Below are 132500 nucleotides of genomic sequence, written 5' to 3' on the forward strand. Positions count from 1 at the left end.
AACTGCGTGACTTTCATTGAGCAAAACACTCTATTACTATTAAGCTTACTGAGGCTTACATGCTCGCAAACACTGACAAGCACCCATCCACGCACTTGCGATGTTGGTGTCGATTCATCAGTTTAGCAAGACAAAAGCGCGCGCACCTGTCATGAAGTGGATGGAGTGGTTGCGGCTTTTACTTTATCAAAACAAGATTCACTGAACATTATAAATACACAATCTGATACCTTCCCATGTTCATACGATTTTTCAAGAGTCATAAACGTAAACAATCAATGATTTTAATGGGATTTTGTACAGCGTTTTGCATTCTCTGCGAGGTGGTCGGATTTAGATACCCACTCATAAACTGGGTTTCTAAATCCGACCGATAAGATTTTCTCCTTTTCGATTAAAAAGTGCCAGAAGACTTTGTCGGAACTATCAAAATACACTTCCAAAAACACTTAGTAACATCCATTTCAATCAAACAGAACTCTGTTCATCAATTTTTATGACCTTTTTGTAAGAAACGTATGACGTACTTTTTCGCTACAAAGTTGCAGTTTCGCTCTGCGGGGAATCAGTGGAAATGGGATTGGGTTTCCAAAGAGGTTAAAGTTGGTGACAAGCAAGAGCGGATCGGTGAACACATACGAAAAGTCGACACACCCGGTCAAGCAAGATGCACCCTTTGTGACAGAGAAATTGTGTACAGCAATCATGGTTTCATTGCCCTCAGCGAGCATCTACTAACGAAAAGTGTTCATTTTTATTTTTTTATCATTGTATTATTCATTCCCTTTGATTCAATACCTGGAATAAGAGAAAGTTAAAGATGAGTTGGATCCTATCACATGTTTCCTCATGGGTTTGACAAGTATGATTGAGAGTGAGAGCAGTCAGTGAATGTTTGCAAGAAAGTCATAAAGTATGCACAATCCTTTGTTCAGAATTTTTAAAACTTAAAGTTGCAGCTAAAACACCTGCATATTTATGTGAAATTAAATGCTAAACTTTGTCCCAAATACCCCTCAGATAGCGTAGATTTTGATATTTAAAAAAAATTTTGGGGGGGGAGGACCCCCGGACCCCCCTGTTTTTCGGTCCCTCTCCTGTTTTCAGCTGACTTTTTATTCAGCCATTCCCATGATACTGTATAGTATGACTCAGTACCCCTCCACAAACCATCTTTTTTCTCCAAGAACAGTACTTGTCTTGTTGTACTGGATCTTTAGCAAACCAAACGGTTGAGCTCAATGTTCGTGATCTGTGGTGACCTATCCAGTGTAATGTAAAATAGGGAACAGTGTGGACAAGAGAGCGGGAGAGAGAGAGAAAGAGAGAGAGAGAGATGTTGGATTGTTTGGGGCAAAGAGGGAGGACGAGGCTTTGAAGGGGGGTGAGGTTAAGGAGAGTTTTTGAAGTGGTAGCTAGAAAGAAGTCTTTACAGCCAATGTGACAATTTTGAGGGGGTTTGGTTGGGGGGAGATTGTAAAGTGTTAGAGATTATTACAGCCAGTGTGACACTTTTGAGGGGGGCTTGGGTTGATCAATATGAGGGGAGTTGTGAGGTGTTAGAGATTATTACAGCCAGTGTGACACTTTTGAGGGGGGTTTGGGTTGAGGGGAGTTAGTGAAGTGCTAGAAAGAGATTATTACAGCCAGTGTGACACTTTTGAGGGGGGTTTGGGTTGAGGGGAGTTAGTGAAGTGCTAGAAAGAGATTATTACAGCCAGTGTGACAATTTTGAGGGGGGGTTGGGTTGAGGGGAGTTAGTGAAGTGCTAGAAAGAGATTATTACAGCCAGTGTGACACTTTTGAGGGGGGTTGGGTCGGGGGGAGTTGTGAAGTGTTATACACAGAGATGTTACAGCCAATGTGACGATGCCATTTCAGATGTCTGACGTGGAAGCCGGAGGAGCAACTGTGTTTCCCTACATTGGTCTCAAGCTGCACCCAAAGAAGGTGAGCCAACAGCCCATGTCAGATACAGTGGACAATCCCCCCCCCCCCCCCCCCCCACCATTAAAGACTTCCCCCATTTTTTTAAGACCTTGCTTTTCAGATTGTCTGTTCATAACCTGTGTCAGTTTACCTCCCTTTTAAGACTCCCTCCTTTTTGAGTCACGTGAGAAAAAGTGACTCTATGTAATCGGTCAGTGTTAGTCTGTCCGGCCGGCCGTCCGGCCGGCCGTAGACACCACCTTAACGTTGGACTTTTCTCGGAAACTATCAAAGCGATCCGGCTCATATTTTGTTTAGTCGTGACCTCCAATGACCTCTACACTTTAACGATGGTTTCGTTGACCTTTGACCTTTTTCAAGGTCACAGGTCAGCGTCAAAGGAAAAATTAGACATTTTATATCTTTGACAAAGTTCATCGGATGTGATTGAAACTTTGTAGGATTATTCTTTACATCAAAGTATTTACATCTGTAGCCTTTTACGAACGTTATCAGAAAAACAAGGGAGATAACTAGCCTTTTCTGTTCGGCAACACACAACTTAACGTTGGGCTTTTCTCGGAAACTATAAAAGTGACCGGGCTCAAATTTTATGTGAACGTGACTCCCAGTGACCTCTACACTTTGACGTCTGCTTTGGTGACCTTTGACCTTTTTCAAGGTCACAGGTATGTCTTGAAGGAAAAAAATTGAAATATCATATCTCTGAAACTATTCATCGGATTTGATTCAAACTTTATAGGATTATTCTTTACATCAAATTATTTACATCTGTATTGTGTTGTGAATAGCAATTTCTTCCTGTCCATCTGATGCCTCATATAATATTCAGAACTGCGAAAGTGACTCGATCGAGCGTTTGCTCTTCTTGTTAAGACCTGGTTTTCAAAGATTTTTGGAGGTTGTAAAAGGGGGTTCCACTGTACTGCTAACTTTGAGGGGCCCGGGTAGCTCAGGTGGTAGAGCACTGGACTTGTGATCGAGAGGTCGTTGGTTCGAATCCGGGCCGGGACGGACACGGGTCAACTTTATGTGCAGACCCAGAGACGGTATCCATCTCCCACCCCCGTGTCACCACAATGGCACGTTAAAGATCTTGGTCATTCTACCATAAGTGCAGATGGCTGATACCACCTTAACACGCAAACATCAAAAAGCCGTGAGGGCGTAAAACTCGAATCGTATAAACCAATTCATGTCCAATATAGGCAATTAAGACCTGACGGACAATAAGCCCCTTAAAATTTACTTTTTACTGCTAACTTTCAATGAGCGATATCCTGATTTCAACACGAAGGCAGACAGGTCCATTAAACACAATGATATTTGTATTTCCATTCTTCCAGTGATGGAAATTGCAAATAATGATTCCTGTTTAAATGAGTAGCTGTAACTTGTCAGGTTTATTAAAACTGGGAATTGATTACACATTAATGTAAACAAGAAGCCTTTTCGTTTTTGTTTAAAGCTGTGATTGCCACCATGAGTTTGAATGTGCACGAACAGTAATGATTATGAGATGTATCTGAACTTGGAGCAAAGAAGAGTTTTCACTCAATATTTTGATTCATGAACTTGTGATAATTATATTTGTAACTGCTTTGACAGGGAGCAGCAGCCTTCTGGTACAACCTGTATAAAAGTGGAGACGGTATTTACAACACGCGACACGCAGCCTGTCCCGTCTTGGTTGGCGTCAAATGGGTCGCCAACAAATGGATCCACGAACGAGGTCAAGAGTTCCGCCGACCTTGTTCTATCAGTCCCGATGAGTAATGGATATCGCGAATTCTGTTTGCAGTTGTGATCATAGAAATCTCATGTTTTTCTCTAACGATATATGTCCCATTCAAATGCGAGAGTGGTTGCTGTGCAATCTCATATTGTTCTGTAAAGATATGTCCCATTCGAGTGCGAGAGCGGTTGCTGTGCGAGATTAGTTCTGGATCGGTGCGTGAAAAATCATTCAATATACATGTAAAAGCAATAAATGATTCTAGCAAGGTTGCCTTGTTCAGAATGTATTATAGTGCCAGAGATGTCTCTCTGTTGTGCTTTTTGGCAGGCAGGTTTTTTCATTTATTATTTTCTTCATGTTCTTGTTCTTTTTTTGTCATATTCATGGTAGCTTTTTGAAGCAATGGGTTGAATGAAGCCCAGGAAATAAGGCAGTTATGATCATTATTTGATCTCCTCAAATGGCTTCATGAAATTTTTTTTCCTCAGTAGCCCATTGTTCTATTGGAGAATGTACTTACATGTGCTGGTTATATTCAAAGATCTGATCTGGCCATCATTGCTTGTAAGAGGAATGTGTTTGTGTGTGTGTCTGTCTGTGCATTTAAAAGTGTTTACTTTCTGCCAAAACTCAACTGTATATGTTTTGTATAGTTGGCATGTATATGTATGTTGCTATGTACTTTGATGAAATCTGAAAGGATCTGTGTATGACAAAGTTTAAAGAACCAGTTATGAACTATAAATGCTGTTAGAAACACTGCATGAAAAGTTGCTTGGAAATTAGACACAATAATAGACACAATATTAGTAACTGTAGAATATGAACCGTTTTTCAGAATTCTCAGCTTTTAGATGAGTTGAAGACGAAGGTAGACCATTTCATGGAGAATGTTTTTATGTCGATGGTAATGTTAAGATATTCTTATGTCGTTGGTAATGTTAAGAAATGTTTTTGTTACATCTTTACGAGAAAAAAGAAAGGAAAGAACAAGTCAGCGATAAACAGTTTCCCCTCGCCCTGTGATAACCATACATTGTGTGTCTTCATTTTTTAAGTCCTTTTTAAAATTCTTGTCTAAAATCAAATGTTTAGAAGAATGATGGATTTTTTCTTACAGTAATTGCGTTTGTGAATGCTTTATTGCAATTACTGCAAATGATGATTTTGATTCTGTTTAAACCCCGATACCAAAGACATTAAAATCAAAACTTCAAACTTTTATGAATTTTTAATACCAATAATGTTTTATACAATAACAACCACACAGAGATTTTAAAAGACATTGTAATGGTTGTGATACTGTTTTTTTGTATTGGCTGGAATAGAAGCTTCATGTCAAGATTTTACATTTTCTTTTCTTTTTAAATAATATTTTTAACGTAGTAATGGCTCAGTTATGGTGTTCTTCATTAGAAAAGTGTTCAGTTATTTTTTGTGTATGTCTGTCATTTTGCTTTTCTTATAGATTCTCATTTTATGGTGCAGCAGTTGCTGAGCTTGAATATTATACGTTATTTGTGTTTTTGACGAAAATATGACATTTGACACAGACAGCACTAGTGGTCGTGTTAAAGAAGGACAGTCTCGATCTGTGTCAAATGTCATATTTTGGTCAAAAATGCAAATAGCATTTATGTATCGATACATTTTAGTTAGTATTCCCTTCTTTTTTTGTGTGTGTGTAAAACTGAACGCACACAAATGTGCACTTTTTTGTAGTCTCGGCCAGTCGCCTAATATGAGTTTTAGTTGGCCTTTGATGTCACCTGGTTCAAAGAAGGGAAATCCAATGTGCAATCGATACATTACTGCTTTTCTTTACCAACAGCCAGCGCCTATTCAAAATTGTTTCTCAAGTCACAATTTTGGTAACCAAATGAAACATCTCACAATAAGACTACAACAGCAGCTTTTGCTTCCAAAACTATGTGTCTGTGGTGAACAGTTTTTCAAATCTCTGAGAATACAGCAAACATAGTACATGTACTGTAGCTAATATAAAGAATATTACATTAACGAAATCATAGAAAATTCCCTCGGGCGAGGATGTAGCTCAGCCGGTAGCGCGCTGGATTTGTATCCAGTTGGCCGCTGTCAGCGTGAGTTCGTCCCCACGTTCGGCGAGAGATTTATTTCTCAGAGTCAACTTTGTGTGCAGACTCTCCTCGGGGTCCGAACACCCCCGTGTGTACACGCAAGCACAAGACCAAGTGCGCACGAAAAAGATCCTGTAATCCATGTCAGAGTTCGGTGGGTTATAGAAACACGAAAATACCCAGCATGCTTCCTCCGAAAGCGGCGTATGGCTGCCTAAATGGCGGGGTAAAAACGGTCATACACATAAAAGCCGTGGGAGTTTCAGCCCATGAACGAACAAACAAAATAGAAAATTCCCCCGAAAACGGTCATACATGTAAAATCCCACTTATGCAAAAAACACAAGAGTTTCAGCTCATGAAGAAGAAAGACAACTTTGATGTAATATGACTGAGTAGCTTGGAAGGAAAGAAAAACTGTCACAAACATGCTTTCAATGGGTCATGGTGTTGGGAAATATTATTTCTTGGTTTCTTTGGCTTCTGCATACAACATCTGTAATCAGTTGGCATGAAAACAGGGATCGAGTACTGCAGTGTAAAAGCTGATAATCAAAAGCTAATGATCAACAATGATTGTTGATGTAGTCAAAATTGCTGTTTTCAAATGAAGTGGTTTTTTTGTATAACAAAGGAAGTTGGTTTTGACAGATGAAGGAAAGTGTGGGATACATTAATTATGTTTTTGGTCTGAGTTCATGGTCAACATTCCTGTCTTTCATATAATGCCATGATGTTCAATGCAACCACACAAGGGGTACTGCTTTTTCTGTAGTAGAGTGAACCCTTGTTTGTGTTTTCAGTCATACCCCCGCGGGTTAGGGGGAGTCCCATATTGGTTGGGACGAGAAAGAATTTACCCGATGCTAACCAGCATGTCGTAAGAGGCGACTAACAGGTTCTGTTTCTCCTTTTACCCTTGTTAAGTGTTTCTTGTATAGAATATAGTCAATGTTTGTAAAGATTTTAGTCAAGCAGTATGTAAGAAATGTTTAGTCCTTTGTACTGGAAACTTGCATTCTCCCAGTAAGGTCATATATTGTACTACGTTGCAAGCCCCTGAAGCAATTTTTTGATTAGTGCTTTTGTGAACAAGAAACAATTAACAAGTGGCTCTATCCCATCTCCCCCCTTTCCCCTATCCCATCTCCCCCCTTCCTTCGTCGCGATATAACCTTGAATGGTTGAAAACGACGTTAAACACCAAATAAAGAAAGAAAGAAAGTTTTCAGTCATCTTTTGTGAATGTCTGTTTTTCTTGTTGCTGTTTGTGTCTGATTTTGTGTGTGTGTGTTTTGATTTTTGATTGTTCGATTTTGTTTTTCAAATTTGTTCATTGTTATTGAGTTGGTTTTCATGTTGTGCTTTGTTCTCCATTGTCTTCTAAATGAGATTTTGAAAATGAGATTGTTCAATGCTTCCTTGAAAAATGTGAGTCGTCGAGTTATGGATTTACATAACTCATATTTGTATGTGCGTAAGAAATACAGGCTTCCATTCTGTGTCATTGAATACATAACAGTTGTTTGTATTTCCAGAAGAGGATTTTGCAGACTAGTACTAATTGGTGAAAGCCTAACTGTCTTAGTCCTCAAAAGCTGTTCACTTAGTGTTGCTGTCTACATTTAGAGTTTGTAACTTTGTTTCTTAGATCTAGTTTATCAGCATTTTCTTGTAGTATTTGAGAATTAAGAGTTCACTGCAAGTGGTGAACTTGCTCAACAAAAATTTTTCAACTGCATGTTTGGTTTTAGGTTTCTTTGACGGTGGAATTAGGGGCCTGTGTACATTCTGTTCCTATCACCGATGATATATTTTTTATCATTGTACGTTTGAAGGTTTGCTTTCAACAGAGCACACCTTTACAGGTAGTGGCAAAAGTATATTTAGTGGCTGGTAATGCTTTGACTGGGGTATGCCTTTGGCATGTAGCAATGGTGCTTTTTGGTTTCCACGTTTATAATCAGCTTCCCTTATACACGGTGCTTCATTTGCGCGAGTCTTTGCATGTAAGAGCGGATTTTTATTTCTTGCCATATCCCAAGCTTTGAAGTCAAAGTGTTCAGGAATAGATCTGACCTTGTTATGTTCATGTCTAGCATTTTGTTTACATTGCCTCCACTTTACTTACATATATATGTACACATTTTATATCTTACATCTTTAAGGGAATACAGTACATGAATTAGCTGTATGTGGGTTGATTCTTTTGTGTTTGAAATAGGCAGTTTTTCAAACACAAAAGAATCAACCCACATACAGCTAATTCATATTTGAAATAGGCAGTTTTTACCCCCCGCGGGTTAGGGGGAAGAATTTACCCGATGCTCCCCAGCATGTCGTAAGAGGCGACTAACGGATTCTGTTTCTCCTTTTACCCTTGTTAAGTGTTTCTTGTATAGAATATAGTCAAAGTTTGTAAAGATTTTAGTCAAGCAGTATGTAAGAAATGTTAAGTCCTTTGTACTGGAAACTTGCATTCTCCCAGTAAGGTCATATATTGTACTACGTTGCAAGCCCCTGGAGCAATTTTTTGATTAGTGCTTTTGTGAACAAGAAACAATTAACAAGTGGCTCTATCCCATCTCCCCCCTTTCCCCGTCGCGATATAACCTTGAACGGTTGAAAACGACGTTAAACACCAAATAAAGAAAGAAAGAAAGGCAGTTTTTCTGTTACCGCATGGTTTGTTTGAAGAAAAAAATCAAATGTAATTGTTTTACAGTTTGATACAGTTACGGGGTCAAATATAATATATACGGTCAAATGTATTCCTTCTGGTCCTGTATTTGTTCCCGCATTATGTTGAAAATCATGTATGAAAATGTTGCTTTTTCCCTTGATTGGCAAAAAGCAGACTTGAGAAATGGGTCAGTATCAAAGTAGTCTAGAAACCATGTTTTGTCACAGCTGTTCTTATGTTGAAACAAGATCAAAATGTTTGTCATTTTTAGACCCTTTTAATTTACAGCAAATGATGAATAAACTAATGCAACAGTTTGTATTGTTAGACTTCATTGTTATGTACATGTATTTTGTATGCCTGTGAGAATGTGTAAATGCAAGGATGCATATTTAAGAGAAGAGAGAGAAGGAGATTGTAAGCTCACACAGTTAATAGATGCTTCTATGGAATGTTCATTCAAGTCCAAAGATCACACAAAAAGACGCAAGTCCAACATAAGTATTTATGGCAAGTTCCTTTGATGCAAATAACATCTCCGCTGGTATTGCACAAAATATTTGATACAACCGTTTCATGTTCACATACGCATTTCCCATCATTGATCCCAAAATGTTCATGTTAACTTGAATTCATGTTCTGTAATCAGGCGCCCTGTACGAAAATTGAAAATTGTGTGTGTTACCATAAAACCAATAACACTGAAAGTGATCTAAAACACACAGGGAACAGCCGTTACTCTTTGCAGCAGATACTAACAATAACATACACCTTAAAGTCTCTAATAAACATTACATATTTAAATGCTAAAATCTTCATGGAGCTACAGTACATCTTGTACTCAAACCAAATACCTCTCTCAAGTAAGTTCTCTCTCTTTACACATAAAACATTTTCGCTTGTATTATGTGTCACCAGTCTTGTTATAGGGCCGGAGGCCTAACAAATAAAATTGTCGACTTCCCAAATCTTTTTACACACACATGAATGTATGAAAAAATAATGATCGCTTAAAGGTACCTCATCCTTCACGAGTAGACAATTATGTACACCACCACAAACCTGTCTTGGCTTTTAATGAAAATTGACGCCGACTAAACCAACCTACATGTTAGTTCTTGACCCTTCAAAATCGAATCTCTCACATTAAAAGTGAAACAAGTTTGAGAACACGTCATACTGTGAAAAATGGCGTCACGTAAAAATGTTGTCACTTCTTCATCAGCAGGCCTGAAAGTGCCGAGTAGAAACATGTAACTGGCGAGTAGAAATGTTCATCTACTCACCAAATGCGAGTAAAACTGCTGAAACAAATTGTTGGTTTGGCTAGTAAAGTTTGCTCTCTGGCTAGTACATTTTTAGAATCACTAGCCAAAGGCGAGTACACCTTTTGTTGGACTTTCAGGGCTGATCAGTAGAAAAAAAACTCTACCTCACCACGTTTGTTTGTTTGTTTGCTTAACGCTCAGCCGACCACGAAGGGCCATATCAGGGCGGTGCTGCTTTGACATATAATGTACGCCACACACAAGACAGAAGTCGCAGCACAGGCTTCATGTCTCACCCAGTCACATTATTCTGACACCAGACCAACCAGTCCTAGCACTAACCCCATAATGCCAGACGCCAGGCGGAGCAGCCACTAGATTGCCAATTTTAAAGTCTTAGGTATGACCCGGCCGAGCTTCGAACCCACGACCTCCCGATCACGGGGCGGACGCCTTACCACTAGGCCAACCGTGCCGGTCTCCTCGCCACGTGACTGTGCGTGTATCTGCACTGTACATCAGTAAGAGCGAGGATATCATCCTCCCTCTTGGGCACCTGCCGGCCGGTCGGCCCAACACTGGTCATTCCTAAGACTCTCCTGATTACTCAGCCGGCCGGTCGGCCCAACACTGCTCATTCCTATAGACTCTCCTGATTACTCAGCCGGCCGGTCGGCCCAACACTGCTCATTCCTAAGACTCTCCTGATTACTCAGCCGGCCGGTCGGCCCAACACTGCTCATTCCTAACTCTCCTGATTACTCAGCCGGCCGGTTGGCCCAACACTGCTCATTCCTAACTCTCCTGATTACTCAGCCGGCTGGTCGGCCCAACACTGCTCATTCCTAGGACTCTCCTGATTACTCAGCCGGCCGGTCGGCCCAACACTGCTCATTCCTAAGACTCTCCTGATTACTCAGTCAGAGGAGTCAAAAATTACAAGTCCAACTCCTTCCTTTGCAGAATGAATTTTTTTGGTTGAATTAGTGTCACACTTTAATCATCAAAATATATTCAGCACAATGCAAACATTACCAGTCGAACTCCTTCCTTTGCAGAATGAATTTTTTTCTTTAAATCAATTTCACAAGTGACGCACACTTTAATCATCAAAATATATTCAGCATAATGCAAATTATTTTGTCATGTAAAAATTCTCATGAGGATCTGAAAAGAAATTTCCAGAACCAATTTTGTCTCTGTGACTTCGTTATATGGGCAGTGGAAAAGTACTTGTAAGGTGGCTGCCAGGCTGTGGACGTATCCCAATCAAATACAGTGGAACCCCCCTTTTAAGACCCCCTAGTTTAAGACTCACTCCCTTTTAAGACCTTGATTTTTCAGATTTTTTGTTCACAACCTGTGTTAATTTACCCCCATTTTAAGACTCCCTCCTTTTTAAGACAGATTTTTGAAGGTCTCAAAGGGGGGTTCCACTGTATCATGAACGCTGGGACAGGTGTGCGATGGTGCATATGATGGCTTACACAGGAAGGACTGTACCTTTAAATAATTCAATACTACCGTACACTACATTGGGGTGTGCACGTTAAAGATCCCACGATTGACAAAGGGGTTTTTCCTGGCAAAATTGTATAGGCATAGATAAAAATGTCCACCAAAATACTCGTGTGACTTGGAATAATAGGCCGTGAAAAGTAGGATATGCGCCGAAATGGCTGCGATCTGCTGGCCGATGTGAATGCGTGATGTATTGTGTAAAAAAAAATTCCATCTCACACAGCATAAATAAATCCCTGCGCCTTGAATATGTGCGCAATATAAATTGCATAAACATTCTTTGTTTAAATCCCTGCGCTTAGAACTGTACCCACGGAATACGCGCGATATAAGCCTCATATTGACTGATTGATTGATTGATTTGACGGACTACAAGCTGCGACTTTTTTAAAAAAAAAATCGCATTGCGGCTTATAAAAAGATGTGGCTAAAACGTTACCTAAACTTGAATAGCATTCACCTAATAGAAGTCCCCGGGGATTTTCATTTCGCTCGATTAGCGATTACCGGTACTTTATTAGCTCTCTACTCAAGACTCGGCGCTTTTCTCTTTCTTTTGCGAATCTTCGTTTGTCAACAAGTCGTCGTGACAAGATAGCGCACAGAGAAACACAGGATGTATTAGGATCTTGCGCGCGCGAGAATTCGTTTTTTTGTGTCTCGTGATAGTTGGAGGAGCGAGAGCCGCCATGTTGTGTTTTCGTCTGCTCGAAATGTGCGCAAAAGTCGTAAATCATCCCAAAAAAGCTTATTCCGGGCGGGACTACATGTGTGTGTTGGTTACAAATTGTGTGTGTGTGTGATATTTTTCTTCAAACTTTTTCACTTTTCTTCTTTGTTTCACTTGTTTATTCTCGGAGCCGATTTCGCCAAATACCGTACTTTCGTTTGCCTGGTTGTTTTGATTGATTGACATGATCTGATTATATTTTTTTCGACGGCGGCTAATATAGTGACGCGGCCTATACGTGGCTCGTCCCAATTTTGTTTGTTAAAGTCGGGGGTGCGGCTTATAAAACGGTGCGTCTTGTAATCCGTCAAATACGGTCCTGCTCACTGATACAGTTTCTCAAAATCTCGACACAAAGTCATCACCAAAACTACCACAAATAGTTTTCAAATTTCCACAAATACAACTGTGCGGCACACAAAAATCTTGAACATCAATCACACAAACTGGATTTAGAGTGGGAACACAGACACTTTGGCGTAATTTTTTTCTTGGTACTTCTTCTTCTTCTTCTGCGTTCGTGGGCTGAAACTCCCACGTACACTCGTGTTTTTTGCACGAGTGGAATTTTACGTGTATGGCCGTTTTTTATCCCGCCATTTAGGTAGCCATACGCCGTTTTCGGAGGAGTTATATACACTGCATTTTTTTCTCATGGAATAATTACACACACCCTTACAACATTCTTCGTAGTATTCTGTAATAATGCTTATGAGAAAGAAAATCACATTGTGTCTGATGATGTGCTTTGGAGTACAAGTATTTAAACCACAATAAATAAGAATATTAATTTCACATGGGTACAAAAAAAGAGCTGTTTCTTTTGTTCTGCTCATCATATACCGTGTTTGTCCCTAATCTCCACATGTGCACAGAAAAGTTATGCACTCATAACTTCTTCTCCTTCTTCTTCGTTCATGGGCTTAGACTCCCACGTTCACTCATGTTTTTTTTAGCACGAGTGGATTTTTACGTGTATGACCGTTTTTACCCCGCCATTCAGGCAGCATACGCCGATTTTGGGGGAGGCATGTTGGGTATTTTCGTGTTTCTATAACCCATCGAACTCTGACATGGATTACAGGATCTTTTCCGTGCGCACTTGGTCTTGTGCTTGCGTGTACACACGAAGGGGGTTAAGTCACTAGCAGGTCTGCACATAAGTTGACCTGGGAGATCAAAAAATCTCCACCATTAACCCACCAGGCGAGGGCGGGGATGTAGCTCAGTCGGTAGCTCTCTGGATTTGTATCCAGTTGGCCGCTGTCAGCGTGAGTTCGTCCCCACGTTCGGCGAGAGATTTATTTCTCAGAGTCAACTTTGTGTGCAGACTCTCCTCGGTGTCCGAACACCCCCGTGTGTACACGCAAGCACAAGACCAAGTGCGCAGGAAAAAGATCCTGTAATCCATGTCAGAGTTCGGTGGGTTATAGAAACACGAAAAAATACCCAGCATGCTTCCTCCGAAAGCGGCGTATGGCTGCCTAAATGGCGGAGTAAAAACGGTCATACACGTAAAAGCCGTGGGAGTTTCAGCCCATGAACGAACAAACAAACAAACTATCTTCACAGACAAGGTGGGAATTTGTCATCTTTTAATTACCTTAAATTCTCACAATTGTTTTCTAAATGCTGAGGCATTAAATGAACATTCCAACTACACTGTTTTGAATATTATCTTCAAAACAATACATGACCTGAAAAAGAAGGAAAACGAAGATCCCACTTCTGTCTCATTTCTTAAACCTTACGCAGGCATTCTATTAAAGGTTACACAACGTTATTGTCTTTAACAGGTGTTGTGTGTGCACATGAATGCGCTTTCATACACACACACCCTCAAACTAATTTGCATGTAAACATACATGTTCGCAAACAAAAACACAAATTCCAAAATCCATTAGTCTTCACACATGTACACATACACAAACACACATGCGCCCACCCACACATGCACGCACGCACACACACACACACACACACACTGCGTAACAAAACTTGCACTTCTTACACTGTCAAAAACAAAACACACACTTTATGCTAAACAGCCTCCCACAGTCAACGTCTAAAACCATGCAGACAACGTTATCCAAGTTCCATGGGCGGTGGTGGTGCTAATCTTAGACGGAAGTTTTCGTTCTGGAACACACTGAGGGGCTTGTGGTAGCCTGAGGCAGACTCTGGTTTGGCCAGCTCCGACAGGATGGCCATCTGCAACACAGGAAATACAAATAACACATTGATTGGAACACACTCAGAATACAGAAGTACAGTGGTACCTGTGATGCGAGGCCCCTCCAAGGAAAGGACACATGCCAGGGCTGGATCTAGGGGGTTGGGGGGGGTCCTGGATACCCCTCCCCCCCCCCCCCCTTTACCTGGCAAATGTACCTTTTTTTCTCAAGGAGAGACCAAAAATACACGTGTACCTCTTTCAAATGCTAAATTTCATAAGCAACTGGGTCCTCAAAATACACATGTACCCTTTTCAAATGCTAAATTTCATCAGCAACTGGGTCCCCAGATCCCCCGCCTGGCCGGCCCCTGTACAATTGACTGATTTTGAAAGCCCCTCCCCCCCCCTCCCCCCCTCTCATACACAAGGTGAGCCTGCATCCAAACGACAGGCCTCCTGCAATGTAGGGACACTCTGGTGTGCCCTTTCATGGTATACGGTTTTTCCATCGAAAGTAGCCTCTAATAAAAAAAAAAACTAATACAATACTTGTAGTTAGCATACATTCCCATCATGGAAAATAGTGCCTAGAATGAAAATTTTCTTCAATGAATTCATTCTTGTCAAGTACATATGGTGACTTTCTTCAGAGAGTGATGCATCTTTTAACAAACAAGAACCTTAACAATTGCTTGAAAGAGTTCAATCCTTTTTTTTTTTTAAAACACAAATCTAAACTTTTTCAGTGAGTAGAAATGTTCCCACTAACAAGATCCCAAGACACACTTTCTTTAACAATTCGTAGCCATGTTATGTATTATTGTTAACCATTCAACTTTAAAAAAGAAGACATACCCTGGATGGCGTTTTCATGGCTCTACGCATGTTCTCGAAGGCAGCAACATGATGGGGATCAAGGGACATCTGCACATAAGCATGGAAGTATTTGCCAGATTGATCATCAAGCTGTCACTGTAAGGTATTCATTAACAGACAAAAGAAAAACATTCACCTCACTCACATCCCACATACAGACACAAAAACGTAAGAATTGTGGAAAAAGAACAATACAGCTTTACAGTAAAACCCCTCCAATTTAACTCCGCCCCCTCCCCCATCTCTCTTTAAGAACAACTCCTTCCCCCTCCCAAAGGAAACCCAACCCAACCCCCATCCACAATTTTTCAAATCTTGCCTTTTCCCATTTTTTGATCATAACGTCTTTCATCCAAGAATGCCCAATATCGCCTGGTATGCAATAAATTGCCGACTACATACTATGCTACCTGTGACGTATATCTGTTTCCCTTTCTACCGGCTTCAGGCGAGGTGTGAAATATAAATATTTCTGAAATACTTACTGTGGTTACTTTGCTACATTTCTTAACTTGAAATGGACGGTTGGCAAGGGTTCTTCCTCTTTACAACTTCCTCCCTTTCAAGTCCTCATCTTCTCAAATTTGTAGCCATTTTAAATGGAGGGCTTCTTCAGAGTTGTTAGGAATCACAACTGTATGGCAGTTATTGCCCTTCCTCAGCAGTCACATGGGCTAACATGACTGCCACGTCATTCCTTTGTGGATATGTTTATTGTCGTGATTGCAGACCTTTGGTTGATGAGTGTAATGATGGGATGTGTGCTGCATAACTATGTTTGAAGGATGAGGCTAAAAGTTAATCAAATTTCAGTTGGAACTTTTATTGCTTTACTTCGTTCATTTCTTTCTAAGGTATATTTGCCACAAAAAAAACTAACCTCCTTTGCCTGCTCCTTGTCCCGCTTGTTCTTATTCCTCAGCTCCTGGCTGGGGTTGGACAGAGAGCGGTGGAAGCGAGTGCTGGTCAGCTGGCCGCCTGACCGCTTAGCGTTGCTACACAGGTAGCAGCAGAAGGTCTCCTCCCCGTCCAGCAAATGGATTGACCCCACCGCACGCAGGCACGGCTCATGATAGCAGTGACCGCACCTGTCATGGGAAAATAGACGATGTTCAGAAATACCTCAGTCCATTTCATGGATTGACCCGACTGCACGCAGGCACGGCTCATGATAGCAGTGACCGCATCTGTCATGGGACAATAGTTTGCTGTGCGTTGAGCTCATCCCACTAAGCAAAGTATACTTCCTGAAGCTGCCCGCACAAAGCTTTAGCACTGAGTTTTCAGTCAAAAGACTTTGCAAAGTCGACTTCAGGCTTTATTAAGGGCGTTCTTTAGCTGAGAATTATAGCATGTTGTAAAAAGACTAGATTGACCCCACAGCACGCAGGCACGGCTCGTGATATCAGTGACCGCATCCATTATGGGACAATTAACTAAGGTGAACCAATGATGAAAACAATTATGACGAACAGCAAAATATATCATTATTATTAATTCATTTAAACACAACCATGGTAATAGAAAGAGAGAGAGAGTGAGGGAGGGAGAGTGAGGGAGGGAGAGAGAGAGAGGGAGAGAGAGAGAGAGAGAGATTGAGAGAGGAAGAGAGAGGGGGCAAGGGGAGGGTGCGAGAGAGAGAGAGGTAGAGAAAGAGCGGAGAGAGGGGTGGGAGAGAGTGAGCGAGAAAGAGAGATTTTAGAAGATTGTCCATGTTAAACGAAAGAATGATATTATTGCTATTTATAACCCTATCTGTTTATGTTTAAACTGTTCAGCATAGCTCACAGTATCAGAGAGAGAGAGAGAGAATGGTAGGGTTTATGTTTAAACTGTTCAGCATCGCTCACAGTATCAGAGAGAGAGAGAGAGAGAGAGTGGCAGGGAGGGTGAGAGAGACAGAGAAGGGGAGAGGGGGAGAGAGAGAGAGAGGACGATTATAGATAGAGAGAGGGAGAGAGGGGAGGGGAGGGAGAGAGAGGATGGGGAGAGAGGATAGAGAAAGAGAGAAAGTGTGCAAATGCCAGTTGACGGAGAGAATTATAGCTAAATTATAATTGATTGAAAATATTGTACATTTTCGAAGATTGTCCATGTTAAACGAAAGAATGATATTATTATTATTTATAACCCATTCTGTTTACGTTTAAACTGTTCAGCTTCGCTCACAGTATCATACTCGTAGCGAGTCATATTGTAACTGAGGTTCAAAAATAAAAGAAAGAAGAAAAAAAAAAGAAGAAAAAAAAAGAAAAAAAAAAAAAAAAAAATCATGGGACAATTAAGTTTGCTGTGTGTACAACATATTTAGCATATTTTTTGTAAAAACTTTACAAAGGTTGATTTTGTTAATTACTTTAGTAATATCCCTCGAACAAACAATCATACAGGCATTTATATACTTCATAAAGACAGTGATACAATAAACGTTATTTGTATTTTTGACCAAAATATAACATTTTACATTGATCGAGATTGTAAGGCTTCTTTTTAAGCCTACTGTCTATATGATACTTACCGAGACAGTACTATTCTTGCACATTATCTATTATAGGCCGAAAAAATTGGACAAAACGCTGAGTGGGTACAATTATCTCCCATAACCATGCGCCACCGTGGATCCCAAGCACTGTCCGAGTGCTTCCCCCTTACAGGATGTAGGTGGCGCGTCCTCTTTCTTTATGAGCTGCAGACCCTCAAAAAGCCCATAACATATCAAGAGGGGAGGCGGGAGGGAAACTCTAATAGTACTGTCTCGGTAAGTATCATATAGACAGTAGGCTTAAAAAGAAGCCTTACAGTCAATATAACACTTACCTCGACAGTACTATTCTTGCACAGAATACCAGAGTGGTGTGAGGGTGATATGTAGAGTATTAAACTCCTTAATCAAAATCACTTAAATCCAAGGATTAAGATACCCAGGCAATTTTCGAACAGTACTACCGTAAAAGAAAATATACCCAAGAAACATACCTTAGACTGACGTGACCATGCTGGCAACCACTGCTGGGTGGTGAACTCAATGTCAAAGTCCAGGCCACTCAAAGCTTGAATACCACTGAGTCTACGGCAAGTGGCTAAAGCGATGAGGAACAATTAGTCTTAAAATCAGCAACTTGATACTGATGCCTGCCAGGGGTTCAAACTCATTGCTACGCAGGAGTTTGAGGACCAGAAAGACATCCCCCTTGGGAAATGAAACCCGAGGTTTAGACACCGCTGCATTGCTAATACCCGAAAGGACATTAGCGATGAGGGAGGACCTGATCAAGTGTTCAGATCTGCGACCAGTAGCGGCCGCAATCGTGGAAGCGATGGCAGATCTGTATCCAAGAAGAGTCTTAGAAGAAAGACTCTTCTTTTGATACACTTCCACCAGGAAGTTGGCCAAGTCCTGTGTTGAGGGATAAAGCGGCTTTATCCCCTTGGACAAGGCGAAGGTGGCCCAAGCTCTCCAGCGTAAGTCGTAGAGCTGATTAGTTGATCGCCTCTTAGCGTTCAAGGAAAACTCTACTGAACTCTTGTGCAATCCTAGTGCAAGCAGTTTGGAGCGCACAAGAGCCATGCGGTCAAGCACAGACTCTCTGGACGTGGATGAGGGAGGCATGATCGAGGCTGGAGCAGACCTCCCCCGTCCAGATCCAGAGGTAGAGGGTCTACGTGGGTGAGACCGCGAAGATCTGGAAACCACGGAGCTGTTGGCCAGTAAGGCGCGACCAAAATCAGTCTTGGTCGTTCCTGCAGATATTTTGCCAGCACCCTCGGAATCAGAGATGTCGGGGGATAGGCGTAAGCATCGAGGAGCCTCCACAAGAGAGTGAATGCGTCCAAGTGGAACGCATTCATGTCTCGAAAGGGGCTGACGTACCTGGGAAGCCGAGCGCTGAATCGAGTTGCGAACCGATCGATCAGAGGACGGTCCCACCTTGCCCACAGACGCTGTAGAACGTTGTGAGCGATGGTCCATTCTGTGGAGAGAACCTGATCGCCCCGACTGAGAATGTCGGCCAGGGCGTTCATTTTCCCCGGAACGAACTGGACTGACATCCGGACCTGATTGGTCTGGCACCAGAGCAGAATCTCCTCCGCCAACAGGGAGAGGGACCGAGAATTGGTGCCCCCCTGGTGGCGAAGGTAAGCTAAGCATGTGGTGTTGTTGTCCCCGTTGAAAATCAGAGGGGCCAAGGACAGGCCGAATGGGAGGGCCCGAAACTCGAACACTGTGCCCTCCCAAACGAACCGGAGCAGATGTCGGTACCCCGGGGCCACCAGGATGTGGAAGTAAGCATCCTGGAGGTCCCAGACATGGCCCAAACGTTTGGCCGGATGACCAACCGGACCGACGAAGGGGTTTCCATCTTGAACTTGCACCTGTGAAGGTACAAGTTCAAGGTGGAGAGGTCCAACACCGGCCTGAACCGGCCGTCCTTTTTGGGGACGGTGAACAGGCGGAAGCAGAACCCCCGAGAAGGCTGAGAAAGGGGGTAGACCGCCTTCTTCTCGACCAACGAGTTCACCTCGTCCTGAAGAGCCTGCCATCTGGCAGGGTCTCGAGGAGGGGGGAACGTCCAGGGTAGAGCGGACAATGGAGGTTGTGACGACAGCGGTAGAGAAAACCCCGACCACACCACCCTCAAGAAAAACTGGTTGGAGACCAGTCTGCCCCACATGCCGCGGGCCCGAAAAAGGGAACCGACGGACGAAAGAGGGGCAACTTGAGGGGGCGTCAACGTAGGGCCGGGACTCACTGAAAATTCTGCTGGCGGGCAGGCGCAGGCTTGCGACCACCCCCCCTGGTGGTGCTGCTTCCCCTTACCTGTCTGAGCACCCTTCGTCTTGCTTGGGAACGCAACAGGCGCCTAAGAGGAGGAAGAAGGAGGCAGTGAAACTGGCTTCTTCTTCTTCTTCTGAGGCTGGGAGCTGGAGGTGACTGTAGCACTTCTCTTACTCCCCGCCGCCGTCGCCGAAGCAGCGAGGCCAACCATCAGAGAATCAGTGTTCCTCTGGCGTGTGGACTCCACCACAGAACGAACAGTGTCCGGATGAAAGAGGGAAGAAGGCTGAGGAAACGTGTTCCTCAGACTCTTCCTCATATCCGGAGGCACTATAGAAGTAGGCAGAAAATGATCACGGAACAGGGCCAATAAAGTGGACCCGTGTTCCAATGGCCAATTCTGCCGCAGACGTCACGCACGATCGCACGGCATGCAAAGCCCGATCCACTCGAACCGTGTCAAGGACCCGAGTGGAATCGGACTCTGCCCGATCGGGAGGGTTCAACAGTGTGGACAGCGTGCTCATCCATGTCAAGGCCTGTGATTGGGCCTCGACTGTGGAAGAAACGGTGGCCTCAAGATTGTGGAACGAAGCAGAGCTCAGTTCCACCTTCTTGACCGAAGGCACCTCCCCAACGAACACATCACCGTCAGCCCCACCCTAAACACTCGAAGTCTGGAAAGGGAGAGTTCGAGAGTCAAAGGGAAAAGGGAGGGACGAAACAGATTGGACACGAGGAAACAGTGGAGGTGCGCCTCCCAAAGGAAAGCATGGCACTGAACCCGCGTCCTCCCGAGGAACATAGGTCGCGTTTGCACGTGAATCTGTACTCCTCAGGCGATGTGCTGCCGCTTCCACCGTGGCACTAAGACTAGGGTGGAACGCGAATTGCCGGCGGACGGATCGTTCATAAAACGAGCCGCCGGCAGACGCGGCGTGAGCCTCCCACGCCCGGGCCGAAGCGGACTCAAAGGACGAGAGGGCGTCTCAGGGAAGGACGTCCTGAAACTGTTCAAACGTCCTTCTAGCTGTGCGAGGACGAGCCTCCTGCCTCTCGTCCTCAGACCCCGGGTCCAGGTCCTGTGTGTCAACACTAGACGACAGACGCTTAAGAGAGGCATCCGTGACGTCAAGACGCCGCGTGATGTCTGTCATGTACTGTTGGAAAGTACGAAGCATAGCTTCGGAAGTTCCATCAGAAACCGGCAAGGGTAGAGGATCAGTGTTAACCTCAGGGCGACCCTGATCCTCCTCCCTATCGTCCTCCGACTCACTCTCCTCTTCACTTCCCGACAACTCCTCAAAAGCAGGAGTGTAGGGAGCTTGAGGGGGAAGAGCCGAAAGCGATGAAGCAGGCTGTGAAGAAACGCCCACAGAAGCAAGAGGCCGCGAAGACCCCTGCCCCAAAGACGAAACGTCTCCAGCAGCCGAAGGGGGAGAAAAACAACAACCCTGCGACTGTTGGGTCAGCCCAGCCAACGAACCCCCGCCATTTATAGACTGAACAGGAACCCATCGGGTCTGATCAGAAAAGAAATGGTCCGGTCCGGTCGGGGGTGCCGATCCGGTCCGGTAGGGTGGTCCGGTGTTCCGGTCCGGTGCCGGACCATCCGGAGGTCCCGTTCGGCACCGAACCATCGTACCCACAGAAGTGTTCGGGTGGTTAGGTCCGGACGTGGACATACCGTACCATACGGACCCGTGGTCCGGTATGGTCCGGTTCGGTGCCAGACCATCCAGACCAACAGAGGTGGTCGGGTGGTCCGGCACCGGGCCATCCGGACCCCTAGGTCCGGACCCGTAGGTCCGGACCCGTAGGTCCGGTACCATCCGGAGGTCCTGTTCGACATCGAACCATCCGTACGCACAGAAGTGTTCGGGTGGCTCGGTCCGGGCGTGGACGTACCGTACCATCCGGACCCGTAGGTCCGGTTCGGTGCCAGACCATCCGGACCAACAGAGGTGGTCGGGTGGTCCGGACCGGTCCGGTAGGGTGGTCCGGTGTTCCGGTCCGGTGTTCCGGTCCGGTCCCGTACCATCCGGAGGTCCCGTTCGGCACCGAACCATCCGTACCCACAGAAGTGTTCGGGTGGTTCGGTCCGGACGTGGACACACCGCACCATCCGGACCCGTAAGTCCGGTGGTCCGGTGCCAGACCATCCGGACCAACAGAGGTGGTCGGGTGGTCCGGTCCGGACCGGACCACCGGTCCAGTACCGGACCATCCGGACCCGTAGGTCCGGTCCGGTCCCGCACCATCCGGAGGTCCCGTTCGGCACCGAACCACCCGTACCCACAGAAGTGTTCGGGTGGCTCGGTCCGGACGTGGACATACCGTACCATCCGGACCCGTAGGTCCGGTTTGGTGCCAGACCATCCGGACCAACAGAGGTGGTCGGGTGGTCCGGACCGATCCGATAGGGTGGTCCGGTGTTCCGGTCCTGTGGTCCGGTCCCGTACCATCCGGAGGTCCCGTACGGCACCGAACCATCCGTACCCACAGAAGTGTTCGGGTGGTTCGGTCCGGACGTGGACCTACCGTACCATCCGGACCCGTAGGTCCGGTGGTCCGGTATGGTCCGGTTCGGTGACAGACAATCCGGACCAACAGAGGTGGTCGGGTGGTCCGGTTCGGACCGGACCACTGGTCCGGTACCGGACCATCCGAACCCGTAGGTTCGGTCCGGTCCCGTAGCATCCGGAGGTCCCGTTCGGTACCGAACCATCCGTACCCACAGAAGTGTTCGGGTGGTTCGGTCCGGACGTGGACACACCGCACCATCCGGACCCGTAAGTCCGGTGGTCCGGTGCCAGACCATCCGGACCAACAGAGGTGGTCGGGTGGTCCGGTCCGGACCGGACCACCGGTCCAGTACCGGACCATCCGGACCCGTAGGTCCGGTCCGGTCCCGCACCATCCGGAGGTCCCGTTCGGCACCGAACCACCCGTACCCACAGAAGTGTTCGGGTGGCTCGGTCCGGACGTGGACATACCGTACCATCCGGACCCGTAGGTCCGGTTCGGTGCCAGACCATCCGGACCAACAGAGGTGGTCGGGTGGTCCGGACCGATCCGATAGGGTGGTCCGGTGTTCCGGTCCTGTGGTCCGGTCCCGTACCATCCGGAGGTCCCGTACGGCACCGAACCATCCGTACCCACAGAAGTGTTCGGGTGGCTCGGTCGGACGTGGACATACCGTACCATCCGGACCCGTAGGTCCGGTGGTCCGGTATGGTCCGGTTCGGTGACAGACAATCCGGACCAACAGAGGTGGTCGGGTGGTCCGGTTCGGACCGGACCACTGGTCCGGTACCGGACCATCCGAACCCGTAGGTTCGGTCCGGTCCCGTAGCATCCGGAGGTCCCGTTCGGTACCGAACCATCCGTACCCACAGAAGTGTTCGGGTGGCTCGGTCGGACGTGGACATACCGTACCATCCGGACCCGTAGGTCCGGCATGGTCCGGTTCGGTGCCAGACCACCCGGACCAACAGAGGTGGTCGAGTGGTCCGGCCCCGACCGGACCACTGGTCCGGTACCGTACCATCCGGACCCGTAGGTCCGGTGGTCCGGTGTGTTCCGGTTCGGTGCCAGACCACCCAGACCAACAGAGGTGGTCGGGTGGTCCGGTCCCGACCGAACCACTGGTCCCGTACCGTACCATCCGGACCCGTAGGTCCGGGGGTCCGGCAAGGGCCAGAGGTACTGTCCCGCACCGGACCCTAAGGTCCGTTACGGTCCCGTACCATGGGTCCCGTCCGGACCAAACCCGGAGGTCAAGTCCAGTCGGGACCCGTGGGTCCGGTTCGATCCCGACCCGTAAGCCTGGAACGTTCCGGACCCTTGGTCCGGACCATCCGTCACCCGAACACCAGACGCTAAGGAATGGCGTGGGGTCAAGACGGTCCGGTCGGAGGTGTCGGTCTGAGCAACAGAAACAATGTTCCCGTCGCCCTGACCATTCGACAGAAGTACCACGTTCTGTCGAACACCTCCACGTCCAGTAACTAGTCGGCCGGAGCGTCTTAACAAGAGGGACAGCCACCAGTCACACGGACGTCAGAGGGAACCGTAGTAGCAGTGGTCGTAGGCACGAAGCCTGAAACCCCTGCCCCCACAGGACCGCCCTGAACGGGGTCAATTCGCATCCCAACCCCAGCGGGGAGGGAATTCAGAGACCCCGTCATCTCCTCCGATCTCCCCCCCCAGGAGGCCGAAACTACTGTCGAAACAGCAGCAGACGACCCAGCGAGGGAGTTCAGAGGAGGACCCGTGTCCCTCCTGGCTTCCACAGCGGTGGAAACCGAGGAGGGCACAGGAGAGGCACCGGAAAAAGGAAGATTTTAATGCCAACTGCACCCGGTGTTCCCAGGCGGTCACCCATCCAAGTACTAACCGGGCCCGACGTTGCTTAACTTCGGTGGTCGGACGAGAACCGGTGTTTACAACGTGGTATGGCCGTTGGCTGTCAAAACCTGAGTCTCTCCAGTAGCCCCTAGATCGGATTCACCAACCCCCAAAGAGGGTTGGGAATCGACCTGCCCCCGGATTCGAGCCAGGGAGGAGAAGGAAACCTTCCCCCCAGGCTTGAAACCGGGAGGAGCTGAAGCCTGAGACTGAGGTCCGGACAACGGCGTCGAAGGGGGGGAAGCCTGTTCCACTGAATGAGAAGGAGAAAGAAGCTTTTTCTTTCTCCTCGACCTTCCCCGAACCTTCGACGGCGCAGCCCCGCCCGAAGTCCCAGGCTCAAGCCCAGCCTGTTTGAGCAAGCTCGCATTGAGCTTGCTCAAACAGGCTTTCTCCGCCCTCCCTCGCCGCAAACGCAAAGCGTTTGGGGAGGGAGAGTCGGAGCGCCGAAAGATCCCCTTCTCCGTGCGTAAAACATGACGCTGGGCGCCCGGAGAAGGGTTGCCCCCGGCAGACTCTGGTTCCGTAGAACCAGAGCCCAAAACAGGACGAGACATCCTACCTCGCCCTGTACGTACCCTTAAAGACCGAGAATTAACAAAATTCAAAGAAAATTTAGGTCAATACTCAAGTGAATGCGGCGAAACGAGAAGCAGACGACCGGTCACCACAAAGTAGGACGGGAGGCACGCCGAGTCCGCCACACAAAAACGGAGGCACAAGTTGAAGGAAACACAACGTAGCCTCAAGCCAGAAGTGGAATAACACACAATAATCCAACAGGTGATAGTCCACACAGAAAAGAAGCCTCTTAGTCCAAAATAATCCGGGAGCGTAGCAGAAACACAGCCGGTCTGACACGCGCGAAAAAAGAAAGAGGGACGCGCCACCTACATCCTGTAAGGGGGAAGCACTCGGACAGTGCTTGGGATCCACGGTGGCGCATGGTTATGGGAGATAATTGTACCCACTCAGCGTTTTGTCCAATTTTTTCGGCCTATAATAGATAATGTGCAAGAATAGTACTGTCGAGGTAAGTGTTATATTGACAGTCAGTGTTTCACTGAGACCACGCCAGCAGTGAACAGTGAACAATGACTGTCTAAAATGTCATATTTTGTTCAAAATACAAATAACAGAAATGTATTTTAGTTAGAATTCATTTTATTTTTTATGATTGATGCACTCTTTTATAGTCTCGGCTATAATATGAGTTTTTGTCAGACTCTGAGGTCAATTGGCTCAAAAAAGGGAAATTCAATGTTTTAATACTTTTATCGATATGTTCACACTTCCACATCACTCTTCAATCATTTGTTCAAATAATCAGCGGGGATGAAAATTCTAAAAAAAGCACCCAAAAAAGGGATCTCAGCCAGTGTACCTGAAGACAATAATGCCGTCAGCATCAGTGGGGTTGGAGGGCATGGTGTAGTCAGCGTTACACAGGTTGCACTGGTCGCCCCGCGGCACGAAGCCACGGTTGGCCGCACGCGTCAGGCTCCTCAGGTGGACGTACAGGTCGTGGTACAGCAGGTTCTTACACGTCGCCATCAATGTCTGCAACACGATTGAATATTTATCACTTGTAACAATTGTTCTAGGATGATCATCAGCTTCTTCTTCTTCTTCTTCTTCTTGCGTTCGCCGTCATACCATCAGGTTAGTCTGCGAGACGAATGACGCCGTGGCTTCCAGGTCTTGTCTGCTCCATCATCAGCTTAAGATGCATAATTATATCAAGTCACTAAGTCATCATGGGAATCAATCAGTTGGTCATTTAACACTTTCTACCCCACCTATGTTGACCAAGGTTTTTTTTAGCCGAGACCAGCTGTGCTGCAGCAGGTCACTCAGAATTGTAGTAACTGTGTATCAACACGCTGGAATGCAGGCGTTAGATGGACGTTACAGGAAGCGACTGAAGCTGACAGTCTGAGCGGATATATCCGTACCTGGTCAGATAGAGCCATATGAGAGACAATGAGTTAAAACTGCATACTCTCAAAATAACCCCGTGGAAGTGGTGGAGCATGCTAAAAGAACACTTACATTTCCGCCACTCTTTCAATACCATAATGCACACACAGTTGTTGAATTAAAACTTTCACTTACTTCCTCGTAGTTGTAGTTTTCCAGCATGCCGATGATCAGTTCCTTGATCTCGCCGAACTTTCCTGTGTTGTATGCTGGGTCCTGCAAGACAAACGAGCCAATAAATCCATCTTTAAAACACATACATATACACACATACATTCACACACACACACACACACACACACACACACACACACACACACACACACACACACACACACACACACACACACATACAGTCACACACACACACACATACATACATTCACACACACACACACACACACACACACACACACACACACACACACACACACACACACACACACACACACACACACACACTGTAGACATCTATGTCTGTATATTATTATTATGTGTCTGTATATCATTATTATTATTATCCGTTCATTCACACATTTAAACATACAATGTATTACCACACATACACAGGCACAAAGACACACACTGTCTTACATGCATGATCTTTTGCAGCATATCTGGCGGTGCAATATATCCCATCATACTGTTCAACACATGATGCGTCATGTCCTTGAAATCTGGAAAGGTCATCCTCCATAAAAGACAAATATCATTTCAAGTTAAAAAAAAAAAATTTTAAAAATAAAAAATGTATACAGCTGACAAAACGTGTAGAACTATGGTACGCGCTGTTCTCCAACTTATTATACTTAAGTTACACCTAGAGAGTACTAGAACTTCTAGAACTATTCAACCTAGCCAACCCGTTAAGCCTAAAATAAATCTTCAAGATTATTGTAACTTCATCCACAGGTGATTGAAAGATGGAAGAAAAAGTAACATCTCTCCCAGCATAAAAATGTGTAGAATCAACAAGTCTGAAACAGTAATAAAGTCCCAACACCTAGTACCTGTCTGTAATTCAGACCACATATATGTACGGTACAGTCTTGTTCCAAGACTAGGGTAACCATAGGTCAGTTGGACTGGGACCGAAAATATGTATAGGTCTAAACGTCAGAGTTCTGTCAGAAGAGCTTGATAAGATTGGACAACATTTTGGATGACATCATTGCTGCTGCAGGAACATTGAATTGGCAAGTCTCCATATAGTCATCATCTTTCCGTCCTCCGTTCCCTCCTCTTGATTCTTTTGTTGTATTAGTTGCTTTTTTCTATTCTTTGTCTTACATTTCTAATAAGGGTTTCTGACCTTGACATAACAATTGAAATAATAATTCCTTTCTAGATGTACATATTTATAACCACACTTAGTATAAGCTTAGCTTGTTGTGTGGTAACAAATGTTCATATCGTATTATACATGTCACCCTGTATTTCCGGAATAAATTTGGCTTAAACCAAGAGCTCTTACATATCAAAACTACCGGACAGTCCACTAGCCAGTGTTCAGAAGAATGCACCAGATCAAAAAAGTATACGTCAATGAACGAAGACCGAGGCCTGGGAACAACTCTGTATGTAGCTAACCCCACTGTCTGAACAAGCAGAGAAGGGTGTGTAAACCTTCCTTAAAAATGCCCATTTGTTTGCTACTCATTCAGATTTACTGTTCTCAACACACTGATTAGGAAAGAAAAAGAAAAGAGGAAGAGAAAGAGGAAGGCGATATGAGTACTCACGATCCAAGCGACTCTTGTCGGCCACGTCTTTCAGTTTGCGCTGAGGGGACATGATGGCTTCCAGCAGGGGGAACCACAAGGCCTGACCAATCAGAGTACAGATAGCTGATATAGCGCTAACAACAGCGATCTGTGCTCTCCGCACTTTTCATATTCACTATGAACAAAAACACCCTATTTCAACATCAAATACATATATATTCTAGCAAAATAATATAACAATACTTACAACAACACAACACAACATGATAGTCAAGCTAATTGACATGAAGAAGAATCCATGTAAATTCCCCCCCCCCCCCCTTTCCTACATGAAGAAAATACTGGTTGACCCCTCCCCCCGCCGCCCCCACCCACCCGGTACCCCCTTCAATGCACAAACATACACATTATCCACTACCTACCCCCACACACATATCCACACAGCAATCATCCCTCGACCATGACCAAGGTAGGGAACTCTTTCTTTATTGTGCATTTGGTGTTTGAAGCAAGACATGTAAATACAGATTTTAAACAATACCCTCCCACATATTACTTCTGACTATTGCTTTGAAAGACTGTTTTCTTGGAAGCACTCTTTTCTTTGAAGCATTCATGACTAGTACCATGACTGTTATTTTTATCAACTTGAACATTCTATAGGTTTAGTCTTATTTTTGGAAATCTCATGATATCTAAAACCTTACATTTATCGCCTTCAGCAAATGAGAAAGACATGTTTACCTCTCGTGCAGTTTTGTCCATTTTGCCAGAGTTTCGCTGACACAGCTGAACAATGACATACAGCTCTAGCTCCAGCTTGGAGAACAGTACGTCTATGTCTGAAACATAAAGATAAGATATCATATTGTCCTGTGAGGTTACCCTCATGGAAATTCAGGCTGCTTTCTCACCGAGATAAGCGAGCTGCCATACAGTACGGCGCCAACCTTTTTTTTCTGCTTGCATGCGTGTACTCATGTTTCCAAGCCCTGAGACTTTAGCTCAGTGAACTTGGGATCTTTAATATGCGCATGCGCGCACACAGGGGTATTCGAACACTGAGAAGAGTTTTGCACAAAGCATTTTCACTCACATCATCCTCAGGGTCAAAAGTTTAAACTGACCAACATCAGGAACAAGTTTGGGGTTCAGATGCTAAATTATGTAAAAAAAAAAAAAATTGTTCATGAGATGGCTAGAAATCGAAAAACAATATCAGATAAGTTTTGTTCATCTCATATTAATTGAAGTTTGTCTATCCCCTATAAAGACCATTGGGTCAATGTACTTATGAATGCTTTGTTTTGTCAAAAATTAAATATTCCATTAACTTACTATTCATGTTATCTAACATGTAAACCCAGCCAGTGATCATTGATTTGGTATGTTCTCCATATGTCAAAATAAATCAGTTGGTTCTTTTATTTATGACATACCTGAGACCTGGCTGTCAGCCTCTTGAAGAACTTCGATCGCCTGCTTCAGGTTATTATGAAGGTTCTGAAAAAGAAGGGCACAGCATGAACATAATTGGTATTTTTACATGGCTTTTGTTTGGTATACTCTCATATTCTGCCCGATACACAACCCACAATGTGGTCTTGCAGTAAGTATCTGTATTCTGTATAAGTCATAGTAACACGGCAAATGCGAACACAACATGACTGTTGTGTGATGACTTAAAGATGAAAATTATATGACATGTTCACACTAAAACAAGGCCAGTAGGCGATGTTCAGAAATAACTTTCAGTGAGTTAAACTTTCCCACGTGACATTATAGGCTGGTCAATAGCAAGGGAGGTGTCTGAAACACGTTGGACAAAGAGTACATGTAGAAAGTTTGCCTCACTAAAAGCAAGGGTATTCACTCTTTCACAACCCATACAAACCTTACAGAGTTATTTCCACAATTCCTCTACTAAAGGACAATTTGAAGCAGAAAACACCTTTTGATGTCCTCCGGTCTATTGACCTGCCTACAGCATACCTGTTTGTCGGGGACAACTGTAAATTGTGACACATTTAGCTGGTTCAAAGGTTGTCCTGTTATCACAGGTACCACTGTGTTGTGCTTACCTGCAGCAAAATGCCGAACGCACCCTGAATGTCTCCGGCCTTTTCCAGCAGGTAGGCTGTCGCTTCCGATACCTTGTGCTTACGACAAATCTGTTGAGAGTTAAATAAGGAAACATTATTATAATGAGTGAGAAGATTTTGTAAGAAATGACACACAGAATGGGTGGACACACTCAAAAACTGAGTTGGCTGTAGACTGTAGGCTGTAGCTTCAGATGCCTTGTGCTTACGGCAAATCTGTTGACAATTACACAAGAAAATACATAATGAGTGAGGAGAAATTGTAAGAAACGACATTCAGAATGGGTTCGGACACACTCAAAATCTGTAAGTCTGAGAACTGAAATACAACTCACCCACTCACACACAAGCACACTTACATTTCACACGGCCAGACACTCAGAAATAAAGGTGAGCGTGTAGGTACACACGCAGAGTTACAGACACAGGTGCACACAAACAAGCTAACATGGGAGGGGGGGGATGTGACATCAAATCTGTTGTAATATGAACAAGAACACATACTTTTACACAAACGAACAGACACAGACTCACAAAAACATACACTGAAACACAGATAGACACAGACAGACAAATGCACAAAGACTCACAAAAACAGACCCTGAGACAGTGTGTGTGTGTTTGTGTGTGTGTGTGTCTGTGCGTGTGTGTGTGTGTGTGTGTGTCTGTGCGCATGTGTGTGTGTTTGTGTATGCGTGTGTGTGTGTGTGTGTTTGTGTATGTGTGTGTGTGTGTGTCGTGAGAGACTGCTTAGGATTTTTAGATGTGTTTTTGTGCAACTCTAAATTTTTAGTAAATGTGATACAGTTTAGTGTTGTTAGTTGTTATCGCTGACACTGGATGGCAATTTTCCTTGTTTTTATAAGGACAGTCAACACTTTGAGTCTTGAGTCTTGAGAGACACAGACTCACAAAAACAGACACTGAGACACACAGACACAGACTCACAAAAACAGACACCGTAACACACAGACACACTGAGTCAGGTACCTGCAAAGTCTCTTCCAGCCTGTAGCCCTCGTTCATCTTGATGAAGTTGTAGACATCGCCGGGACGGAAGCGACACATGAGGTCAATGTAGAGTTCAACGACGTCAGGGTCAAGGGTGATCTGCTTTTCAGGGTGGAGGGCACTGCCGCTAGCCTCCCTGTTAACCAGTTCACAAAAGAGAAGAACACATTAATTAATAAACGAAAAACAGAAGAAGAGAGATATTAACCCAGGCAAGTAAAATGAAATTTGCCTGGGCATTTTCCTGACTCAGATTGCTCAATTTGACAGACATTTCTAGAATTTGTTGTTGAGGAAGGTTCTTCTTCAAGAAGACCTATGACGCGGTGTGGTGAAAGCCGAGAGGAAGCCACAAAGCCGACTACCCTTCAGTCAAGAGAGGCCGTCCAAGAAACACCTGGCGACGCGACCTGGAGGCCGACACCAGAAAGATGGGCTACACCTGGAGTCAGATAGAAAAGATGGCCCAGGACAGAGGACTCTGGAGAGCTGTTGTTGGCGGCCTATACCCTGACAGGAGTGACGGGCATTGAGTTGAGTTGAGTGTCTAGAATTTGGGGTCCTTGCGATTGATACCGACATAACTGTTTCTTGCTTCTCCACATTACACCCAGCCTTGTGAAAAAAATTTTGTATTCACAATAAAATGCAGACTAGTATGTACTTCAAGAATTGTTCCAAATAGTAATTTCTCACATTTTGAAATCTGTCAACTAGGGACTTGCAGAATATTTTTCAGTGAATGTACAAGCTAGTTGCAAGTGTGAAAATAATCTTAGCTACATGGCGAGTGTGTTTCAGCTACAAAAAAATCAGCACATGGTATCTTCTTCTTCTTCTTCATCTTCTGCGTTCATGGGCTGAAACTCCCATGTACACTCGTGTTTTTTGAACGAGTGGCTTTTTTACGTGCAAGACCGTTTTTACCCCGTCATTTAGGCAGCCATACGCCGTTTCGGGGGAAGCAAGCAGGGTATTTTTGTGTTTCTATAAACCCACGGAGCTCTGACAAGGATTACAGGATCGTTAAAATATGCACTTGGAGGTGTTTTTGTTAATGTCACAATGTTCTGAATTGCCTTTCCCATACTGTGAACCTACCAATACATGAATGTAACATTTTCTGAATAAAAAAATTGTGAAGAAAAAAAAATGCACTTGGTCTTGTGCTTGCGTGTACACACAAAGGGAGATAAGGCACTAGCAGGTGTGCACATAAGTTTACCCGGTAGATTGGAAAAATCGCCACTCTTAACCCACCCGGCACAGCCGGGATACGAACCCACGACCTCCCGCTTGGGAGGCCGGTGCCTTATTCACTAGGCCACTGTGCCTGTCATTATGAAGAATAAATAGCTTCCAAGCTGCAAAAATTACCTTAATGAAATTAAGGAAAATCCCCGCCAAGCACACCTGTAAGCCATGATGCCCTGTAGAAACTCGAAGAGCACGTTCTCCTTGTCCTTGAGCTTGGCAATGACGGTGCGCAGACTGCCCTGCAGACTGGCCATGACGGTGGTGGCGGCCTGCTTGCAGTCGATGGACACCAGGTCCTCCAAGTGCTTCAGGGCCTCCTCCTGCAGCGCTTTCTTCTCGCCGTCGCTGTAGCCAGGGCTCTGGATGATGCTGTCGATGAAGCTGAATGCGTGGTACTGCAAGAAAGAAAATCATGAATACAGTGGAACCCCCCTTTTAAGACCTCCAAAAATCTGAGAAAATCAGGTCTTAAAAAGAAGGGAGTCTTAAAACGGGGGTAAATTTACACAGGTTATGAACAGAAAATCTGAAAAACCAAGGTCTTAAAAAGTGGGGAACTCTTGAATTGTTTTGTTTTTAAAGGGGGGTTCCAATGTAAATGTAAAGAGAGTGGAGAACATGCAGGTCTGTTACAGCACTAAGTTAAGCAATAGAGTTTTACAATTTCCCTGACTGGTATCCTTTTTTATCATGAGATAATAATTGTTCAAATCACACGTGTGTATATCATGTAAATGAGGTCATGTCAAGCAAGTCTGGCAGGGACCTGTTTTTCCACTACTTATGATGCCAAAGTCACCGAGACAAACGTCATTATAGAAACAAAAATTGCGCTCGCTAATTACCCTCGATGAATTTTTAGAACTAACACTTTCAGAGTCACGTTTCTTTACTTTGACGTAATAGATTGCACAAGGCTTTAGAAGAGCTCGAGGTTCCAAAACAAGCGTCTTCAAGTTAGCTGCCTCGACTGCAGGTCATTTTCAGTAAAAAATACACGTAAGTACAGTATGTAGGATAAACAGAATACCAGATTTACACTCGTTGCTTTTTCAAATAGTGAACAGCTCGCTTTCGCTCGCAGTTCAATATTTAAAAAAAAAACTTCGTGTAAATCTGTTACGACACAACAAGCCATGTAGTATTCTCTATAGACACAACAAGCCATGTAGCATTCTCTATAGACACAACAAGCCATGTAGTATTCTCTATTTCTGTGTTTGTTTCTCTCTACAAGACTAGAACAAGATTGGAAGAATTTAATTGCAAAGACAGTAAAAGCATACAGTGACGCCATTCCTTTATTCTTTTCTTTATTTCTGTCTGCCTGCATGTCTCTTGTTGTTGTTTCACTTTGTTCTCACCAGGACATTATTTACAGTTACAAAAACAGCAGGATGTTGTTTATCATCTTTGATCAAATTGACTCTAAATGCAACACAAATACAAGCGTTTGAACATCTTGACTTGAATCAGTGCAGGGAAGTATACAAACACTTTCTTTCTTTCTTTATTTGGTGTTTAACGTCGTTTTCAACCACGAAGGTTATATCGCGACGGGGAAAGGGGTGAGATGGGATAGAGCCACTTGTTAATTGTTTCTTGTTCACAAAAAAATCAAAAAATTGCTCCAGGGGCTTGCAACGTAGTACAATATATGACCTTACTGGGAGAATTAAAAATTTTAGTAATAAATTTTCATTTGATTAATATACTTACCCAACTCACATATAGCAATTAACCCATAGTTCAGTGCTGATACCGCTGTACGCGTCCCCTTAGCAACAAGGAAGACGCCTCTAAAAAAGAGTGACCGAGACCCGTAAGGGTGTCTAGGCCAGCCCGGAAACGAGGCTGCCTTCCGTATGCGCGCGCATACTCCGCCATATGCATCATTCTAAAACGAAGCCCAACTCACTTCTTTTTTAGACATATATAACCCCACAGCGGGGAGGCGGGAGGGAATAAACGATGTGAGTTGGGTAAGTATATTAATCAAATGAAAATTTATTACTAAAATTTTTAATTAAATTACATATCTTACCCAACTCACATATAGCAGATTGCTACTAAAGGTTGGAGGGCACTTTCCCAAATAGGAATCGAGATTTTGTCCTGCCTCTACCCGAGCAGGTAACCCAGAAACGCATCCTGTCTCAAGGCATAGAAATCCCTGAGAAAGACATCAATGAAGAACCTTTCAAGAAAGCCAGTAAGCCGACTCAAGAACTTCCGCCAGGAGATTAAAATGAAGATCAACTAGAGTGGAAGCCCAATCTTTTGCCTCATGAGGCCTGGCTGTAGTAAAGGGCAGGACTGCCCTGCCATTCCCTGCCTGACTCTGCCACCAGCCAAGAGCTTGCCTAGCTATGGTGGAGACCCACTCGGCTAACGAGACTTTCGACATATCTCTAAACCGTACCATGATGAATGAGATAAAAAGAAGTTTCTGAGTCTCCAAACGAGAGTGCACAGTCCGAAACAGAAATCTGCCGAGGGCTCTAACGGACAAAAATGTACATCAGGATCTCCAAGAGCAATAAACTTGCTCAAGAGAGGAAAGTTGAGTCCGCGCCACCCGAAGAGAGAGGACTGACTGCTCCCCCCCCCTTTTAATTCCTTGCCAACACTTGAAGGCATGCCTAAACAATGTGGCAGTCTATAAAGCTAAGGTTGACTTAAGTAAGTCATTACCTCCACAAAGTCGATAGAAAAACTTTCTATCCTTAACCAGTGTTTAACGTCGTTTCTAACCGTTCAGGGTTAAAAAGCGACGGAGTTGCAAAATAAGAACAAGAGCTGTTAGAATCAACAATCTGAAAAGATCCATGCAAGCTAGACAAATCATTGAACTCGAAATGATCAAAAGGCTAAATATGGCTCTGGAGGAGCCAGAATATTGCTAAAAGGTTTAAAATGTGCACAAAGCTGGATTCTCCAAATTCTGCTTACTTGCCAGAAAATTTGAAGGAACCCTAAGAACCATAGATCAGTCTTTCCCCAAAAAGCTGTCCATAGCAAACCTAGCCAGAAAAAACCTTCTGCATAGAACACAGAAACTCTGAACCAAATCCAGAGTTGAGGCAGAAGCCCCTAAGTAACTCAAGTGAACCCTTACAGCAAACATTCAAGTAATTCCGATGTGAGAAAGCAAAGATGCCTTCTTGCCAGCCTAAAGAGGTCTGGAAACCAAGATTGCAAAGACCCGTACTGTGCGACCAACAGGTCGCACAAACTAACTCAAAAAGAGCCCTGTGAAAGCGAGGGTATGGAGCCCCAACCCAAAGTGGATAACAGCCAGCCTGAAGCTTTTCGTTTGGAAACGAAAAACAGCCAAGACCTGCCCTGCGCTTTCTTTTTACCGTGAGATTCTCTTAGTTAGAGAACCCGCGTGCCTAGAAGCGGGCTCAAAAAGAGACCTTTCAAACAAGAAAGAGATTAACCTCTAGCCAACAGAATAATACTTAAAGGGCAGAGGCTTACTCTCAGGTAAAAAACGGCAAAGTAAAATCTTTGTATACGAGTCCAGTCGGACCACAAAGATAACCTGTTAAACGTAACCGCCCGAGCGAGAGACTAAAAGCAAGTTTCGTTCGAACGAGCCAATCATAAAGAAAAGATGCCGCAATCTCCCAGAGCTAGGAGACCTTGATCTAACAGACAGTCTCTCCTTGCTATCGCCATCACCAAACCCGAGGGCGGTTCCATAGAACGAAAAGCAAGAGAACCTAAGTCCTTAAGCTTGGAGTTACCCGAAGCCTACAGAAAGCGCTCCGCGAGTGACACGCTACTTGGGCGTAAGAAACAAGCTAAAGCACCACCACCACCACAGGCAAATAGTCGTGCGTTGCCCACAAATGTAGTGGTGACAAAGAAGACTCGCTTGCGAAAACTTCCGCAAGAACAAGATGACCCCGCCAGAGGATCTAAGAACTTAACACTCGAAGATTCTCCTCAGAAAGCTCAAACCAACTACAAAATGCCGCGAACCGCGACACAGCTGAAGTATGAGCCTCCCCATTTCCTCCTCTTGTTCCAGCATCATAACGAACATCGAAATGATGAGAACCAGTCACCCATCCCGATAAGGCAAAAACTTGCCAACAATCGGAAAAGTTTTGAAAAGTTTCAAACGTCATAACACCATGCCAGATCTCCATCCACCTGACTCACGCCAGCTGGAAGACTGGAAGAGAAAGTGAAAACAGCCTGTAAAAAAGGCAAAGGAACCGCAGAAACGGAACCAGAAGCCAAAAGCTGAAAAGTGCCGACCACCAACACCACAGTGTTAACAGTAGAAGGATATCCCGTCCTGCACCCAGAAGTCACAGCCGCAAAAGCGAAAGCGCAACAGGCCGTGGATAAGTAAACATCAGGACCAACCGGTTGCACAGAAACACACCGGACGATCCCGTTGTACCTCGAACCATTTCAGCTGCGAGCGCCACTGCACTTGCTAACTTGAAACAGAACCTAAAATCAGTGCTTAACAGAAAAACAGGAGCACCTAAATCTGAACAGCCTTCATGCACCTCCGTGCAATCCGGAAGCTGACTCCATGCTAGACTAAATCTCCAACAAGGAATCAGCCCTACTGCTCGCTTCCTGCCCCCCTGCTCGGTATCAAAGGTAGGAAAGTGACCCCCAGAGAGACTCGCATGGTCAACCCAAGAATCACCCAGCCCACCAACTTCCTGCCCCCAGGGCGGAAGCTTACGTTGCCTAGGGCTCTTAGCCGCTGCTGAACGTGCGCCAGAAAGCGGAAGAACAGACACGGTTTCAACACTTCACCGCACAAAGCTTGCTACCTCCTGCGAACGTACACCACTTTCACCGGAGAACCCGGCTACACGCGGCCCTTTGCCAACTCCAGGGCAATGGACAACGATTACCGGAAGCTGAAGTGAACATCCTGTTCCTCCGAACTTCCAGAAGCCAACAAACCGGATAGAGGTGGAGGAAGTAAAGCTTTGCTCTCAACCACCCCCCTCCAGTCAAAACTTAAATGCCGTTATCCGCCGCCCACGTCACTGCGCTGGACAACCTGAACGGCAAGTTAAGCTGGGTGTCGTCCATCCCCGTGAACGCACCCTCATATGGAAGTATCTTCGTCATCCTCCCCTTCATGCTCGCAATCGCAATCGGGAAGGTGACCCCCGCCTTTCGCGGTCCACCAACTTCCACAATACTTAAATGCCATTTTCCGTCGACCACGTCACTGCGCTGGACAACTTGAACGGCAAGTTAAGCTGGGTGTCGTCCATCCCCGTGGACGCACCCTCATAAGAAGGTATTCTCGTTAACCTTTCCTTCATGCTCGCAATCGCAATCAGGAAGGTGACCCCCGCCTTTCGCGGTCCACCAACCTTCACAAAACTTAAATGCCATTTTCCGCCGCCCACGCCACTGCGCTGGACAACTTGAACAGCAAGTAAGCTGGGTGTCGTCCATCCCCGTGGACGCACCCTCAAATGGAAGTATCCTCGTTATCCTTTCCTTCATGCTCGCAGTCGCAATCAGGAAGGTGACCCCCGCCTTTCGCGGTCCACCAACTTCCAAAAAACTTAAATGCCGTTTTCCGCTGCCCGCGTCACGGCGTTTGGACAACTTGAACGGCAAGTAAGCTGGATGTCGTCCACCACCGTGGACGCACCCCTTCCTGCCCCCTGGGCGGAAGCAGATGCCTTTCAACCTGACCACAGTCTACTGACGAGGCGGGAAGAATAGGAACATCAGTTCGCTTGTCAGGGCCCTTAGCACCCACTGACACCCCGACTAAGCGGTGGATATCAGCCGATGTTTCAGAACTTTCACCTGGGATGAGACCCGAGGCTACTCCCTCAAGACAACGCTCACGTGGCGAACACATGTTCGCTTGTCAGGGCCCTTAGCACCCACTGACACCCCGACTAAGCGGTGGATATCAGCCGATGTTTCAGAACTTTCACCTGGGATGAGACCCGAGGCTACTCCCTCAAGACAACGCTCACGTGGAGTACACATACCTTGTGAAGAAGGACAGACGCCGGAGACCGTGAACTCCCCACATAATGTCACAGCAGGGGACGAACGACCACTGTCCAGAGAAGAACACACAGCAACCCCGGCCGGGAGAGCACGTAGTTCTGCCTTTGATGACGAAGTGCCAGCTGCCAAAGCAGAAACCTGTGAACTTAAAGTCAAAAGCAAAGAGGCCACGTCTACAGACGCAAGCCCAATAACAACATGTTTAACACCGAGCCCGGACTAATCCGTAGGCTTAAAACAAGGGTGGCCACTGCACCCGGTGTTCACAGGCGGTCACCCATCCAAGAACTAACCGGGCCCGACGTTGCTTAACTTCGATGAAAGGACGAGAACCGGTGCTAACAACGTGGCGAGGCCGTTGGCCGGCAAAATGGGGGTTCCGGAATAGTCACCAGTGTAGTAAACAAACTGCAAGCGGACTTGTCTACCGGCTTAGCGGGTAAAACAATCAACACATCCAAAGATTTTTAGCAAGAGAATCTACAACAGAAACGGACATAGACCGGATAGTTTAGACTTCCTAAAAGCTTTCTAAGGAGAAAAGGGCACAGCAGCTACCTATTAAGAAGCTGCCCTCTTCTTAGCATTGTCAGCCATGACGGAAAAACGACTCACGAAAAAATTTCTGAGAAACATCGCAAGTCCAAAATACGGCCAACAAAACTGCCAAAATCAAGCAAAATACAAGGAACGACCTCACCTCAACATAGTTGCGAAGTCCAGATGACAAGAAGAGACCAAGAGGAACGAAACAAAGTCAAAAAGACTAAGTAACAAAGGCTGAACAGCCAGAGCGTACATAAAATGCGACCAGTCCCACTGACGCTGAGTTTTTAGAATGATGCATATGGCGGAGTATGCGCGCGCATACGGAAGGCAGCCTCGTTTCCGGGCTGGCCTAGACACCCTTACGGGTCTCGGTCACTCTTTTTTAGAGGCGTCTTTCTTGTTACCAAGGGGACGCGTACAGCGATACCAGCACTGAACCAGGGTTAATTGCTATATGTGAGTTGGGTAAGATATGTAATTTAATGCAAGTTTCCAGTACAAAGGACTTAACATTTCTTACATACTGCTTGACTAAAATCTTTACAAAAATTGACTATATTCTATACAAGAAACACTTAACAAGGGTAAAAGGAGAAACAGAATCCGTTAGTCGCCTCTTACGACATGCTGGGGAGCATCGGGTAAATTCTTCCCCCTAACCCGCGGGGGGTATATACAAACACCCATCGGACTGTTTTGGCTTTTCCTGCAGAGTGACTCACCCTCCTGGCTGGGTCCTTGATGTAGCAGAGCAGAATGTTGTGGTATTCTCGCCTCTTCTCGTACAGGTACTCGCACACCCGGTAGCTGTTGTTAAAAGTAATAAACAAATTAAAAACTTGTCTATAAACAGAGTCATGTTTAGGAAAAAATGAACAAACAGACAATTGTCCATGAAAACTACCACTGCAGCAAAACTGATGATGACCATGCAAGTTATTTTTAAAGTTAAGAAATCACAGTGCTACATTTGATGCGTCTGTAGCTGTGTCTGCGTTTTCTCTATAAAGAGGCGGCAGGTAAGTGCTACACCTTAACAAGAAAGTGATGTGTTTGCATCTGATTATGGATGTGTCTGTGTCCGTGTTTCCTCTGAGAAACCCCCGGGAAGTTCTGCACCTAAACCAGAAAGAGTTTTGTGTGCTTCTGATAATGAATGTGTCTGTGCTTCCTCTGATACACCGCAGGGAAGTTCTACATCTAATCCACAACATGTTTACAATGATAGAGAGACAGAATCCATGTCCTATCCCAGTGTCACTGCTATGGCATGTAAACAACCTCAGTCATTGTACCAGAAGTGCAGGTGGCTGATCACATCTAAACATGCACACGCCTGGGTGGCGTGACTCTTGTTGCTGCTAGCTTTAGGTCAGGAGGAAGTGACCCACATTTCCCAGAAAAGAGATGACAAATTTTGATATTTCTCTGTTTAATTGGTTGACTGCTGTATGCAAATAACCTGACAGTCTGCCATCTGTTCATTTATTTCTTATTGTAAACATGTTTTGAAGACACCATTATAAGCCCTAGGTTGGTTGTTGTTTTCACACTTACCATATTTGACGGACTACAAGCCGCGACTTCTTTTAAAAAAAAATCGCATTGCGGCTTATAAAAAGATGCGGCTAAAACGTTACGTAAACTTGAATAACATTCACCTAATGGAAGTCGCCGCGGATTTTCATTTCGCTCGATTAGCGATTACCGGTACTTTATTAGCTCTCTACTCAAGACTCGGCGCTTTTCTCTTTCTTTCGCGAATCTTCGTTTGTCAACAAGTCGTCGTGACAAGATAGCGTACAGAGAAACACCGGATGTATCAGGATCTCGCGCGCGCGAGATTTCGTTTTTTTGTGTCTCGCGATAGTTGGAGGAGTGAGAGCCGCCATGTTGTGTTTTCGTCTGCTCGAAATGTGCACAAAAGTCGTAAATCATCCCAAAAAAAGCTTATTCCGGGCGGGACTACATGTGTGTGTTGGTTACAATTGTGTGTGTGATATTTTCCTTCAAACTTTTTCACTTTTCTTCTTTGTTTCACTTGTTTATTCTCGGAGCCGATTTCGCCAAATATCGTACTTTCGTTTGCCTGGTTGTTTTGATTGATTTACACGATCTGATTATTTTTTTTCGACGCCGGCTAATATAGTGACGCGGCCTATACGTGGCTCGTCCCAATTTTTTGGTTAAAAGTCGGGGGTGCGGCTTATAAAACGGTGCGTCTTGTAATCTGTCAAATACGGTATGTCAATTTTACAACCATGTAAACAGAAATAAAGCATTTTTTAAATCAAATGAGACAACAAAGTATGAAATGAAATGAAATGAAGTCAATGACACAGACAGAACTTACAATTTGGCATTTTCTGCCAGTCGCAGAAGCCGTGTTTCATCGAACTGAGCCAGACCCCCAGCATGGATGAGTTCCATGAGCGCTTGCTGTCGTTCCTCATGGCGAGACTCGTCTGCCGGGTTGGACAGGAATTCCAGCACCTGTCAACCAGACAAAAACCACTGTTGGTTCCACTGGGGACAATTCCCATTCAGGGTTCTAACCAGGAACAATAAATATTAATACCCATTCAGGTTTAGGGTTCTAACCAGGGACAATACACATTTAGGGTTCTAACCAGGAACAATACTCATTCAGGGTTCTAACCAGGAACAATACTCATTCAGGGTTCTAACCAGGAACAATACTCATGCAGGGTTCTAACCAGGAACAATACCCATTCAGGGTTCCAACCAGAAACAATACCCATTCAGGGTTCTAACCAGGAACAATACTCGTTCTCAGCATTCTAAAATTGAACTGATAAATTCTGTTTTCAAGGGCTTTTCCATTTACTGTTGTAATAGCTAAGCGCAAAAAGCACCCGATTACTTTCTATGTAACCTAGTTCACCACAACTTACCTAGATTGATATTAAATCTCTCTCTCTCTCTCTGTTTCGCATCTATTATCTTCACCTTAAACCTACCGCATTATCCTTCTATCCGCTCATAGCTAAATTTTCTCTTCTACAAACAGATTCTCATTTGTGCGTAATAAATCTAAGATAATCAGTAAAACATGATTGAGCAAGGAGCTGAACGAAGCCTTACAACCTCTCTGTAGGGCCATTAGCGGTATGAACAAATCCAGACCATTTACCTGTTCGAAGAGAACTCTGTTAACGATGATGGTGTTTTCGTGTCGAGCCATCTGTCTTGCCAGGAATGTGAACAGTACTCCAACTTGTGTAGGCTGAAAACCATAGCATAATCTTCATAAGAAAAGTCCTCAGAGGATGTCCTATCTCCATGCTAAAGGCAGACAACTGCAAAATGTGATACAGGTCTACAAACCTCTGGTCTCTGGATTTACTTGATACCTGTGAGCGGCTGTGACCAATTGGCTGAGATGCACAAAGCGAAAGTGGGTGCCACCCATGTTTTTTCCTTTATTTGGTGTTTAACGTCGCTTTCAACCGTTCAAGGTTATATCGCGACGGGGAAAGGGGGGGGGGATGGGATAGAGCCACTTGTTAATTGTTTCTTGTTCACAAAAGCACTAATCAAACAATTGCTCCAGGGGCTTGCAACGTAGTACAATATATGACCTTACTGGGAGAATGCAAGTTTCCAGTACAAAGGACTTAACATTTCTTACATACTGCTTGACTAAAATCTTTACAAACATTGACTATATTCTATACAAGAAACACTAAACAAGGATAAAAGGAGAAACAGAATCCGTTAGTTGCCTCTTACGACATGCTGGAGAGCATCGGGTAAATTCTTCCCCCTAACCCGCGGGGGGTTGCCACCCATGTGAGTGGGAGCCAGCCGCGGGGTCTGATTGGTTGACATTGAGATTTGTGATGATTTTATCCAATCAGACTGGCTGGCTCCCACACACTTTGGCTTCATGCACCCCAGCCCTGGTGCCGGGCAGGTGGTGATAACTTATTGAAAACGTGGTGTGCATAATAAGTATATCCATAAAACTTGAAGAATGAAACTGCAGCTTCAAAAATAAACAGCTAGGAAACAAAAAAAGCAAGGCCATAAGGACAGGGATACAACCTATAAAGCAAACAAACAAACAAACAAACAAACAACAACAAAAGTGTGAGAAAAGTTCAACACTTACAGAAAAGCCAATGCTTTCCACCATAACCTGCAGCAGGATATCCACCACTCTTTGTCGCCTCTGGATCCTGAAACAAAGAATGCACACCACTTGACACAAGTTCATTACCAATGTCCGCAAAAGGTGGACAAAATTTAATAAGGTGATCTAAAACAAACCTTTTTTTCCCCACCGAAACCAGCATATAGCTGTCTAAACGGCGGGGTAAAAACAGTCATACAAACCCCACTCGTGCAAAAAGACCACAAGTGAACGTGGGAGTTTCAGGTCATGAACGCAGATGAAGAAGAAGAAGAAGAAGAAGAAGAAGAAACCCTTTCTTTTTTAAATTCTTTTAAGCATGGTAAGCATTTTTAATTTTTTTTGTATAGCTGTGTGATAAATGGCCAAAGAGGATGCCTCAGTATCTACACACAATGGCACAGTTTCTCTCAGAAATGTATCACTACTATGAAAACATGTGACAGAGTATTTACTTACCCAGCTTCATCATTGAATTCAGGTTCTTCAAAAGCCTGTGAACAAAGGACAAACAGAAAGACATAAATCTAAACTAGCCTTTCAAAAATTCAAGAAATTCAAAAGCACGTGCTCAAATGCATGCACTTAAAATGGCTATAAGTCTCTTTTGAATACTCTCTGGTGTTAATATAACAAGACCTTGCGGAATAATACTGTCAATAATGCCAAACCAATTCAAAAATGTTCCCTGGGCAACGTTCAACCCACTGATGCCAGTTTTCACAACCTGACAGCAAAAGTTACATAGAAAGTCTTTCCAAAACAGTAGCTGGGTATAAATACTGGTGATCCATACTGTAATGCCAAGAGGTTAAAGAACATGAACATATCAATCAATGAGTCTTATATTGCGCATATTCCGTGGGTACAGTTCTAGGCGCTCTGCAGTGATGCCGTGTGAGATAAAATTTTATATGGCCAGTAGATTGCAGCCATTTCGGCGCATATTTATCTTTGACGGCCTATTATTCCAAGTCACACGGGTATAGGTAGACAATTATTAACTGTGCCTAAGCAATTTTGCCAGGAAAGACCCTTTTGTCAATCGTGGGATCTTTAACGTGCACACCCAATGTAGTGTACACGGGGGGAGGTTCGGACACCGAAGAGAGTCTGCACACAAAGTTGACTCTGTGAAATAAATTTCCGCCGAACCTGGGATCAAACTCACGCTGACAGCGGCCAACTGAATACAAATCCAGCGCGCTACCAACTGAGCTATATCCCCTCCCCGTGGAACCCAAAGAAGCTAGAGCTCACCAGTGCCAGAACGTTGAGGAACTCCCTGGTGTCAAATTGAAGCAGTGTCCTCAGGTGTGGGTAAGCAGACTCACCTGCAAGCAAGCATTCACTTCTCAATAACTAACTGTATAACTCCTTTTTAAAAAGTTGGAGGCGTGTAAACAAAACGTGCAATCTTCATTATACTCAGATCATCTGCCGACTCCCTCAAGCTCAACATCCCCCACACCAAACTCAAAACAGCAGGTCAACGCTCATTTTCTTTCCAAGCACCTAGCCAATGGAACACACTTTACCTCTCCCCCTCCGTCAACAACAGTCCCTCGAATCATTCAAATCTGCACTCAAGACATTCCTTTTTTCCACATAATCCATGCATTCTACACTGCCCACCCCATCCCACCCTGAATAACTGTACATATTTTAATGGTTGATGGTGTGTGTGTTGGTGACTTTAAGTCTCCGTGTGTGTGAATGAGTGTATGTGCGCCTTGAGTCGCCTGTTGGTGAGATATGTGCGCGTTATAAATATTCGTATTATTATTATTATTATTATACTGTGATGTATCATCAAAGAATAAGTACTTGGTGTGATATCAACAAATTATACATTGTTTGCTTCCCAGTGAATAAAACTTTCCTAAACAGACTATAACTCTTGTAATGTTGATCATAATTCTGATTATAACATGATTACATGAAGAGAAACAAATAAATAATTTAAACCACAACCCTGCCAGTTCTGTATTTTGCATCTATCAAAACCAAGTGAAAACATGCATGAATCAGTTTTGCCAGGAAGGTTAACAACTGTACAATTATGAACACACAACAAGATAAAAATAATATGTCCTCTCCATGCAAATACAAACATGAGCAATAAAACATTGGTTGTGTTTGTTTTTTGCTGAGTACATTTTTGTATTGCTATGTTGTTCTAGTACTTCTCACCTGACGCCTGTAGTACCTAATTGTTCTGAGACAGTTATTTCTTTGTCTTAGCATAAAACTGCAAGATATTCATCAGGGGTCGATTTCATGGGCCAGCAACACAGTCGACCAACTGCAGTTGAATGCGTAAAATGCAGTAATCGGACGAAATTGTGTTTCATGAAAACAATACATTCGACTGACTGTGCATCTTCGCACATGGAGATGCCCAATTACAAAGCTACCCTTCCCAGCACTGTGTTTAGACAACTGCAGTGAAAGCGGTACGTGGTCCAACTGTTAGTGTGACAACCGCAAGTCCATGAAACCAGCTCAAGAATCCTGTCATCAGGCAGACTGACTTTCTGGGTGGTTCTTAGTGTGCAGCATGGTGATGCACTTGAAGACCTCATCCTTCACCATGGTACACACACACACACACACACACACACACACACACACACACACACACACACACACACACACACACACACACACACACACACACACACGTCCTGTCATGAGGCAGACTTACTTTCAGGGTGGTCCTTGGTGTGCAACATAGTGATGCACTTGAACACCTCGTCCTTCACCATGGACTCCTGGTCACTGGGAATGTCCCCCATGGGGTAGGCCCGGCCTGCCAGGCAACAGCTGTAACACACATAGAGGTACAGACTGACCGGCAAACAGACAATCAGAAAGAACAAGCAGGTAGGCAGGCAGAAAGAGAATTACACACACATATATTTAGACATCTATGAGGAATGATAATACACATTAAAAGAGAAGACAGAACAAAGACACACACACAAAGAGAGAGAGACACACACACACACACACACACACAAACACACAAAGAGAGAGAGACACACACACACACACATACACAAACAGTTGTGCTTAATTAGGTTACCACCACCACCAAACCAAAACTGATACATGTATCAACAAAACTATTCAGAAAAAGAAATTCAACAACACTTCTCACCTGATGTAGACCAAGAGCTTGTTTCCCAGTCTGATCTGATTATCTGCAAGGCAAATGTTTAGGTCTTATGTCCAATATTCTTTGAGATGCTATAATATTTGATGTCTACCTTCTGCATACCTTCTGCAATGCGTTTAGTTTCAGTGATGTAGTTTTTCAATGTGGATCACTGGAAATACATTACTATACACGTGCTTTTGTCTAAATTCAGAAGCAATTAAAAGGTCCACACAAAGACCTCAGTAGCATTTAGCATACTGATTATGTTCCCCACTTTCTTCTTTCTTCATCTCCTTAGTTCATGGCCTGCAACTCCCAAGTACATTGTGAGAACATTTCTCCAATCAATATTGGTAATGTGAGGTGAGTGATTGGTTGCATGCAGCCAGATCACGAGTGTCTTTTCACTGACAGACAGAAACAGATGGGAGGGGGGGTGGGGGGGTGGTTGGGGGGAAGGGGTCGTTTTACCTGTGAGTTGCTTGCCCCTGCTGACGGCGGCGCCTAGCTGAGCGAGGAGTTGTTCCAGGGGGGAGGTGTAGTCGTGCATGCCGCGCGTGTACACGTAAATGATGGCATCGTACAGGCTGTGGCTCCAGCACAGGTTCACCACCTGGTCACCATCACAACCACATTAGTCCACAGTGCTATAAATAAGAAGATCTTCTCCTTCTACTTCTTCGTTCATGGGCTGACACTCCTACGTTCACTCATGTTTTGCACAAGTGTGTTTTTATGTGTATGAACGTTTTTACCCTGCCATTCAGGCAGCCATACGCCTCTTTCGGGGGAAGCATGATGGGTATATTTGTGTTTCTATAACCCACCGAACTCTGACATGGATTACAGGATCTTTTCCACAGGCACTTGTTCTTGTGCTTGCATGTACACATGAAGGACTAGTTGACCTGGGAGATCAGATACAAGATCAAGCTGCAAAAAAACAAAAAAACAAAATTGTCAGCACTCTGAACGTAAAGGCTGAGAGATTTATTTCTCAGAGACAACTTTGTGCAGACTCTCTTTGGTGTCTGAACACCCCTGTGTGCACACATGCACATGAAAAAGATCCCAAACTCACAGCGAAAGTCTCAGGGCTTGGAAAACACAAAGACAAGCATGCATCATGTCTCGACTCTCATTATCATGATAGTACCTCGATACTTTGACGAGGCAAGCAAAGAAGGCAGCCAGAGTGCATGGGCTTCTTTGCGTTAAATTATCACACAGACCTGTGCACACTCAAAACGCTCATCAGTAGTAAACAAACCAAATTTTAGTAGTTTTTAAAATGTTTCAGTAGTAAGCTGGAACGATAGTTCAAAACATAATTCTGCTCACAAAGCACACAAACTGAAACACTATGACGCAGTAGAATGGGAGACTGAATCTTCCTTCTTAAACAAATCCAGTGATGGCTGGCTGTGCTTGCAAGCTTTTCTTGTTGCCTTTGTGCTTCGAACCAGACACATGGCGGAAAACATCATTGGCCTGGATTTTACGATCTCCAGGTTGTCTTGAGAATAACTGGACTTCCAGCACTGTTGTGCCGTTTTCTTCTTCTTTGGTGACAGAGCTGGTGTCTCCTCTTCACTATCTGAATCTCGCACTCTTTTTTTCTATTCCATGTTTCACGCTGGACAAACTAAGTCTAAGAACAAAGACTCAATGCTGATAACACGCGCGCTTCCGGTAAATCGAAAAAACGTCTTTTCAGCGCAACGGCCAACTAATTGGTCAAAACATCTTAAAACAGAAAAAAAGTACAACAATTTGTTTTTGGAGTAAAACATTGTAATTTCGGAATTTTAATTAAAAATCCGTAGCACCGTATTCTGCAGATAAAAATCGGAGAAATTACGGAGAAACCGTAGATGTGCACAGGTCTGTATCACACCATATCCTCAGCGTATTACGAATACCTGTCCCAATATAGGCCAACTGGTCTTAGAGGATGTTAAACTTGAATAGTCAGTAATGTAGAGAACAAGACCAGTGTACCCAATGAATGTCGAGACTTACGAATGAACTGATGCCAATAGCGACAAGTGGTTTCAAGCCATCGCGGCTACCGACTGAGCGGTCTCCCTGCCCTGTGTACAAGACCAGTGTACCTGATGAAAGTCGAGACTTGCAAATGAACCCATGCCGACAGCGACAAGTGGTTTCAAGCCAGCGCGGCTACCGACTGAGCTATCTTCCTGCCCTATGTACAAGACCTGTGTACCTGATGAATGTCGAGACTTGCGATGTCCAGGTGCACGACACACGACTCCACACTGTCCAGCATGCCGCGCGACTCGTAGTGGTCAACAAAGTCCTTCATGACAGCCGGGGGGATGGCAGTCAAGCGGTCAGTCTGTATGTAGGGCTCCAGGCACTCCAGGAACGTTCCCTTGGCGATCACGTCCACTGCAAACCGCTCGTAGATTCGGCCAAACAGGACATCCCTTGAAAGCACAAAACGAGAAATTATTTTTAGGTTTTATTTGATGTAATTTTTAAATTCAAGACAATTCACAGCCAAAATTCTGTTTAGAGAAAGACACATGTACTGAGAAATCTTTTGTTATGGCTCATACGCGAGTTCATTTTTTGCACACAAAAAAAATACAAATACAACTCACGTTTTCTTCAGGTCAAGGCAGTAGTCTACACAGACTGGAACGATTTCCTGCAGAAAGAAAGAATAAATATTATTGCTTTAATAATAATAATAATGAACACTTGTCAATCGCCCCTTCTTGCCAGAGCTCACAGCAATGTACAATGCAAAACGAACACACACTGACACCCCCCCCCTACACACACACTCACATGATAAAATCCAATTAAATAGTGAAATAAAACAACTATCCCAGAGAGAGAGAGAGAGAGAGAGAGAGAGAGAGAGAGAGAGAGAGAGAGAGAGAGAGAGAGAGAGAGAGAGAGAGAGAGAGAGAGAGAGAGAGAGAGAGAGAGAGAGAGAGAGAGAGAGAGAGAGAGAGAGAGAGAGAGGAGAGAGAGAGAGAAAGAGAGAGAGAGAGAGAGAGAGAGAAAGAGAGAGAGAGAAAGAGAGAGAGAGGAAAATGTGTTATTTAGGTATAATAAAAGACCCTTCACCAATGAAGCATAGCAATGACTATGCATACAAGTTATTACACACAATTTCCACATCAGATTTGGGCAAACAAAATGTCACTTCAGATACAGGCTAACTTTTACCACTGTATTTCAAAGCAGAAAAAAAGCTATACTGCATGTTCCAAGTTTGATCCTTTATTCATCCTCACTGCACATGTAATTCACGAATTCCAGAATTCCAGAAATAACTCTGTCGGGTTTTAGTAGGTTGTGGAAGAGTTGCTTTTCCTTAAAACATTGAGGGAAAAAATCCACGTGACATTGTATTGTAGGCTGAACACTAGTGAGCTGTGTGTCCAAACACATGGTCGGCGATCTGTTGAGTCATGTGATATTGCATCAACATTGAATAGTCAGCTCTGATGTGCATGCACATTTTTGAACAAAAAGAGCATAGAATTGAGTGGGCTATGCAGAAAACACAGATGGGAGCTATACAATTTCATCGATATGTCGATGGCGTGACTCCAATATCACATGGGTTTATTTGCCTCAATGTTTCCAAGAAAAAGCAAGTCTTCCACAACCTATAATAACTCGACATAGGTACTTCCGAACATCATCATTTAGAATAACATTAGTCTGCTCCCTGACAATATCTATTATGCCACGTGCACAAATAATTTCTATTAATCTAGTAAAACTAAATACTTACAAACCCCAGTTTGTACACAAAATCAGTTTGGATTAATGACTCAAGTGCTCTGAATACAAATGATAGTAAGGTGATCTGAGTTAGTATTGAATTGGGGACGAGGGGGTAAAGAAATTATGGACACATTAGGATGATACAAAATTGGATCACAAGTCTATATCAAAAAGAAACTGTATGTAGCAGTCTAACATGCAACAACAGAAAGAACCAATCAAGTACATTTTTTTTTCTTACAGCCACTGCAACTACATTTAGTTGAATTAATTACTCTCCGCAGAAAGAGCACACCTTCTCAAATTTTAAACTAATGTCTCTATCAATTCTCGTTGTTTGTCTACCTCGTTAAAGATACAATCCTTATCATGTATTCCTTCATGGCAGACACCACAGATCTGGCTTTCACATGGAATAATAACGGCGACACATCAACTTGAACACATAGAATAATAACGGGACACATCAATTACACTGTCTTGAACACAAATATATATATACCCCAACTTCAATGGCCTGGCAGATTTGGGACATTCTTAATGAATTCACTTTGTAACTGATGCCAGTGTCAACATGAAAAATTAATTCAGCGTAAAATTGAGTCTACACAGAACGCAGACAGGCTGAAGATTTTCGGTGTGTGTTCAAGTGGAAATAATTATGTTCTCATTCTCTGAAACCTCGGCCATGTGATAACGGATATGATTGTAATAAAATAATGCACAATGCATGTATGCAAACAAATCACACACAATCATGTTTCAAAAGTAGCTAATTTGTAAGAACAAAACACACTGCAAAACTGTGTGAAAGCCGAACGCCTTCGTGACTCTCTACTTCAGTGCATATCATCTGGGAAGGGCAAGTCAGATGGGCATTTGCGTGATTGGGATATAAAGCCGGGAAAACAAGGGAAGAACTCAATACAGCCAAACCCTCATTTTAGAACCTTCGATTTGAAAGACTACCCCCCTTCAAAGACCTTGATTTTTCAGATCTTTTGTTCTCAACGTCTGTAAATTTACCCCCATTTTAAGACTTATCTCTCTCTAAAGACCTTGATTTTTCAGATCTTTTGTTCTCAACGTCTGTAAATTTACCCCCATTTCAAGACTACCTCTATTTTATGACCTGATTTTCTCAGATTTTTGGAGGCCTTAAAAGGGGGATTCAACTGTAGAAAATTAATGACAGTACACACATGCTTTAATGTTTATTAATGTTTGTGTTTATATGAAATCATAACACTATGCTGGATGTGCAGATATGAATCAATATAATAGATTGTAATCATACGATTGAAACGCAGGTATACGAAAAATACTAGGCCAAACACAAAGAAGATATATAGATGAACGGAAGTCACACATGTAAACTTACTACAGGTACCTTCATGCTGCTACGTGCTGACTATGACATTAAACATTATTACACTTGTATTAAAATAAATATATAATTATGTGTTAAAAAAAAAAGTGTACAAAACAATAAAAGCAAACAAAACTATTTTGGAGTAGGGGATGCTAATATCTTCACAACAAGATGCTGACCAATTGAAAAATATATGAGCATACAGAGACACACGGACACAGACACAGACATTCTCAAAGTCAACTGAAGGCCAAGTCATATATGATACCCAATACCCAATGTATCGTTAAACAAACTCTCTTGCTCTCTCTCTTTCTACTGACTCATGTCTCCAAAACACAGATTTTAAAACAATGACAACAAATATAAAATACAAACAAAATGCAGACACAAACACAAGTTCTAATATACACACCTATCCATGGTTGCATGCACACAAACACACACACACACACACACACACACACACACACAAACACACACACACACACACACACACACACACACACACACACACACACACACACACACACACACACACACACACACACACACACACACACACACACACACACACACACACACGCGCACGCACACACACATTTTGCGATCAGTTCCTTATCTGTACCATAAGTGTTGGTCTGTCCGTCTGCTTAAAAGACTACCGGGTCGACTACTGTAAATGTAACGTTTTGTTTTGTCAATACTTAAACGTTCCAATAACCTACCATTCTTGTCTTTTTACTCTGATTTTTGGAACGTAAGCAGTCTATCTGTATTTGCATGGATTCATTTTCACCCCCTTCAAATTTGCACTTACATGAACATATTTTTGTACTCACATCATATCACAAACTACCAAGAAGAAAAAATCAACAACACATAGGTCGTAGGTGTCAGTGACAATGTGTGTGGTGATAAGGAGCACAAAAACTAAGCACGCACACACACACACACACACACACACAGACACCGAACAGCTTGGCAGAGGATGTGCACGTCTACAAGGGTTCATAGATGTCTCAGTACCTTGGCTTTGCTTACCGAGCTCTGTATTTTGTACACACACCATGCAGTTAGAGGAAGCAACCAGAAACCACGATTAGTCGAAAAATAAGATAATGGTATGATTTTAAGTAACGCTTGTCTGCAGAAATAAAGAAGAATTTATTAATAAAGATGGTTCAAAACTAAAGGCACTGTGCTCCACTTTCTGGCACAAAATCAAGGCTTCAATAAACGGATCAACAAGCTTCCTGTAGCACTAACTGCAAGCTGAATCACTATGCAGTGGAACCCCTCGTTTAAGACCCACACAATTTAAGACCTCCTCTTGTTTAAGACTCTCTCTTGTTTAAGACCCTGTTTTCTCAGATTTTCTGTTCATAACCTCTGTAAATAAAATCCCTGCGCCTTGAATATGTGCGCAATATAAATTGCATAAAATAAAAATTAAAAAAATAAATAAATCCCTGCGCTTAGAACTGTACCCACGAAATACGCGTGATATAAGCCTCATATTGATTGATTGATTGATTAAATTTACCTCCATTTTACGACTCCCTCCTTTGAAAGTCCCAATTTTCTCAGATTTGTGGAAGTCTTAAAAGGGGGTTCCACTGTACAACAGTTGATAAGATCAACCAGGGTTAGAAGAAGCAGAAATGAATTTCAAAGACCACTGTCTGATGTGTATTCTTCATGTGCAGATTGCTCAGCGTTAGCGACTTCTAAGTGCGATCAAGATGCTGCAGACTGGTACCCCCTTTTATTGCTACATGTGCAAAACATCTGAGAAAAGCAGATCTTAAACCAACGAGAGTCATCAATTTTGTTTGTTAATGTACACATTAGCTATGAACAGAAAATCTGAGAAAGTAGGGTCTTAAAAGTCGGGGGAGGGGGGAGGGAGGGGGGTGGGGGGTGGAGGCATCACTGTATTAGATTTACTGCTCTCTCTTACTTAACTGGCAAAAGAGATTTCTTGAAGACCCCCCCCCCAATTTAAGACTCTCTCCCTGTTTTCTCAGATTTCTGATTTGAACCTCTGTAAATTTACCCCAACATTATGACTTCTCTTCCTTTCAGGCCTACTTTTCTCAGATGTTTGGAGGTTGTAAAAGGGTTGTTTACACTGTAGTGCCAACTCAATGATTAAGATGGAAATTCTACAAAAATATCCTGTAAGCTCTCTACTTTTTATTCAACATACCGAGAAGTACACTCCTGCTCTGTTCAAGGGAGACCCCTTTGTGAAAATCCATAAAACGATCAACAGAGTGCCTTTTTACCATGATCATGTGAATATTTGGTAACATCAAATAATACCATTTGGTAGCGGGGTCTGTGTAATTTAATCAGTGAGTTATGATGACGATGATGATGGTGTTGATTATGATGATGATGATAATGTTGATGATGATAATGATGGAGTGTACTGTTTCTGTGTGTGCGTTTGTTTGTGTGTGTGTGTGTGTGTGTGTGTGTGTGTGTGTGTGTGTGTGTGTGTGTGTGTGTGTGTGTGTGTGTGTGTGCGTGTGACTGCATGCATGTGTTTGCATGTGTGTGTGTGCATGTGTGTGAGTGTGACTCTGTGTGTGTGTGTGTGTGTGTGTGTGTGTTACTGTCTGTGTGTGTGTGTGTGTGTGTGTGTGTGTGTGTGTGTGTGTGTGTGTGTGTGTGTGTGTGTGTGTGTGTGTGTGTGTGTGTGTGTGTGTGTGTGTGTGTGTGTGTGTGTGTGTGTAACAACCTGGTAATAGTCTTCCAGCTCCTCTATCTTGCCTTTCTCAGGACACAGTTTCGTCATGGACAGGTCCACGAAGTCAAACAGGATGTCCATCATCTGAACACAAACACATGGAAAGTGTGAAACAGGTTATACATGTATAAACATGTAAAGCTATTGAGCAAAACAGTCATGACATAGCTCCCCACACACACACATGTATTTGCACGTGTTTGCATGGATCCATACACATGCCCCCCCCCCCCCCCACCCCCCACTCACTGACACACACACTCACATATATATATGCATACACAAACACGCACCCGCAACAAAAGCAAAAACTCAAAGAGGTATCTGAATTTTCTTGTACATGACAAAAAACAACAACAACCAAAGTGTTATACCTCACCATTGCCTCTTTCCTTTTATTCTCTTCACTAGCAGTTAAGCCCGGCTTCGCCCGGGAGTAAGCGGAGCCCTGTAGCAATTTAAGACGCTCGCTATCCCATTATCAGTAGCTTTACCTCCTTTGATTGGATACAAAAAAAGAGTTATCTCCCTTACCTTCTAGACATTTCCGGAACTGTCCAGTTAATTTTTCATTCTTCATTTCTTCCCCTCATAGGAGCAATAGCGAGTCTCTAATATCACTGGCATGATGTGCTTGCTACAGGTGAACAGTAGGCACTGAACTGGTCTTGTACCATATAGGCTGTATTCAATAAATGGGAGGTCCATAATCTGAGAAAGGAAACAATAAATCAAAAAACTAAAACCCAGGTGCACATCTGCGGCACCTAGGGAGTGTACGTGCACACTATCTTGTTCCTGCCTCTTGCCATCTCAGAGGTATGGCGACCACAGACAAAAAAGAGTTATCTCCCTTACCTTCTAGAAATTTCCGGAACTGTCCAGTTAATTTTTCATTCTTCATTTCTTCCCCTCATAGGAGCAATAGCAAGTCTCTAATATCACTGGCATGATGTGCTTGCTACAGGTGAACAGTTATCTCCCTTACCTTCTAGAAATTTCCGGAACTGTCCAGTTAATTTTTCATTCTTCATTTCTTCCCCTCATAGGAGCAATAGCAAGTCTCTAATATCACTGGCATGATGTGCTTGCTACAGGTGAACAGTAGGCACTGAACTGGTCTTGCACCATATAGGCTGTATTCAATAAATGGGAGGTCCATAATCTGAGAAAGGAAACAATGAATCAAGAAACTAAAACCCAGGTGCACATCTGCGGCACCTAGGGAGTGTACGTGCACACTATCTTGTTCCTGCCTCTTGCCATCTCAGAGGTATGGCGACCACAGACAAAAAAGAGTTATCTCCCTTACCTTCTAGAAATTTCCGGAACTGTCCAGTTAATTTTTCATTCTTCATTTCTTCCCCTCATAGGAGCAATAGCAAGTCTCTAATATCACTGGCATGATGTGCTTGCTACAGGTGAACAGTAGGCACTGAACTGGTCTTGCACCATATAGGAGGTCCATAATCTGAGAAAGGAAACAATGAATCAAGAAACTAAAACCCAGGTGCACATCTGTGGCACCTAGGGAGTGTACGTGCACACTATCTTGTTCCTGCCTCTTGCCATCTCAGAGGTATGGCGACCACAGACACACACACAGACAGACAGTCTCTTTTATTTATATGTATAGATAGATTCTCTATGGGTCTTCCCCTTGCTCAAGAGACCTCCCCCTCCACTTCCACTACTTCTAGCTGTTGCTGTAAAAACAGCTCACTAATTGGACATACCAGCTGAGAAACCACTTGTGATCGCTTGCTGTGGGATGACGGGAGACCGATGACAGCCTTGGCCTTGCCCTCGTAGAACGAGAGAGCCAGGGCAAGTGCGTCCTGGTAGTGGTTACCTTTGACCATGACGTCAATGCGCTGCAGTGACACAACACAAAGGGTTGGTTTAACTCACAAGAACAATTCAAACAAAAACAAGTCGCGTAAGGCGAAAATACAACATTTAGTCAAGTAGCTGTCGAACTCACAGAATGAAACTGAACGCAATGCAACGCAGCAAGACCGTATACTCGTAGCATCGTCAGTCCACCGCTCACGGAATAGGCAGTGAAATTGACAAGAAGAGCGGGGTAGTAGTTGCGCTGGGAAGGATAGCTCGCTTTTCTGTACCTCTCTTCGTTTTAACTTTCTGAGCGTGTTTTTAATCCAAACATATCATATCTATATGTTTTTGGAATCAGGAACCGACAAGGAATAAGATGAAAGTGTTTTTAAATTGATTTGGAAAATTTAATTTTGATAATAATTTTTATATATTTAATTTTCAGAGCTTGTTTTTAAACCAAATATATCCAGACATGGCCTGACCAAACAGATCTGAGGACCAAAATGTGGGGAGCACTGGAGGACCTGGAAAGAACGTCCATGTTCATGGCATCCTCCAGATTCCGAGCCTGACACAACCGTCGTACGAAGAAGAAGAAGAATCCGAATATAACATATTTATATGTTTTTGGAATCAGCAAATGACGGAGAATAAGATAAACGTAAATTTGGATCGTTTTATAAAAAACATATTTTTTTTACAATTTTCAGATTTTTAATGACCAAAGTCATTAATTAATTTTTAAGCCACCAAGCTGAAATGCAATACCGAAGTCCGGGCTTCGTCGAACATTACCCGACCAAAATTTCAACCAATTTGGTTGAAAAATGAGGGTGTGACAGTGTCGCCTCAACTTTTACAAAAAGCTGGATATGACGTCATCAAAGACATTTATCAAAAAAATGAAAAAAAACGTTCGGGGATTTCATACCCAGGAACTCTCATGTCAAATTTCATAAAGATCGGTCCAGTAGTTTAGTCTGAATCGCTCTACACACACACACACACACAGACAGACACACACACACACGCACATACACCACGACCCTCGTCTCGATTCCCCCCTCTACGTTAAAACATTTAGTCAAAACTTGACTAAATGTAAAAAGAGAAGTATTTGATGATGTCATATCTGGCTTTTGGTGAAAGTTGAGGTGGCACTGTACGTCACAACCTCGTTTTTCCACCAAATTGATTGAAATTTTGGTCAAGCAATCTTTGACTCAAAGCAGCTAAAAGACTTGGTTTCAGACATAAATATGCCTTTCATATCTTTAGCATTTGCAATCAATTTCTAAGACGACATCAAAAATAATACAAATCCAAAAACAAAGAGACTGCCAACGTTCCAAAATTCAGAATAAAAAAACAAGAAAGGTAGGTTGTTGGAACGTTTGTTATTGACAAAACAATACATTCACTTATTATGGTATTATTATGTATTGTTTTGTCAATAACAAACGTTCCAACAACCTACCTTTCTTGTTTTTTGATTCAAAAATAATACAGTTAAAATTAAATATTTATAAGATGACTTGAGAGTTGACGGGGGAGGGGAAAGGGGGGGGGAGGGGGGGAGGGGGGGGTTAGACTGACCTCTTTCCAGCTGCGCAGAGTGTAGATGTGGACGGCCTTGGTGCCCAGCAAGAAAACCTGACCCCCGTGACTGACCACCGACTGGTAACACGCTTGTTCCCCTGCGTACGCCTGAAACACACACATACAGATGTGTGCATACAAACAAGAATGACAGACACAGACACATGCGCGTATACATACACATTGTTATTCAAGAAAAAAAAGTTAAAACATAGGATCACCTACGAGTATTGACATAAAATCACGCACATGTACCCACATCAAGCCTCTTGATGATCTGTTATACCTCCACAAGGTGTCCGTCATTCCCAATCAATCCTGTCCTTCAAATCTGCCCTCAAAACCTACCTCTTTAAACAGCACTTGCAGTCATTCCAAAAGGCTTATGACACTCTATCTTATTTAATGAAATCCTTTTACGTAAACTCCAATAAGAACTCTCAAAATGGCTGTCAATTTTAGAGCTGACATGGAGGCCCAAGGACTGTTTTGCCGGGGTGGAAGTAGAGATAAGCGCCTACTTCCCAAGAAATGCTCCATATGGCTTCGTGTCTCCAAACACCTCTGACAGTCAAATCCAGCTCCTTGCCTTCACGTGGCGGTCCCTGTCTTCGACTAACAGGAGAAGGGATGCAGGCGGGTCCCTGGCGCCTTAAAACCAGCTGCTTCGGGCAGATGGGGCTCGTCAACCTTGGATGGTCGCTCATGTAGGAGAAGGACAACTCCGATTTCAAAACCCGCACTGCCTTGTGTGCGCCTTGGGAAAGGCAAAGGCTACGAGAAGGAAAACTTCTACAACAAACCCGGGTAGAGTGGACTGGATAGCCCAGCAAGGCAGCTACTCTTGGGGAGGAGGCAACCCTGAGTAAGAACCTCAACCACCGAAGACGGAAGACAGCAGCCAACTTGGCGTGGGGAGAAAATCAGCTGTCTACGCTTCCACGATAATATGGCCGTAGAGCTGACATGACTTACCAAGAGTTTGCATTAATGGTATGATTGTGAGCATGCAAGAGATGTGTTATGGAAACACTGAGCAGGGCTTACTAACATAAGAATGCCAAGGGCTAACATAACAGACACAGTACACGAGTGGAAGCTGGGTAGCTCAGTTGGTAGAGCACTGAAATTGTAATCCTTGAGTCACGGGTTCGAATCCAGGCCAGGACGGACAAGGGTCAAGTTCATGTGCAGGCTCAGAAACAGTATTCATGTCCCACCCCTGTGTCACCACAGAGGCACATAAAGGCTCAGAAACAGTATCCATGTCCCACCCCCGTGTCACCACAGTGGCACGTAAAAGATCTTGGCCGTTCTGCCATAAGTGCATGTGGCTGATGACACCTAAACACACACAATGCATAATAAAGTGAATGAAAACTCACCAGAGCCTGGCTGACGTTGCCCCCAGTGGCCAGAGACTTGAAGATGCTGGTACTGTAGACCAGCTGGGCCTCCGACACGTCTATCACCTGCACATACACAATTGACACTGAAATAAACACCATACAGTTAAACCTGTCTATAACAACCCGTGAAGGGACAGGCCCATTGGTCGTGATAGACAGGTGGTCGCTGTGGAAAGCATCCTGACCTCAGGTCAAAATGAGTTCGGCTCATTCTATCCCTGACAGGATGCCTTGGTTTTCCTTGTCTGGCGAGGAAATCGATTTTTTACATATTTAGATCTTTTCATAATGTGTTATGGATGTAAGCAGATTCGCGATCGTCGATAATAATTTTTCATGGTGTTGTGTAATTTTTAAATTACAAAGGAATTGATATGTAAGACAGTTTCAAGCGAGCTATTTTTCGCGGCTGTATTTACTGTGCAAACAACTCTAAATATGGCAAAAGTGTCACGTGATAATCAACCGTTTGGTTTCGGCGCTCGCTGGAGCAGACGATTTTTTGACAGTGATGCAACCGTATATTACGGTCTCCTTTCGGCAGCAGTCCCAAAATGTTGACTTGTTTTGACCTTAGAACGATGTCTTTATCATAACTGTGAAGAACAGAACGGAGATCATTGTCGAAGTCGGCCAATCTGCAATCATTTTCGTCTCGCGAACAACAAATGGGAGATAATTCTGTATTCTTGTTTTGATAGATTCGCGTAGGACTTTAGCGTCCGGTCAGAGGGACTAAAGCGATAGCGTGGAGCGATGATGATCAGAATGTGTGGAAAGGTGAATAGACGAATTCTGAAAATAAGTTTGTCAGGTTTGTATGGGTTGTGAAAGCGTGAATGCCTTTCCTTTTTACTCGGACAAAAGTTGGAGGGGCCAATCACTAGGCCTAAAAAAAAAATAGGTGTGGTTACGGTAACCCGACCTACCCTATTTTTAGGGGCCGACCCTATAACTTTTTATTACATTTATTTTGTCCAAAAAACAACCACACAAAACAAACAAGAAAACGAGTGCAGAAAACGCAATGAAAGCGAAAGCGCCCGAGTCGCACACTTATTTCCCTGTCAAGTAGGTTTAATTTGTACACATTAGAAAAAAAAGTTAAAAAAAAGTTATTTGTCTGAAGAAAAGCAAGGGTATTCCCTCTTTCACAATCCCATACTAACCTGACGAAGTTATTTCCAAAGATAGTCTATTATATAGCAACAAATTCTTCAGGGATCACATGCAGTTGAGTTGTGCAAGTTGGAAAATGGGGAATGGAAAAAGGAAGGGATTTGACACAACCACACGAGCAAAGAAAAGAAATCGCCATTTGCACACATTCAAAAACAGCCCAATTCATGAAAAATGAAAACAACTGAAAATATATCAACCATTAAAGAGCTATCAGCATCATAACACCACAGCATGGCTAGCAAAACGCTCAGCAATTAACTGAACAGACATGCATGAATGCAATCATCTCCTCCCCCTCCGAATGACAGGCCCACACACACTAACACACACACACACACACACACAAATACACACACACACACACACTCACTTACACACACACACACACACACATACTAACCTCCAGTTCTTCCTCGGACCTAACATCCATGATATGAAGTTTTTCTGCCTTGTCCAGACAGACCAGAGTGCGAGGGTTCATCCACTGAAAAGCACAATACAACATTTATGTAAATGCTTGCCATGTCATCCTCTACGCAAATTAAGCTTAGACATGGTGTCCTTAGCATATGTTTATTTGTGATTTTTTTGGATTTTTTTCTTTTTCTTTTCTATGATTATTTTTGTAAGGCGCTTAGAACTATGTTAGGATTTGTGCTATATAAATAACCTTATTGTTTTTACTATATGAACGTGGACCAAGTAAAGGAAAGATCTAAGAAATGAAGGGACGTAAGCCCTGCAAGTACGACTGTGCAACAAAAGTAAGGCCAAAAAGAAAAATATGTCTGTTTCCGGTAACCCGACCGACCCTATTTTTAAGCGCCGACCCTAAAGGTTTTTTTTCGCTTTTCGTAAAAAAAAAAGTTAAAAAAATATGAAGTCAAGTATACTTTATTTAGTTTCAATATATATATATATATATCTAGGTCAAAAACATGTGCTAAATAATTGTAAGTAAACTCGGGAAGCGTTTAAAAAAATAAATAAACACGTAAAAAGACGTTAACAAAACGTAAGAAAAAGGGGTTTAAAAAAAAACAAAAAAAACCACCGACCGACTGACCCTATTTTTTTGGGCGATGTTACCGGAAACAGACATATTGTTCTTTTTGGCCTAAGAGAGAGTTATGTGAAACCGATTTCCTGGCACTCGAGAGAATAACAATGAGCATTGGACTGAATGAGCCACTTTCATCCTCAAAGTCACATGAAAAAGATAGGCAGAGGATGAACGTCTCTCGTTCATATCAATATACGTTATTCTCTCAGCAGAAGGAAAATGAGAACAAAAGAAAGAGAGAGAACATTGTGGATCCAGTATTTCACAGGAAGAATCTTCATCAAGATCACAGGGCATATGCATGCCTACAGCTGTACTCACTGCAGGCAAACTTAAAAATTGTATTCACAAAAACAGAATTTTGTTTGCAAATAGGTAAATGTTATGACTCTAAACTTCGACCAGTTCTTCAAGGCTGTACAAGTCAAGATCTGATAAACAAGGGAAGTAAGCGCTCTAAATGCATACGACATGTGTAATAGAGTGAGCTCATATTATGCTCCACATTTTTTCAAGGCACTCTAACACTTACGTACACAGTCATACACAAGAACCAGCTTTTATTCCTGACCGTACACAGGCCTTAGATCAAGACTAGTTTTTACAGAGCACACAAACAAACACATTTTTGTGTGCTAGTCAAGTATGTTACGTAACAGGCCTTCAAAGAATGTTTCACATCATTATTGCAAAGACACCTCGTCAGAATATCTTAAACAAATAAAGCAGAGCGCTGTTTCGAGATCTGATAAACAAGGGAAGTAAGCGCTCTAAATGCATACATGTCATTTAGAACACTTACTTCCCTTGTTTATCACACCTCATCAGAAGCTTTTGACACCTCATCAGAAGCTTTTGACAACTCACAGCAATGCCAAGGAGTTTGTAAGGCAGCTGTATTTTCTGAAGTCCCGACGCTCGGATGTCCATCGGCCCGTTGCAGATGACCTGGTAGAAGTACACGGTCTGGTCGCGTCCGAAAGCCAGGACAGGGTCAATGACGCGGTCACGCTCGGACACCTGAATGACCACAAACTGCCAGGCCAGCTGGGGGAGAGTGGCTGGATCCCCCTGTTCAAATGAAAGTACAACTGCACATTAAAAATTCAATAGGCCAACTGATACGTTACAAACGATACAGGTCAATAACATGACAACCCCCAGACACTCACACAAACGCACATTGAAAAATTCCAATCAAGGTTCACCTTATATTAAAAGAAATAAAGTGTGAGAGTGTTACGGCGCTCCCCCAAAGAAGCTGATATAGTCTCCACTACATACACTTGTGCACTCATTCCAAAGCAGCCTGGGTGTTACACGGGATAAGACCATCCCTCCACTTGGTCACATACCCAACATGAACAGCCTGGGTGTTACACGGGATAAGACCATCCCTCCACTTGGTCACATACCCAACATGAACAGCCTGGGTGTTACACGGGATAAGACCATCCCTCCACTTGGTCACATACCAACAATGAACAGCCTGGGTGTTACACGGGATAATACCATCCCTCCACTTGGTCACATACCAACACTGAACAGCCTGGGTGCTACACGGGATAATACCATCCCTCCACTTGGTCACATACCCACACTGAACAGCCTGGGTGTTACACGGGATAATACCATCCCTCCACTTGGTCACATACCCACACTGAACAGCCTGGGTGTTACACGGGATAAGACCATCCCTCCACTTGGTCACATACCCACACTGAACAGCCTGGGTGTTACACGGGATAAGACCATCCCTCCACTTGGTCACATGCCAACACTGAACAGCCTGGGTGTTACATAGGATAAGACCATCCCTCCACTTGGTCACATGCCCACACTGAACAGCCTGGGTGTTACACGGGATAAGACCATCCCTCCACTTGGTCACATGCCCACACTGAACAGCCTGGGTGTTACACGGGATAAGACCATCCCTCCACTTGGTCACATACCCACACTGAACAGCCTGGGTGTTACACGGGATAAGACCATCCCTCCACTTGGTCACATACCCAACATGAACAGCCTGGGTGTTACACGGGATAAGACCATCCCTCCACTTGGTCACATACCAACACGTAACAGCCTGGGTGTTACACGGGATAAGACCATCCCTCCACTTGGTCACATACCATAAAATAACAGCGTGATTGCTCTCTGTGCACACTGGTATTCTTTTTAAAGAATTAATTTTGTAAATAAAATGTTGAAAATTAGTTCATAAAAAAATTCTAACGCGCCACAGCATGCAGTCCGAGTGCTGATTTTTGGTAGGTGACCAATAGACAATTTTTGCAAATGACTCAGTTGCGTTTGTATGGGTTGTGAAAGAGTAAATACCCTTGCTTTTACTCTGACAAATAACAAATAACTCAGCCTGCTCCTGTCCACGTGTTTCCGACACACCCCTCGCTAGTGATTGGCCCCTCCAATGTTTGTCCGAGTGAAAAATAAGGGCACTTTCACAACCCATACAAACCCGACAGAGTTATCTTCTCAACTCGTCTATTGGAGGGGCATTTTTATTCCATGTAAAAGCCTGACCAGATCTGAGGCAGTGAGGCGAACTGTTTACACTAAGCAGAGTTGGCCTTTACACCCAGCTTGACCAGGGGCGGACAAGGGGGGGGGGGGGGGGGTGGGGGTGCACAGGGTGCAGGTGCACCCCCCCTCCAGCAAAAAATAAAAATAAAAAAATAAATTGGAAAGCTGATTCTATGACCATTTCTAAGTTCAAATGGCACCAGATGGCACCATTTTGCTTCTTTGGGCCAAAACATTTTCCGGGGGGGCATGCCCCCGAACCCCCCTAGCAAATTCGGGCGCTTTGCGCCCATCACATTCACTTTCGATTCAAAGTGCACCCCCTCTTACAAAGCAACTGATCCGCCCCTGTTGACAATAACCTTGCCCCAGTCAGTAGAGTCAACGATTACAAGAAAAAAACAGGAGAGGGAGTGAGGGGGGAAAGGTGGAGCAAAGGAAGATCATCAGAACACAACTCTGTTAATACAGTGGAATCCCCTCCACAAATCTGAGAAAGTCAGGTCTTAAAATGGAGGGAGTCTTATAACGGGGGTAAATTTACAGGGCTTATGAACAAACAATGCGAAAAGACAAAGTCTTAAAATGGAGGGAGCCTTATAACGGGGGTAAATTTACAGGGCTTATGAACAAACAATGCGAAAAGAAAAAATCTTAAAATGGAGGGAGCCTTATAACAGGGGTAAATTTACATGGCTTATGAACAAACAATGCGAAAAGACAAAGTCTTAAAAGGGAGGGAGTCTTATAACGGGGGTAAATTTACAGGGCTTATGAACAAAAAGTGCGAAAAGACAAAGTCTTAAAAGGGAGGGAGTCTTATAACGGGGGTAAATTTACAGGGCTTATGAACAAACAATGCGAAAAGACAAAGTCTTAAAATGGAGGGAGCCTTATAACGGGGGTAAATTTACAGGGCTTATGAACAAACAATGCGAAAAGACAAAGTCTTAAAATGGAGGGAGCCTTATAACGGGGGTAAATTTACAGGGCTTATGAACAAACAATGCGAAAAGACAAAGTCTTAAAATGGAGGGAGCCTTATAACGGGGGTAAATTTACAGGGCTTATGAACAAACAATGCGAAAAGACAAAATCTTAAAATGGAGGGAGCCTTATAACGGGGGTAAATTTACAGGGCTTATGAACAAACAATGCGAAAAGACAAAATCTTAAAATGGAGGGAGCCTTATAACGGGGGTAAATTTACAGGGCTTATGAACAAACAATGCGAAAAGACAAAATCTTAAAATGGAGGGAGCCTTATAACGGGGGTAAATTTACAGGGCTTATGAACAAACAATGCGAAAAGACAAAGTCTTAAAATGGAGGGAGCCTTATAACGGGGGTAAATTTACAGGGCTTATGAACAAACAATGCGAAAAGACAAAGTCTTAAAATGGAGGGAGCCTTATAACGGGGGTAAATTTACAGGGCTTATGAACAAACAATGCGAAAAGACAAAGTCTTAAAATGGAGGGAGCCTTATAACGGGGGTAAATTTACAGGGCTTATGAACAAACAATGCGAAAAGACAAAGTCTTAAAATGGAGGGAGCCTTATAACGGGGGTAAATTTACAGGGCTTATGAACAAACAATGCGAAAAGACAAAGTCTTAAAATGGAGGGAGTCTCATAACGGGGGTAAATTTACAGGGCTTATGAACAAACAATGCGAAAAGACAAAGTCTTAAAATGGAGGGAGTCTTATAACGGGGGTAAATTTACAGGGCTTATGAACAAACAATGCGAAAAGACAAAGTCTTAAAATGGAGGGAGCCTTATAACGGGGGTAAATTTACAGGGCTTATGAACAAACAATGCGAAAAGACAAAATCTTAAAATGGAGGGAGCCTTATAACGGGGGTAAATTTACAGGGCTAATGAACAAACAATGCGAAAAGACAAAGTCTTAAAAGGGAGGGAGTCTTAAAAAGGGGGTCTTCAAAGGGGGGTTCCACTGTAATTTACCTTCAAGGGATGTGTGAACATGACTTTCAGCTGAGGCCGCAAGGTGACCAACAAAACCTTGGAGAGTGAAGCCATGGCCAGCACCATAACGTCCTGCATGGGATGGTCCTTGATGGTGTAGTTCATGTGCAGCGGTTCTATGGTACACACCTCCCCACGACTGTAGGAGGGAAACGCTACAATCATTGCTCTGTTGGATGGATATGTTTTCAATGCAGACATTTATAAGCAGATGTAGTTCATGTGTAGCAGTTCTATGGTTCTCTGTTAGATGTATATGTTCTCTATTCAGACATTTAGAAGCAGATTTGGTTATGAGGATGCGTGCATGCATCTGTGGTGTGTGAGTGAGAGAGAGAGAGTGTGTGTGTGTGTGTGTGTGTGTGTGTGTGTGTGTGTGTGTGTGTGTGTGTGTGTGTGTGTGTGTGTGTGTGTGTGTGTGTGTGTGTGTGTGTGAAAGTGTGTGTGTGTGCATGCATGCATGCCCACGTGCGTGTGTTTGTGCCTGCATGATTGTCTGTGTGTGTAAAAAGAATCTGAGTAACTATCACCTCAGACATGTCTTGTCTCGTGAAATAAACTCATCAGTGAATGCAAAGAATTGTGATCAATATTGAAGAAATGAATGTTACCTGCCCGAGAAGAGACACTGGGATTCGCAGGACCTCACACCAATCAGCCGTCTGTTGACAAGTGAAACAAGAAACAATATACAGTGAAACCCACCTTTTTAGACTTCCAAATATCTGAGAAAATCAGGTCTGAAAAAGGAGGGAGTCTTAAAATGGGGGTATATTCATAGAGGTTACGAACAGAAAGTCTGAGAAAACAGGGGTCTTAAATTGGGGGGTCTTGCAAGGGGTGTTCCACTGTACTGAACAGTGATGCCATATCATCTGAGGATAAAACAGGACAGTGTTTTAATGGCGGCTGGAGAACACAATCCACAATGCTCCCAAATACCTCTGTCGGGTTGTAGGGGAGTGGATACTGTTGCTTTCAATTTTATTGAGGCAAGTTTTCACGTAAGATAGAAACTCTCTGAAAATTTCAGACCTCCTCAAAATCAACACAGATTATGAGATTATGTTTTCATTTTCACGTAAATGAGAGACTGTCTTTATAAGATCCCTCAAAATCAACAAAGTTCTGATCCTGATTAGAGCTTACAATTTTACTCTGGATAGACGGGTCTACTCACTTAAACTCCAATTCAAAGACTGATCCACCACTGTCGCTGCAAACTGCCAACACAAAGCTGTCTGTAAACTGAAAATGAAGACAAGGAAATATAAGTAAAACACAGATAGCTACAAACAAGTTCCGACCTGGAAGCTTTATTCATTTGTTAAGCCCTGCTTTGGCTTTTTATCACTGTGCGATGAAAAGCAATAAGCAAACTCACAGAACAAGTAACAAAAGCTGCCCTGCAAAAAAACATGATACTTTGTGCAGAGAGAAATTTACACTATGTACCCGAGTGCCCGAAGCACAAGAATAACCTTTGGAGGCAAAGCCAGTCAAACAGGATTGAGCCTTTTAGAGTACAGTGGAACCCCTCTCTAGCGACCTTGAAAATGTTGACAAAAATCGGTCCTTATGGAGGGGGGTCCTTACAGAGGGAGGGGGAGGGGTCAGATAATTCTTTGAATTTGCGATTTTCCAACATCAAGACTTTTTGCAATCGCGAGAGTTAAATATTTTCTTTTCTTTGTAGACGCCATGTCGATCTCCACTGCTCTTGTGTCCAAAGACTGTCTATTCTGACTGAATTGAACGGTGTATGTTGGTCTAGTGAGTTTGTTTTCTCAATGATTGGTTTGTGATGTTTACTCAGCCCACCCAACCATCACACCTCTCAGCAGTTAATTAGTGCCTTTGCTTACGCGAGACGGTTATAACTGGTTATAACCGGTTTGTCAGTGATGCGTTACGCTGACTGAGAGTCTTGGCTTTGTCTGACAAAGTCGTTACACAAGCTGTTAGGTCGGTCCTTAGACGTTAGAGCGGGGTGGTCGCTACACTGGTGACAACTATATAAGGAAACACATCGGTTAAAAAAAAAAAGGGTCGTTGTGGCGGGCTAGTCGTTAGAGAGGGGGGTCGTTGTGAGGGGTTCCACTGTATAACTTAATAACCCTATAAGAAATGTTTTGGGTAGGCAAAGGTTCCCAAGAGCATACAAGGAGACAGCAGCAGCCAGACCCTATCACAAACAGAACTCTACAATGGACAGGTGTCTAGCCAGCGACGTGAAAAGAAACATCGAGCTACCATAAATAGCCTGCGCTCTTCGCTGGCAGACAACTCTGTAGAGTCTGCTGTGAAGGGTGACACTGTAGTCTCCCTGTCACAATTAGATCAACTTCACAGAAAAAGACCTCCCTACCTTGATATGCAGAACTGCAGTTCCTGGGGGATGAGCATCTGTGATGGTTCTCAGTAGTTTGCCCGTGTTCAAGTCCCACATTGTTATCTGAAAAATATACATCAAGTAACCAAAGGGAAGTAATCACTCTTTATGCATATGACATGTGAAATGGAGTAAACGAGAGTTGTACAGAAAAATATACATTTTTCCTTTGTTTCTATTTGTTAAGGGCAGTGCAAAGTTAGACACTGACATCTGTGATGGTGATCGACTGTCTCCCAGTGTTCAAGTCCCACATCGTTATCTGAAAAATATTTCAGTTTTAGCATACATTTTCCCTTTCTTTCTCTTTCGTTAAGGGCACTGCAAAGTTTAGGTATTGGCATCGCGTGATGGTGATTGTTAGTTTGCCTGTGTTCAGGTCCCACATTTTGAGGAAGAAAACCGACCTAATGTTTCAGCCAATTATTTGTTCCTTTATTGTGTGCATGCCAAGTAAGACAATGAAAACACAATGTATTAATTCAGTCAAAAGTATGCTTGCAGGATTGTCAAAAGAATAACAAAAAAATACACTTTGTTATCTTTGGCACCATACCATTCAAGCCAACTCTGAAACACTACCGTTCAACAATCAGAGACCTGCAAGAATCATTTATATGAATTTCATCAATATAAGTGCCAAGATGTCTTTGTAAATAAAAAGATATTAAGAAAACAAAACAAAAACCCACAAGAATCTCAAAAGCTTTTTTTCGTCTGACACCATGCCAGGAAGTGGTTCACTTGGAGGCAATAAAGTAAACTGGTTTAATTCAACAATTTTATTCAGATAACTGCAAATAACAATGCCGTGTCCATAAGCAATCTGCTTGTTAACGTTCTTAATGTTGTTATTGTTTGAAACGTGTGTATGAGAAAATTGAATAAAACACGCTTAAACCAAATAACAATGCCGCATACAATCAATGAAATAAATGGAGCACCACAAGTTAAGCTTACAAGCGGGCTCTTAACAGCAATAAAATATTTGATTTGGCAGACAAATACAATGTATATCAGGCAATCCATTCAAGGAAGAATGAGTTTCAAGGAAATAAACAACGCCGGGGGTCCACAAGCTCAAGTTGATGTATGTTGTAAATATGAATGTAACCCTCTCTGGTGAAAGATAAATTATTAATGTAAAGAAAAACACTACCGTAAAAGTCGACCTATAAGACGCACCTGGGTATAAGCCGCACCCCCCGATTTTTAAAAAAAACACAGAAAAATCCATACACAAGCCGCTCCGGCATACAAGCCGCGCCTAGAAGCAAAGTTCAAGTCAAGAAACATCGAAAGTCAACAAAAAAAAAACACACACACACACAAAAACGAACCGGCTAACTTGTCAGTTTTGCACTTTACTTTCAGCATCAGATGTTGAGTGATTCACAGAACTCTGGACTATCAAACTGTCCTCTCGTCCTGCACACAACACCTGTAGTTAGTTCTGTAAATCACTCAACATCTGATGCTGAAAATCCGCTGAAGTCCGACTCCTCAGTGTCGGAGATGAACAAGTTCAGAATGGCTTCTGGCACAGAGTCACCGGAAGTGTCACTCTCGGCCTCACTGTCAGTGGCTGTCGTGTTGTCTGTCGCGTCGTCTGCTCCAGTGATGATCTCAGCCTTTCTGAAGCCGTTGATGATCGTTGACTTTTTGACAGCATCCCAAGCTTTCAGGACCCACTGGCACACATCTGCAAAGGTTGCTCTACGCATGCGGCCAGTCTTTGTGAATGATTTCTCGCCATCCACCATCCACCTCTCCCACTCATCCCTCATCACCACTTTGAAGGGCCGGTTCACACTGATATCGAGGGGTTGCAGGTACTTTGTTGTGCCACCCGGGATGATAGCGATGATGGAGTTGGTGGCAGTGACTGACTTTTTGACATTCTCAGTGATGTGTGCACGCATGCTGTCCATGACTAACAGAGCTTTAGTGCGACGGAAGAAACCCCCTGGCCTTTTCCCATAGCATTCTGTCAGCCAGGTGTCCATCATCTTCTCATCCATCCACCCCTTCTTGTTAACCTGCACGACGATCCCCCTCGGAAACTTTTCTTTCGGCATTGTGATTCGCTTGAAAATCACCATCGGCGGAAGCTTTTCACCCGAAGCCGTGCACGACAAAACACAGGTGAAGTGTGTTTTTTCATGTCCCGTTGTTTTCAGTGCCACAGAAGACTCGCCCTTTTTGTTTACTGTGCGTGTCAATGGAAGGTCAAAGGTCAACGGAACCTCATCCATATTTATGATGTTCTGTGGGCCAATCAGATTCTCAGCTACCTGCTCTTGTGCGTAGTTTCGAAATGACATCATTTTCTCCTGGAAGTCTGGCGGCAGCTGTTGGCACAAAGTTGTACGTGCACGCAGTGACAGACCTTTGCGCCTCAAAAATCGGCAACACCAAGATTGACCGCCTTTGAAGTCGTCTATCTTCAGACGTGTTGCAATGGTGCGTGCTTTCAGACGAAGCTGAACAGTTGAAACACTGCGACCATCCGCACGTTGTGTGTTCACCCAGTCCTCCATTTCGTTTTCTAATTGTGGCCAGCGTGCCTTGCAACCACGGAATGCTTTTGTGGATTTCTTGCATTTCACAAGTTCGCCTCGTTGCTTTCGCCAACGCCTAATCATGCTTTCATTGACGCCGATTTGTTGAGCAGCAGCGCGATTGCCTTTTTCAACAGCCAAGTCTATGGCTGCAAGTTTGTAGGCTGCATCATAGGCCTGCCTCCGTGTTTTCGGCATCGTGGTCAGTTGTACGTTGCTTTGTTTTAGGAGATGTGCGTGTTGCTGTTCTCTGTAGTAGCAATGCGAAGTGATCGATCAAAACCGGTGTATGCCAACCCATTACTGTGTGAGTTATTGTCATGCTTCAAACTTCCGAAAAGAAGGTGAGTGAGTGAATTGAGGTAAACACAGCTGATTCAAGGCCATTACACAGCGGCGATCCAACTTCCGGAAACTAGGTCAATGAGCGAAGTCGGATACACGCCACTGATTCAGAAAAAGTCATTCATAAGCCGCACCGCCTTATAAGCCGCAGGGGTCCATTTAGGAAAAAAAAGTCGCGGCTTATAGGTCGACTTTTACGGTAATCTAAAAAATAATATTTTGCCTTCGCTGAAATCCTTGAAAGCAAGGTGAAGATTTGGATTGCCTGGTGCAGTGGTACCTCTCTATAACGACTTTGTACATGTAACCGAAATTTGGTCGTATTATGGAGGGGTCGTATTATGGAGGATGGTTTTGTTATGTCCGGGTCCGTCAATGATCCGGAATGACATTGGCGTTTTGATTGATTCCGCCCACAAAGTAAGCTTATTCTTTCCTTTAACGATTATGGTATCCTGTTTTTTAATTCAATTAGTTACCCACACAGTTTTCTTGCTTGTTTAATCAAGCCCCGTAACTACTCGTGGGTTAAGGTTTGAAATAAACAAACTGAGGTCGAACGAAAGCATGCGGTCCCAAAACATGCACATCGATGTCAATACCAGCTACTAATCATAGTCATACGATACCCGAGCAACGATTTGGTTGAAAACAAAGAAAAGTGTCCCAAACACAAGGAACAAAACGAATAAGAACCGCGGCAGTGTGTTGAAACTGATGTAAAATTGTAGCCAAAAGCGTCAGTTTTCACGATGAAACTTGACTCACTCATTCAACTTGGGGACAACTGCACTACGGACTCAGTGTCCACAGAGTTGAGTAATTTAGGACACGTACTCCACTACTCACCTTCAAACTTCACTGACAGGATTCTGAGAAGAATTTATTGATTCAAACGAACGCGTGGTTGTATATCGCGTCATACGTCACGGATCGGGGAAAACCAAGAACAGTTCCAGATTTCAAAACCCATGTTCATCCGATGTCGGCCGCCATTGTTAGCTAGACCGAAAATGTTACACACGCTTTGCATACATACATCGCAAAATGACATGACGTCACCACAACTTTCGGTTTTGGTTCGATGATCGGATTGCTTTCATAACGTTTCTGTAACTTTGCGTGTTTAAAAGGTAGGAGTTCCTGCACAGTTCTTTGCAAAATGAAGCAGACATCTGGCGAATGACCTTTATCTATTCAAAATAAAGTAATGTTATATGAAGTCTTATATCGCGCGCGTATCTCCAGACTCGGACTCAAGGCGCAGGGATCTATTTAATGACCTGAAATAGAAACGAAAAACCATGGCTTCAGCCGTTAGCGTGCCGAAGTGATGTACACGAACAGGATTTCAGCACGTGTTTGTGTCCGTATCGCTTACTCACTCGACTGGAGATATAAGTCAGAGTAAATCAACCCCGTGATAATTTTGGGAAAAGTCGTTATAAGTCCACGTATGGACGGTCGTATGTCGTATTAGAGAGGGGGACGTAATATGGAGGTGACAAAATACTAAGACAAAGAAGAAGAAAAAATCCGTCAGAGAAAAGTCGGTCGTATTATTGAGGGACCCGTAAAAGAGAGGGGTGGTATAGGGAGGTACCACTGTATATGGAAAGGCAAATGGGATTTGTACTTAAATTTTAAATCTGGAAATCCACTGACCTGTCCCTTGGCAAAACCACAGAGAAGACGGGAACAGTCCCGGTTGAAGCTGAGAGCTGACACCGCCCCGTACTGTGCCCCCACCGCTGTACTGCCCAGACACCACTTCAACACCTGTTTGGCGTCTAATGCACACGATATGACAGGATATTTTATTTCAACGTCAAGCAGAGAGGAAATGACATGAAATCCTAGACACAGGATCATTCACCTATGAACAGTATTTAAGTGTGTGTGTGTGTGGTGGGTGTATGTGTGTGTGTGTGTGTGTGTGTGTGTGTGTGTGTGTGACAGTGTGTGTCTGTGTGTGGAGTTTGCTATTGTACATCGCCGTGAGCTCTGGTGAAAGGGGCGATATTATTTTTATTACAAAATAATTGTTCGATTCTTCATTACTTTGACCACACAACTTTCAAGAGAGCCAGTCCACAGGGCACACTGAGAAGCAGGTGGTACCTAATTAAAGATGTCTATGCACCAACTTTTGAGTGATTCTGGTAGGCCAAAGCAACAACAAAACAAAACTTTCAAAAGCATTTAAACCGACAGTTCAGACAGCAAACACTGAAAGCAAAAATTGTACATACCAAACACAAGGACCAGTCCATGTGACGTTCCAATTGCTATCAATGATGAGACAGCCTGGTAGGACAAAAATAAAATAAAATTATTCCTTGATGAGAACTAGGTCTCATAGAAACAAACTGAAACAAAAACAGATAGACTGCTAATGTTCCAAAATCCAGAATACAAAAACAAGAAAGGTTAGTTATTGGAACGTTTAATTTTTGTGAATTCAGTCTTGTTTTGTCACAATTTAAATGTTCAAATTACTATAAAACTTTCTTGTTTTTCAAACTGAAACAGATCCATTGTACATACACACACATCTAGACAGTTAAAACACACACACACACACACACACACACTCTAGCTTAGACTGTAATACATGTACATGTACAAGAATAGACTACTTTATTTAACTTACAATAGCTGTTGGCATTCCAGCATCCACTCGATCCTGAAAACAGACAACGAAAACCAATTTACAAAATAGATACAAAACCATTGCGATAAAAACTGTACACATGAACCTGCGTACATTATTGCACACACACCCTGACTCTGTTCAACTTGAACTTGATCTTTTTGTGTTGAACTTCTTTTTTTATCAATTCCAAGAAAATGCTCACACAACCATCGACGCATCGTAAAAAAAAAGATATTTTGAAAGTTTAATGTTTTATGTTTAACTTGTTCTATATCATGTTGTATGTTTGTTGTCATATACACCACAAACAAATTTCTCGGTTGAGATAATAAAGTTGTCTAAGTCTATGATTCATGCTAACTTAAAATCTCCATCAAATAATATGCACCTAGGCTTGCAAATTGTGGCTATATATACTCACAGCAGCAGACAAGACCTGGGCTGACACACTCTTCAGCTTGCTTGGTTTCAGGACTGATCCATGGATGGTTTTGGGAATTCGCAGTCTGAAATTTTTCAATAGTTTTACAAGTCCCTTCAAGTCTACACACACACAATAGCTACAGAACGGAAGTGTGACTGTAAACTTGTGTAACTCGATCAAAGCAAAACAATTTTTATAAACACACCACTGGTGATGGTTTTTCACACAAGACACACACACATACTTAAGCTACCCTGCGCACACACACACACACAGAAACACCCACCCACTGAGACACACAGACACAGACATATAGTCGCTATAACAGACCAACCTCTCCCTCCTGCGAGTTTCCATGCTCTCCACGCTGGAAATGGATGAAGATTCTCCAGAGTCTGCTTTGAGCAGATGCACAGCCGCCGTTGCCAATGGCAACTCTTCTTCTTCAAGGCCATCATCCGGCTAACAAAACGCAGAAAGCATAACCATCCACTTTGTCATTTAACTTTTAAGTTAATTTCTATTAACTTTGTTTTGGTTTTGAAAAAAAAGTGCATTCAAAGCCACTTTCTGGTTCAAGTTCTGACCGTGACTCTTTCAAGTTCTTTTATCCTCCAATTTATCCAGCATTTTGTGCTGCATCCCTATGGTTCTGACATCTGCTTTTAAAGTATTAAACTCTTTGAATGAAAGTTTACAAAAAGAAACTATCAGACTCTTTTTCCTGATTTTTACACTTCTATAGAATATCTGACTTTAATGCTGCGCTTGTATTTAAAGAGCAGCTACCAAACAAATTGCACAAACATCATATAAAGCAAAAGCTTATGCTGACAGTAAACTAAGTTATCAAACTATCCACAAGCAAACATCTGCACTGAACTGATTCAGACTCACCTCATTCAAAATACTCTCTAGTGTTGGTGGTTTTTCAACAGTGGGGATATCAAACTCAGCTTCGTCAAGACTGGTATCCAACTGAAATGAATTGTTGTCATTGTTGAGAACACAGTTTATACATGCACATAAACACAGACACTGTGACACACAGTAGTGCCATCTCACTTTTGCACAAGTTTAAAAAATTCTGACTGCTGATGATATATTTTACCTGCATACATCAATGCACTGAAAACAACAATTAAAAAGAACATCACTTTTTTCTCTTAAAAAACAACAAAAACAAAACACAATCAGGGGCTCACATCCATGAGAGATGGCATAGGACAAATGTCCTGGACAATGCAAAATCGATAGGACATTTGTCCCGAACAAAAACAAAATGAATAGGACCTTTTTTTTCTCGCAACAAAACGTACACTAACAGCATGGTTTGTCTGCTTGGAGAGACACGTAGCAAATCAAACTGCAGTGCTGTAAATTGGAAAGTACTGACAATTTCCAGATCAAATGAAAGCATAATCGGACAATGACCACTTTGTGACAAAAACAATAGGACAATTATGTACTCTTGCATGAAAAAACTATAGGACATTTGGAAAAAATATCCGTGTATGTCCGATGTCCGACGTGGATGTGAGCCCCTGCACAATAAGTGAATAACTTCGGTTCGTGTACACAATACCTTAGATGCCCACATGATCACCCTTAATATCTGCCCAAACCACATAAAATGTATGAGCCGTTTTTAAGGCGAACACAGCCAAACTCTCACTATCTAGGATAGTCTAATACTGATAGTAATTATGCATAAAATAAGTTACAAGCAGGGCTGTTTAGATCCAGACTACTGGTTCCATAGTAAACAACAATCAATCTAGCTCCATATAACTGCATCTTTAAGATTAAGTTCTGCATTCACAATTCTCCACTAAATAAAATGATCGAGGGACTCATTACTAGGCAATGCAGTTTATGCTGCTATACCTCTTCAACATCATTACATTATGGCTGACTGTCACATCTGAGTAGAAGCCCATCAGATAAACAAGAGTGGGGAACAAGTGTTCGAAATTCACAGGATTCAATTAAAACTAAAACTAAAACAGATCTGCAACTGGGTATATTGTGCAACCTGTTGTGCAATTCAACATGTGCATACTTGCACATGTGTTTGCCCATGAAACCTGTTAGTTACCATGCAAATACTTGTACATGCATCAGTGTGAAAGTTATATTTACAGGTTCAGTGGAATCCACCCAGAAAGGCCTACCCCCTTTTTAGACATGTATTACAAACATCGGGTCTCTTGTAGTTGTATGATCATTACGTCTGGTGGAACTGGAAGTTGCAACACTTAACTGTGATCAGCTTTATTGAACAATCAGCATTACATAATGTACACTGTAACATTGCAATACATATGGAGTTTTATATGTGAGGCTGATCGTCAGAAAACGACCATACATCGATAGACTTACTCCTACTCCTAGTCCTACTCCTTCAATATCGGTTATGATAATGAAACTGAAAGAAGGCACAAGTTTGCGGTCGTTCGAGCAACCGTTTTTTGCCGAGAAAGCTCGTTCCCAAACTCCTCATCTTGCACATTCGAGAGTAGAGGTAAAACAAACAGAATGATGAGCTTACCTGGTTAATATCGAAGCTGGGAGGTTTGCTAGCGCTGGATGAAGAAGCCGAGTCGCCTTGTGAATCTGGCCCCTCCTCCATCATGAACACGGAAGTGCATTGACAGTTCGCTCCCTTGCATTGGCGCCGGGCGAGCTTGATTTGTGAGCTTGTAGGAAAATGTCAAGATTTGTAAGCTGAATAAGTGGAAAATGAAACAAATGATTGGGAATTAGGGTGCGGAGTACAAATAACGGAGGAAACACAAAGAGATGAAAATGTGTATTATGTGTGAGGTTAGGCTGGAGTGTACCCTTTGTAAAACAGTCGGTCAGTGATGAGAAAATCAATTTAAGAGTGGGTGTGTAAAAAAAATCAAAAATTACACCTGAAGAAGAGACTGACAGAAAAACAATTCAAAACACAAAACACAGTTACTTTACTGTTAAATTGGAGGAAAAAAACATCAACTTTGAATCAACTTTTCAAACGCATGCGGAAACACAGGGCCGGACCAAATGAGTTGTAAGGGGGGGGGGGGGGGGGGTTCCTCCTTTTGGGGGGGGGGGGGCAAATCAGCAAAGTGGCGAAGCCACAAGCGCGCGCCTGGGTCCGGGGGCATGCTCCCCCGGAAAATTTTTGAAAAACGGTTAAAATCTGTGCAATCTGGTGCATTCTGGGCCTTGTTTTGAGGGTTAAGAGCAGCATTGTTTTGGTGGGGGGGGGGGGGGGGGGGGGGGGGGGGGGGGGGGGGGGGGTACCTTTTTCTCATCGGATTTCACATTGAATAAAATTTGTTAGAGACACACACAAAATTTATTTAAAAAAAAACAAAAAACGCTCAAAGCAAGGTACATGCTTTTTCCAGGGGTGGGGTTCCGGAACCCCTGGACCCCCCCCCCCCCCCCCCCCCCCCCCCTGGGTCCGGCCCTGGAAACACGAACAAACTTCATGAAATGACGTGTAAAAGTCAGTGATAAGAAACTTCTAAAACTTCGTTACATCCAAGGTAAGGTATGCATTCCTTTAACCTTTGTAAAACTATGACGCACTAAATTTCGAACTGTGATGCTTCTTCTGCCTCCACCCCACCCCATTTTGACACTCAACATGCGGCTTTGTGTTCAGTCAAACGTAAATCATGAAAATGACCGGATACTCATAAAAAAAAGTATTCAGTATGTAAGTTAAAGGATTCCAAGGAGAGAAAGAAGAAGGAAGGTAGGACGAAACAACGATTAATTGATAAAACAATGTATGAAACTCGAATATGGGGTATCAGACTTTTGCACAAGACTCGCTGGCCACTGAATAAATTAGTCAAATTGAAGAGAAAGAAAAAAATACACTGATTTATCATCGAGGTCAAATATCCAATATCTACCATTTAATGTTAATTTTGCTCTTTGCCACTTTTCTTCAGGCACGTCAATTGGCAGAGGGACGTCCTATTTCGATTTTACTTGTTCTCAGGGGTAAACTCCAGCCCTTGTAGTGCGTTCAGATTTCCCCTGCGGCCTCGTTGATCTTGTATAAACTACACACTGAAAAGCCCCCCTTCCTTCCATAGTACGGATGATCGAGCTTAGGTACTTTACATTCATTGGATCACATTCGTTCAACCAACATTTTTTTTATTTAAACTTGGACATTTGCTTTATCCTAAAATCCTTCCCTTCTCATTCAAGGGACGTAACCACTCGGTGCACGTTTTCGAAGAAATCGAATTTTGGGGTGAAATCTATTAAATTTCACCACCAATTTCCTTCGAAAACGTTTTTGATTTCCCAATTTGTTTATTATATGCAGGCAATTGTAATCCCTGATAAAGTATTAACAAAAGTTAATAGATTGTTGTTTAGATGTTTATGGAAAAAGAAAGAAAATAACAAAAAATCATTTGAAAAGGTTAAACGAAAGGGTGTTTGTACTGTGTGCCTGACAGTGTCTGTGATGGTTTACGGGAAGCTGAGTGTGCCTTTAAGGGACGAATTCTCGTTCCGGAAGCTTCGCGAAGTGAGCTACATGAAGTCGACTTCGTCCAATTCAAGACATGCTTAAAAGACGTACAGCTCCGAAAACACCTCTCTAACGACTAAGTGTGTTGTGTGTATGTGCATACTGTGTGTGTGTGTGTGTGTGTGTGTGTGTGTGTGTGTGTGTGTGTGTGTGTGTGTGTGTGTGTGTGTATGTGTGTGTGTGTGTGTGTGTGTGTGTGTGTGTGTAAGATGTAAGATGTGTTCCACTGTTTGGTCTTCTTGACCGCAGGCACAGGTTGGTGATGGCGCCAGCTTGAACTTTTGGTTCATGTGAGCATTGAGCCTGTTGTGGCCAGTACGCAGCCTGATGAGATTGACTTGCTGCTCTCTGGACAATGTGTGGTAGTCATCTCTGTTTGTCCTTGGCCTCATCAATGCCTTGATGATTGTCTTCTGCTCACTAAAGCTGACACTGTTTTCAGGTTGGTCTTCCACGGCTCCTTCTTTCGCCAGCTCATCTGCCCTTTCATTTCCTGGTATCCCACAGTGTGCTGGTATCCACTGGAGGACAACTCTTCTCGTTTGTCTGACCATCTGTAATGTTTTGGCCAGCTGTGGGAGTTTGTCGTTCTCTAGGGCCTGAAGGACTGAGAGGGCGTCCGAGAGGAAGACAACTTGGTAGCAAGGGTCTGCGGAGTCCTGAACCAAAGAGGCGGCCTGCATGAGAGCTTCTGCTTCTGCTTTATAGTTTGTGCAGTGTTTGCCAGTGGCAACGCTGGATGTAGCTGTGTGTCCCCCAGGGGACTGGATCAGAATGCCAGCACCTCCATTGAGCACGGCGTTAGTTGCTGATCCATCGGTGTATACATGGATCCACGCCTCTTTTGGGTACTGTTCGTCGATCAGGGCTAAGGTGAGTGCCTGTCGAGCTGTGTCATTCTGATCTTCTCCTGAGGTAACATGTGGAACACTGGTGCAGATCTGGATGCCTGGTTTCTCTGTTGCCTTGGGGGTTTCCTCTTCTTCTTGAGTCAGAGGTAGAGTGTTCTGTGGGAGGACTTCCCTGTACTGTCGAGAAAGTCTCTTGCTCTCGTGTACAAAACTGCTCCGTTTGAGCCGGTTCTTGGTGAGGTTGCTCAGTCTGTGCTTCATGGGGTGGTCGGGTAGGCACTTGAGCTTCTCGGCTAGCTGTACCATAGTCTTGGCTTCTCTTCTCTGACAGAGGGGTTGGATGGTGGTAAGCTTCTCCATTTCCTTGATGGGCGTGGATTTCATTGCACCAGTGATGAGTCGGAGGGCCTGGTTTTGCACACGGTCGAGGGTCTGCAGGTTTGTCTTGGCTGAGGTTGACCACGCTGTGGAGCCGTACTCGAGGTGGGGTCTGATTGTTCCCTGGTATACTGTCTTCAGTATCTTCTCGTTCGCTCCCCAGGTGGTACCTACCAGCTTCCTGAGTATGGCTAGCTTGCGCCGGGCCTTCGTCTCTACCTGTGCAATGTGTGGTTTCCAGGTCTGCTGTCTATCAAAGGTGACACCAAGGTACGTTGCTTCTTCATCCTCTCTCAGAGGAGTTCCACCAAGCCTAATGGTTCCGGCTTTCTGCTTTGGCGACAGTGTGAATAGGGTGGTGGAGGATTTCTCCTTGTTGATGGAGACGCACCAATCTTCTGCCCATGCGTTCAGCCTATCTGCCGCTTGCTGCATTCTGTAGGTGGCAGTACTTGCGTGCTCCTCCTTGCACCAGATCACAAGGTCGTCTGCGTAGAGAGCAGCTTTGATCCCCTTGGGCATCTCAGACACCAGATCGTCGACGAAGAGAAGGAAGAGTGTGGGGGAGAGGACTCCGCCCTGAGGGACGCCATGACGAAGGAGGAACTTCTTGCTTTTGGTCTGGTCGACGTTAACTCTTGCCCTGCGGTTATAGAGGTAGGAGCGAATCCACTGGTACATGTTGCTGGACACGCCTTTCCTCAGCAGTTTTACAAGGAGTCCATCTTTCCAGACCTTGTCAAAGGCCTTCTGAAGATCTATCCAGGTGACGAAGACCAGCTTCTGTTCCTGAAAGGCATCTTCAACTTCTTGCGCCAGGTAAGTGACCTGATCTTCAGTGCTGCGGAACTGTCGGAATCCAGCTTGTTCAGGGGCGAGGAGGTTCCTGGATTCCAGGTACCACCTGAGGCGCTCGTTCACAATTCTCTCCAGGGTCTTCACAACACAGCTGGTGAGGCTGATTGGGCGATAGCTGGTGGCCTTCTTTGGATCCTTCCCTTTTTTTAAGATGGGGATCATGATCGCTTCTCGCCAGAGTTGTGGTAGCGATCCTTCTTGCCAGCTGCTGTTGAAGACCTCGAGTAGCTTGTTCTCTGCTGCACTACCAAGGTGGGTTAGCATCTCGTTGGTGATGCCGTCTGGGCCAGGGGACTTCTTCGCCTTTAACTTTTTCAGAGCTGAGTGCAGCTCGTGGAGTGTGAGTGGTTGACTCATGGCGTCCACTGTCGACTGTCTGGCAGGTCTCTCTCTTTTCTCTCTTCTTGCTTCTCTCTGTTTCTCGGGGCTAACATGGAGGTTGCTCTCGGCTGCGTAGCTTTCAGCAAATTGGTTGGCAGCATGCTTTCCAGTTAGCACCTTCCCGTTCTCTTCTAATGTGATCTTTCCTCTGCTGGTGTTCTCATCATTCAACTGCTTGGTAAGCCTCCAGAGCTTTCTGCCATCCTTCTCAAGGTTCAGAGAGCTTGTTTTCTCTTGCCAGCTTCTCCGTCTTGCCTGTAGCTTCTTCTTGAGAAATTTGGCTTTGGCTTCCTGGAGGCGGATGTTGTTGTTTTGTGACGGGTTGACTTCTGCTTCCCTTCTGGCGTCTGCCAGATCATCATCCAGTTCCTGCAATTCATTGCTCCAATAGGGCTTATAGTCTCTCCTGGCACCCCTGGGAATGGACTCACGCGCTGCTCTGAGGATGCTCATGTTGAAGTCCTTCGCCACCATGTTGTTGTCTTGACCCTCGACTCTGATGTCTTTGGTGAGTTCGCTGGTGCGGTGTCTAAAGAGGAACCAGTTCGCTCTTTTGTAGTTCCACCGTGGGAGGGAAGCTTCAGTGCAGGACTCCATGCCCAGGGTCAAAAAGACTTGCCGATGGTCACTTCCACCTAGCTGTTCTCCGACCTCTCTGCTGGTTAGCTGGTGCATGTCTTCCGTGCAAAAGGCTAGGTCAGGAGTTGATGTAGTGTGCCATCTTCTGGAGTAGAATGTAGGGCAGTCAAAGGGACTGTTCAAAAGGATGAGACCTTTGTCATCCTGCCAGTTCTCCACCTCTTCTCCTCTCCGATCCAAGTGGTCATATCCCCAACTCTGTGAATGACTGTTGAAGTCACCCACCACGATGAAGTTGGAGGCCTTTGCGGGGATCGTGTCAAGGGCGAGGTGTCTATCGTTGGGGCAGTAGAAGTTGACAAGATGGAATTCTGCTGTCTTCGTCTGGATTCGAATCACCTGATATTCGGAGTCCTCCATGTGCGTTTCTATCAAACAGGCATTGATGTTGTTCCTGATGAGGGTCAGGATTCCTCCTTTGCTTCGGTCTGTTCTGTCGGACCTAAGGCACTGGTAGCCTATCACTTTGAAGGATTTTTGGGGTGTCAGGTGCGTCTCCTGAATACAGCAGATGTTGATGTTCTTCTCATGCAGGATATGCTCCAACTCTGTCTTCTTGTTCAGGATACTTTCTGCGTTCAGTGCATGACCTGAAAAGGTTCGTCGCGATATAACCTTCGTGGTTGAAAACGACGTTAAACACCAAATAAAGAAAGAAAGACCTGAAAAGGTCGCTGCTGACTGGGTTTCTTTCTGGTTGTAGTGGTGCCAGTCACTCTCCTCCCGCGTCCCCTGGCGTGACAAGACGGACGGGAGGGACCTCCAGTAGTTGGGGCTGGGTCCCTTTGAGGCATGGGACCCGACGCTGCTCCACCCTGGGGGGTCCTCAATGGGCGAGCGCCATTTCCATCTGTGCTGGTTGATTGTGTCATCATTTGCGTAAGCGCGTGTACCCGTGGTTTGTTAGAATGCGCCGTGCGGCCCGGGTCCTCCGTCTTCAGCATTCGGGGTTTTCTGTCGGGGTTACCTCACCCTTAGCTCATGGCCCGTACGTACGTCCTACCCTGAGAGCACAGGGTGGAGGATTTGCCGGGATCCCACCCGGATTTTCCATGGATGAGTTGTTAGCCCTTCGCACAACCCCTGGAGGGCCAGGGTGTATACTTAGTCTGGCCCCATTCACCTCAGACCTGTCCGGCGTGGTTACACCTGCCAGGAGCACTATGAAGGCTCCGGCCGGCATAGCTCTTTGGATCATCAGGGCACGCAAGCTGCTCCGCCACGGCAAGGCATATACACCAGTAGCAGGCAGTGGAGGATAATTGACCTGGTTTTGAGTTCCCGGAAGCTGTTTACAGTTTTCTCTTCAACAGTACAATTGTCATGCCTTATAAGAGATATACCCCCTACATCGAAGGAGAGAAAAATAGTTGTCAGAAAAATTCGTTTGACAAAGCAGAATTACACTTACAAAATATACTTTCTGCAATTTTTGTAATTTTAAATACGTAGAAGAGTAGTTTGGATGTTCCTAGAACCGTACATTTGCAACAAAATAATTCAAACGACTTATATTCAAACTGTCAAATACAGAGAAGTACTTTTTGCACAAATTAGGCTGTGTGTGAAATTAAGTAAGTTTTTGTTCTCCGTTAGTTTGTTTCTTTCTTTGTTTACCTGATGCAGCAATCGCGCTGGTATATTCCCACATCAGCATATTCCTCCCACCACGAGAGTGCATCTTAGTTTTTACAAAATATGGTCACTCGATCGATCAGGCCAGCCTGTATGAAGACTTCAAAGCGTGCAGTGGTTACCGTTGTTTTTTTTCATGTAAAAAAGCATTTAAAGAAAATATCAACATGAAAGTTTTGACAAATTGCCGATTATGTTTCCGCTAAAATATCCATGTAAATCATTGCAAAATGAAGCTTCACGAGTAATTCCACTCTGAATAAAATTAGAAAAAATTGCGTTTTTTTGTGTTCGTGCTACACACAAGAATACAAACCGATCTGCACGAAACTTGCTCAGTACATAGTCTACATACTTGAATTATGAAGGAATGCAGGGTGCAAATGTCGTTAAGATATCTGCAGAAACAACTTCATAACATCATATTTTTAGGACCAAATGTTGTGGCGCCAACGTTTATGGCCGGAGTAGCGTTACACACATGTGATCAAAACTGTTCCTCCGATTGTCACCACATTTGGCTGAAGTGTCATAAAATGACTCTTCTTCAATTTGTTCCTCCAGCTTTTTGACAAATGCACAAAAAGGTTGTTTTTGACCAGCCTAAACAAGTACCAAATAGAAAAACCGTAACAAAAATGACAACTTTCTTCAGAATTCGTATTCGGAGGAGCAAAATGTAAAACAATACATGAACAAAAATCGTGCAAAATTTTATGACAATCGGTTGAACAGTTTTAAAAATATCCATGTAACCGCAACGCATGCTATGAAAAACGTGATTTTGATAAAAAAAATCGCGCTTGAAGTTGAACGTAAGTTATCCGCGCGTGGTGTATTTTCAGTGACAGATAGCATAATCGTCATCGCACAACACTGTGACATGTCTTAGATCCTTATCACCTCGTCATCAGCTTGCTCAAAACTAGCAACAGCTGCTGCAGCTGTTTGTGTTATTTTGTTATTTTCTTCTTGTGTTTTGTCTAACTTTTCGTATTGGGAGGTGGCCGCATGTAGCTTCCCGAGAAGTCTGTGTTGTGTTTTCCGAGAGCAAACATAGCAATCCGTAGACTTGACGGCGCGAACATTTTTTAGATCTACTCATACCGAACTACTGTAATCGTAGTACAACAAGTTTGCAGATCTAAAACTGTACAAGATATACACATGGCATATTTAGATTCAGCCCGCAAATGCACTCCATAAGAAACCAGCACGGTTGGCCTAGTGGTAAGGCGTCCGCCCCGTGATCGGGAGGTCGTGGGTTCGAACCCCGGCCGGGTCAAACCCGCTAAGACTTTAAAATTGGCAATCTAGTGGCTGCTCCGCCTGGCGTCTGGCGCCATTATGGGGTTAGTGCTGGGACTGGTTGGTCCGGTGTCAGAATAATGTGACTGGGTGAGACTGGTTATGTCAAAGCAGCACCGCCCTGATATGGCCCTTTGTGGTCGGCAGCTGGGCGTTAAGCAAACAAACAAAACTCCATAAGAAACGCTCTGTTTTGCAGTGTGGCTTCATACCCTTTCACACATCAGCCAATCAAAAACAAGGTTACCCACTTTCGGGCAAAAGCAGACGAACCCAAGCAACGTATCTAGATCTACATTTTGATACTTGAATCATCTTCCAAAGTGGTTTTAACCGAAAGTTATGGCGATTTGAAAATAATGAACATAATATGAGGCCAGAAATGATTACAAAGGAATCAGTACAACAACAACAAAAAGGTGTTTTTTAAAAATCCGTTTTTGCCAACAATTCACATTTTGGTTATGCTCCCTATCAACCATTTTTATTTAAAACAAAAAATTTTTTAAGCTTTTGCTTTTCGGGTCCAGCGGACCATTATTTTCCATATTGTGAGAAAAAAAAAGCAGAGTGAAGATTATTAGTAACAAGCTGTTTATTCTAATTGTGTTATTTTTGTCTCTGTCAACTATGCATGCAAAATACTAATAGTCCATGAGCTGAGTCCAGAAGTGTTCCCCCCCCCCCCCCCCCCCTGTTAAAAAAATCATTGTGATTTTGTGGACCCTTAGGGTGTATAGAACACGAAAATTGACGTTACCAAAAAATATTTTGCGGACTGCTATGTTTTCTACCTTAATTTTGAAGGGTACCCCCATCGTGTTCTGTACAAGCTTTTGGTCAGTCCGTAAACTTTAATGAACTTTGGTGATCAACTGTGGCGTTATTTCTTAAGCTAAGATATCGTTCTTTTTGCGTATGTTGACAACAATGATTTCTGTACGATACACAACAATCAGAACGACAATAACCGCAAAACTCTGACCACTGTGATTTACAGGGCCGGACCCAGGGGGGGTTCCAGGGGTTCCGGAACCCCACCCCTGGAAAAAGCATGTACCTTGCTTTGAGTGTTGGTTTTTTTTTTACTAGTTTTAGCACCAAAACAATGCTGCTCTTAACCCTCAAAACAAGGCCCAGAATGCACCAGATTGCACAGATTTTAACCGTTTTTCAAAAATTTTCCGGGGGAGCATGCCCCCGGACCCCCCTAGTTCGCGCGCCCGCACTTGTGGCTTCGCCACTTCGCTGATTTGCCCCCCCAAAAAATGAGAAACCCCCCCCTTACAACTCATTTGGTCCGGCCCTGGTGAAGGCACGCGTGCACCCACCATATCTCGAACGGTGCGAACTGTCGATTTGCTGAAATATCTTCAACAAAGTGTTTCTCTGGAAAATTGTGCAACATACTGGAAATAAAGTACAATGCAGTTCAAGTAGACTTTATAGCCGTTCTTTTGAGCTATCCCACGTTACCACAAGATTATTCTGACGCAGACTATTGCGGGTTTATCTCCCCTACCCCGGATTTGGCTTTGACGCAAAATGCATTCTTCTGTGGCGATTTCTGCACGCGTAGCGTGTTTAATAATCAAATGTGTATACTTTTAAGTTCTCTGTGTAGTAATACTATCCTTCATTTGAATCATATAACTTGATAAACATAATAGGTCATTAGGGCACCAATGATGACCCATCTCTCGAACGGAGTCAACTGTCACTTTGCTGAAATATTGTCAATACACTTTCTCTCTCAACAATTGTGCAGTTTATTGGAAACAAAATACAATGTAGTTCGAATTTCTTGCCGTTCTTTTGAGCTATCCCACATTACCATAGGATTATTCTGACGTCCACTATCGCGGGTTTATCTCCCCTACCCCGTTTTGGGCTTTGATGCAAAATAAATGCTTTGAAAATTCATTTTGGTTTTCTTATTGCCATACGAGTGTATTTAAACCTTTCAAATGTGGGTGGGTGGCCAGTGTGTGTGTGTGTGTGATTGTTGGTGTTGGAGTGCAGAATCGCGTTGAATTTATCAAATGCATACATTGTAATCCTTTTTTCCCCCGAAAGTTACAGCGAAATCAGCGGCTGCACAGATCGACGTATTGGGCAATAAATGGTAATGACTGTTGTACCACTTGCAAGTCAAAACAGTTGTGCATCTTCTTCTGTAATTTTTTGCAAATCATGTTGATAGTTTTTTCTACAAATGGGTTTCATGGGAGCAACCCACAACATTTTTCACTTTTTAGATGGATCAAAAGTGCCGTACTAACTGAGGTGGATCACTGACTGGATTGTCGAGTGGAGTACGTCACAGGAGCCGACTTAGGCAGTTTCGTGACGGATTAACGTATTCACGGAATTAATAAGTATTTAAGTAAAACACCCTGAATCAACGATTTGCTTTACTGCTGCGTCGCCAGAAATACCACCAGAAATAACGGTCAACAGGGTGTGTGGCAAAGTGAAGTTCTTCTGAGATGCTCTGTTCGTCATATGTTGAACTGGTCACAACGCCTGTTTCTTTCAGGCGAGATATTCTTTCGGCTAGCCACTCGCGGAGCTAGGAGGCGAGAGTGTCTATGAAACAGTTCGATGGCTAGCGACGCAAGAATTAAACACCATTGGTTGATACCGAAAAGGTCGTCTGCACTGGTCAGTAAACAACCATGGACAGCCAATCGGATTGACAGATGCGTGGCCGCCATGTTTTCTCGCCAAGCGAGCAAGCCCAAAGCTACCAGGCGTTCGAGGCGAGAATCCTAGCGTCACTCGCGGCGAGATGTGCCCAAGAAACGGTACTTCCTCGCCCCACTCGCCAATCTCGCCTATTCTCGCCTGTAAGAAACGGGGGACCGCTGACTGTTCAAGTTCTTCAGACGTTCCACCACTTGCTTGGACAGGTCCCCCGTCCCTTGTTATGGGTCAACGCTGTCCAAACCCTGCTCGCTTAGCCAAACTTACATGGTTTGACATCCAACGATAAGCTTGGTTGCATGTAAGGGAAGCTGCGGAAGTTGTTGCAAAAGACGGATCTCTTACTAGAGCACCAAACGGACCACCGACACGGTAAAAGGTTGGCTTGCTAAGTCTACCTCAATATCGCTGAGCTCTGGATGATAGAGAATGTGTTCTTCAGCATCATGCGGGTAGGTCCCATGCTCGATGTATTATGAGTCAGATTGTACTGGTCCCTGTGGCTTGAGAGGCTGCGCTGAAACTTCAAGACGCCCGGTGAATTCCTTCATCATGATCAAGTGTTTCGAGGTGTTCGACTGAGCAGGGGATTCGTGTGCCAAGTCCTGCCACGTAATGCTATTACTCGACTTGATTGCTGCAACAGTCTTTATTTCAGATCTCTCTGGGTTATCAGGGCAACTTAACGGTACATCTATCTTTGTTGGTACCTTGATTTGTTGAATAGCAACTTCATCCTCAAGCTGAAGAAGCCGACTCTTCGTAGAAAACGTCGTTAATGGACCCACAGATGATTTCTTCGTGTCTGGTTGAAATATAGATTTTGTTTTGAATGTATGATGTGCTCGACGACATAAGCACACCCCGATGGCTTCCCTTCGAAATTTTCTTACCAAAATAAAGTGTACGAAGAAATTTAGCATGTTGTTAATATAGGTCATCTGAACCAGGATTGCCCAGGCTGTTTTTGAGATGGCGTCAGGGCGAATTACCTTAATGGTGATAAGGAACTCCATGATTAAGGTCGGACCCAGAAGTATGCAGTAACCGAAGGTTAAAGCGACGACCACTACGGTGACATACTGGGTGCGGGAATGCTGCAAGCTGCTCTCTACACGCTGGAGAGAACTAGAAGGAGTTTCCCTAAGTTTCAGTTTTACCACCAGGATGACGTGGGACACGGATATGATCACCAGAGGAACGCAAAACCCGTTAAATAAAATGATCCATGTTTGACGGATTCCATCCCGGTTCGCATTGAAACCCTTGGCACTGCCGAGGTAACAGTCCGAAACGTCCACAGTGTCAGACAACAAAATCCCAGAACAAGTAGCCAACGCGTACGTCGTAATGCTCCCAATGACCACCTTTGCCACTCTTTTCTGAAACCTGGTCTTTTGCGAGTAAGGCCACACTACCGCCATTGCTCGTTGACCTGACAGTGCCGCCAGAAACAGGACAGATAGGGTGTGAAAAAGGTACAAGTTAAAGGCGTCAATTTTGCACAACCAGTGCCCTTCTACAGTCAGTCGAAGATGGATCAAAGATTCCATCCATCTGGGAAGCAGAATTATTATCAGGTTTAAAAGCTGTGACAAAGCGAGTGCCAAGGTGTAGTAGGAGAAAGCGCAGAGCTGTCGTAGTCGTGGAAAGACTACCAACATCAGAATGTTGCCAACCGTGCCACAAACTATCACAAATGGGGACGCCCATATTGTTACTAGTGACTGGGCACTCCCTTCTAAGTTTTTACTAACTGTTGTATCGTTGGAAGTCGGTTCTTCACTCGACATCATGTGTGACACGAATGGACAAACATAACTGTCTTCAGGAGAAGCTAGGAGTCCTAGTGTTTTCTTTCTCAAGCAAGGCACAACTGGGCAACCATCTGTAGAAATAATGGAGCTGTGTTTGTGACGCAGTAGAAAGGAACAGACAGACAGACGTCACAAATAGAACGACAACGTCATCACTGTCTGTCTGAGCATAGATATCCCTTGGCAGTCTGTATAGATCTATGGTCTGAGTTACTGTTCACGGCAGTCTCGGTAAATGACACCCTTGAATTAACGATTTGCAGTATAGAGTTGTTCTTTGCTACTGGTGACAAGTGGGGGTCAGCTCAGTCACACGGACGCATTTTTTCAATACAGTCTAGGGGAGAAGCTGGTCACAACGCACCCAGTGCATGCCAGAGAGATGGGAGAATCGCCACAATCAAAGAAAATACCACACTCATTCAATACACCAGTTAACAGTTCCGCGGCCATTTTAGATCTCGCACATGCGCACTTCTTTAATCGCGAGCAGATTCGACCCCTTTCCTTTTCCGGGTGATGCGCATATCGTTTTTCGGCATGTTTATGTCTTTTTCCTTTTCCGGTTGATTTCACCGCATGCGCAGATCGTGTTATTCGCCCACGTTTCTACGCAAGGGACACTACTCCGGCGCACTACTCCACCCGTTGAAAGGGGGAAACATTTTCTTCAGTACAAGTAGTCTTTATGAATAATCAATTAACAAGAAGGACGTTGTAAATTCATTCAATGCAGGTAAAATAAGAAATATGTTTGACGAACTTGTTCTGTTCTTATTCACATGACAAAATATGTGAAGATCGAGAGATGTTATTAAAAAACCGTGTTCCAGGCAACTAGCTAACAGATAACCGCTGTGTATTTCACCACAACCCAACGCAAAGGAAACATGACACACTACTATTTGGCATACTTTTTTGCATTCATTGAACTTTCCCCAATAAATTCGGCTCACATCAGTCGAACTAAAAGTTTGTCAAAACACGACACACAGGCGATAACAAATGCCCACCTGAACTTGTGGTTCGCAACCACACACTAACGACCGTCGAGGCACGTAATGAATTTTGCAATCTTCCGACCACCATTTTTTTAAGTCGGTTACTCCCATTACTGCAACCAATAACACAGCATGTTGACGCCATCTCTAATTTGGATGTAACGTGAGGTTTTTGTTATAACGTTACGTAGAGGAAAACACACCGTCCCGTTCAATTGCTTCCATCACGTTGAGCAGACGATGCAGCGGTTGCTCGTCGAAATTTCTCGTCCAACCAGAATCGCTTTGGGTATCACGTGAGTTTTCCTTCTTTGTACCATGTAAGTGCCGAAACTGTTAACTGGTGTATAGATATGGAAATATTAAGATTTACTGTGAAAATGCTAGCAAAAATGAGGACCAAAAACGGGAACGCACACTAGGAGCGTCTTTGCCGACTTACCTCCCGTTCTGTGTTGTTGATAATGGTCGTGTCTGTGCTGTTTTTGTTTAAATAGTATCGAATTGAAATGTTGCAAATTATTGTTGTCTTTGTGAAAGGCGAGATTGTTCTGAGGCGTAATCTGCATACGGCTGATGTCCCACATAGGATACAAGATACAAGATACAAGAAATTTTATTGTCCTCATCAATACAAGGAAATTTGGCATGTGTGTGGCAAGACATAATACACTGATACATAGACATTTACAAAGCAACAACTGAAGTTCAATATCAACACACCCTTACGCACACATACCCACTACTTCAGACACACAGGCTACATGTGCCCCTCGGACGTACGCAACCCACAATTCACCCAGCCATACAGCTCCACATGCACTTACTCATTCATGCAGCACTCTAGCGCCCGGCCATGCACAACTCACACACTGGAACCCTCGTACGGCTACATAATGACACCCGCACAAACATTACAGCCTCAAACATCGTACTAGATCTACAACTAACAAGCATACATCCACTATCAAACACCGAATACATCATCACACATTACATCATAACATATTGCATTATAACACACGCACAAACATTACAACATCAAACATCGTACTATAATCTACAACTAACAAACAATCATACACTATCAAACACCAAATATATCATCGTACATTAAATTACATCAGGGCACAGGCACTCGTCACGAGGTGGGCGTGGCCTATGTCTTGGCTGTCACTTGTCTTTACACCCCCGGTATAGTTACACCCCCGGTATAGGGGTGTGTATAGGTTTCACTGGATGTGTTTGTTTGTTTGTGTGTTTGTTTGTGTTCGCAAGTAGACCTCAAGAATGAACGGACCGATCGTCACCAAACTTGGTGAACAGGTTCTATACATTCCTGAGACGGTCCTTACAAAAATTGGGACCAGTCAAACACACGGTTAGGGAGTTATTGGTGGATTTTGGTTTTTTGGGGGGATCAACTACGCATAACTCTTCCTTATCTTCTCCATGTTTTCAGCGTTTACCTCCCTTCCTTCGTATGGTGCACTGTAGTATGAGGGGCATCTTCGGATATTCCCGGCGTTCTGTTACTATTTTTAGAAGGTCACCGCAGTGTCCAGAACGTAAATTGGACCCGTAAATTATCCTCACTGTAAAAGTGCAAAGGTCGAATCAATTTATAGCCACGCGAAAAATACACTCTCATCTATCTCTATATATTTATACAATAGATATAGATATATATATACGGCTTCTCTGTGTGTGTGTGTTTGAGTGTGTCTGTAGAAAACACCTGTGTATTGCACAGTTCTGTTTGTGATGTGGTACCTAGGGCGTCGTCGACAAGTATGGGACTCGACATGATATGATAAGGAATGGCATTATGGCCCCTGAATCATGTTCGTGCTGTTCCCATTCCACGAGTCTGGAAGGGACCTAAGCTTGACGGGTCCATGGTTCGAAGCCGGCGTACAGTGCGCCACTCAAGCCGGCAGATACACCCCGGACAAAACCTGGCCGATGAGATATTTCAATACCTGCTCTCAGCGCGCAGCGCAAACCGATCTTGGTTTTTTTTTTTCGGGATCTTTTGTTTTCTGTATGCGGTCAGTAGGTGTTACAGAAAGAGTTATATTGATTTGTCTTTTTCTCCGCCTGTCTCTTTGTCCACTCAATCAACTTATTTTAACCACACTTGTTAGCAGTGCCTTCTCAGTTGGTGGCAGTGAGAATGGTAAGGACGGGGGTGTTTTTCCTACCTCGGAGGAATTTCTTGTTTCTTTTGGTTTATATACTGTATAGTAGTCTTGAGAGCGCACAGGCCCCGCCCACTTTGATCCCGACCCGCTCGTGACGAGTGCCTGTGACATAGGGTACCCCATTTCGATCAGCGTATCACTCCAAATGAGCTTCATAGCAGAAAAGCAGATACACTACCAAAACACTGCATAACAGATCTACAAGTCTGAGCCAGAGTCATTGAAATTTACTTTCTGTATAAAATATTGCAATCAAATTTGTTCACGCCGTCACACAAATAACGCAGGTTACCCTCGCCTTCGATTCAAAGTAACTCCAATCTGACTGAATTACCATCGAAACGCAGATGACGAACTGATTCACCACACATTTGTGGTATTTTACACACAAATTTCAACTGTGTTGTTTCGCGATAAACAGCCATAAACAGGGCCGGACCCAGGGGGGGGGGGGGGGGGGTCCAGGGGTTCCGGAACCCCACCCCTGGAAAAAGCATGTACCTTGCTTTGACTTTTACTAGTTTTAGCACCAAAACAATGCTGCTCTTAACCCTCAAAACAAGGCCCAGAATGCACCAGATTGCACAGATTTTAACCGTTTTTCAAAAAATTTCCGGGGGAGCATGCCCCCGACCCCCCTAGTTCGCGCGCCTGCTGAGCAGGCGCGCACTTGTGGCTTCGCCACTTCGCTGATTTTCCCCCCCAAAAAGGAGGAACCCCCCCTTACAACTCATTTGGTCCGGCCCTGAATAAACAAACAAATGTGGCGCCGTCACGTCGCCTGGGAAGGAATAACGCAGGTGACCAAGAGATTGTTTCCGATACCTGTCTGATTAAAATCATCGTTTTTTTCACGAATGACGGCTCTTTGGCACATCTGGTGAGTTGGAAACTGTCTATGAATGTTTCATTTAATGTCAAATGCGTACATTCTTGTCAATATTGTTACCTTTGGGCTCATAAATTAAGTCAATCGTCGTGTTGTCCGAAAGTGACTTTTGTCAACTTACCGTGCTTCATTGACTGAGACGACACGAAAAATCTTCGCGACTGCAAGGAAACTTATTGCAGGGGAAATAACTGAAGACGAATAACCGTGGTAACTTCTTAAGCGAATCGCTGTAACGGATCTAATTTTTTCTTAATTTTTTTTCCAGATCTGTTATTCTCTGTTTTATGTCTGCTACTTTGCTGGTAGTCTTCAGCAGTGTGAAAGTCACATCTATCACGGTGTGTCAACTGATTCCGTTCATCCACCGGATGTTTCCGTTCATCCGCAGGATGTGTCCGTTCATACAGCCCCATTTTCGTCACTTGCTTCGGGAAAAACGTTGTGGTAAGTCGTGTGGGCAGCGCGCTTGTGTGATATTGAAAGAATAAGGTAGCGAAATGGTTGGGCTATGTGTACGATAAGTACCAAGGTGCTAGTGAATCCTAATAAAAACACACGCGGGCCGAACGTGGCAAAATTGCCTGATTTTTTAACATTTTCTTGTTTTTCTCGCTCTGTTATCGAATCTGACCCTTGATTTGCACATGATCACCAAAACCATTGCCTGTTACGACATTTCGCTTGAACAGAAGTTTATAGAAACCCATGGCTTTTGTACAATCACTTGTCTTTTGAAAACATACAGATTCCGTTCATACCCCATGTTTCCGTTCGTACAAAAGTGCATGTTTCCCTTCGTACGAAAAGCGTTTCCGTTCATACACATTCGTTAGATCAGAGTGAAACAGGCCCCCACTACAAGTTCTGTGTATTCCAATCGTTTTCAAATAGCACAAAGTACGAATGCGTGTGATATTGGACCTATGTGAACCATAAGACGAATTGAATTTGCAAAATACAATATTTAGTCAAGTAGCTGTCGAACTCACAGAATGAAACTGAACGCAATGCCATTTTTCAGCAAGACCGTATACTCGTAGCATCGTCAGTCCACCGCTCATGGCAAAGGCAGTGACATTGACAAGAAGAGCGGGGTAGTAGTTGCGCTAAGTAGGATAGCACGCTTTTCTGTACCTCTCTTTGTTTTAACTTTCTGAGCGTGTTTTTAATCCAAACATATCATATCTATATGTTTTTGGAATCAGGAACCGACAAGGAATAAGATGAAAGTGTTTTTAAATTGATTTGGACAATTTAATTTTGATAATAATTTTTATATATTTAATTTTCAGAGCTTGTTTTTAATCCAAATATAACATATTTATATGTTTTTGGAATCAGCAAATGATGGAGAATAAGATAAACGTAAATTTGGATCGTTTTATAAATTTTTATTTTTTTTTACAATTTTCAGATTTTTAATGACCAAAGTCATTAATTAATTTTTAAGCCACCAAGCTGAAATGCAATACCGAAGTCCGGGCGTCGTCGAAGATTACTTGACCAAAATTTCAACCAATTTGGTTGAAAAATGAGGGCGTGACAGTGCCGCCTCAACTTTCACGAAAAGCCGGATATGACGTCATCAAAGACATTTATCAAAAAAATGAAAAAAACGTTCGGGGATTTCATACCCAGGAACTCTCATGTCAAATTTCATAAAGATCGGTCCAGTAGTTTAGTCTGAATCGCTCTACACACACACACACACACACACACACACACACACACACACACACTCACGCACACACACACACGCACGCACATACACCACGACCCTCGTTTCGATTCCCCCTCGATGTTAAAATATTTAGGCAAAAAAAAAAATAGGTCTGTTTACGGTAACATAGGCCCAAAAAATAGGGTCGGTAGGTCGGGATTGTTTTTTTTTTTTTTTTTTTTTTTTTTTTTCAAAAAACCATATTTTTACGTTATTTTGCAAAAAAAACAAAAATTTTTTTTTTTTTTCCCAAATGCCAAAAAAAAGTCTAGGGTCGCGCGAAAAAACTAGGGTCGGTCGGGTTACCGTAAACAGACCTATTTTTTTTTTTTGGCCTTAGTCAAAACTTGACTAAATATAAAAAGAATACTACATGGCTTGCTGTGTCGTACCAGATTTACTCGAGTTGCTTATTTAGATATTGAACTGCCATCGAAAACGAGCTTTTCAATATTTGAAAAAGAAACGAGTGTAAATCTCGTACGACACAGCAAGCCATGTAGTATCAAATTGAACGATATTGTTATATGACAGTATGCAGGATAAAACGAGGTATCTGCGATTCACATATTACGCCAATCTTTTCTTTGCCTTGTTGTTTACTCTTCGTTTTTGCAATCATTCCATAGTTGATTGAATGGTTTATCGGGGACGGAGTGGACCTTTGTCACCCTAGGTATGGGTGTGTGTGTGTGTGTGTGAGTGTGTGTGTGTGTGTGTATGTGTGTGTGTGTGTTTCTGTGTGTGTGTGTGTGTGTTTCTGTGTGTGTGTTTCTGTGTGTGTTTCTGCGTGTGTGTGTGTGTGTGTGTGTGTGTGCCCAGGCATGTTGTAGAGCATTGAGAGGGAGGATTGGTGGAGGGAGAGGGGGGGGGGGGGGGCGGGGTAATGTGTGTGATTGACCCGCGTGTACAGTAACAGCCAACGGTAATGGTGTCTGTGCCATTTTGTGAATATGTGTTTGTGATCATGCTAAACATGGAGTAAATCAAAAAGAATAACAGAGAGGACAAATCAAAACATGTTTGCAAATCTCCATTCCCAGCCACACCTGTTTCACTGAACGTTGTTACGACATCTTGTGCTTTCTTCTTCTTCTTGGCGTTCGCAGAGGTTACACAATCAGTCCAGCACTGGTGATAAATGTTGTCGTTTTCTCCAACTCCTGTCGACTGCCGTATAGTTTGGTCTGCAAGGGAGTTGGTGACGCCCACACTTCTTTTCGTTCCTCATCTAGTAAGGGACATCGCTGTAAGATGTGTTCCGCTGTTTGGTCCTCTTGACCGCAGGCACAGGTTGGTGATGGCGCCAGCTTGAACTTTCGGTTCATGTGAGCATTGAGCCTGTTGTGGCCAGTACGCAGCCTGATGAGGTTGACTTGCTGCTCTCTGGACATTGTGTGGTAGTCATCTCTGTTTGTCCTTGGCCTCATCAATGCCTTGGTGATTGTCTTCTGCTCACTAAAGCTGACACTGTTTTCAGGTTGGTCTTCCACGGCTCCTTCTTTTGCCAGCTCATCTGCCCTTTCATTTCCTGGTATCCCACAGTGTGCTGGTATCCACTGGAGGACAACTCTTCTGGTTTGTCTGACTATCTGTAATGCTTTGGCCAGCTGTGGGAGTTTGTCGTTCTCTAGGGCCTGAAGGACTGAAAGGGCGTCCGAGAGGAAGACAACTTGAAAGCAAGGGTCTGCGGAGTCCTGAACGAAGGAGGCGGCCTGCATGAGAGCTTCTGCTTCTGCTTTATAGTTTGTGCAGTGTTTGCCAGTGGCAACGCTGGATGTAGCTGTATGTCCCCCAGGGAACTGGATGAGAATGCCTGCACCTCCATTGAGCACGGCGTTAGTTGCTGATCCATCGGTGTATACATGGATCCACGCCTCTTTTGGGTACTGTTCGTCGATCAGGGCTAAGGTGAGTGCCTGTCGAGCTGTGTCATTCTGATCTTCTCCTGAGGTAACATGTGGAACACTGGTGCAGATCTGGATGCCTGGTTTCTCTGTTGCCTTGGGGGTTTCCTCTTCTTCTTGAGTCAGAGGTAGAGTGTTCTGTGGAAGGACTTCCCTGTACTGTCGAGAAAGTCTCTTGCTCTCGTGTACAAAACTGCTCCGTTTAAGCCGGTTCTTGGTGAGGTTGCTCAGTCTGTGCTTCATGGGGTGGTCGGGTAGGCACTTGAGCTTCTCGGCCTGTACCATAGTCTTGGCTTCTCTTCTCTGACAGAGGGGTTGGATGGTGGTAAGCTTCTCCATTTCCTTGATGGGCGTGGATTTCATTGCACCGGTGATGAGTCGGAGGGCCTGGTTTTGCACACGGTCAAGGGTCTGCAGGTTTGTCTTGGCTGAGGTTGACCACGCTGTGGAGCCGTACTCGAGGTGGGGTCTGATTGTTCCCTGGTATACTGTCTTCAGTATCTTCTCGTTCGCTCCCCAGGTGGTACCTGCCAGCTTCCTGAGTATGGCTAGCTTGCGCCGGGCCTTCGTCTCTGCCTGTGCAATGTGTGGTTTCCAGGTCTGCCGTCTATCAAAGGTGACACCAAGGTACGTTGCTTCTTCATCCTCTCTCAGAGGAGTTCCACCAAGCCTAATGGTTCCGGCTTTCTGCTTTGGCGACAGTGTGAATAGGGTGGTGGAGGATTTCTCCTTGTTGATGGAGACGCACCAATCTTCTGCCCATGCGTTCAGCCTATCTGCCGCTTGCTGCATTCTGCAGGTGGCAGTACTTGCGTGCTCCTCCTTGCACCAGATCACAAGGTCGTCTGCGTAGAGAGCAGCTTTGATCCCCTTGGGCATCTCAGACACCAGATCGTCGATGAAGAGAAGGAAGAGTGTGGGGGAGAGGACTCCGCCCTGAGGGACGCCATGACGAAGGAGGAACTTCTTGCTTTTGGTCTGGTCGACGTTAACTCTTGCCCTGCGGTTATAGAGGTAAGAGCGAATCCACTGGTACATGTTGCTGGACACGCCTTTCCTCAGCAGTTTTACAAGGAGTCCATCTTTCCAGACCTTGTCAAAGGCCTTCTGAAGATCTATCCAGGTGACGAAGACCAGCTTCTGTTCCTGAAAGGCATCTTCAACTTCTTGCGCCAGGTAAGTGACCTGATCTTCAGTGCTCCGGAACTGTCGGAATCCAGCTTGTTCAGGTGCTTTAATTTTGATTAGAATTTTGAGATTTGTAATGACCGAACTCATTAATTAATTGTTAAGCTTCCAAGCTGAAGTGCAATCCCATAGCCGGACTTCGTCGAAGGTTCCTTGACCAACCTTTCATTTTGATCAAAAAATGAGGGCGTGATATAGTGCCTCCTCAACTTTCGCTAAAAACCGGATATGACGACACCAAAGACAGTTATCAAAAAAAAGAAAAAAGTGGTCTGGGGATATCATCTGGAAGAATTGTTTTGTAAAGTTTCATGAAGATTGGTCTAGTATTTTCCTCGGACTCGATCCTCAAACACACACACACACACACACACACACACACACACACACACACACACACACACACACACACACACACACACCACGACCCTTGTCTCGTTCCCAGTCTATGTCAAAACTTGACTAAATGTAAAAAGAAGGTAGACAAAAAGACGGACGCAGTGGCCTAGTGGATAAAACATCGGCCTCCTAATCGGAAGGCCGTGAGTTCAAATCCCGGCCGCGGCAGCTAGCTGGTGGGTTAAAGGTGGAGATTTTTCCGATCTCCCTGGTCAACTTATGTGCAGACCTGCTACTGCCTTATCCCCCTTCGTGTGTACACGCAAACACAAAACCAAGTGCGCACGGATTAGATCCCGTAATCCATGTCAGAGTTCGATGGGTTATAGAAACACGAAAATACCCAGCATGCTTCCCCCGAAAGCGGCTTATGGCTGCCTGAATGGCGGGGTAAAAACGGTCATACACGTAAAAACCCACTCCTACAAAAACATGAGTGAACGTGGGAGTTTGAGTCCATGAACGAAGAAGAAGAAGACGGTAAATTATTGTTCATATTGGTAACTGCACACTCCAAGCATAATTATATCAGTGTCGTGCGATCTCTCTTTCTCTGTCGCGTCAAACTTGTAGCGAGTGGATAACATGACAGTGCGGAAACTGCTACTCGGAGACAGATCCCTAAATATCTCGCCACAGCCTCATCAGGTCAGCTGTGGACGACTCGGGCAGTCCAGACCACTTAGCACACCGTCTGTTGCAAACAGATAAACCCTTGTTAGAACTCTTCATTTCTTTAAAGCGTGAGTCACCGAGGGAAGGGGATGAATGTTCAAACATGCAATCGAAAACCTTCCATTCCCTTAAAGGCACACTTTTTCTCGTGAAAACAAATCTGCTCACCATTTGCCAGGCGTTTATATGAATTTGACCACCCTTCCACTTAATCGACACTCTAACTGCTTGCCATGGTGCGTTGACATTCATTTTATGAATTACTTTTCTAAATTGCCAGTGGTTGCATTTACAAAATTATTTCATTACAAATTGCCAGTGTGCACAGAGAGCCCCCAGGGTGTTGCTTTTGGGTATGTGACCAAGTGGCGGGTTGGTCTTATCCCGTGTAAAAGCCTGGCAAGTTGTGAGATGGTGATTCGAACTATTTTCACGAGGAGTGTGGCTTTAAAATGCAATTTATCAGTTGAAACGGAAAATCTGGTTTCAAAACTTTTATTTTTAAAGCGCAAGTGACTGATCCCTTACTTCTCACCAAATGCTCACTTTTATTACAGCACGAGTACCTGATGCAAAGTGAGCTATTTTGAAAACGTTTCAATCATTTTAGGTAACAGATGAGATGTTGAAATCCGCTTTGTGAAAGGAACAGCAAGTTTGGGATCCACACTCACTTAGGTGACTGATTCTGACACTCGATTATGGATCTAAAGTGTTTAGTTCCTTAAAAGTGCGAGTCACTTATCCTTAAATAAGTCGTATCAGGCTCATCCGGTCAGCTGGGGACGGCTCTTAGAGCCCAGACAACTCCGCTCGCCGTCTGTTGCAGACGGATATCAAGCCATTTTTTAAACCCTTCATTTCTTTAAAGCTCGAGTAACTGACGGAAAAAAAGACACCCATGCAAACAGAGATTAAAAAGGAGCGCGTTTCAACTTGAACTTTGATTGCCTGTTGGCAGATTAGTTTAAGTCACGCACGCTTGAAACAATTTGAATGGACCGAATCCGATTCCTGAAATGTGTAGGAGAAAGGCCCCTACTATGGACCGGCTCCTAATATGGACCGGCTCCTAATATGGACCACCCACTGTTCTGACAAACTAACGGTGATAGAGCGTTCAAAACAATTTCACTTGATGCATTTACCCTCTCTGGATAACTTTCCCGTGTCAAAACATTGCAGACACACAAACCACAAAAAACATTAGGCTTTTTCCCGTTTTTACACTGTTGGCAGCGTTCACTTTAAATTGTAACACACAAATATGGCTATATATGACAGCTTTGGCTGTATTGTATACATGTTAGCAGTGTTCGCCCCGAGTTTCGAGCGCAAACAAAAAATAATAGCAAAACCTCAAAGTATGTACGTGTCCCCTAATATGGACCACCTTTAACAAATTAAAGAAGAAATGGAAAGATGAAGGCTGATATCAGGCATTCATTAAGAAGATTGCTAAAAAACATATAACCTACAACTAGCCCTCGAGCTTTCAAAAAATTATACCAAATAGTCTTCTATTCGTGAAATTGGATAATTTCATTTATTTTCTCTCTGTATTTGATGTGTTTCTTTAGTTTTCTGTTATGGTTCAAAAAGTGTGTGTGTGTGTGTGTGTGTGTGTGTGTGTGTGTGTGTGTGTGTGTGTGCACGTGTGTGTGTGTGTGTGTGTGTGTGTGTGTGTGTGTGTGTGTGTGACAACAACAACAAATAGGGGGTGGTGTGTGTGTGTGTTTGTGTGTGTGTGTGTGTGTGTGTGTGTGTGACAACACCAACAAATAGGGGGGTGGTGTGTGTGTGTGTGTGTGTGTGTGTGTGTGTGCATGTGTAGGCGTGTGTGTGTAGGCGTGTGTGTGTGTGTGTGTGTGTGTGTGTGTGTGTGTGTGTGTGTGTGTGTGTGTATGCCAACAACAACAACAGCAACAACAACCGTAAACAACAACAACAACAACAACAAATAGGGGGGTTGGGGGAGTTCACGTTTTCTTTATTGAACAGCAGAAGATGGCGCCGAAAGATATTCTACACATTCAAAACTCGATTCAGTCCGTTGTCATATTGAAAGACAAAGAGCACAACAAATACAGGAAGCATCGTGTCTAAATTCCACACGGATTTTCAAAACCACAAACTGATGGCTTGACAGCTTTTAACATTGAGCAAAGTTCTCATGTTTGTGTTTTTATCGCTGTCTGATTTGATTTCTGACAAGGCGAATAATTGCTTTCATGAGAACATCCGTTCTATTTTCAATTAAATGTGACACCTAGGTTGTTTCTCTCTGTCAAAATCTTACAAAAATATCCCTTTTGCAATGAGCTTAGTTTTGCCCAATTGACCAATGGAAATCTACGTAACATATGAAATAGCAATATTGTTTTATGGCGGACATATTCCACAACCCGTTTTATGTATTCATTATGCCTTGGCTAAAGGCGTTACCATTTTGTGCTCGAGCATTTAGCTTTTGTTTGTTTGTTTGCTTAACGCCCAGCCGACCACGAAGGGCCATATCAGGGCGGTGCTGCTTTGACATATAACGTGCGCCACACACAAGACAGAAGTCGCAGCACAGGCTTCATGTCTCACCCAGTCACATTATTCTGACACCGGACCAACCAGTCCTAGCACTAACCCCATAATGCCAGACGCCAGGCGGAGCAGCCACTAGATTGCCAATTTTAAAGTCTTAGGTGTGACCCGGCCGGGCTTCGAACCCACGACCTCCCGATCACGGGGCGGACGCCTTACCACTAGGCCAACCGTGCCGGTAGCATTTAGCTCTACACGTTATTGATATGTTTGACCAAAATGTGACGTTTTACACAGATCGAGACAGTCTTTGTTCTACGAGATCACGATAGCTGTCGAGGTTTAACAATTGATATCGGGATATGTGTGCGTTGCAGGCCAAACAAAAATATATAATACTAGATGAATACCCGCTTCGCCGGGTAGCCGGCTTCGCCGGGAAGAATCAATCAATCAATCAATGAGTCTTATATCGCGCATATTCCGTGGGTACAGTTCTAGGCGCTCTGCAGTGATGCCGTGTGAGATGAAATTTTATACGGCCAGTAGATTGCAGCCATTTCGGCGCATATTTACCTTTCACGGCCTATTATTCCAAGTCACACGGGTATAGGTAGACAATTATTAACTGTGCCTAAGCAATTTTGCCAGGAAAGACCCTTTTGTCAATCGTGGGATCTTTAACGTGCACACCCAATGTAGTGTACACGGGGGGAGGTTCGGACACCGAAGAGAGTCTGCACACAAAGTTGACTCTGTGAAATAAATTTCCGCCGAACCTGGGATCGAACTCACGCTGACAGCGGCCAACTGAATACAAATCCAGCGCGCTACCAACTGAGCTATATCCCCGCCCTCTTAGAGCCGTACGCCGGCTTCGCCGGGTCCGAACAATGGACCCGCCAAGCTTAGGTCCCTCCCAGATTCGTGGAATGGGAACAGCACGAAAATGATTCAGTGGCCATAATGCCATTCCTGACCATATCGAGTCCCATCCTTGTCGACGAATGTAACCGTGTTAATCACCTTTGGAGGCGAACTCCACTCAAACAGGATTGAGCAATTTAGAGCTTATCTGTAAGCCCTTTTGAACTGTTATGGCTTTTCAAAGGAAGGCCAGTACATACAAATACGTTAAAATTAATATTAAAAGTCCTACGGTTTTGAGCCATTAAGGACTTGAGTGTTTGTCCGCTTTCAAAAAGAGGAAAGAAAGAAACAAAAAATAAGGAGAGGAGGGCAGGGGGTGGGGTTGAGTTGATAATGCTCTGTGGAATTTGTTAAAATGAAAAGTAGTTAAGATGTTTCTTGGTAAGAATTATAAGTCTGTATTCTATATCTTGAATAACGGGTTTGTAAAATGATTTTTTTTTTAATTCAAATCGAGTTAAAAAGTGGAACCTTTCAGGATCACCAATAAAACCAAATAGATGAGCAAGTAAGAGGAACACGAACAATAAATCTCAAAACTTTTTACAAATAAAGGGATTAAGATGTAAGATACGAAGGCCGTGGTAATAAAAACAATTATGTACAGTTTGGCGACTAGTGGGCCTAGGGTGAGGATATGTTGTCTAGAGGCTAGTCGCTAGAATCAGGAGGGATGGCGGGAGCCACTCGACCTCAAACTGAAACACGCTGATGTGATAATCTGGGCTTAGTTATACCCACAGCCCCATGTCCGAGTCCCTGACCAGTCGGCACAGCAGCAAGCTGTGTGACCAGCCTAGAGAACTGCTACTGCGCAAATAATCCTGGGGACTCAGACCATGGAGCTGCATATGGTCATATAAGGTTTTAAAGGTAATTCTATTTGTAGCGCATGGAGCGAAAATGTGTTGAAATGAATAGGGTTCTCCACAATGGCAGGACTTGTTAAAGATATGGAAGCGGCAGCCGCCGGCACGGAGGCGTCTGAAGATAGTGAGGAGGTTTGTTGGGAGATCGGGGTGTAGATCGTTCATATCAATGGGTTGATAGGACAGAGATGTTACGTACTGACTTCGAATGAGTTTACGGATTTTACTGTAGAACTCGGTTACTGAGTAGCCGATGTTAGTGTTAGCTGGGCTAGATTCTGCTGCTTCTTTGGCAGCGACATCCGCCAGTTCATTTCCCCGGACCCCTACGTGAGAGGGGACCCAGAGAAATGATACGGATGTGCCGGATGAGATTAACTGGTGACATATAAAGAGGATTTCTCTTTGTAGCTCTGCCCGATTTGATGTGTTTCGATGCAGAGCTTGTAATGAAGAGCGCGAGTCAGAGCAGAAAACTACCGCACGCGGTGTGACTGGGAGGTCATTTATAAAAGTGCATGCCATGAGCAAGGCAAATAGCTCGGCTGAGAATATGGAGATGTCTTTATTAAGAGTATATTTCCTTGAGATTTTGAGATCTGGGATCACAAAGGCGCAGCCAACGCTGCCGTCTGCAAATTTGGATCCGTCAGTAAAGACTTTTAAATGCTCCGAGAATTTGTAGTTTAGGGTTTCTTTTGTAACAGTAGCTAGGTAGACGGGGTTATCTTTTTTGGTAGTATTATCTTCACTGTCGTATATGATAGTAGGGGTTTCCTCAAGCCAAGGCGGGTAGGAGGGCGGGGGGACCCTGGCCAGCTCACTGACCTTCACCCCGCTATCGGCTAGAATGCGGTTTACTGTGTCGGATAAGGGTAGCGTTTTGGCCAAGAGTTGAGTGCTATGTTTGGTGTTGGCCTCATAATTTTGGTGCTGAGGAAAAAAGTCAGTCAGGACCTCGCAGGCAGAGTTCTCTACCGCGTGGGCTCTGACAGCATACTGAGCTGAACGGAGTTTTATCTCATCCACAAGGGGCAGCCACCCACACTCGCTGTAGACTCGACTCTTACTCGCTTGTTGGGAGAGTCCCAGAGCTATTTTGAGCGCCCTGCACTCTATAATAGCCAGTTTTTTCATGAGCGCCGGGCGCGTCGCGAAATAAGCTTCGCACCCGTAAAGGAGGCGGGAGCGAATTAATGCCCGCACTACCTCTGTGACACACTTACGTCCTCTGGCCCAGGATTGGGACGTCAGGTAGCGTATGATATAAAGATCCTTGTTGGCCTTATTGATCAGATGTTCGATATGACTGGTCCAGTTAAGTCGGGTATCGATGATAACGCCGAGGAACTTAACTTCTGAGCTCGGTTTGATAATATCACAACCTATCTTTATACTGCAGTTCCTGTACAGTTGTCTACGGGAGACAACAAGAAAGACTGTTTTATTTGAGGCTAGTTGGAAGCCGTTGGTGTACATATATTGACAGAGGTTCAGTGTCGATTTTAGTTTGGTAAGAAGATAAGTCAACGGTGTTGGTAACTCTGTTATGGCGTGGTCTATTAGTGTCTATTAAGGCGAGGTCGTCCGCATACAGAAGTACACTGGCACCGTCAACCTTAACAGAAGTAATGTCATAGAGCATGATGCTGAATAAGTTTGGCGCGATGATACTGCCCTGGGGAACCCCGGCCCATGTCCAGCGCATGGGTTTCGGACACCGAAGAGCCCACTCGGACAGACATCTTGCGATTGCTGATGAAGTTTTTGATGAATTGGTACATGTGGCCAGAGACACCGATTCTGCCGAGTTTTAGGAGTAGACGAGCATGCCAGACGCTGTCGTACGCAGATTTAATATCAAAGAAGGTTCCAAGAAGAGAATTATTACTATGTGCCAAGGTCTTTTTGATTTTTTCAGTGACGTGCACAATGTGGTCCGCACACGAACGACCTTGCCTAAAACCTGCCTGGCATGTAGGAATGATATTGTGTTTATTGAGGTGGAACTCCAGCCTCTGGTTCACCACACGCTCAAAGATCTTGCTGAGGTGGGGGGTTAGTGATATGGGGCGGTAACTGCCAGGTAGATTGCCCGGTTTTCCGCTCTTCAATACTGCTACTACTTGTGAGTCTGACCACGCTGCGGGGATAGTATCCTTTAACCAGCATAGATTGAAAAACTGAGTGAGCAACTTAACAAAGTTAGGTGGTAGATGTTTTATCATGTGATATGATATTGGGTCTAAACCTGTGGATTTTTTTGGGTCTTTCACAGAAGAGATGGCGTTTTGGACTTCTTTTGCCTTAAACATGCAGTTTATAGGCAACTGGTTGTCATCTGGGGGGTATGTGAAACCCTTCTCCTGATCTAACCTATAATTGAGTCGTTCAGTATCTAGGGATTTTGATTGACTATTTTTGGCAAAGGTATCTGCTAATAGGTTTGCCTTTTCAGAGTCAGTTGTGGTCATTTTATCACCCGATAGTAGTGGCTTTTCTTTCTTACAGTGAGGATAATTTACGGGTCCAATTTACGTTCTGGACACTGCGGTGACCTTCTAAAAATAGTAACAGAACGCCGGGAATATCCGAAGATGCCCCCTCATACTATAGTGCACCATACGAAGGAAGGGAGGTAAACGCTGAAAACATGGAGAAGATAAGGAAGAGTTACTGGGAATGGTGAAATGAACACAAAAACCAAAATCGGTTCAGCGCTGCGCGCTGAGAGCACGTGTTGAAATATCTCATCGATGATATTGTGTCCGGGGTGTAGCTGAATACGGTGTCCAAATTTGAAAAAGATCCACCGAGAACTTTGGCTTTGGTGTGTCGGTATGGGGGCCCGGGTAGCTGAGGTGGAACCAAAATCGGTTCAGCGCTGCGCGCTGAGAGCACGTGTTGAAATATCTCATCGATCAGGTTGTGTCCGGGGTCTCTGTGAATAAGCCCACCAAATTTGAAGCAGATCCATCGAGAACTTTGGCCGTGCATCGCGCACAGACAGACACACAGACACACACACAGACACTAGTCGTCTATATATATATACGACTTGTGTCTGTGTGTGTGTCTGTGTGTGTGTCTGTGTGTGTGTCTGTGTGTGTGTCTGTGTGTGAGTTCGCGATGCACGGCCAAAGTTCTCGATGGATCTGCTTCAAATTTGGTGGGCTTATTCACAGAGACCCCGGACACAACCTCATCGATGAGATATTTCAACACTAGCTCTCAGCGCGCAGCGCTGAACCGATTTTGTGCGCGCTGAACCGATTTTGGTTCCACCTCAGCTACCCGGGCCCCCATACCGACACACCAAAGCCAAAGTTTTTGGTGGATCTTTTTCAAATTTGGACACCGTATTCAGCTACACCCCGGACACAATATCATCGATGAGATATTTCAACACGTGCTCTCAGCGCGCAGCGCTGAACCGATTTTGGTTTTTGTGTTCATTTCACCATTCCCAGTAACTCTTCCTTATCTTCTCATCTTCTCCATGTTTTCAGCGTTTACCTCCCTTCCTTCGTATGGTGCACTATAGTATGAGGGGGGCATCTTCGGATATTCCCGGCGTTCTGTTACTATTTTTAGAAGGTCACCGCAGTGTCCAGAACGTAAATTGGACCCGTAAATTATCCTCACTGTAAAAGTGCAAAGGTCGAATCAATTTATAGCCACGCGAAAAATACACTGTCATCTATCTCTCTATAGATACGGCTTCTCTCTGTGTGTGTGTGTGTGTGTTTGTGTGTGTGTGTGTGTGTGTGTGTGTGTGTCTCTATGTGAGCAACACCTGGGGATTGTTCAGTTCTGTTTGTGATGTGGTCTGGCGGCTTTTGTGTATTTGTATGTTTATCAACTCAACCCCACCCCCTGCCCTCCTCTCCTTATTTTTTGTTTCTTTCTTTCCTCTTTTTGAAAGCGGACAAACACTCAAAGGTGATTAACAACGTTACATTCGTCGACAAGGATGGGACTCGATATGGTCAGGAATGGCATTATGGCCACTGAATCATTTTCGTGCTGTTCCCATTCCACGAATCTGGGAGGGACCTAAGCTTGGCGGGTCCATTGTTCGGACCCGGCAAAGCCGGCGTACGGCTCTAAGTATTTCATCCCGGCGAAGCGGGCTACCCGGCGAAGCGGGTATTCCTCTAGTATATATATATATAGATAGCTATTCTGATGAACACGTGGGGGAATTCGGGGGCTGTGATTGGATGGGCTCTTCCGATTATCAAAGCATAATGCTACGGAAGTCGGCCATTTTTCTCAATATCCAAAAGCATATTGAGAAAAATGGCCGACGCATGATTCCGGTTTACCCATCTGTACCACGGTGATGTTTCTATCGACAACAGCTGTATAATCGCTATTGTGTTTTCAGCGTAGCAATAGGGTCCGATATTTAGACTCGAACAAGTATAATGCGACTCGTCTTCGACTCGTCGGCATTATACTTGTCTCGTCTAAATATCGGACCCTATTGCTACGCTGAAAACACAATAGCTGGCAATGTTTGTTTAGGGTAACGTGACCAAAAAGGATAGGGTCGGTAGGTCGGCTTTTTTTGTGTATATAATAAAAAATTAAAAAATGTAGTCGATTTTGAAGGAGGTTACTTCCCTTAGTCCCGGTATGGTTCGCAAAATGTGTCAAAAGTTGGGATTTTTTTGAGAAATGAAAAGAAAGTTTCAGAGTCGGCAGGAAAAAATAGGGTAGGTCGGGTAACCCTAAACCAACATATATTGTATTTGGCCTTATGAAACGCCATCGATACTGAATGCAGAAAGGTATCGAGAATTCTTCATTTCATTGGTCGAATTTCGGTATTGATAACGAAATGAACCAATCGTTTGGTTAAGTTTCAATACTTCATGATAGTTGCATGCATTCGTCCCGCTTGTTTTTTTTCTCGGTACTTGACAAAACGATTTGTTAAATTTCGGTATCGATAAAAAAAAAATATCCTGGAACGTCAAAAGGCTCTTTTCCTCGAGAACGGGTATCGATTACTTTTCCAGAATCGAGAACGAATATCGATCACTTTTCCAGTATCGAGAACGAGTATCAAGATTTTTTCCCCGTATAGAGAACTTTTTTTCTCGGAAAGTTCTCGATAACTCGACATTTCGTTGGTTGCCCATTCAGTATCGATGATATTTTCATCCAATTGCTTCGCTCGTTATCGATAACTCTATTGGGGTATCGAGAACGTTCAGTTTCAGTATTGGTAAAGAAGCAAGCCAAGCGATTGGTTTATTTCGTTGTCGAGACTAAAATCTGCCCCCCCCCCTTTCCCCACGTCGTATCCATCATAGTAGCAGCCACAGATTTGTCGAGAGCTTTTTACATGTAAGATCCTTTCTTAATAGCCGGTAAAAGAAAAACAATTCTCCAGTTTCTGACATTTATGTAGAGCAAATGTCTGCCAACTAAAAATTAAAAAGATAGAGAGAGAGAGAGAGAGAGAGAGAGAGAGAGAGAGAGAGAGAGAGAGAGAGAGAGAGAAGAGAGAGAGAGAGAGAGAAAGAGAGAGAGAGAGAGAGAGAGAGAGAGAAAAGAAAGAGAGAGAGAGAGAAAGAGAGCGAGAGAGAGAGAGTTTGAGAGAGAGAGAGAAAGAGAGAGAGAGAGAGAGAGAGAGAGAGAGAGAGAGAGAGAGAGAGAGAGAGAGAAGAGGAACAAAGTTCTTCTTCAGGCATGCAGACCGTTTGTGTTTGTGGTATATTTCTGTAAACACACCTTTCGAGACCTAAATGATCCAAGCGAAATCGTCGAAGGGCAGGATAATTTATTTAAATAAGCTCTTCTCTTCGCGCGTACTACCCATCTTTTCTCGTTTACAAACATGTCTGATAAAAATGTTTTTGATGCTGCGAACCGGCGTACCGGCCCTGGCTCCAAGACGGTGCAAGCATAAATCAAATGCCAACAATTTCTCTGACCTTTTGATGCCACCGGCAAACCATGCGACCCACAATGTTTCAGTCTTCATTGCTAATCTAGTTGAAGGAAGATTAGTTTCTCCGTGAAGCTATGCCGATTAAAAAAAAAGTCGGTTCTGGGGAGCATAAAAACAGAAGCCAGTATAGATAGTGCAATTTTTAGAAATTATCAGCAGTGGGGACCACAGAGATGTGCTAGGGACACACTCTGTGGAATTTTAAATTCTGCTGCAGGCGCATTTCATGATTTCAGTTATGGAAGCACTCCCGTCCTATGCGGCTGTGAATTGCCTGTGTGTTCGCAGTGATACACTGAACACAAAAAGTTAAGGACAATTTTAAGTGGTATAGGCCAGATGTTGAACAGCAGTGTCTTGGACAGAAACATAGGTGTATCTGAAGATGTGCCTTTCTTCTGCTCAAAAACGGGATTATTAGTTTTGAGCAATATTTGGGTATGACGTCACAGCTAGGTCCTTGACCATACCAACCCTCAAAAATGATAATAAGGGTATTTGTATGGCGCAACTCATGTGATATTTCTAAGCGCCTGACGACACCATAATACTTTTTTTTAAAGGAATTAAATAAATAAATAAATATTAAAACATTTTAAATCCACCAACAGAGAGAAAGGCTTAGTGCTTTCTCACCCAAATCAAGAACAAAAGCTCCGCTTTAAAACAAAACTAATCCAAATTAAGAAGAAAAGCTCGGCCTTAAAACAAAACTAACCCAAACTAAGAACACAAGAACTCGGCTTTAAAACAAAACAAAACGAAGAGCACCACGTGTTCTGCATTAATCTCACTCACAACAAAACATCCACAGCATGCTCATCTTGGCCACACACACACACACACACACACACACACACACACACACACACACACAAATAGGTTAGAGGTTTCTTATTAACACGAATATCCCGTGCTGTTCTGATAGAGTTTACGAGGAGGCTTAAGTGTCAATTACTGTTAATGGTTTAGCTTCCAGGCACTTTCAGACATTTTTCTTAAAGACAAAGCTATCACTGATTTTTCTCGTGATGTGTGTGTGCTTTGTTGAACTAATGTCTGCCTCTTTGTTGATCTTTTAAACTGACAAAATTACACTGAGGAGTTGTGTTGGGCGCTTATCGATGTTTCCATATGGATCTGTACCTCTCTACTTTTCTTGCGCAGCCGTGTGCGTCTTTTGCGAAGGCTATCTGTGAAGGGATACTTTTCTCTCTCTTTAGCTCTGCTAAGAGATTTTAACAAATCTCAGAAGAAAGTTCAATTGTTTCTTTCGCACCTTCTGGTATTCTTTATATATAAACACACACACACACACACACACACACACACACACACACACACACACACAAACACACACACATACATACACCCTGACTTCGTCTCGATTCCCAGTCTATCTGAAACCATTTAGTCAAAATTGTCTAAATGTAAAAAAAAAAACCCATTAAAAACACAACTACCTCTCCCCATCCGCAAAAAAACCCAACCAAACGGAAGACTTCAAACACGACAGCATGACAATTTCACTTAATCCGCAATATTTTACTACCGTTTTGGCGGGGGTAAACACATTTCTACATTTGGGCAATGTCCATTTTAAAGGAGAGAATTTGGAACCCATGTCGAAAACAAAAGCGCTGAAAGCATTGTCCAAAATCTAAAGCAGGATTAAGACGCTGTAAAAAGTCTCTTGCGCAGTGAAAATCTTGAAAGGCCGCACAAAACTTGGACGGGTAATCTAATTCATTTCCGAATTATATTAAATCCTGAGCTCTGATATCCCAAGGTGGCACGATTTATTTCTGCTTCAAACAAACACTAAAATTCCTTCGTGACTAGATTTTGAAGCTTCCTGAATTTGTGCAAATTGCTGATTGTTCCACTTGAGAATCTAGAACGATCTGTTGCGTCGCAGTATTTTTCTCTGCAAATAAAATATATGTGTTTTTCCTGGTGCACGCGAACTGCAGTTGAGTTACTGTCGAAAGCATCACATGCAATATTGGGGACATGAAGGGGGTTCGCGGTGGGGGATGGGTGGCAGGGAGAGACAGAGACTCGGAAAGAGAGAGAGAAAGTGCGTGCGTGTGCATATAATATGCCTGTATATATGTATGTATGTATGTATATATGTATGTATGTATGTGTGTGTGTGTGTGTGTGTGTGTGTGGCCATCCGCACTTAATCGTAAACAGCGGTATTTCTGTTATCACCTGATACACTGCGCTGGCTGCGGCCCTTGGAAAGATATGGCAGAATCACATTCCACCATAATAACAGTCAACAAACACGAAAAGCTAAGAGACCGTAACACATAACAAGAAATACAAGCAGACTCGTCGGGTCGATTCTCTCTCTTTCTCTCTCCCTCTCTCTCTCTCTCTCTCTCTCTCTCTCTCTCTCTCTCTCTCTCTCTCTCTCTCTCCGCTCTCTCAATCTCTCTCTGTCTCTGTCTCTCTCTGTCTCTCTCTCTCTCTTTCTCTCTCTCTCTCTCCCTCAATGACTCTCTCGCTCTTTTTCTCTCTCTCTCCCCCTCTCGCCCCCCCCCCTCCCCACGCAAAGGGAAGCGGTGGGGGATGGATACAAAAAAAAAACTCGTCTCTGTTCCAGACTGCAACAAATCCACACAAGTCTAATGACTCGGATCACGCGTGCATCAAGTTATACCTGGCGCTAAGGTGGCCACAAATCATGGATAATCATCCTCAGTGCTTTTTGGATTTTTTTTTTTTTTAGCCTGTACGCGTCTTGCGCTGTTCCAGATGAGAATACTCTTTACTGGGTACCTAAATGATAATAATTAACTGCATGACACGGCGAACCTTCCAAAAAACGTAACTGATCTATACCATAACAAGCCGCGTGAAGCAAAATTAACATATTTGATAGAGCTGCCATTATATTTGCGAGGTGAGTCCCTTTTCAGCATGTACCTTTTCGTTTTAAGTGTTACTAGACTTTTCGTTGCGCAATTTGCGACTTCACAGCTTATTGCAAATTGAACATCAATCCCAATTCCTCTCCCACATGTATAGACTTAAAATTTCAGACACCGACCAATGTCCGTGTAGCACAGGCACTCAAAAGCCCCGGTACTACTTGTCTCCGAAAACCCCCGAAAACCCCGAAAACCCCCGAAAACCTCATCAGAAATAAAGAAAATTCGTCCTTAGATCGTGTTTTGTTACATAATTGTTTGCAATCGTGACTTATATTTGCAACTTTCACCGTTCATGGCTTTATTTTCGTGTTTGTGCGAGGATATACGAAGGAGCGGAAGCACTAATCACATGACGTCATCAATACTTGTGCAGTTTCGAGTAACAAGAGTTACCTCCCTTGCACTGAAATTGTTGCATCGATTTCGTCAAAAATCCGGCTCTCAACACAAATATAAGGGTGCATGTAGCATGAATCAGGCTTACTTTTCACAGGCATGTCCAATACTTCACGTTGAAGATAGATTTAGTTAGCCTAGATGGGGTTTTCAGGGGTTTTCGGAGGTTTTCGGAGACAAGTAGTACCTCGGTTTTCGGAGGTTTTCGGGGTTTTCGGAGGTTTTCGGAGACAAGTAGTACCCAAAAAACCCACCCACATCCTGCAGTCCTGCCCCTTCTTCAACGCTCTGAGACACCAGACGTGGCCCAGTCCAGTGGAGGCCCACGAGAAACCGTGGGGATCGGCAACGTCGCTGCGGTGGACCGCGGACTTTCGTCCTGCAGGCTGGATTAACAATTTAGCATGGCCGGGAACGCAGAAGAAGAAGAAGAAGAAGAAGAAGAAGAAGAAGACCAGTCGTCGCGGTAATTTTCAACATTGATTGGGTCTGAGAGTGAATGTTTACCATCGTTGTTCTCGAAAACACGAACCCAAAGCCGCGATATAATTAACAGCCTGATTGGCTTTTACTTCCACAATCCACTTTTCACCTCAAGCTCAACCCCATTCATTTACCTCGATTTGTCACATATGGACATTGTTTTTTTGTTACCCAGCTCGTTATGAATGAAAACTCGTGAAAATGAGTCCAAGTCGCAAGCGCATCAGCGCGTATCTAAAGCAGGGGCGGAGCAGATAAGCCCGAGGGGGGGGGGGGGGGGGGGGGGGGGAGTGGGTGGGTACAACCTGGGGTCCAGGGGTCGGTAGAGGTGGGGTACCGTGGCAAAGTACCGTTGGGGGGTCTGGGGGGCAAAGCCCCCCTGAAGCTGAAGAATTTTAGCTATCTTATAAACAATTTGTGGTTTATCCGTGATTTTAAAATGATCAACTGGTGTCAGCAGCCACTCATTATTACACCCCCGGTATAGGGGTGTGTATAGGTTTCGCTCGATGTGTTTGTTTGGGTGTTTGGGTGTTTGTTTGTGTGTTTGTGTTCGCATATAGATCTCAAGAATGAACGGACCGATCGTCACCAAACTTGGTGAACAGGTTCTATACATTCCTGAGTGGATTAAAATTATACAACGACTTTTTCAGGGACATCTTAATGGTCGAAGGGAAATAACCATTCTCACTCAGTCACTGCCACCAACTGAGAAGGTTATTTCCCTTTGACGGGGGTGTTTTTCCTACCTTGTAGGAATTTCTTGTTTCTTTTAAAGTTAGTATTAAATAATGGCAATTTATCTTCCATGATATCTGCTCCCGACATCATATAGTATGGTTAGAAGAAAGACATGTCGCATAGGAGTGGCAGTTAAAACTGTACAAAAATGATACTGATTAAACAATTAACACTTCCCCCGACTTTACAGACAGTAAGAACAACATTCACAATTTTTTTTTTAAACAGCCGAGGGGGGGGGGGGGGGGAGGGGGGGCGTAACACCGTAACCACCCCCCTAATCCGCCCCTGTAAAGCATGCACTTTTGTTGTTTGCAGTCCTCATACCTTCGGCGACGAGCCCTTAATTTAAAAGTCTCCATACTTGCAAAACCGTTTTCGGAATTTATACCGAGCAACAAAAGAAACGCGAAAATATTCTGCATTTTTTTATTGAAAAAAACTCAAACAATTTGAGAGTTAGGATTATCGAACCACAAACGTGTTATGCAGGCATGCTTAGTAAAGCTGTTGTGTAATTATTTACATGCTGCGACTGTCTCAACACACGAGACAAGCAGGCTTCACGTGGAACACATGATGCGCGCCTGTAGCACGTGCAAGCGTAGCTGGAGAAAACTGGTGTGTGATAATTATGTGTTCACTGATGCATTAGCAATCAAAAGAGACTATTGCACGCTTGCTGTCAGTCTTACTTTTTAAACGGCCATGATGTCAAGATTGACACCAGCAAAACGCTAGTCAGCAGTGGGTCGACTTAAAGCTGGGGTAGACACAGAAGCGGTGGCAGCTGCTTTAAAAGTCCACATATCAACTGGCTATCACCTTCAGCAATGTTTGCAGACACTGGAAGCACTGTAGTTATGCAACGCAGTGGAATGCCTCGCGGTACCTCAATAAAACAAGATCGCAAGATCCTGCGACAACGTCTTCGAGATCGATTCCTTTTAACCACGGACACAGCCGGGAGCATCATTGGGAACCACCAGAGTCCCATCAGTGGCCAGACAGCGCGATTAGGACTGACTAAGCGAGACCTAAAACACTGTTGTCCAGCGAGAGGACAAGTCCTTCTCCGAAGACATGGCGTGGAGTGCCAGCAATTGGCCCAGAACCACACAACTGGAACTGGTAGCAAAACCAAACCACTTTTTTTTCACTGATATGATGACTCTTGCTGCATTATTTATGTTAATAAGCTCGTGAGAGTGTGAAAAAGAAGAGGTGAGTGTTATGTTGATGGCTGCATCATGGAACACATTGCGCAGGGTGGACCAAACGTGATGATGTGGGGTGTAATTGGCCTCAACCAAACTGTTGGAGCTGTGTTTTTCCTAATTCTTGGCCCTGGTTGGGAAATGGTATCAACTAACGCATCCAGTTCACGAGGCGCCGATGTCAGGCTCTCACCAACACCAGTGGGGGTCATACGCCATAATGACCTTCTGGCGAGACTTACGTTGCCCAGGACAACAAAAAACGATGCCATGCCAACGTACGGTGTTAGAAGAACATTTCACCTTTATTTTCATTCCTTTAAATGTCAGTTTTTTTATCCATGCAATTTTCAAATGTAACTTAAACTTATTTCTGAAGAGAATTCGCGTTTCTTTTGCTGCTCGGTATATTTGAACTGACTTGCCAGTCTAGGGTGTTCATATGCAACAGCTGGGATTAACACTTTTACAGACACCGCATACTGTACACACTCACACAGACAGACCGACAGAAAGACCCACAAATAGACAGATAGACAGACAGACAGACAGACAGACAGACAGACAGACAGACAGACCCACAGAGAGAGACACAGACACCGCACACTGTACGCACTCACACAGACAGACACACAGACAGACACACAGACACACAGACAGACCCTCCCTCTTTCAGTAACGTCACGATTTCATGTGCTTACAGCCGTCTGATAGTTTCAAGAAAACGCACGACGGTGAAAATTACAGGATGCTGAACAGACACATGATTACCCGCTATTAAAATTGTGTTCAGGCATTTCTGGCGTACAATTCCTCCCACCATAAACTAGGTTACTGCAACTTGACGCAAACTCATGGACCGTATTCTTTGTCTGTCTGTATGTCTGTTTGTGTGTCAGTATCCGTAGGGCAACTCGACTGGCTTTCACCAATTTCTACCCCTACCACGATAAAGCTAAAACTGATAAAATTACATAAATGCAGTCTGTCATTTAATGAAGGGTGACATCCGTATGAACTGATATATTTTGTGTAAGCAATACCGAAATAATCAAGTTATGTTACTCGTAAATATGCCACATGTGGAGTACGGGCAAAATGTGCAATCTGTTACTGTGTAGCTGACAACGCAACAAAAACGCAGCTGAATTAATTAAGACTATCGCGTTCGTTCAGACAAGAATATTTGCACAACGCAACACGTATAGTGAAACTGACAGTTCAACAAAACTTGACAGGGATGAATTTATTAACACCATCGCGTTACGAGAATATCGCAATAGTCAGTCCTTCATTGAATGGGATCGACGGTCTTCATTGGCAGTAATAATGATATACACTGATGCATACAAAGTGGTGTTTGATACAGTTCTGACAAGTGGTTTTAACTTTTTTGCGTTGTACATTTATGAGACCATGAGTGACAAAAAATAGTTTTTATTTGACCACACGGACAGAGAGACACACCCCGCAGACAGACAGACAGACAGACAGACAGACAGACATAACGACAGACAAGCAGGCTGTCAGTCAGCCAGGCAAGCAGGCAGACAGGCAGTCGCACAAATATACAGACAGAAAAACCGACTAACAGACAGACAGACAGACACGTACACGCACGCACGCACGCACGCACGCACGCACGCACACAAACACACACACAGACAAATACACACACTCACGCACACTGGCCCACACACACACACACACACACACACAAACACACTAGTACATGGTGATATATCAATATTGTTTTACTGTTGCTATGTACAAGCTTTCCAGATATTGTCATTTCTGCTGTTAATAACGTTTTGGCAAGAAAATCACAATTCAACTTTAAACTATGAAAAACTACATTCTTGACACAATGTGCACTCAATTTAAGCCAATGCCAAGCCTCTTTCACACATGTGTAATTACAAAAGGAACTTTCGAGAGCGGTCTATTAAACAGCACACAAGGAAAAACATGTGGCCTACATTTTTGCTCCATGTGTGCATACCAGCAAAAGCAAAGTGGGAGAGGGGGGGGGGGGGGGGGTGGCGCGATAGAAATCTTTGTATTCCTTGCAGTTTTGTATAGACTCACGACATCATAATAAGGTCAATCACGGTAGAGTGAATAGAATGGGACCACACAAAAAGGATTGGAGAATAATTCAATTGATGCAGCCAATGTATATCACGATGTGTATGTTGCCGATGGTATTTTTTGGTTGAAGTTTAACGTCTGTTGGCACACACACACACACACACACACACACACACACACACACACACACACACACACACACACACACACACACACACACACACACACACACACACACGTAAATATCACACTACCGTATAAACTTTGTCAATGCTTGGTCATCGACTTCATAAACAATATTGCAGAAAATCCACACGATGATAACCAAACCTTCTCCCCACCCACTATCTAAAAACGGAATTCGTATGTGCATAAATACAGCTAACAGTACTACAAGTACAAAATAAAACAAGTCGCGTAAGGCGAAAATACAATATTTAGTCAAGTAGCTGTCGAACTCACAGAATGAAACTGAACGCAATGCAACGCAGCAAGACCGTATACTCGTGGTCCACCGCTCACGGCATAGCTAGGCAGTGAAATTGACAAGAAGAGCGGGGTAGTGGTTACGCTATGCTGCATAGCACGCTTTTCTGTACCTCTCTTCGTTTTAACTTTCTGAGCGTGTTTTTAATCCAAACATATCATATCTATATGTTTTTGGAATCAGGAACCGACAAGGAATAAGATGAAACTGTTTTTAAATTGATTTGGAAAATTTAATTTTGATAATAATTTTTATATATTTAATTTTCAGAGCTTGTTTTTAATCCGAATATAACATATTTATATGTTTTTGGAATCAGCAAATGATGGAGAATAAGATAAACGTAAATTTGGATCGTTTTATAAATTTTTATATTTTTTTACAATTTTCAGATTTTTAATGACCAAAATTACTAATTAATTTTTAAGCCACCAAGCTGAAATGCAATACCGAAGTCCGGGCTTCGTCGAAGATTACTTGACCAAAATTTCAACCAATTTGGTTGAAAAATGAGGGCGTGACAGTGCCGCCTCAACTTTCACGAAAAGCCGAATATGACGTCATCAAAGACATTTATCAAAAAAATGAAAAAAACGTTCGGGGATTTCATACCCAGGAACTCTCATGTCAAATTTCATAAAGATCGGTCCAGTAGTTTAGTCTGAATCGCTCTACACACACACACACACACACACACGCACAGACAGACAGACAGACACACATACACCACGACCCTCGTTTCGATTCCCCCTCGATGTTAAAATATTTAGTCAAAACTTGACTAAATATAATGATACAATACACAGTTGCCGGATGAGTAAGTTAAGTTGCACGACGATGTGAGACCAAGCCTTGCTGGTATAGGGAATTTCAGTCCATGACTGCATCGTGACGCCACAAAAGTACACACAAGTTCAAGCGTCCGTTATAAAATAAATAAATAAATAAATGAATATAATAATAACAAGTCGCGTGAAGCGATATAAAAACATTTAGTCAAGATCAACACCACAAACCAGTCATCGCCGAGACTACATTCAGATAGTCTCGGCTAACCATACCGAAGACCGATACGGGTCACGCTCGCAGCCGCGAAGCGAGCGTCTGAAGTACTTACTGAATCTATTTTCTTTCATTCTGAGCAAATTTTTAGAGTAAACTTGGCATATCTATATATTTTTGAATTTAGGGGAAGATGAGGTATACAATGCAATCAATTTTAAATGTGTTTGCGAAAAATCGATTTTAATGACAACTTTAATGAGCAAACTTATTGATTAATTTTTAAAGCCTCCAAGCTGAAATGCAATACCAAAGTCCGGGCTTTGTCGAAGATTACTTGATCAAAATTTCAACCAATTTGGTTGAAAAATGAGAGCGTGACAGAGCTGCCTCAACTTTCACAAAAAGCCGGATATGACGTCATCAAAGACATTTATCGAAAAAAAATGGGGATATCATACCCAGAAACTTTCATGTGAGGTTTCATGAAGATCGGTCCAAAAGTTTTCTCTGAATCGCTCTACACATACACACACAGACACACAGACACACATCCATACAACACACCCTCGTCTCAATTCCAAATATAACAGATTTATATGTTTTTGGAATCAGAACATGATGAAGAATACGATAAACGTAATTTTGGATCGTTTTATTTAAAAAAAAAATGTATTACAATTTTCAGATTTTTAATGACCAAAGTCATTAATTAATTTTTAAGCCACCAAACTGAAATGCAATACCGAAGTCCGGCCTTCGTCGAAGATTGCTTTACAAAAATTTCAATCAATTTGATTAAAAAATGAGGGTGTGACAGTGCCGCCTCAACTTTTACAAAAAGCCGGATATGACGTCATCAAAGACATTTATCGAAAAAATGAAAAAAACGTCTGGGGATATCATACCCAGGAACTCTCATGTCAAATTTCATAAAGATCGGTCAAGTTATTTACTCTGAATCGCTCTACACACACAGACACACACACACACAGACACACAGACACACACACACACAGACACACACAGACACACACACACACACACACACACACACACACACACACACACACAGACAGACAGACACACATACACCACGACCCTCGTCTCGATTCCCCCTCTATGTTAAAACATTTAGTCAAAACTTGACGAAATGTAATAAAAGGACTGTCATCGACTGGTAAGATATCCACAGAGCAGTCACGTGTTAAGCGGCGGCTCTGTTCTCGTCATACACAAAACAAAACAGATTTAAAAATGTTTTTTACAGAAAAACAGACAGATAGTCACACACACATACATACAAACCTGCCCTCATGAAATCATTCAGTCAATACTTGACTTAATGTAAAACTAAAGAGGTCCGGCTGTTCCTCCGTACGCGGTGTAAACGACGAACATGTAAACAAGTCACATAAATGAACACCCTTTGTTGAAGCGGTAAAGAAAGATTGAACAATGAGAGCAAAATGAAAGAAAGAAGACACCGAATACGACAGACTGCGTCACTTGAATTTGCACCGCAGACAAGTCAAACTTTGACACCAGAGCTGACAAAAGTAGGGGTTGATTTCTACTACGTCTTGGTTTGAAGCTCCTCAAAGTGGTTGCGCGTGACAGACACGCAGAGCGCGCGCTCTTGGTGGTGTTTCCGATGTGTCGAGTCGCCGCACCGCCTCTACTAACAAGGCCTCTACTTCCCTGCCACTCTCGGCTCAAATGCAGCCAGTGGGGAGAGACAGACCAGAATTATTATGTTCGCTCAGCTGAGCAGTTCGTTTTCTGATATTGTCCAATATTACGGCTTGTGTTAGTGTCACCTTTGTCTCGGATCAAATTGTCAATATCATCTGTTTGAGAATATCGATTCTGTGGGACTCTGTGTTGTTGTGTAACTCAAACCAATCTAAACTACTGTTGAAAAAGTTTGAAAGTTCGATGCTTCGTTGACAAGGAGTAATTTCTGATGACAGCTGTTCGGTATGGTGACTCACTAATGGTAATTATTACAGTGTCTGCTTTGGGTGTGTTCGGAAAGTGAAAGTGCCTCTATAGATTGCTATGCTCCCTCGGAAAATGATTTCTGTCAACCATGAAGTGTTGGTGTAACTTTTAAAAGGAGCGGAGTTACGCTACAGTGGCTCTCTAAAACGAGACAGCGTTTCAAATATTCATGCGAAGTCTTTCAATCGAAACCGCGTCCTAAACAACGTGTCAACCGGCTAAAGGAAACATGTGACATTTTACGACTTTACCACATAAACATTTGAATGCATCCGTGATTTACTTTGAACAAGCGGATCTTCGTTCGAAATTACTAAGAAAACGAAACTGTAACAAGTCGCGTAAGGCGAAAATACAATATTTAGTCAAGTAGCTGTCGAACTCACAGAATGAAACTGAACGCAATGCAACGCAGCAAGACCGTATACTCGTAGCATCGTCAGTCCACCGCTCATGGCAAAGGCAGTGAAATTGACAAGAAGAGCGGGGTAGTAGTTGCGCTGAGAAGGATAGCACGCTTTTCTGTACCTCTCTTCGTTTTAACTTTCTGAGCGTGTTTTTAATCCAAACATATCATATCTATATGTTTTTGGAATCAGGAACCGACAAGGAATAAGATGAAAGTGTTTTTAAATTGATTTGGAAAATTTAATTTTGATAATAATTTTTATATATTTAATTTTCAGAGCTTGTTTTTAATCCAAATATAACATATTTATATGTTTTTGGAATCAGAAAATGATGGAGAATAAGATGAACGTAAATTTCGATCGTTTTATAAATTTTTTTTTTTTTTTACAATTTTCAGATTTTTAATGACCAAAGTCCTTAATTAATTTTTAAGCCACCAAGCTGAAATGCAATACCGAAGTCCGGGCTTCGTCGGAGATTACTTGACCAAAATTTCAACCAATTTGGTTGAAAAATGAGAGCGTGACAGTGCCGCCTCAACTTTCACGAAAAGCCGGATATGACGTCATCAAAGACATTTATCAAATAAAAGAAAAAAACGTGTGAGGATATCATACCCAGGAACTCTCATGTCAAATTTCATAAAGATCGGTCCAGTAGTTTAGTCTGAATCGCTCTACACACACACACACACAGACAGGCAGACAGACAGACAGACAGACAGACACACACATACACCACGACCCTCGTCTCGATTCCCCCCTCTATGTTAAAACATTTAGTCAAAACTTGACTAAATGTAAAAAGATTAAAAACAAAATGTAACGAGTAATACTACAGAGCGACACACACACGACACAGAATAATAAACACATCAGCTAAATATTCCAGCAAGAGTGGGAGTATCCAAACGTTGACAGCTCAATAACTTATCTATTATAGCGAGAGAGAAAGAGACAACAGATGTTGTGAGATCACAAATACATTCGTTAGTACGCAGCCTCGTAACACAATAATAATATTGACCTTATTTCGACCTAGGTCAGTGCATCGAAGAACTGAACTGAAATTAACTGAACTTTTTTTCTTGCAAGGATTGAGATTAAACGTCCGGGGTTTTCTTACTATCTGAAGAGGAGGAAGGAGGGAGAAACTAAGGAGGAAGATGCGTCTGTCGCTTGACCGCTGATGATGTGTTGGTCAATTCTGTGCCACCTTTAATGACCATGCACTGACGTACATCTCATGTTTGTTTGGGATTACGCGCGCGCTGAGACTGCGTCCGGTGTGAACAACAACTGACTGGCAACGTCAATTTCTTATGAAGGTAACGTCAGTGATTGTTTGGTTGTGTACGTTTGGGGGGGGGGGGGGGGGGGGGGGGGGGGGGGGGGGGAGGGGGGACGGGTCCCGGATTGTGTGTGTGTGTGTGTGTGTGTGTGTTCTTTTTTTTGTAGTATGTGTGTGTGTGTGTGTGTGTGTGTGTGTGTGTGTGTGTGTGTGTGTGCGTGTGTGTTTGGATACAGTTTGAACTGTTGTTGTAGCTCTTTGGTTGTGTTTGTTGTTGTTGTCGTTGTTGTTGTTGTTGTTGGTGGTGGTGTTGCTGTTTTCGTGGTTGTTATTGTTGTTTCTTTCTTTCCAATTTATTGTTTTCTACTGGTTCTTTTTCTGTCTCATGTCTCTGTTTCTCAGTCTTAACACTGATAGGACATGTCTGTCTGTCTGTCTGTCTGCCTGTCTGTCTGCCTGCCTGCGTGCCTGCGTGCCTGCCTGTATGTCTGCCTGTTTGTCTGTCTGTCTGCCTGTCTGTCTGCCTGTCAGTCTGTCTGCCTGTCTGTCTGTCTGTCTGCATGTCTGTCTGTCTGTCTGCTTGCCTGTCTGTCTGTCTGTCTGTCTGTCTGTCTGCCTGCCTGTCTGTCTGTCTGTCTGCCTTTCTGTCTGCCTGCCTGTCTGTCTGCCTGTATGTCTGTCTGTCTGCCTGCCTGTCTGTCTGTCTGTCTGTCTGTCTGTCTGTCTGTCTGTCTGTCTGTCTGACCGTACGTCTGTCGGTTCGTCTAAAGTTGAAAGAAAATGAGTATTTTTTTCTTGTTTGTTACATGTTCTATCCCTATATCATTTGTCTGCTCTTTTTTTGGGTAGGGTTGCACCTATCTGTTTTTCTTGGTTTTGTTTTCTTTCTTCCATCAATAATGATTACGGGAATCCATTCCCTTTCATTCAAGCCTATTCTTCATCGTTACTGTCACTTTCACTAATCACGCATAATGAATAATTGCTTGTGTCGGTGACATAACGCGACTCTGTCACGTTTAGAATGTTGCCGAAATGCGGCAACGCTGATTTATTTTTCTCTCACTATACTGGTCGTAAATAATAATTGTGACCCTCCACCACGGAATGAGTCGCATGTCACCTTTGCATGATTTTCATATTGTTTACATTTTCCTAAAGAGTCTTTTATGCTCTATCCAGTGGTGAGAACCGTTTTAGAAAAGAGCGAAAACTGTTTGAGTTATAAGCCTGTGACAAAGGTGACCCTCACACTGTTACCAGACACTCCCCGGACTTGTATTAAGCCTGGCGCAGAACCGCGCGAGGTGACATGCGACTCATTTCGTGGTGAAGGGTCACAATATAAGTGTATAGCTATTCTGATGGACACGTGGGGGAATTCGGGGGCTGTGATTGGATGGTCTCTTCCGATCATCAAAGCATAATGCTACGGAAGTCGGCCATTTTTGCCAATATCCAAAAGCATATTGGCAATAACAAAGACGCATGGTTCCGGTTTACCCATCTGTACCACACGATGTTTCAATCGACAACAGCTAGCATACACTGACAACTTGAAATTCTTTTCGGGAATGTTTTTCAGCTTTACAAATGTCGATAGCATACCCTTTTCTGCTAACTTCCCGATGAAACAGGACTAAACAAATTATTTTCTGTCCGTAAACACCACAAAATGCCCAAAGTCGAAAGATGTAGTACAAACAGGGGAGTAAAACGGAACAGTCGTTTTTGTGTGCCTGTGTGAGCTCACAGTTGCCGACTGACACAAACTTTTGCATTCGGCTTTTCTTATCTCGTAACTCCACACTAAATACCCCACTTCCCCTCTGAAGTATTGATGTACAACCCATGGCACTAACATTCATGTAGTCGTTTATAACTGAGGTTAAACATGTTGCTTCATGACGAGACAAGTATAAATGCCATTCACCCAAACTGAAAATTTGGTAGCACTGACTGCCAGCTTCACGGTAATGCGTACCCCTAGCGCGGCTCTGCTTGGGTGGGAATGTTCTGAGAAAAACACTATGTGTTACTCCATACCCCCCGCCCTCCATGGAACTTCTTGACCCCAACAAATTGGGGGGGGGGGGGGGGGTTGCCCAGTCGGTTGTTACTATCAGCGTGGGTTCAACCCCCAAGTTCGGCGCGGGATGTGTGTCCCAGAGTCAATTTTGTGCAGACTCTCCTCGGTGTCCGAACACCCCCGTGTGCACGCATGCGCACGATAAAGATCCGAGGGTCACAGCGAAAGCCTCAGGCCTTGGAAACACGAATACATGCATGCAAAAATATGAAGCCAGGATGTCCGTTCGGCCAACAGCCAATTAAGTAATCATTTAATTCAGCACTGACCCAAGACGACCCAACCCGGTCCCTAGCCCATTTCAGGTCTCCTCTAGCAGCCGGCAGCCAGCTGTCTACATCCCCCCCCCCCCCCCCGCATTTTTATTTTTTATTTTCATACAAAGCCGGGTTTTCCCGTGTAACATGCCCCTAATGGCTTTGCTGTGAGGGCGTAAATCTTACATTTTCTCTCTTTCTGAAAATGTCGCTTCCGTCTGCTCGCGTTGTACGGATTAGCTGTTCTCTTCTCCTCCCCTTGTTGCATCCTAGTTCTTCGGTTGTTTCTAGTTTTTCGTTGATGTTGTGTTTTGGTCTTCTTCATAAGTAGTCTTGTTCAAAATTAAAAAAACTCAAACTTCTTTTTGTTGTATACAAATGAACTAATAAAAAGCTGTGTTGTCAAATCGAGTTTTTTTCCCCCAAGTCAGTGTGGCGCCTGCGCAAAACTAATGCGCATAAGAAACGGCGTCTGCTATCAAAACCTGAGATCAACGCATCGACGCAAAAACTGTCATTTTGTAAGTTTGGAACAACAAATCAAGGTCAGAACAGCTATATAATCGCTATTGTATTTTCAGGGTAGCAATAGGATCCGACATTTAGACTCGAACAAGTATAATGCGACTCGTCTTCGACTCGTCAGCATTATACTTGTCTCGTCTAAATATCGGACCCTATATTGCTACGCTGAAAACACAATAGCTGTTACTGTTCTTTCCGTATTTTGATCTGTTTTTCCTTCGTTTGTCTCTTTTGTCTGTCTGTCTTGTCTGTCTAGCCGTTTATCTTTCTCAGTCTGGCCTTTTTTTTTGCGTCTTGCTTTACATAAACACAGAAACATAGTGGGCTCGATTTGAACTCAGTGTTTCATGCGACTTGTTTTATTTATTTAATTTTTTCGGCTAAATTAATTTAACAATTTCATATCCGCTGTGGATTTTTTCCCACCTCATTTTTGACGCCAAATTGTCGATTTCCAAAAGCGAGCCTAATTTTATTGTGTACGCAGGTTGTGGTTAGTTAAGAAAGCACTTTAAAGCTTGTCGATATTTCCCCCAGTTTGTATGACTGGAAAAAAAGAAACATAATTTGTATCATACACGTATAATATAGTACTTAACAAACTGCCCCAAACCGTAGAGTTATACTTCCTAGACAATAACGGATTTGGCCTGCATAACCGGGCATGGTTTTAATATTTTCTGAGAAATGTTATCTTTCTTTCTTTCTTTATTTGGTGTTTAACGTCGTTTTCAGAGAAATGTTATCCAGCAAGGGTTTTGTATGTATATATATATATATATTAATTAAACAAGTGCTGACCTTAAACGGAGTCAGAACAACATCGTTCCCCATGTAGAAGAATTCTAAAATTGGTTTGGAGTAACAGAAACTAGGCCCAATTTTAACAAAGTAATTAGACCCCCCCATTTACACACAAAAAACAACAAACAACAACACTCTCTCTTTATAAGTTCCGAGAAAGCATCTGGGTCTTATTACTGAAGTTAGCGACGCAGACACATCCCTGCGGAGTAACCGGACACGAGGTCGCCAAGTGTTGCTGTAAATAACGTTTTGCTGCTTTGCCGCTTAACTTCGGCGCATTTCCGTTTTGTGCTTTTGTTGCATTGTGCCAGTTTGATTGCTTATATTTTTTTTTATTCAATGCCGTTGACAGATTTGAAAAGAAAAAAAATCTACTTAGAGCTTTAAAGTCTCGGTGGTAAATGGTCGAAGATTATTTTCCCAAAATACGTGAAACAACAAAAACAATAACATCAACAACAACAACAACAACAACAATTTTATAAACCTTTTTGGAATGCAGGTACGGTAATACCTTAATAATTCAGCGATGGGGAATAACCGCAAATTTTTGAGAAACCTATTCTCCGAATGTTATGTTTCATTTCTACAGCAATATGTAAGTTTATACCGCAACTTAACGTCGCTTTATGTTTTAAACAGTCTTGCTTATTTGGCTAATTCTTGACTGTTTTTGTAAATTTCTTTTTCTCCTTGCTTTTGAGCCTGTTTTAAATAAACAATCTAGAGCAAATAGGATGCTCGTCTTTCTTTAAATGTATATTTCTGTAATTTTAGCATACATTGGCATACTAACCGTTAAATGGTACTTTGGTGACACAGAATGTACGTCCGGTGGTGTTTTTTTTTTAATGAGCAATAACAACCTACAGCTCGACGGTTTTTTATCGAGGCGTTCGCGAAACAAGAAAACATATGCGACTTCATCCGGTACAATCCGTGTTCAACCAACTGTAAAATCAGTTATATTGCTATCCTGATAGACGCGTGGGGGAATTCAGGAAATCTCATTGGATAGTCTCACGATACCCTATTTCGGACCCTATGGTTATGGAAGTGTAACAATAGGGAATATATATGTATTTACAACACCAAAGTATACTTCAACTCTATAGCAGACGGTCGTTCCATCGCTATCGTACACTCGAAGACATGCAATTCTACTTACACCGCTGCATACCAACTCTGAAGATGATTATAAGATAAGATAACATAAGAAAACTTTAATGTCCATTTTCATTTTACACAAACATTGAATTTTTTTCATTTTCTTCTCATACAAGATCCTGATCTGCATATGTTCCGACGAAATAGGATAATTATAGTACTACAATATATGTCCTTGAACAGACCCAAATTTCGAACTCGAAATGTGCGGAGCAAGAAAGAGACGTCGCCGCTTTGCCGATCAGTGAGCAGCGCTTGTGCGTGTTTACCTCGCTTAAAAGGGACGTTTGGTTGGTCAAAACGGAGAAACTTACCACACACACATGTTGTTTTTCGCTCTTCCTTGTTGTTATTTTTTTTTTTTTACAGGAGAAAAACCTTGCGAAAAAGATAACCGATACAATCTTGTGTGAAAAGGACAGACAGAGGGAAAGACAATCGCACTCAGACACAAATAGACAGACAGACGAGCACATACTGGACTGGGTGGCCGAGTGGTAACGCACTTGCGCTCGAAAGCGAGAGGTTGCGAGTTCGACCCTGGGTCAGGGCGTTAGCAATTTTCTCCCCCCTTTCCTAACCTAGGTGGTGGGTTCAAGTGCTAGTCTTTCGGATGAGACGAAAAACCGAGGTCCCTTCGTGTACACTACATTGGGGTGTGCACGTTAAAGATCCCACGATGGACAAAAGGGTCTTTCCTGGCAAAATTGTATAGGCATAGATAAAAATGTCCACCAAAATACCCGTGTGACTTGGAATAATAGGCCGTGAAAAGTAGGATATGCGCCGAAATGGCTGCGATCTGCTGGCCGATGTGAATGCGTGATGTATTGTGTAAAAAAAATTCCATCTCACACGGCATAAATAAATCCCTGCGCCTTGAATATGTGCGCGATATAAATTGCATAAACATTTAAAAAAAATCCCTGCGCTTAGAACTGTACCCACGGAATACGCGCGATATAAGCCTCATATTGATTGATTGATTGATTGATTGATACATACTTGTTCGCCTACACGTACGCACGTAGAACTTTACAAACGTCCGTTAGCACGCACGCACGCATGCACGCACGCACGCACGCACGCACGGACGCACGCACGCACACACGCACGCACGCACACACGCACGCACGCACGCACACACAATCACGCACGCACGCGCACACACACACACATTCACACATACACACACACACACACACACCAACACACACACCCACACACACACGTACACACACACACAAACACACACAATCACATACACACACACACACACACACCAACACACACACCCACACACACACGTACACACACACACAAACACACACAATCACACACATACACACACACAAACACACACACACACACACGACATGCCTCAATCACGGTACGATCATGTGATTGAATTCTTCTGGAGAAATTGATCTCTTTCATGAGAGAAGCTGGAAAGCAATGAGATCTGTGTGAAGCTGTAAATAATTATATACGCTTCAGTTTCGTAATTGGAGGAATCTGACAGTTGTCTGATGGGTTTATGTGGGGTATTACGCTTTGATCTCGTTGAAAATAGTCTGAAATGATGGGGAATTTGAGCATTTAACATTTCCTCCATGATCTGGTTATCTCTGTCTTTCTGATTTTTCTGTCTATTTGATCCGTCTCGGTTTCTCCTTTTGATTCATCTCATTATCTGATATGTAGAGGTTACATGCCGAGTCTCAGTGATTATCAAAAATAATGGTCGAAGTTAGCGGATCATGAAAAATGCGAGCTTCAGCGAGCTTTTTCATGACCGCGAACTGAGACCATTATTTTTGATAATCACTGAGACGAGGTATGTAACCTCTTTATCCCTCCTTTCTTCAGTTATTCAAAGAAAAGAGGAGTTTTTGTGCGAAAGTTTGATCGAATCATATTCACCCAACCAGTCTACCTGCGCAGGCGATCGATTAATGCGCGGTTGTATAGTTCCGTGCAAATCATTCAATTTTGTTAACACTTCTTGTCAGTTTCCATGTTTTGAACTAAAATCAAGTACACAGTTATGTTGTCATTCTGCTGTGGCGGTAAAGGCAGATAGTGTGTGTTCTGTTCATGTTTTGGTATCGCTCAGGAAATGTTCTTTCCTCGAATGTGACTAGCAGACGAAGTTTTACACCCGTGTTCCAACGCTAAAAACTGTATGAAGTTTAGTTTTCTGGGGCAAAATAGTGTATGAAACCGCTGCATGTTCTTTAAGTTGATTAAATGTTTGCAATTGATTGCGTGTGATCTGTTTATAAAATGAAATATTGTTGAAAACTGACCGTCGGATTGCAGTCTTGTCGATGCAGCCGAAATCTGGAAGGGGAACTACTCGTGTCGCTAGACAAAGTATGAGAGTTACTTTTCCTTGGAATCTTGCTAGCGATAAACGATTGTGCACGGCAGATCTGAATTCAGAAAACAACCAAACTCATGGATTTTATATTGCGATTCATGTGTTCAAGCCTGTAGTTGCTGGTTTAAATGCGGTATGGTTGTATTGTTTGCTCCAGAAATGTATATTTTGTACATTAGAGTGTTCTGAACTTTTGAGTCGCAAAAAGTAGATCCACAATGTGTACAGTCTCTACCCATGAGCTATCGAGGATTCAGGCCCGTTGTTGGGTAAGTGATTTTGGTTGTTGGGTAAGTTACCGAAAAATAACTAGCCCTACAAGTTTACAGAGAGAAAGAAGCAGATGGGGGGATAAATAATATTTCTGCTCTTTATCTCTGTCTGCCTCTGCCTTTCAGTGTTTCTATCTCCCTTTCTCCTTCCTCCTCCTCACTCTCTCTAATTCTTCTCTCTAATTCTTCTCTCTGTCATTCTCTCTCTCCTCTTCCAGGGCCGGACTAGGGGGGGGGGGGGGGGGGTTATAGGGGTTGCGCAACCCCCACCCCCCTGGCTTAAGCATGTACCTCCCAAACGCATTTATTTATTTATTTATTTTTTGTGTGTGTGGGGGAGGGAGGGGGGTGGGGTTGCATCTGGATCATCATGAAATCCGAGGAGAAGTCGCACCTCTCACCCCCTCATCTCTTCGTTGCCTATACAGCTTGCTGTCGAATTTACCTTTTTCGTTCAAGAAGAGGCTTCCTTTCTCTCCAGAAACATCAAAAAACGTTCAGCTTCGAGGGGGCTTCGCCCCCTTGCAACCCCCACCAAGGGGGCTTCGCCCCCTGAACCCCAACCAAGGAGCGTTTCGCCCTGGACCCCCATCTGTAACACCCCCACCCCCCCCCCCCCCAGTACTTACCTAGTCCGGCCTTGTCTTCCTATCTCCTTCTCTGATTGCCCCTCTCTCTGACTGTCTCTATTTTTCTCACTCTCTGTCTCTGACTATGTCCCCCCCCCCTCTCCCCCCATCTCTCTCTCTCTCTCTCCCTCTCTCTCTATCTCCCTCTCTCTCTCTCTCCCTCTCTCTCTCTCTCTATCTCCCTCTCTCTCTCTCCCTCTCTCTCTCTCTCTTTCTCTCTCTCCCTTTCTCTCTCTCTCTCTCTCTCTCTCTCTCTCTCTCTCTCTCTCTCTCTCTCTCTCTCTCTCTCTCTCTCTCTCTCTCTCTCTCTGGTGAGTACTTGGCTTTTCTTTGATTTCTTCAGTCGTTAAAATCTTATTGGAGAGCAATACGGATTTTAAATTATTGTTTGAAGTAAATGTCAGCTCTCAATAATTACTTTGTTTTTGAAATCCGCGTTAGTTTCATTTTGTTCAATAAACAAAAGAACAAAACACGTAGTAAAGGAAAGGTCACACGTAAATAAAATAAATATCGTCGTTGTTTTTGCTCTTCTGGCACATGACAACGGAGCCTTAATGAACATTCTGAGATTTTTTGCAAAGCGCTATTCGTCTTGTACATCACGAGATATTTTTTTCTAGACTTTCACGTGGAATAAGAGCATCCTTTCACTTTGACATATACTGAAAATCAAGAGCGTTACTGCGTTCAGTGCAGAATGCAGTGACATTGTATTATTCTATGTACAATCTCAGATTTCAGATGTTGATTCGTGTCTCATTCTATGTCAAATCAGCTCAGAGGTTGATCCGTGTCTCATTCTATGTCAAATTTCAGATCATGGCTCAGATGTTGATCCGTGTCTCATTCTATGTCAAATCTCAGATTTAAAGATGATGATTCGTATCTCATTCTATGTAAAATCTCAGATTTCAGATGTTGATCCGAGTGTCATTCTATGTAACATCTCAGATTTCAGATGTTGATCCGAGTCTCATTCTATGTAAAATCTCAGATCATGGCTCAGATGTTGATCCGTGTCTCATTCTATGTAAAATCTCAGATTTCAGATGTTGATCCGAGTCTCATTCTATGTAAAATCTCAGATCATGGCTCAGATGTTGATCCGAGTCTCATTCTATGTAAAATCTCAGATTTCAGATGTTGATCCGTGTCTCATTCTACGTAAAATCTCAGATTATGGCTCAGATGTTGATCCGAGTGTCATTCTATGTAACATCTCAGATTTAAGATGTTGATCCGAGTCTCATTCTATGTAAAATCTCAGATTTCAGATGTTGATCCGTGTCTCATTCTATGTAAAATCTCAGATCATGGCTCAGATGTTGATCCGTGTCTCATTCTATGTCAAATCTCAGATTTCAGATGTTGATCCGAGTCTCATTCTATGTAAAATCTCAGATCATGGCTCAGATGTTGATCCATTTCTCATTCTATGTAAAATCTCAGATTTCAGATGTTGATCCGTGTCTCATTCTATGTAAAATCTCAGATTTCAGATGTTGATCCGAGTCTCATTCTATGTAAAATCTCAGATCATGGCTCAGATGTTGATCCATTTCTCATTCTATGTAACATCTCAGATTTCAGATGTTGATCCAAACTGTTTACACGGGAGAAGTATGTCATTGACTTCCACATACAGTAGAGATTCAATCTTTGTCCATGTCTGGTGGTACTTACTGCACGGCTTGATGTTTTTGGGCAAGTAAAGCTGTGAAAATGACCAAGCACCCTCCTGTAACACAAGCCCTCACCGGCAAAACCGGGTGTAAACAAGT

The 132500-nt window shown here is 43.6% G+C and overlaps 3 protein-coding genes, 1 non-coding gene and 1 pseudogene across 8 annotated transcripts in view; 1 reads left to right on the forward strand and 4 right to left on the reverse strand.

The window, feature by feature from the left end:
* Window positions 1–8787, forward strand: part of LOC138958245 (prolyl 4-hydroxylase subunit alpha-1-like) — a 40314-nt gene extending 31527 nt beyond the window's left edge. For both annotated transcript variants that reach the window (XM_070329358.1, XM_070329357.1), the window contains exons 12-14: window positions 1882–1950; window positions 3559–8011; window positions 8451–8787. In XM_070329358.1, the coding sequence (XP_070185459.1) occupies window positions 1882–1950; window positions 3559–3726 (237 nt within the window). In that variant the 3' untranslated portion in view covers window positions 3727–8011; window positions 8451–8787. The remainder of the gene's footprint in view (window positions 1–1881; window positions 1951–3558; window positions 8012–8450) is intronic.
* Window positions 8788–13215: 4428 nt separating this feature from the next.
* On the reverse strand, window positions 13216–76802 carry LOC138958243 (vacuolar protein sorting-associated protein 8 homolog). 4 transcript variants are annotated; one of them, XM_070329354.1, is made up of 41 exons: window positions 76662–76802; window positions 75008–75088; window positions 74445–74572; window positions 74108–74192; window positions 73684–73716; window positions 73283–73337; window positions 72696–72820; window positions 68101–68187; window positions 66913–66980; window positions 66344–66394; window positions 65712–65871; window positions 62061–62264; window positions 60531–60614; window positions 58925–59011; window positions 57537–57647; window positions 55835–55972; window positions 54090–54182; window positions 53553–53588; window positions 48825–48871; window positions 48425–48647; window positions 46669–46810; window positions 46198–46240; window positions 45742–45860; window positions 44295–44368; window positions 43494–43528; window positions 43014–43080; window positions 42033–42125; window positions 41232–41371; window positions 39601–39685; window positions 32459–32697; window positions 31025–31181; window positions 30014–30103; window positions 29372–29435; window positions 28677–28774; window positions 27951–28032; window positions 26803–26885; window positions 26344–26424; window positions 25613–25788; window positions 15922–16129; window positions 15021–15089; window positions 13216–14200 (listed from the first exon to the last, which is right to left on the reverse strand). In XM_070329354.1, the coding sequence occupies exons 1-41, from the start codon at window positions 76743–76745 to the stop codon at window positions 14075–14077; spliced, it is 4251 nt and encodes a 1416-aa protein (XP_070185455.1). In that variant the 5' UTR covers window positions 76746–76802; the 3' UTR covers window positions 13216–14074. The 4 variants fall into 4 exon arrangements, with proteins under 4 accessions (XP_070185455.1, XP_070185452.1, XP_070185454.1 ...); XM_070329351.1 differs by having other exon boundaries at window positions 32423–32697; XM_070329353.1 differs by lacking the exon at window positions 53553–53588 and having other exon boundaries at window positions 32423–32697.
* LOC138960573 (5S ribosomal RNA) lies at window positions 24169–24287 on the reverse strand. Its single transcript, XR_011454048.1, has one exon. It is a non-coding gene; the product is annotated as a 5S ribosomal RNA (ribosomal RNA).
* On the reverse strand, window positions 38574–38692 carry LOC138960512 (5S ribosomal RNA; annotated as a pseudogene).
* Window positions 76803–87050: 10248 nt separating the features above from the next.
* On the reverse strand, window positions 87051–89314 carry LOC138955743 (cysteinyl leukotriene receptor 1-like). The gene has a single exon (XM_070327288.1). It carries the CDS (start codon window positions 89209–89211, stop codon window positions 87889–87891), a length of 1323 nt encoding a protein of 440 aa, XP_070183389.1. The 5' UTR covers window positions 89212–89314; the 3' UTR covers window positions 87051–87888.
* Between the last annotated feature and the right edge of the window lie 43186 nt (window positions 89315–132500).

The sequence above is a fragment of the Littorina saxatilis genome, linkage group LG2, assembly GCF_037325665.1.
Source record: "Littorina saxatilis isolate snail1 linkage group LG2, US_GU_Lsax_2.0, whole genome shotgun sequence".
Lineage (NCBI taxonomy): Eukaryota > Metazoa > Mollusca > Gastropoda > Littorinimorpha > Littorinidae > Littorina > Littorina saxatilis.

What these genes read in the sequence shown, in the direction of transcription:
- LOC138958243 (XM_070329351.1), bottom strand. Translation starts at nt 76,745, where the DNA reads ATGATGGAGGAGGGGCCAGATTCACAAGGCGACTCGGCTTCTTCATCC. An exon ending in ACAAACTCCTTGGCATTGCT is followed by an intron (nt 60,615 to 62,060) that starts GTGAGTTGTCAA and finishes TGTGCTTTTCAG; the next exon opens with TGGATGAACCCTCGCACTCT. An exon ending in GCAACGTCAGCCAGGCTCTG is followed by an intron (nt 57,648 to 58,924) that starts GTGAGTTTTCAT and finishes TGTGTGTTTCAG; the next exon opens with GCGTACGCAGGGGAACAAGC.
- LOC138955743 (XM_070327288.1), bottom strand. Translation starts at nt 89,211, where the DNA reads ATGATGTCGAGTGAAGAACCGACTTCCAACGATACAACAGTTAGTAAA.